A 144,179-nucleotide genomic window follows, 5' to 3' on the forward strand; every position below is an offset into this window, starting at 1 on the left:
CTGGAACTAAGGGGTTGAGCCCAAACATTCCAGCGTGACAATGCCCCTTTGCACCAAGAGAGATCCATGAAAACACAGCCTGCCAAGGTTGGAGTTGAAAAACTCAAGTTTCTGCACAGAACCCTGACCTCAACCCCAATGAACACCTTTGGGTTGAATTGGGATGTACCCCAGACCTTGTCAACTGACATCAGTGCCTGACCTAACTATTGCTCTTGTGGCTGAATGTCTGAATCCCCACAGCCATACTCCAAAATCTAGTGGAAAGCATTCCCAGAAGAGTAGAGGTTATTATAACAGTAAAAGAGGGTCAAATCTGGAATAGTATGTTCAACAAGCACATATGCATGTGATGGTCAGGTGTCCACAAACCTTTGGCCACATAGTGTACGTTATATCTGATATAAACTGTTATATGTCCTCACCAGCCTATTTTTATTCTTTGTTTCTAAGTTAAAAAGACAAACAAAAAAGCTTGTCATTTGTAAAGAAATTACAAAGCACAAAGGCCTCTGTCCTGAAGCCTTTTCCATATGGGACAACTTATTGTCTTTTACAAAGCACTGACCTGACACAGAAGACTCTTTTCAAAAATGTTATTTTAAAAAGTAATGTTATTTTAATTCTTTGTTACATAATATCTCATTTTTAATCCACTTACTATTAGTCTTAGATTATATAGCGTGTCTGCCAAACAACATATTAGAACAAGCACATTAATATAAACCTAAGATTAGCATGGCATCCAGAACTATTTTCAGAGCTTCTGTTATATAACATGAATCAACACTTTCTGACCAATCACATTTGAGAATTCAGCAACCCAGGCAATGAGAGATAGTTTACAAATAGTGGGCTAGCTAACTTGGCCAGTGTTAATGATGTTTAGGCTAGTTGGGATGGGTTGAATATACATGTATATTTATAGATCTGTGTTTCTAGGTCATTTTAGCAATTTAGTAAGAGTTTTTGTGTAACACTGCCATCGAGTGGATGTTGGTAGCAGCAAGAACCAGTTATTTTCCACAGTGTACCACAAAACAAAAGAACAGAAAGCAAAGATGCAGAGAAAAGCTGAGATAAGGACATAGGAACTAGGAACTGGAGCTACAGCAGGAACTTCAGTAATAATTATAATTCATCAACTACTCCTTCCTCGAAATCCTACAGCCTCAGAAGCATTGAGCTTCCCAAAACAGAAAGAGGTATAGAAGCGCTTTATCGCCACCATCTGGTTCTGCGTTTGCAATTGCAAATTATATATATTATAAATATATACACACAGACATATATAGAGTACAAGGGATGCTTTAGCGTACTGACATTTTTATCACTTAAGAATAATTATGCTCCTCAAATTGTATATACTGCATGTATATGCTTTAAAATCCATCCATCTTCTGTAGTGCTTATCTTACATAGGGTCATGGGGAGCCTGGAGCCTATCCCAGGGGACTCAGGGCACAAGGCGGGAGACACCCTAGACGGGATGCCAACCCATCGCAAGGCACACATGCGCACACACACACACACACACACACACTCAAATATAACGTTTTAATAAAATGTTAAGCAAACACTCAAAAACGTAGATAATGAATGACCATTTAATGATCTGTTGAAGTGTTTCCCAACAATGTTTTTTAATGTCCTCATAGAGGAACAGAAACATACACTCACAACAATGAAAAAAATTACAGACAAAATTTTAAGAGCTGCTTCTTTTTCATTTTGGTATTTTGACATGTTTTTTAAAATTTGCTTAGAAAAAAATTTAAGTGCCTTCATTGTTTTCATGAGCCAACAATTTGCAGCTGAAACTGCAATGTGAGACACATGCTTTAATTTCTGCATCGCTTTACTCTTAGTTCTGTTTCTTCAGACTGTTTTGTTCTGTTTTACAAAACAAAATAACAACTCTGAAAAAGATGAAAATAAAATTATGACATACACAGAATAAATGAATATTTACATCTTGGCTCAAGGAGACAGGCAGCAGAAGAAAAGGCATGTGAGAACATTTGTACATTTAAAAAACAAAACAAAACAAACAAACAAACATTTTTCTTAACAAATACATTTTGACCACCTCCAGGGCACAGGTCAGCATTCAGAGGACTTTCTAATAAAAGGTAAAAAAAAAAAAAAAAAAAAGAAAAGGAATTCACTTTAAGGAGTAATATATTTGACAAAAATTTTAAAGTAAAAAGAATATATAACAGAACATAGAGATAGGAGACCACAAATATATGAAATGAGTAAAAGTGAAAGCAAAATTTTAAAATATCCAGTGACAAGTACAAAGTATTAAAAATAAAGTTTTATTTTTTTTCCTTTAAAAAATTTGGCACTGAACTGATTAAAAAAAAACATGCAATTTGAGTGATACTGATGAAATTTAGTTTTATGGCAACGTCTGTTATATATTCACAGGGCCTGCTCTGAAAGTATTTAAATATTTATAATATATACACAGTCCCACGTCACCCAAATTACCTCAAGTTTTGAATAGAAAGAGAAAAATGTACATACAATACCCTATTGAGGCATCAAGTGTAAACTCTACAACTCACAATTACTCTGTCCCTTTGGGAAGTAAGAGTTTACACTGAGAGTTGTTTTTAAAAATGTCATGGAATTACTGACTGAAGACTGGACAGTAGATGCAGTACATACAACAAATTTATCATAGATTGCTTTCCAACAATTCGCAAAAAATGCACTCTCTCTCCAGCTTAATCTTTTTCATTTTCAAACACACATGGCTGGTGAAAGAAGTATGTCATAATATGCACCACATTAATATTCAAATCTGTACAAAATCTTACATATTCGATTAGCCATTTTTTAATTTCCTTAACATAGTGCAATGATTGATCTGTTCCATCTTCTTAAGAAGTTATTAAAAATAATAAATCACAATCATTATTTCAATGAAATAAAAATCAACTGTTTCTCAGTCCAATGTCTTTAAAAGAGTTTATCTAAAAAAAAAATAATAATAAAATAAAATAAAAAGATACACGTTCAAACTTTCAAAATAGCAATGAAAACAATAAAATGATCAGAAAATTGATCATTACAAAGCTTAAGATACTACTGTGTATGCTTGACCTTGAGTTAAATGGATAATGAAATCACATAATGAATAAAGGATTTGGTGAAAGAACCAAGAAGAATGAGTGCATGAGTAAAGATCACAGAGGAGTAAATCCATTGAGGCATTTTGCAGAATGGTGTTTAGCTGGTGTTGGCATAATTCCTATTTAAGGAAATGGACTCTTTCTGGAAAGTCTTACACAGACGCAATAACAATCATGAGATGTGGTGAGATGCTGGAAATGCTCTTGAGGAGGTCTGGAGCGAGGTGAGACAAGTGGCTCTCAGAAAATTCACAAGGAGGAAATATTTGGACAACATAGGCTGGCTAAAGGAGAGAAGGAAAACAAACTTCTCATTAGTAAAGACATATGAATTAGGATTAGGTCAATATTTATATCAATATTTGCTATTGAAAATTGGAATGTTCTTCATTGTAACAATTAGCACGGTTTATAAATGGGTAACAAAATCTTCTAGCTGGCTATTGGAAGAAGCATTTTTCTAAATAGAACAGGTTTAGATGTATGCAGACTGCTCTTCAGCTGTGTTTACCTGATTGGAGCCTGGGTTGGGAACATTGATAATCCCAGCAGCTTGTTTTGCTTGCAGGTATGTGATAAAACAGGTTTTGAGAGCATGGGTCTGTATGAGTACATCGTCTTGGTCCAAACCACAAGGTAACGCCAACAGGAGGCAGTAATCATCCTCAAGCTAGGAATGGAAGCAGAAAATTTTATTGTCAGACTCCAGTCCTGGAGACCACAGCATTGCAGTGTTTTTGCATTCTACCCCATTTAACTCATAACCTAACTACCAAGGCCTTATAGTGCTGGACTTTGGGTGCTGGAAGAGGGAAACCACAAATGTAAATATGCATGCGGCCCTGATTTTGATAACCTTGCTCTAAAATGTTTCCTCACCATATATATTTACAACTGCGACTGCATAATCCAAAAGTATACATATGCATATTTCAAATGTAATTACAGTTGTTAAAGGAAGCAACTATGCTTACAGTCATTCTCCTTGCAACTCCCTCAAGTTGGGAAGCTTCTAAACGCATTCGCTGTGCAATGCGAAGAGGAGGACCGCCTTCTGAAGGAGGCAGTGAACGGTGAGCCAGGACATTATTACCAGAAACAAAGTGTAACTGGACTGCAGCACTATCATTCTTGAGTGCCAAATGACCTTGCCATACAATAGGATACTTCTGCTCAAAGAGAAAAAGCCAGAAAGCACAACAGTTACACATAAGTATTTGTTCTTAAAACACAATCAATGTCCAATGAATTCTCTATGATCCAAATAGATATTGCTAATATAATGAACTTACCTTCAGCAGTTGAACCATGTCAACCGATGTGTGCCCAGCACTGTCAGATTTTATATCTGGTCTTATATTGGATGGTGCTGAAGGAAGTAGTGAAATGGGCCCTGATGAAAGACACTGAAGTCCCTTCTGTAAAGAGTGAGATAATTCCAATTTGGGTGTAATGGCAGTTGGAGAGTTGTAAGCAGGAGAAGTGGTCTCGTCCTGGATCCGATGTACATGAGACATATCCATTGAGCCTGGATGCCTAACATGTAGCATGGTAAGTGTGGTTTCCCTAAGTTGTCCACCAGATGCAATATGGGCAGGTTTAGATCTGTGTTCACCTTCCTGGGATCTCTGAAAAGGATACATAAAATTGTTTTTAAAATGTAGCGGTTTAATTTGCTTACTGAAATTTTAAGTGTATGATTTTAAACCTGAATTTTGTGAACATAACAGAACAACTAAAACACTTTTCCTACCATTTAGTTACACTATGATTACTCACCTGTGATGGTGCAATGCCATAATTAGCCATGTTAATCCCAATGACTGAGGAGCCAGGTAGTTGGGAATGGAAGCCATGTATTTCTCTATAACATTCAGGCATGGAGCCAGGACTGCCAGGATGTATCCGCTGTACTCCTTGAGCAGAAATGACTGAGCCAGGATTATGACCAATTACTCTATTCTCTGAATGAGGAGAATGAGACATTTTCACCTCCAATGCCTTTGGTGAGTCTCTCAGAGTCAATGGAGGATTCTTAACAGAGGGAGATTTTGAAGATGCTGAAGATATATGTGAAGGTGATGACAATGAAGGAGGCTCTGGTGTTTGAGCCTTGTGAGCTTCAAGAACACCTGGGTGCTCTGTTAACTGTTGGGGCATAAGTGCACGCAAGTCTCTGTTGTAGTGATCCAAATGCAACCCTCCATGATGTATCCCTTTGTATTCAGGCTGCATTACCACAACATCTGAGTGTAACTGGGCCAAAGATGTCCTGTGTGTTCCTTGATGGAAGTGTCGCACATCATTTTCATTTGCCCCACTAACCTGGCCAGCACTTGCATGTTGCTTCAACAGCCTCTCTCTCATTATTACTGGTTGGGGTGTAGTGGTGCGTTGTGGAGGAGTAGATGTTGGGGAGGAAAGGGCGTCTGTACGTATTCCATAGTTAATTCCAGCTAGAGGAGGAGTATTCATTCTGACATTTCCTTGGGACAACTGACCAATTGTGACTGATTGTGTGGCACTGTGAGGGTGCATAATGACGGACTGCTCAGGATGATGTACCTTTGTCACATGGTTAGGCCCGCTTACCCCCAAGCCTACTGAGGTACTAGGTGGGCATACTTTAGAGAATGGAGAGACCAATGTCCTTGGACAATGTAACTCATGTTTTTGATGACAGACCAATCTATCATTAGGAGTAGCTGGACTTGAAATGTGATTTCCTGGCAAAGGGGAGGGGTGTGGACTTAAAACTGGGCTGTGATTGAAGGACTGTGATTGTTTAATGTCGGCTTTCGCTGAAACAGATTCTACAACAGATACTTTTTTAACATGATGTTGCTGTAATATAGATGGATTGTATCTCAATACCTGGTGACTGGAACTAATGTGTTGGAATGTTTTCAAAGGAGCACCCTGTGAACCAATATGAGAAGATGATTCAGATTTATCAGAAACAGGACCTTCCTTTTTTATGGAGGAAATGACAGGCTGGGCATTGAACCCCTGGGTGCTTAATATAGCACCTGTGTGTCCTTGAGCTGTGGGTGTCTGGGATGCTTTAGGGGTAGATGGCTGAGGTTGAAGTTGCTCTTGTTTCACATGAGATTTTGAAACAGACTGCTGAAATTCAATGTCAACTACACTTGCTGGTGGGATTTGGCTAATTTTAGCAACAATACGCTGGGGACCCTCTGTCTTTTGCCCTGAATAACTTAGTACCATCACACCCTCTGAGGTGTTTACCCTCAAACCAGGACCTGAGCCTGGGTTACTAGGTGTGCTATCAGAAGATCGTCCCTCATCAGAATTTGAGAGTCCACGGTACCTATTGTTGTCATTCATGCCAAAACGATACTTGTGCTTGGGCTGAGACAGTCCAGAGCTGCGGTTGCTCAAAGAGATACGTGGGGTGTTGTCAAAATCAAAGGGCAAAGGAATTCGACTAATGACAGAGGTAGCAGTAGAAGAGATGACTGTGTTGCCCATTTTTTCCTGAAAGATATTCAGAGTTTCATTGGGTTGTGGAGGAGGTTGTTGTGGAGGCACCATTTGAGGTGTAATTGGTGTTACAGGACTGGGTCTATCCTTAAGTACTGAGGATTTTATAACAGGTAAACTCTCATTCTGGGACATTCTAGGGTCTGTTAATGATGTTGTGAGCAGTGTGCTTGGCACAGAACTGCTGTTTAAAGCAGATACATATTTTGGCTCCATTAGAATTTTCCTTAAGGTGCTAGAGCTGGGATCAATATCAGAGGCTTTTGTGTCAGGGGGAATTGCAGTATTTGCAGAGTGACTGCCTACTACCACAGTTGGTGCTGTTGCAACTACAGCAGCTTTGTGTATAGGAGGTATCACTTTCTCATCTGTCCTGGTCACCCAGTCTGGGGTTGTGTGAGGAACCTTAGCTGAATGAGCTGGTGTTACATTTAGGCAGGTTGATGGTGGGGTAAGAGCAGGTGCTACTGGTTCTGACAATGGTTCTGGTGACCTTAAATATGAAGGACTATTAGTTCCAGAATGAAAGGCTGATTCTTGAGGTTCAGGCTGGTCTACAGCAGGTTGTTCTGCCTCCTTTGGAGTGTTTAAGGTCACCACTGATGCAACATCATGCTTACATGCAGCAGCCACAGTGACTACAGTAGCTGCTGCAGCTGAAGTGGCTGTTTTAGGATTGGCAGTTTGCATGTCTTCAGGAATGGACTCAGGTAGTTTAACTGCTGCCAATTCAGCTTCCAATACTGCATGTGAGATCACATCTGATTTTCTGTTGGCAGAAAACTTTCGACCTTTGGATTTCTTTGGATTTGTTTTAAGTCGAGGTCTTCCTCCCTTCTTGGGTACCTCAGATGGTGGACATTCAGTAACAACTGTTAGTTGAGATGACTTTGAATGTGGAATCAAACTACTGCTTGGCTCAAAATCTTTTACACTCTTTATAACCAAGCCTGTGACTGGTTCTATGGCCTCATTTGAAGTGGGCAAGACGAGTGATGTTGGATGGAGTGATGTGTATGTAGGAGGAGTGTGAAATCCATCTGCATCAGCAGAAATATTCTCAGTAGTAATTGAATCTATTGCAGCAGCAAGCTCAGTTTCACTTGCAGGATTGGCAGGCTTTTCTACCTCAGTTTGATCTGACTCTGCTGCAACCGGTGTTAATACAACAGGAGGTTGACAAGATGGTTCCTTGTAGGGTGGTGGTTGCTCAACTGATAGATTAGAAATATTTTCCACTGCTCTCTCTAATTCCATCTGACGGGCAAGGAACACTTCCTCTGGCTCAGCAGGAGGCTCCACATCTGAGAGAACTTCTTCCCTCTCATCTGGGCTGAGATCATCTACAACTTTGAAGTCTTTTGCAGTTGTAGAGTCCTCTTTAACAGATAATTCTGTTTTAGTTTTCTTTGAAGGATCTTGACAGTGTTGACTGCTCTCATCCCCAGAATACAGTGCATCTTTAACTGCATCCCCACTAAGATCAATAACAAGGTTTTTAAGATTAACTGACTTATCAATAGGAATTGTTTTGGTATTGCGTGTCAATCTCGGCACCTTGACATTCACACTTATTTCAGACATCTGTGGTTTGCTCATCAGATCTGTTTCAGACTTTTTATCCACTTTTTCCAGTGAGGGAGTATCATCTTTTGCTTTAACTTGGGACTTCAAGCTTTCAGAGATATCTGCTTCTGATGGTTTGTCTGTTTTAGCTGGCTTTCTGCTCTGTCCAGCTCTAACTATTGCCTGAACCTTTTGAGAGCGAGGAGAACGCCATCCTTCTGCAATTTTAGTCATTTCGCCACATTTTCCAGACTCTTTGATATTAGTGTCATCAACTTCAGGTGTTTTTGTCTGCTCCCCATTCATTGAAGACACAACATCCATTCTTTTACGTGTTTTTGGTGGACGGCCTCTCCTTGTGCTGGCTGGTGGAGTCGATACATCCTGCTCTACAGATTCTTTATCAGCACGCTTTCGCATGGAACGCGAAGATTCAGCAAAATCTTTGCCTTGCTGTTGATGCGCCTCATCCTCATGTGGTGTCGCATAAACGGATCGAACATTCCGACGCTGCCGTGTTCTGCCATGGGGCATGTTTGGGTCATTGATCTGCTCCAAATCTGTTGCATAAACAGGTGATTTGGAAGAGCTTTTGGAGTCAGATATGATTTTTGTTGCCTCTCCTCTTGGTGATGATGTCCTTTTCAGCTTTTCTCTGTCAATCCGTTCACTCTTTCGTATTGCTGGTTTCTCAATGCTAGCTGGTTGAGATGGCAGCATGGGTAATAATGATGATGGGTTTGCTTTTGCTTTTTTATTCTTAGTTTGTTTCCGTGCTGGTTGTGTTGGTTCAACCTCAGGTTCAGAGACCACTAACTGCATCTCCAGAGATGACTCCACATTCTGATGAGAATTACAATCAAGATATTCTGGTTTCTCTTCAGCCAGTTCTACCTTAAGAGGCACATGTACATCTTTAAGCTTAGCTGGAATAGGAGACAGACACTCAGCAGAATCAGACTCTGCCTCCAAATTACCTAAGCATGCACCAGGCGTTGGTGGTTTTACATCAACATTCTGCTCCGCAGCTAAGATGTTCACCGCAATTCCTCTGTGTTCATAAATTTCCTCTTCAGGCTCTACTTCAGTGTTGTCCATCTTTGTGAAAGGTGGTGTGCTAACAGCAAGAGCTGCTTTAATGTCATTCGTTGGGCTGGACAGTTGATGGGAGACTATTTGAGTATCTTCAAATTTCTCATCTATAACTGGTAACAATGATGACTCAGTAACAGGACAGGTTGGCTTATTTTGGTGCACAAATGTCTCTGTGGGGTTCAGGAGAGATTCCGTTAAAGAAGGGCATACTGATTTTAAACCAATCACAACATCAGTTTCTTTAGGGGACTGAACTTGTTCTTGATCTGGCACAGTATTTTTTTCAACTGTCTCAGCATCAGTGTTTTTTTCAGCAGAGTGTGATTCTTGGTCTTTGTCTTTTTTTTGCTGTAGCTCCAAAAATCGGTTATGGAACAGCACTGTGGGCTCCTGCACTAGGTCTGCTCCTACAGTCTCAGTCTTTTCTACAGTGATTATAGCCTTCTCTTTACCGAGTCCAATCTCAGGATCACCGTCTTTGCATTCAAGATGTCGAAGACGTCTTGAATCCTGCTCAAAGATAGAGCTGTGCAGAAAACGAGAGGCAAATAGTTCTCCACTCTCTTGTTCTTCTAGCTTTGGGTCTTCTTTTTTGTCATCAAGCTTTCTTTCAGAGTTAGACCGGATTTTCTTTTTTTTCATATACCAGGATGGAATAGGTCTTGGTGTGGGCTCAACTTTCTCTTTGTCTGTGCAATTTCGAAAGCTTGTGAACCGTGAGTCATAGCCAAGGAAAGACCAATTATCTTCCCTTGATGAAGAGAGAGACTTAGCCCGTTCAAGCAAGGCTTTTGTGTCTGGTGTTATTGTCTTATCCAGTGCAAATTCATAGAACTTGTTTTTTTCCAAGGAACCCGAGAGCTTGAGGTCCAAAACTTTTCCCTCACATTCTCTTTTGTGGGAAGTGTCCAGCTTTAGTGACATGTGTGTGTAATTACCATATTCATCATCATCATCATCATCATCATCATCTTCATCATCATCAGAGTCTGACCGAACCTCTCCAGGTTCCAGTTCATGTACAAGGCGCTTTCTAATGCTTTCACGTTTCACAATGGTGCTGGGAAAGCTAATTTCTTTCAGCGTGTCCTGTTTCATTTTACTCTCCCAACCCAGACCCTCATTCCCAATTAGTGATTTCTTAGCCTTGAATAACTCCATGTCTGTGACAGTGTTGTGATTATTGCATTTAAATCCAACCCAGTGTGAGTTGTTTTCTGGTTTAAATTTGTCTTTTGCTTTATCGGCATGTGTCAAATGTAACGAGTCAGCAGGCAAATCCTCATCATCTAAGGCAGAGGTAATATTCCTTTCAGAATCATCATTTAGTTCCCTGGAACCCTGATAACTGCACTCTTTATTAGTGATAAAATGATAATCAAATGTTTCTGACCTCTTTCGTTTGAGTGGAAGTGAAACATCAGTAACATCCTGAGGGGGTCTACCTAACACATGTACAGGACTTTGCCGATCAAAGTCTTGCACATCAGTGCTAAGTGCACTTTCAGTTTTATCTGTATTGTCACAGTCTTGTAGATGCTGCTGGAGCTGACGGTTTTGCTCCATTTGTTTTCTACAGCTTTGTGAGTGGTCGAGGTCAAAGAGCAACCTTTCATCACTATTCAGTGCATCTATTTGATGCAATGCAGAGTGCCTTTTAAGGTCAATTAAGTGCTGTTCCATTTCTAAGTTTTTGGTATCAGACACATTAAGACTGAGGCACTGCTGATCCTTTGCTCCAAAATCATGCATCCTCTGATCAAGATCGTTTATAGGATCTGTTGCTTCCTCTGCCAGTTCCCTAAGTTGCAGGTCTATATTGTGACCAAGATTTTTGCTCATTTCTGAGTCTGGCCTTTCACTTGTGGTTCTTAAAGTAACCATACATTCTTTCTTATCAATTCTGCTCTCTCGCTTGGGCATCTCAAGTTGAGCAAATTTCTTGTCCTCTTCTAGCCCCTTTGAGAAATGAATACTGCCCAGCCACTTCAGTCCAAATCGCCCTTCATCTTCATTCTGGCTTACCCTTCTCAGTTGATTAGCTCTTGTTGTTTCTTCCTCAAAACGCCTCTTTCGAGCAGCTAAGCGATCAGCATCAGAATTGCTTTTTTCAAATACAGGCTCATCTTTAAGGTATTTTCTGCCTTTGATTTTGCCTTCTTTATCTACAATCTCTACTTGGCTAGCCAAACATTTATCTTTTGGCATTTTTCCATGTTTAAAGACCTCTCTACTTTGAATTTCTATTCGATGTAACACAGTCTTGTGATCAGCCAAGGGTGGTGGAGTTGGAGAATTGACATTATCACTGCCAGCCTTTATTCTTTGTTTCTCAACAACGGCATGGTCAACAAACTTTCCTTCCTTTTCTTTGACACGCGTTAAATGGACAACACATGGTGGGAGAGCTAGTTTTTCTTTTCCAGATTCTTTTTCTTTGGTTAGAGTTTTGCTAGAATTACGCTGGGCTGTATCAGGGCTAGCCTCCCTGTCAGGTTCAAGGTCTGTCTCAGATGATGGAACACTAGGAGATGAAAGTTTTAACTTCCTTAATTTGTGCTTCTCAGTTCTGTCCTTTTCCTTACGTCCAGCTCGCCTTTCTTTTTCTCCCCCATTTCCACGATCTGCTTCAAAGAGTGGCCTTTCCTTCTCAAGTTTATCACTTTTATTGTACCGCTCCAAACGAATTCTGTCCGGCTTTTCAAAGCGTGGTGGAGAAATCGAGCTGCAACTGCCACTTCTCTCAGAAGAGCGACTATAAATATGATGTTCAGAGTCACTAACTAGGCGTTCAGTTAGAACAGGGGAAGCAGTAGGGCTAGAAGGACGACGTGGATGAGATGGACTTTGGTTGTGTTCAGCTGTCCGTCGGCTATGATCACGTTCTCGGTCTGTTTCACAGCGTTCTCTGTCTCTATTACGTTCTCGCTGCATGTAGCTGTATTTTCTTATGTCTTGCTCATAAGGGTCTCGGTAGTCTCTGAATTCACAAGGCTCATCATAATATCTTGAGTCACAGTAGTCCGTTGTGTAGGGATCCCATTCTGTGTAAAATTCTCGACTTCTGGCAGAATATTTGCGACGCAGCTCTTCGACATAGGTTCCAGGAGTTCTCACATTTTCATAGCATGCCCGTTCGGTGGAGAATTCATGATAGAGTGGTCTCCGGTCATCTCTGAAAAAGGGAGGAAAAAGTGTGCCGTTACGTGTTTTTCTAATGATTATGACTCAACATAAAAGTGGAAAAAACAACAATGATTTTATGATTTAAGAAAAAAAACAAAAAAAACAACACAATTTCACTAACCGACGGTCAGAAAGGATATCATAAAAATCTCTGATGTCCTGTCCTGATGCTTGCATTGAACGGTAAAAAGCCATCTGACTCTCATGGTTGGCAAAGTCAACCTAAAAAAATAATATTGACAACTGATGTAAAAAACAACAAAACAAGAACATTGAGAAACCACAAATGAAAAACACTATAAAAATAAATGAAAGTATATTTTATATACACTTAATAGCCTAATGTGCTTGTGCACCTTAATTTTGTTACCCCCAATCTTCCATCCCTTGGTTTCCTTTACTGCAGCCTGTGCACATTCAATATTGTTATAAAGGACGAGGGCCATTCCCTTCAGTCTGTCAAACACAACCTAGTGAAGCCAGAAAAGTAATAATGAGAAATTGGAATCATGAGATTAAACTGAAATTATTTTTAGGAAGAGTGAGTACCTTAACAACATGTCCATAACGGCAAAAATGTCTTGTAAGATACTGTTCTGTGATGTTGGAAGCCAGGCCATCCAACCATACACATGTGGTAGGCATACTTTTTCCAAATCCTAACTGTAAAACAAAGAAATAAAGAAAACATTAATTACAAGTAAAAAATAAATAAAAATGGGTTGGGTTAGGAATGCTGCAGTAGTGTCCAATCAATAAAAGACTCCTGAAATAACCAGAAAAAAATTGTTTATGTCCAACCAAAACAGTACCACGCCCATATTAAACCAGTGAATTAAACTTGACGAGCACAACAACAGAGTTCATACAAATATTTCCAGGATCCCGGTCTTAAAAATTAACAATAAAGTACACATTTTAATCCTCACCTTTAACCTATTGCTGCCAAGGTACTCGCCATCCATTTTCTTTATTGCTTTGCAGACACTAGCAATGTCACAGTATTGTAGAAATGCATACTGTGGGGCACCATTTACCTTCTTTATATCAATATCCTGTAGAGGACAGATAAGGTAAACATGTCTCATATCATCAATAGCATTTCAATTTCAATTAATTGAAGAAATAGGTTGACTGTTAAACTAATGTGAGACCAAAATACAACACTGAAAAGCAATTTTTCCTAAAACTTAAATTCAACTTACAACAATGTCCCCAAAGCGCTGAAAGATGTTAAGCAGGTCATGGTAACTTGTTGTCTTCTCTAAATTTCCAATGAACAGTGTTCGCGTAGCTTTGGGATGAAATTCATCTATCCGTTCATCAAGTGGCCGGAACTCATTCTCGCTTTCGGTCTCTACATCCCAAAAACATGGACATATAATTAGCACAAATGTTGCGATCTATTACATATGATAAAGTTGTATACATTCCGTAAAAGGATATAAAGAACAATATGTCAATGCGTGTAAGATATGTCAGTTGAACACACTCCTATATTACCAGTCAATTTACAAAATTAAATTTACATAGCACTGGGTATGAAATAGTTTTTAAAGACACTGCAGTTTATTCATACAAATATTATTTTTACAATGAGTAAAATAGCTCTCTATTTAACAGATTAAACTAAGACAAAAGAATTTTAGTCTGTATCCATTTTTAACATTATCCATTAAAAAGTAAAAAAAATTATTCACTCACCAGGGCCAGTCCAAGCAGTAACATCAATTTGCATCCCAAAAAAGAGCTTCCCCTTTGATGCACTAAGAGCTTTTTCCTGGTCCTCTTGCTGACGAAAAAAGACAAGTCCATATCTTTCTTCGGAGGCACCGTGAATCTGAACTGATGTCACTTTTCCATGCTTCTTAAATTCATGGAAAAGACCATCTTTCAGACTTGTATCTGAAATTTGACAAAAAAAAGTGTCATAAATTGTGACAAACATGATCACCATCAGTATCATAGAATAATTCCAGATGTTTACCTGTTGAACGCACAGGGAGGTTCTGCACTTTGATACCAAAACTCTTGCGGGGCTCATCTTTATCCAGTGGAGGCAGAGGTTGAGAAGAAGGGGCTTGTACAGCAGCTGACTGAACAGATCGAGCTGGAGACTCGTCACTGGAGCTGCTACTGGATTCACTGTTTATAAAACACAAAACCCATGTAAATAATCACTATCAACATTCAATATTTTAGCTTTATTTTAGCTTACATTTTTGTCAATACAACAGAACTTGAGGGGACCTGAAGCAACACAATAGACATGAAACCAGAGCCTGTGGGTGCAATCTACAAATACACCCTGGAAGGAAAGGCAGTCTATTGCACGCACACACATTCACACCTAAGGGCACTTTAGAATACACAGTCCACCTACTGACATGTTTTGGGAAATGGAAGAAAACCCATGAGAATGGCAAGGACAACATGCAAAACTTCACACAAACAGTAACACAATCTCAGGATTAATCCGGGGACCCTGGAGATGTAAGGTGGCAATGCTATCATCTTCTTAACAAACAGCTGAAGGAGGAAGACAGCAACACAGCAAGTATTTTATATTAATTTTGCATTTACCCTCATCAGTGTTCATTACAATACCCTGCATGCCTTATAATACCTCAAATAATCATTGTAAATCCTCACAACAAGCAACCATTCATTATTACAATAACCCTTACCAGTAAGGACTACTAGCTACTCCTGGAATACTTGTGGGTAAAAATTTAACTTGGCATAGATAGGCCTATATTATAATATAAAACTGCATAGTTCACTGCTTCTGGGTATAGTACACTAATGAAGCCATTGGGAGACTGTTTTCAGTTGGTCCACTGTAACTTTCACTTTGAATTATTAGTGTGCTCAGTCAGAAGTTGTCAGACTGAATGTGGAAAAAAGGTTTCACAATAAGCTTTTGTACGCAAATTCACCACTCTTGAAAGTGTGAGCGACAGAAAACAAAAAGGGGGAGATGTGCGCTATTCTTTCTGGAATTAAGTACCAAAATGAGAGCATGTGATAACCTAAACTGTGGTCACACTGGCTGTGTTTTTTCTCTTTGTCCCATGATCATCATTTCTGACTGTCCACATGACAGAAAAAACACCCTGTGGGATCTCAGTCCTGATGCATGTAAAATAGAAGAAATCGCATGCTCGCTGACTGAAATTTCAATGATGACTGCAGGAGATTTATCACTCAAAAAAGTGCAAGCCTGATATCACTGTTTTAGGGAAGGAGAATATTTATATTATAAGGAAATATTTCTGAAATCATACTAGTAAAATATATGAAATACTAGCTTAATAGTTCAATAAGGCATGCGGAGTTAATCCAGTTTTTGCATTAATGGCAAAGCAACATGTATTTTTAGGATACTGATTTAGTACCATTTAGATATACATCTTTCTGGCAATATTTTGACAAATTCTATTAGTGGTTTACATTAGTTACTTTAACTGGAACATTGAAAGATTAGTTGATTATCAAAATGTATTACTTGATTATAAAAATAATTTGTTACTGAAGTTTAATTAACCTCATCAATGGTAATGGGGCAGTAGAAGAATGCTTGCAGACTACAGGTGTTAGTGGTGTGTGAAATACAAAAGGTAAAAGCTAAAGGTGTTGTTTTTCACTGTTTTTAACAGCAAAAGTAAGCCACAGTAGAAAAGAACAATTTTGTATATGTGTATAGGCCGCAGTTCAAACTGGAAGACTATTAAAATAAATAAATACATTTCCTGGGATATTCAATAAAAAAGATTCTGTAAATAACTGCAATTATATCTATTTTTCAAACACATTTTGGCTTTTCAAAATGTCAAGACATTTCAAAACATTTCGCTTTTGGCTGGCAATAACATTTTTTCCCTTAAATTATAGGTTAATTATATATATTTATTTAGTTTAATTATATAAACATATTGAAGTGGGTTTGTTTTTTTTTCTTTCAAAATGGAGTGTATTGTCATATGTGTCATTGGGTTTAGTAAATTTGCCAGTCACTAGTCTAAAGCTAGCTATGGTTGTCAAAGTGTGGTCTGGGAACCCCAAGATATCCGTGAAGCACCAACACTACTACCTCCTGCATCACCTTGCAGTGTCAATCCATCCATCTCTCTTCTATACCGCTTATCCTTCAGGGTCACGGGCAACCTGGAGCCTATCCCAGGAGGGGTACACGCTTGACAGGGTGACAATCCGTCGCAGGGCACAATCACATACACATTCACCCATTCATACACTACGGACACTTTGGACATGCGGGGGAGGAAACTGGAGTACCCCTGCAGCACGGGGAGAACATACAAACTCTACACACACAGGGCAGCGCCGGGAATCGAACCCCCAACCCTGGCAGTGTGAGGTGAACGTGCTAACCACTAAGCCACCGTGCACCCTGCAATGTCAATCGATCTTTAAAATAACAAGACATTAGCTGGAATAAACTATTTTCTGAAGCACATATTTGTCAGGGGGTTTTTTCACTATCATATAGTGCGTTGATGCACACCATAGTAATTCTAATATTTGACTTTACTATACTATTAATAGTATTGTTGAACAAGACATTTAACCTGTTTGAATTGGTGTGTAGCAACATGAACTCTGTATATGTGGAGTAAATAATCTTAGTTTTAACATGTCCATAAACTCATATGTTCTGTGACTTTCATAATGCTTTGGCAATATGTGAAGCCCACTTTAGAGACTACAGAAATTTGCTGAGTATTTAATTAATTTCTATGATGCTGCAAGACCACAGCATGGAGTGAAGAGAGCAACAGATACAGATCACTGTAAAGATCAGTACAGTCCCTGTACATACAGAGACAGACCCTAAAGTGCTATCTGTGGCTGCATTTCATTCTCTGAACTTAAGGCCTATTTAGCAGGAAGTGTTGGTAGCTTATTATCGGAGCATTCAAGATTGGTGTGTAAAGCAGGAGCACTCAATGGAGCTGAATGTGCTGCAAACTGGTGGTAAGGTTGCCTTGTCAAAATTAAAGCAGGATCCTCCACCAAACTCAGAGGGTCAATTGCACAATCCATTTTGTAGTAAGTGAGTGACTGAGCTATTTCACAATGCACTGATTTTAGTCATGTGTTCTTAAGCACATGTAAGAGCACATTGAAGCTCTGACCGTCACAACTGCAAGTGCCAAGTCAGACAGAGCTCCTGAACTCACATGTGGAAGCTCTAGCAGTGAAATTCAACTACAAGAAGAGTAATTTGACACCTGTGCAGCTCATAGACATGGGAGCTTCATTCACAGACTTTGCAAGACTTTTTAACAGAAGAAAATGCTGAAGCCCAGTAGTAAAACTGGGAAGGCTGCACCTCAGACCATTTAAGTTGGCTGAATGCAGAACTGCCTGCCATATTGCAAAGGCATGTGTCAGTGGTGACGAGAGCATGTGTGCGTGCCATGAGGCATTGGTCCAGTGCTGGCCCTGCAAAAGACAGTATGGGTTAACATCTGCATATCAGCATAGTTGAAAAGCATTTGTGAGGCTAGTGCGGCAAGATTTTCAGGAACACCTAAAAGTGTTGCATGTACTAGTGCAGACCAACACCACAGGGGTATTTACATCAACCACCAGAGGGGGATAAAATTGCAAGCATTGTTGAAGTGGTAATGAAGCTCTGGCAGTCGGCAGATTCACACCTGCTATTTTTGAAAACTTACAATCAGATATTGTAGATATTGTTCACAAGGGGTCAGACACACTCCTGTGATAGTGTTTGTGATTGTGTTATGTCTATACAGGTAAAATGCAGGCATGTGGAAAAAAATGAATTCTCGCACCATAAAATGTGTCTTGGCGTTTTTGCAGAGGCGACTGTAAGCATCTCTTTCAGAATCTTCCCTAAAAATGCAACCTACATTTGTCATAGTGTCAAAACTTTTCTTAAAGGTACAGAACAATATGAGTAATTGAGTAGATTTTCACCCTCAGTACTGTAAAGAACAGTATCAACACCTTCAGTGATTCTTATATTTAATAGGAAGCAGTGTTAACTTGGTATGGTTTTGGCACTATGTATATGATGTCTGTTGTTATCTGGCCAGGTGCACCATGAAGATACATTACAAACTCTTGTAAGTAGAACAGAAAGTTACTTATCTAACCATTATTCTCTGATCGAGAGGATGACCACCAGGTCACCTGGGACACTCAAGTTAACAAGAACTGCCAGAGGATGTAGCGGAACCCTTGTGGGTAGTGACTACACATATGGGGTCACAGTCACAAGGCGACAACTGTGTTATTCACACTAGGCTTGTGGAGAATGTGTGAAATATGCCACTCTCCTTTTTGTGCCCCCTACCAATTGAAGATTGACATTACTATCGCCTGTGGTTTGGAGGCATGTAAGCTGCAGCAATACTGAGGAAGGAAAAGAAAGGGTATACATACATATATTTTTTAATGTTATGGTTGATCGATATAATCTCCAAATAAATAAACAAACAAACAAACAAATAAATATACATACACACACACACACACACACACACACACACACAGATCAGCAATATACATACATTATCAAGTTAGTGCAAAACCATTATAGATTTCCAAACGTTAATTTTCCTGCACAACATTAAATGTTACAGAAAAATGTTTTGTATGTCAGTAAAGAAAGCAGCATATTAAGTGGTAAGAGACCACTTTTCAGAGAAAAAACATAATGATGGCTGCTGGATTTTGCTGCACGTGCGACAGTCAAAGTCTCCAGAAGAACCGTGGCTGGTTGTGCAAGATGCTCAGTTAAACTTACAGCTCATTTCCTTATACTACTGCACTAATTCTACCCGAGACTTTTTTTTAAGCAAAGGGTAATCTCACCAAATATTGACTTTGTTTCATTTATTACTGTTTACTGCTCTTTATCGTATTTTTTTAAAATGGAGAAAAATTAAATTTAATTATTTTTGAAGAATCTTTGCTCTACAGCATTTCTTTGCTGTATATACACAATACTGTATATACACAATGTGTATATATACACACACACACTGATCAGCCATAACATTAAAACAACAAATACTGTGTAAGTCCCCCTTGTGCCACCAAAACAGCAAAAAAAGACCTCTGAAGGAGAGCTGTGGTATCTGGCACCAAGACGTTAGCCGCAGATCCTTTAAGTCCTGTAAGGCCTCCATGGATCGGACTTGTTTGTCCAAGACATCCCTTGGATGCCCGATCAAACTGAGATCTGGGGAATTCAAAGGCCAAGTCAACACCCTGAACTCTGTCATGTTCCTGAAACCATTCCCGAACAATTGCTTGCAGTGTGCATTACACTGGTGAAAGAATCTACTGCCATTAAGGAATACCATTGCCATGAAGGGGTGTACTTTGTCTGCAACAACGTTTAGGTAGGTGGGTGGTACGTGTCAAAGAAACATCCACATGAATGCCAGGACAAAAGGTTTCTCAGGAGGACATCAAACTGCCTCTGCCAGCTTGCCATCTTCTCATAGTGCATCCTGGTGCCATCTCTTCTCCAGGCAATCGACACACATGCACCCCGCCATCCACATGATGTAAGAGAAAACGTGATTCATCAGACCAGGCCACCTTCTTCCATTTCCAGTTTGTTTTCATTCCTCAAACCAGTTTGTAGCCATGGTCAAAGTAAAAGTAACTAACTTATTATAGTTAGTTACAATCTAAACAAACAACCTATTGCTTTTAAAAAAATAAAAATAAATAAATAAATAGAAAATAATTAGATAAGAAATATTTCATTTTGGTGCAGTATATGTAAAGGCCATTCACATTTTTTTGAAGCCATTAGTATTTCCCCAAACATACTGAACCGAATGAAACAATGTGCTTCAATATTAATAATTAACAGAGAACAGCCTTTCCTGGATATTCTGCTGTCCACACAGCTTCCTTTTGTCATCTCTGCTACATCTCTGTACTGCCCACCAACACTTTCTCTCAGCAATGCTGACGGAGACTGGGTTGTGGGAGTGGGCAGTGATCCAGCAGTAGCAAGAAATTTCCAGTTCTAGCTGGATCTCACGGGGGTGGGGGGACTTCACACCCACACTGCACAAGCGGGCAGCAAAGAAAAATAAAAAAAAAATACTCCAGTCACTATCTTGCATCTTACAGTTCCTTGACACCTGACAGCATTTCTTCCTATACATAACAGCAGATGCATATATGGAAGCAGTACTGCTTGACTATTTATTTATAAGGATATAATGCTGGGAATAGTATTTTAGCATCCTTTAGTTAGGTGAATTATGGTATATAAATTCATTTTTGACAAATATTTGATCATGGCACATACATGAATTAACTAAGATTCACAGAATCACTCAATCTCAGTCACATATAATAATGACTAAACAACAATGTCTATGGTGACTAAAGCATTTATATGCAAATACTGACATCATATCTCATCAATATTTCCAGGAAAACTTTAATTATATGCATCTGAGCATCTTAACTCAAGAAGAGACTAAAGTTATTCAACCATCTCAGAAAAGAAAGGTTCACTGAATCAGAACCATTCGGAAAAAGTTCACAAAGAAGCTTTTTTCTAATCTAGAAAAAAAGGAAGCCATTTAAAAAAAAATACTGAACCAGTAATCATTTACAATGCAATTATCATAATGATTAATACATTTTTTTGAACACTCCAAATTTGTATTAATATCTGCAGACAGTGTATTTAGCAAATATTAAAAATTATAGATTTTTAAAATTAATTTTGGTGAACAGATTCATGAGCTATTCAGACCTGTGTATAGTGTAAAAATAAAAAACAAAAACGCAATTTTACACATGATTTTGTGGACATAAACAATTTTTTTTACATTGGAAAGGAATCCAACCACCTTCAAATTTAGAGGACCAAGTGGTGTGTGGCCGGTATCAACAAAAACTAAACTTATATTTAATTTTCAGTATTATATCATGACTGAGAATTATCAATATATTTTAGATATATAGTAACTGCAATGTGCCACTTTGAAATTGGTTAATCTATGTCTTTGCTTAATGAGCCTATATTTTTATTGCATGATAAATGAGACCTGTGGTAACTGCAATAAATACTGTCACCAAAAAGAGGGGAAAAAATTACCCATTTAAAATCTTGTAATGTAAGGCAAGAGTAAAGCAGTGACCTGGAAAAAAAATAAATATATATATATATATATATAAATATAAATTATATATATATATATATATTTATATTTATATATATATATATATATATATATATATGATAATAGAAAGACAATTTAGGACAGTTGCTGAGAGGTGCAAAGATAGATTTCCAAAAAAATTTAAAAGTATAACGACATTTGGAAATTATAGAAAAAAAAAAATGGGGAAGTAACAGGAACAGTAACAAGAGTATGAGTGGTTGAAGCACTGAAGGAAAAAAAAACATTTATTGATAAATTGAGTATATAGTCGGTAACAATATATTCATTTGATTTGACAGGAAAGCCATGAAATATGTGGAAGCGGGGGCATGGTCAAGGACTGTGAATGGAGGGTGGAGGCAGAGAAAATGAGTGGTAAGGATCACACACCTGTGCAGAATTTGGCTAACAAATGTTCTCTGTTTCAGAGAGCAGTGGCAAGGATAAAGAGTGCAGAGATGAGAGCCATGGGATTGAGAGCTGAGCAACAGATCAAAGGAGATGGAAAATAAACATCCCTTTTGAGTTGTCCCAGACCTGCCTTTTCTCTCCTCATTCTCAACCCAACCCAGGAAAGTGTTACACTGGTGTCGAAACCCGGGTCTTTGAGGAAGATTCACTGTTATGGAGTCCTCAGCACTCGCTACGATTGTCAAAACCCTCACCGGCATCCACCAGACACAACACCAGGCCCTCCACGAGCTGCAGACGGAGCAGGAGCAAGTGCACGCAGAGGACCAACAGGTGCTATGGAGCCTGCCCCAGCCAGTGGGTAATCCATCAATAGCCCCAACAGCCACCACTGCCATGCCCCACGTCACACACGTGAAGATGGGACTGCAGGACGACCCATAGGCATTCATGGCACTCTTTGAGCGTGCCCCAGAAGCGTGGAGCTGGTCACCATCACAGTGGGCAGTCCACCTGCTGCTGGTACTGTCAAGGCCCAACAGCTCCCGGTCGTGAACCTTTTGGAGTACCCGGACCTAAAGCGGGCCATTTTGCAACGGGTCGGCCGCACCACTGAACAGCACGGTCAGCACTTCCACTCGCTGATGGTTAGTGAGCACAGGCGCCCATTCACATTCACCCAACAGCTCCAATACACCTGTCGAAGGTGGCTACTGGCAGAGGAGCATGGCACTGAATACACAGTCGAACAAATAATGCTGGAGCAGTTTGTCTCCCAACTACCGCAGGGGATGGCATGAATGGGTCCAGTGTGACATCACTAGATGATGCAGTCCATTTGGCAGAGGACCACTTGGTGGCACATCCAGGTTAGGCGAGCCCCCCCTTTTCCCTCTCTCTCTCTCTGAAACACTCTCATTCTTCCCCATTTTTCCCCACCTTGCCCCCATCCCAGCACCATGGAAATGGGGGCCAATTTCCCTGAAACTATTTCCCTACCCCTCCCTCCACCCCTGTGTCTGTTTCTTGGCTGGCTTTTCAGAGGTTGTTGAGAGGAATGTGTGTGGATGGGTCCTGCAGCAGTGTAGCACAGTGTGGGAGGGGCCCAGTGTTGGCTGGTGAGGTGAATCCTGGGCTATCAACATCAGCTCCACGTCAGGAAGACACAGAGGGTGGGGAGAGCCCCGCTCCTGGATTTCCCTCTGGAGCAGATATGAGACGAAACTCTCAGTTCCACCTTTGTCCAAGTGAAAGTAATTAATGGTCAGCGGGTTCAGCCCAACGATGTGCTCTCCTACACCTATTTTGCAGTTATTAAAGATAGGTTATACCAAGAGACGCAGGACAGTCAAACCAAAGAGGAAATTACCAAATTGTTGGTCCTGAAGCGCTGTCAGGAAATGTTATTCCAGGCAGCTCTCCATAAACTGATGGCTGGGGCACTTGGGGCAGGATACAACACTGAACTGGCTGAAACGGGCCAGGCATTCGCATTGATGTTCACAGGTGGTGTGCACCATGTTGCGGATGTCAGCTGGTGAATCTGCCAGCCACCCCAAAATCGCCATTGCGCCCATTATCCATGATCAAGGTCCCCTTCAAAAGAATTGGTATGGACCTCATCAGGCCATTAGAACAGACTGCATGAGAACATCACTTTGTGTTAGTTTTAGTGGATTACGCAACGCAGTATCTGGAAGCAGGGCCTCTCAACAACATCTCGGCACAGGGTTGTTGAGACACTCTTCCGTGTTATCTCTCGAGTCAGGATCCTGTAAAAGATCCTGCCTGTCAAGGGCACGTCCTTTATGTCACACAATCTTTGCAAACTGTATGAGTTTTTGGGGATTAAACCGGTTTGCACCAGTGTTTACCATCCACAGATAGATGGGCTAGTCAAACATTTTAATCAAAGCTTAAGAATACGATTCATAAGTTTGTTCACGATGATACTTGGAATTGGTATAAGTGGCTCGAGCCTCCTGCAAGCCTCCACAGGGTTTTCCCCATTTGAATTATTGTACAGGCAAAACCCTCACGTCCTAGATGTCATTAGAGAAAATTGTGAGGTGGGACCATCTAACAGTAAAAATGCAATTCAATATATTCCGGACCTAAGGGCAAAACTCCACACCTTGAGCCACCTAACACATGAGAATTTGTGTGAGGCCCAAGAACAACCCGATTGTATGACGGGGTACTCAGCTACAGAAATTATCACAAGGAGATAGAGTGCTCATATTATTACCCACATCCAGCTCAAAATTGCTCACCAAGTAGCAAGCACACATGCCAAGATGTCATAATTTTCATACCGGTATGGTATCCCTAGTTCAAACCTGTAATAACAGTATTAGTGCTGATGGGATGCAAGATAATGCTATAACATGGTGCTATAAGAACAAATATAGCCTATGTTCAGTAGGGTACCTTTTTTAGGAATCAAGTATTCGGTCATTCCAATAATGGTTGAATCGTTTTGTCTTCTAAATGCGGCTATATAGATAGCTTTGCAGAGTTCTGTTTAATATGTTACAGACTTTTGTGCTGCTCCTCTGACCTCACACAGTTGTTCCTGTCAGTTAAACATGACGTCTAATTAAATAACTTCGGTAAATAACTTTCAACGCATTAATTTAACTTATCATGAGAGCAACTATACATAATTTAAGGCTGTTTTGTTAAGAGATCGATATAGGAACTGTTATTAAGTAAGTTTCATTCATAATGTTTCCCCCTTTAAATCGGTATAAAATATCATAGCGGTATCAGCCCTCATAACCGGTATGATCAGATACCGTGGCAAGCCTAGTGTCAAGGGCCCTTCAAAGTCACATGGCGAGTTGGGACGTCAACAATGAGGTAAGGCGAACGGATAGAGGAAGTTCGCTGCTGATTTACCACCTCAGTCTCCTTAAACCATGGAGAGAGGTAGTCCACATGGCTTTGGCAGTGGTTGTTCTGGAGATGGACGAGCTAGAACCAGAGATAAATCTAAAAATGGTGGCTCAATCACCCCCGGTCCGGTAGTGAAAACTACCTCTCACCGTCCCAAATCACAGAGGTTGCCAAGTTGCAGGTGGAATTTTCCAACCCTGTCACAATAATCTCATAGAACACCACATTAAGATGCCCCGATGGGTGGTGGTACACAGTCGGCCATATTGTTTGCCCAAGCACAAAAAACAGGTGGTTTGGGAAGAGCACATGGCCATGCTCGATATGGGGGTAATTGAGGAGTCCCACAGTGACAGGTCCAGTCCAGTTGTCTTGGTTCACAAGGCAGATGGTGTGGACTTTAGAAAAGTCAACAAGGTGTCTAAATTTGACATATACCCAATTCCCCGCATTGACGAACTGTTCAATCAGTTAGGTGCAGCTTGCTTTTATTCAAAACTGGATGTTGGCTGGTCCCTTTGACTACAATATCTCGCTCCAACCCCATTTGGGCTACACAAATTTTTTACCCTTTCCAGCAACATTCCAGTGACCAATGGACAGAATACTCCATGCATACGCTGCCTATGCCATTGCCTATTTAGTTGACATTATTATTTTTAGTAATGACTGGCAGTGTGCAGCATCTGAGGGCTGTCCTTAGATCGTTGAGACGGGCAGGACTCGGCAAAACAAAAGAAATGTGCGACTGGATGACTGGAAGTACAGTATCTGGGCTTCCACTTGGGCCATAAGCAGGTGCGTGCCCAAATTGATAACACTGCAGTGACTGCGGCCTGCCCAAGAGCCAAGACCAAAAAGGAGGTCTTGGCCCAGTTTCCTGGGCTGGCTGGCTGTAATAGTAGATTTGTGCCTAATTATTCAGAAGTCACCAGATTGATCTCACTGAAAAAGGAGCACCAGATCTGGTCCAGTGGACGGAGACATGCCAAAAGGCTTTTGTGCAGAGTGCAGAGTGTAAAACAGGTAAAAGCTGCACTCTGTCATTCAGCAGCCTTATATTCTCCTGATTTCTCTTTCCCCTTTGTTTTGCAGACAGACACATAGGACAGAGGGTTGGGGGCTGTGTTGTCCCAGATGGTGGAGGGGGAGGAGCGCCCTGATTTGTACATCAGTGGCAAGCTCTCGGTGTGAGAGAGTAAGTACAGCATGATCAAGACGGAGTGTCTAGCCATCAAATTGGTTGTCCTCACCCTCCAATACTATCTGCGGGGACGAGCCTTCACCCTCTGTTCGTACAATGTGCAGCTACACTGGATCCACAGTCCGAACAACTCCCTTTCGTTGTTGAGGTTTTAAATCCGCATCTGAAGTATCCCGATCTGTGCATAGTGTAGTTTCGCGTGTCAAAAACAAACATCATGTGGCATCAGTGCTATTTTTTATTTCGCCTCTAGAGGCCGCTCTCGTACTGTATAATGGCAGCGGATCTTTCTAAGCCGCCTAATTTTTCCCAGAGGCAACCGGGAAAAACTATCGGTGTGGATTTTTGCTGATAACCAACAGTTCCAGCAATCGGGTATCAGTGCCAATTAATCAGCAAAACCGATCAATCGGTCGACCTCTACCGGAAACAGTTAGTTGCAGTTACTGCTGCACAAGGGGGTCACATCAATTACTGAAAGTAGGCTTGCTGCAATAGTCGGTGTGACCGGTGTTCCATGGTGTTCGGCTGTTACCAGTGTTACATGGTGTTTGGCGATGCACTGATTACATCACTTGCACATGGCACCACCTCCACTGTCATTTTGCTTTTTCATAGTAATAAAAATCATTTAGTTCAGTTAGAGAGCGGACACTACAATTAAACTGAACACGTCTGCTCAAGACGAGCTAACTGACAAGACAGTGGTGGCAGATTTGGTTTCAAAGCGAAATGTAAAAGCACCTATTTGGCAATATTTTGGATTTGTTGTTGTGCTTTTAATTTTGTTGTGCTTTTAATTAAGAATAATAATGAATCCACCATTCAAGCAATTGCCCCCCTCCCAGTGATACTGGTATTACTGGTGTTGTCGCATGTCAATTAACCGGTGGGAAAATTTCCTCACCATCACATCCCTAACTGAAAGCAAAGGTTCACATTCTTACAGACATGTAATATTGGATAATTGGATAAAAGTTCATTATTTTGTTTATTGGGTTTAATAGAATAGGTTACCATGCTTAAATGTTCAAAAAACTTCTTTCCCCCCCCCCACATACTGTACATTATTGCAGTACCTCTAGTCCCAGTCTATCTGAAATGCTCTGATTGAGTTCTGGTTTCTCCAAAGCCCGTCCTTCCAAAATGCCCAGAGTGCTCTGAGTGGCCATCTGACCAATTACATAGTGATTGGCCAAAAACCTCTAAATGTGTGTTGGAAATGTAATGCCTCTTACCATAATCGAAAGCTACAGCTTCCCAGGCTTCTAAAGCAATTATAAACATTATAATTATAAAAATTATAAAGTTAATAATGTTGTCGGTTTTAGAGTCAGTTCAAGCCCAAGTCAGATTCTGAAAATATGGATGATCGAGCAGATCAATCGGAAACAACTTTGCAAGCAGGACAAAATAGATGCATTACACACTAAAGGAAAAGGAAAACATTAAAAAGCATATGATGATGTGGACAATATTAGATGTGTTACTCAGTCAGTCTCAATAAAAAGCCAGGAAGGCAGGGCAGGAACGCAATCAATGACTTCACTTTGGTAGCAGATAATGTCGTATTTTACTGAATTCACATACATGCTAGATTAGTGAATAATTGAAATATGGGCAGAGAAGTCAAAACAAATTTGAGAAACTCCAATTTTTTTTTGTGCAAATCAAACTGAACTGTTGTCTCTCTACTTACTGTCACTTACACTTGCAAAAAAAATAAATAAACTTGCCTGCTAAGAAACACTAGCTTTTCACAGAACCATAAATGGCTGGTGTGTGGTTTCCTTAAAAGAAACCCTTATGATCTATTGAGGTTATTACTAGCTTATCAACCGATTGTGCTTTGTTTGGCATTGATAGCCTAGATAATCAGACACTGTTGCTGTAAAATGGTTACGAAATGGTCAAAGGTTCACTACTTAAGATTTACAAATTTTATTTTAACCTTACTAAATCTTCTCAACTTCCTTCTCAAGATACCCGATACAAAATGCAACAAGCATGTAACATCCATGTTCTAATTTTGTTTCCTATAACCACCATGACTACACTTGCTATACAGGAAAGGTCAACCATACAGCTTTATTCACCTGCAACATTTTTAGCTCATGTTACTAGCAATGATGGAAGAAATACTGATAATATCTTACATTTGACAGCTAAATCCAATAAGAGAATCAAGAGAAGAAAGAACCACCCAAAAAATGACAGACGGCAAATTCATGTATCAAAAAGCAAATAAGCAGCTTCCATCATCAAATTTACAGTTGCAATGTTTTATCAAACACTAACCGTAGCCCAAGAAAAAAAATACACAAAGACACTGTTATTAGATTTTTCACTGACCTGCCACTGCCGCTGCTGCTGCTGCTGCTGGCCGAGTCAGAGCTAGAAGAACGGCTATGGGACCCAGATCCACTTGGGGAATGAGGGGGTCTTGCTGCCGGGCTTGTCAACCTCTGTGGTGAAACATTGTGTGATTGTGAGTTGTGCGGAGACCGGCTGCGGCTGTGGCGGTAAGTCCTATCTCCTCGTCTGCCTCTCTCCTCCCGATAGAGATCCCGGTGCACCACGCTGGCCAGTGTATATGACTCACGCGTACGCGCTTCATAGCGTGTTTCTGTAGTTTCAAAGCGACCAGGGCTCCGACATCGAGATCCATAAAAGCTAACAGCACACGATGTTGATCCCACGTTTCCTGTTATAGCAGAGCTAGCACTGCTTCCACCAGGAGCACTGCTGCTTAAACCTGTTCCTCCAGACCCTCCAGTGACCACTAAAGAGGCTCCTCCTGTACTTGCACTAGAGGAACTAGCACTCCCACTACCACCTCCACTAAGAGTTCGGTCCCGAGGGTCCCGATAATACTCCGTATCGTAGTGACGCTGGCGATCAAAACTACTGCTGCTACTGCCACGCTCATGGTGTCCATAGGCACTGTGATCATAAGTGCGTTCCCGGCTTTCTGAAGCCCTAGGGAGACATGGAGAAGGATGGAGGATGGATGGAGAGAATGACAAGAATGTTATTATGACGTGAACAACTAATTTATCTAATTTGAGTGTCGGGTAACATGCATTTTAGATGTTATTTAGATGAATCCTAATATAGGCTGTGCTATAATACTGTTTTCATTCTACCTTTGTCAGGATATCATTTTGTGAAGCTGTTTTAATAGTAAAATTCCTCATACTGGGACAAGAAAACACAACAAACCAATTATGTATGACTAAGTTCATATATTTAGGCCAACTTTAGTTATGGTCATATTTTATAGTCTAAAATAAATTCAGTTTTTATGTATGTAAACTATCTGTATCAGGCACTATCAATACAGCATTAGCATCAGATATGGAATTATTAGCAAATTTTACAAGAATATAACATCATTTTCATTTGATTATTTAGTTGTTGACTACCTAAAACTTGCCTATCCTAACAGATATCTAAATTGTTTGCATTTGAAATTTTTATTTGTGGATATATTGTGACATACATCATTTTACTTCCGGGGGGCTGGGGGGGGGACAAACTCTTGACTATATAACTAATCTAATTCTTGATTAAGGAATTTCTTATTTTAAAAAAATGTATTAAGTAATCTAAGCTATATCATACCGGTTGAATATAATGCACTATTCAGAGACATGAGAAAAGAGCCAAAGTCCATGCTCATGAAACCCTGTTAAACCTGTGTTACAGTTTGAGCCATAAAACATGCTGTCAAATACATGCAGGCATAATTACAATGTTGCACTGAAGTGACTAAGATGGTGTAGTACATTAGCATTTTAGCAAGAAAGATCTTAGTAGGTTTATAAGCCTTTTTAATAACTTTTTTATAGTAATAATATGTTGGTCAAAAAAAGATTAGACCCATTAAATATAAGATTTATAGAGGGTTGGGGAATTTAATAGAATGGGTTGAAAAAGGGTGAAAATGCTTTTTAAAAATATACTGGGTTAACAGGGTTAAATACAATAATCAATGTAACTTGGTTTCTACTGTTCTTTGGAATTGTAAGAAAAACATTTAAGTCAAAAATAACTAGAATAACTATTTAAACACTGAGCGAGACAACCTTTTGAATATCATTTCTAAATAAGGAATATTTTTCCTTTTAGGAATATTGTTATTTGCTGTACCTTCCAATTATTAAACTTTTTTTTCCTGTTAGTTTAAATAAATCTTTCAAATTCTAAATATGTAAATGCCTACTGCAAAGTCCATCTTAAAACCTGAAATTTTATTTGATTTCCACTTTAATATTTGTATTTGGTAATTGGACTGGACTTGGAGTGTAACCTGACTGTGAGCAGCCTTTGCAGCACAAAGTTCACTCTTGTAATTAAAATAATAATAATAATAATAATAATAATAATAATAATAATAATAATAATAATTTATGCACTCCACAGCACTTATGTCTTCTTATCCATTCAAATACATTTCAGACTTGTTATTTAACTAGCCATTTTAATTTTATTCTAGCTTCCCTTTTTTTCAATTTGGGGGGGGGGGGGGGGGGGGGGGGGGCGCTGCTTATATGACAAAGAGACAGGGAGAGTCACAGAAACAGGACAGCAAAATAAGATGCCAACAGCTATCAAAAACAGCCTGTTAGTGGGAAAAGGAAAGAAACACAGAGGAGGATTAAACTAGGAGTTAGAGAACGGCTAAAATACACAGGGCAGAACATACCAACCTTTTCAGACAGTGGTAACTCGATCTACAATTCCAAATACAATTTAGGGAGACAGAACTTTGTGAGCAAAAAAAAAAGTTAAAAATGTAGAATGTTTTAAAAATGGTAGGGGGAAAAAAACGAAGGAATAATCCTTATCTTGGGGCTGTGTTAATCCAGAGATAGTCCAAAAATTGAGTGTGTCAGGAAATGTCTACGGAGGCAAAAAAAAAAATTATGAGGCCTTAAGAAAGAATAATAAATCCACTTTGACTCTGTAAAAAATGACTGAATTTCTTTCTTTTTTTTTTTTTGATTGAGATTTTTCAAAATATAAATGTGATATTTTATATATATATATATATATATATATATATATATATATATATATATATATATATATATATATATATATATATATTCTCACTCCATAAGGCCAAGGTTTGAAGTCTTTCTTTATGCAGCAAAAAATAAATAAATGAAGGTCTTTGATTCTGACTCCAAAAAGTATATCCTCAAGTTGGAAACAATCATTTAAAAAATTATTGTAAAAAAATTATAATCCAAGTCTTTTTCTCAAAAATGTTTACTAATCCCGAGGTAAGATTTTCCGATTGTAACTTTCAGATGCCTAGCAATAATCCACTGCCAGAGTATTAGCTCAGTAGGTTGGCTAAAAAAAAAATCCTTGTTTTAGTTGACTTCTGGTGCAGTTAGTGCTGTATCCAAAGTCATTCATAGTTCTAGATCCATCATTGGAGTGGTAATCCAAATCTGAAATCCATGGTGAAAGTGATTAACTTCACCCAGTGCTTACCATACCTCCATCTTCAGTTTAATTTCATGATCCAAAAATGCATTATGTTCCATCTTCAGTTGTTTGGACCATATACTCCTTTATATCCAATATACAGTCCTTTATTCTTTGGAGATTATCAGCAAAAAATAACAAAGCAGAAATAAAATGAAAATGGTCTAAAAATAAATAATAAATAAAGATGTTTGCTCACTGTTTCTGTCAGTTTCTGACATGATGGCCAATGGTAGAACTCTCCCATGTAATTAATGGCAGAATTCTAATAACATGATTCCAAAGGAAAAAAGAGAAAACGATACCTCTGTAGCGATAAAATATCCTTGTGTTTGCCTGCATTAATCCAAAGTGAATCCGTTGAACACCATCCAGTGAGTCCAGTGAATCATTTAAGAACCACCCATTTTCTTTTTTCTTTAATCCAATTACCAATAATATGTCACAACTGAGTACCACAATAATCTACCTTGTGTCATAATAAAATACAAAAACAGTAAAATATAAATCCATGATGGACAGTACTGTACTCCAGGTCAGGGCATTTCCAGGTAAGAGCAATACAGTGGACTTTCTCTTTGCTTGCAGAAGTCCCAGGATATCATGATATCCAACACATGCCCTTGAATCTTTTCTCTATAATATCCAACTCAGAGCCTTGTGATTCAGAGTGAATACTTTCCATACTACATTCTAAACACTATATACTTAGCATGAATGAGTAATCATCTTCAATATGTTTTAATCTATAAGCAGCAGAGCTCCAGAATAATCATTTAATTCTCTTGCCCTGCCGTCAAAATGCTTGGAAGAGATATACAAGCTACAAGAAACGTGTGGTTCCCTAGGCTTCAGAGAAACTATGTCCACTTACCCGTCTAGTCTGCGTTCATATCGTCCCTCTCTGCTGTGGAGTGACGCAGGAGGCCCATAAACTGTGGCCCCCGCCCCCCTTGTGAACCCCGAAACATCGCGCCCGCGCGTTGCTATAGACAGGCTATCATCCAGACCTCGTGCAGCACTTGGGATAGTCCCTGGCTCATTGTAATCAGTCCGCAGGTCTCTGTCCCCCATCTTGTTGATAGTATTGTGAGCCTTCTGAGCGCTTTTAATGTCCACAAAGTCCACAAAGGCGGCCACTCCGCCCTCAGATCCACGCTTTGGAAGGACCTTGACGCTCTCCACTCGTCCATATCTATTAAAGAACAAGCAAAAATGCATTAGATTTTACATAAGTTATACATTACACTGAATATATAGTGTTCAACTGCTATGTTGCCCGTTTACTTTACCGTAGTACTTAATGAAAACTGATAGCAACTTAACCTGTATGTCAAAACATTTTAAGAAATAAAGCAGTAAATCATCCATCTTGCACATTCAAACTAATGCTAAACAGCCTTGGAAACAGTCAATTAATAGGCCTGGATGTAATCAACATGTGGCAGCATAATTTGTCACTTGTCCATTCATAACATGTCACTTGTCCATTCTTGGCTCATTCTCATTCGTAAAGATATATTACCTCATATTTCCTGCAAAGAACCGTTTAACTATAATTGAATATCAAAATATGTTTTATAGCTGAATTACCTAAAAAGATTTCAATCTCAACCAACACCATTAAATACTGGCCACCTTAAGAGAATGAAAATCAAACTTGAGGAGAGAGTCTGGAAGACCTTTGGAAAATCTGATTTTGAGTCAGAAACTTTTAAATTTTTTTATTAAATTTGGCATACACTTCTTTTTTACACTTCATGTTTCTTTTTTAACACTACACTAAACTCTCCTCAAAGTCTGTCATTACATCTCGGCTGTGATAACCAAAAGGACACAACCATTAAACAACCAGAGAAAGGATCACTGGCAATATGTAAATTTTGAAGGACATTACTGTCAAGGGTGTGACCTGCTCTCGATGTTTAGAGTCACAGACTGACTGGAACAGCTAAAATAAAAAGGAGAATGCCCCAGCTGAGGGCAAAGAGACTCTGAGACTCTCTGATTTCCTGGAGAACACGTAAGCTCTACCTATGTGTGAAAGAATTAATAAATTAGGTATGTATTCTTAGAAAAAAGTTTCTTCATTCACACTAAAGCAGTGTTTCCAACACAGGTGATACTTCTGTGGGCAGCCTGGGCATATTGACCACCACTCAAGTATCCTACTACTAAAAATCATAGGAGTAAAGAAGGTACATTGCTCTAGATAAGGGCATCTGCCAAATGCCACAAATGTAAATACAAATGCAGAGAGTGAGTGTGTGTGTGTGAGAGAGAGAGAGAGAGAGAGAGAGAGAGAGAGAGAGAGATATTAAGGGAGAGCAAATCAATCCACACTAACAAATTAACATAGTTTATGGGAGGAAACCCAAGAACCCCGAGGAAACCAAAATTTTCACAGACAACAGCCCATTCTCAGTATCATACCAGTGACCCTTAAGCTGTCTGGCATCAACGATACCTACTGCACCACTATGTGAAAAGTGTCACACACTAATAAACCCATCTAGGCCCAGATGTACTATGCTGTTAAAGCTGGTTTCAAGTGTAATTAGGCTGCATTCTGTGCGAAAAACCTTGCATATTATGGCTAAAACTGGCAAGCCCAATCATGCAATTTAAGCAGCATGCATGCAGCAACACACAAAATGTGTTTCTGCCCCGATACATTTACATTTTGAAGAGAATTGCAGTAACAGCAACAGTAGGCAAAACGCAAAAGCCTGGTGGGACCACTACTTAATAAGTAGCCCTTATTTTCAATGCCCAGAAAGACCTGCCCACAGTCCTGCCCACTTAGATTCTACTGGCTCACAAGATCAAGGTTTGTGAATTCACATGTCAAAGTTCACATAGATAAAAGCAGCACAAAGCCAAAGTAACTGCTAGCAGAAGCAAATGTGCATCTTTTACATGTGATGTCCTTGCCCCTTCAGTGAACTGTCTTTCCTGCTGGGTGGTGTTTTTTTTTTTTTTTTTTTGCATTTGATTTCACCACAGCTTTAGCTGAAAAGGTGAACTTGCCCAACATCAGTGCATGACCTCACTAAATTTCTTGTTGCTGAATGGCATAAATCCCCATAACAGCAAAGGCAGGATTCAATCTGGAACTGAATGTTCAAAAAGCAAATATGGGTGTGATTGGCCAGGTGTCCACATACTTTTGGACATGTAGTGTATGTAGCTTGATGTAATTCACGATATATTTTAAAAGACAGAAACTCTGAACTGCACATTGAACTTTGCAACTGTCACATAAGCACCATGAACATAATGCAAATATTTAATCAAATATTTATCAAATAATTGGGATGCTGTTCAGTGCAAAATTGGGTTCTTAGACTAGATTAGATATGCACGAGCTTTCTTTTCCTGCTTTCCCTTCCAAGACCTTTGTAGAGATGTAATGACTGTACCATGCCAGTATTTTATAAGGAAAATTGCTTATAGTGAATGTGGAACAGGTTGTGTTATGAAATAAGTTTATAAGACACCGTACATATCCATGTTGAAAGCATCTGTGTTACTGCAGCCCCTTGTGGCATAGTGGAGTCAAAATACACTAAAACACACTAAGACACTATTAAAGCTGTACTCCAACTACTACTTTTACGTGTATTTATTTGGCCAATATTATTTTCTAACGCACTCATTCTGCAAGTGAGGCAGAATTCAATCCAAAATAGACTCTCCAAAAACTCTCAACCTTAAACAGACTTTATTTTCCATCTTACATCGATACAAAGTTTCCACATATATTTTACTGCAAACTAACATCGATCCATCCGTATGTGCACTCTCGCAACAGCCATGGTCTGATCGCAGTAGTGAGAAACACACTGCTCTTAAGCACCTTAACCCATGCAAGCTGTTAGAAGTGTGAGGTATATCAGAGATTCTTGTAAATCTACCACCTGTCAAGACACAAAGCCTAGTATTTAACCTGGCAGCTGCACATCACAGACATGTTCTTTGAAATCACCTGTTTACAGCCATTAAGACACAGGTTTCCAACCCTGCTCCTAGAGTACGCTCTGTCCTGCTTTAACATATGCATGCTAGAGCAGAGAAAACATTAAAATGTACAGGACTGGAGCACTACAAGAGCAGGGCTGGAAACCTGTGTATTAAGACATGACCAACTTGGCTGCACCTTTGACGACAGTGCATGCTCGATTGGGTCCTGTAGTCAGGTAAATGAATGATAAAACGGTTGCTTATCTGAATAGACAAATAAATATAGCAGTTCATATACAGGCACAGCTCTGTGCACTGATGATGACTGCATTATAATCCAGCTCGCGCCCAGTTACAGACTCAAAACGGTTGCACACGGTTAACCCCAATCTTGAAGTCTAACTCTGTTATTACTAGTTGGTTAGACACTTAACCTGTCTGTCTGTCTGTCTCCATGCTGCCACAGCAGAAGCTGAACTAGCATAGCATGCTAAACATGCATTTTACTATTGCTGCACGCATTGCTGACTTTACCCGATTTGATTTGACACGTGAACTGGGAGGTAAACCACACCAAACGTTAGAAAGCTAACAAAAATATTATGCATACATGCTCTCTCACACTCTTTTGAGTAATTTAAAAAAAACCTTAGCTTGCTAGCTAACAGAGCGTGTTTGTAGCCAGTGTTATTGGTTTCTGTAATAGCTATTCATTTAGACATGGCGATTTGCTATTCCTGCTGACATTTTTGCTTGCTCAAGGCGCTAATTAGCTAGCTAACAGACGTTTGCGTCACTTAGGATTAAACTCGCCGGCTGTAAGTTTGTAATGCATTTAAGTTTCTTGGCTTGACCAAACAGAGCAGAAAAGGTAGGTATATAGAGTTGCAGAACACGTTTCAGCCTCTGAAGCGTTCTGCTGTGAATCTGCTGGGTTGTTGTTGGGTTTTTTTTCTCTCTCACACACATCACACCACAATGCCTTACAAACTGCACTGCATATGGTTTCGGATATGCACATATTAAATTCCCCCCCCCCCCAAAAAAAAATGATAATCAACTCACCGTTTGAAATGCTCGATAATTTTCTCCTCACGTACATTTTCAGGTAAATTCCCCACCCATAAGTGTCTGGTTTCCCGGACCATACTGCGCGTTTTTGTGTCCCCCGATCATGCAGATGACTTTTTTGGGATTAAATCCGACCCGAGTGTGCTGTGTGAATGAGTTTGCAGAAGATGATGTTCAGAGCTGCGTCGTGAGCGTTTCCACTCTCCGCCTCTACACTACTACTGGAGCGGCTCTGCTCTTGGAAACTGAAGCTCGTGCGTGTGTGTGCGCTCTGTACTGTGCTGTGCTGCGCTGCGCTGCTCGTGAGGCGCGCGTGCTGAGGTGCTTGCACGAGGACGCGCACTCTTTGCAAGTGCGATGTTGCAGATAATAGGCTTAATAATGAGCTAATAATATTCCTACCCGTGCAATAGATTGTGTACCATACATCAAATATATTTCAAGTGTAACAGTGTCTAATATAGCTTTACTTTAGGCTATAGGTTGTTGAATTTCGTAACAGGGCAGAGACAAAGAGCGATTTCTTTTAACCGTTGCGGATCTAGATGCAATACAGGAACTATTTATGATTTAAAAGTAGCTTAGTGCCACTGAATTTACTTTAGTGTAATATGATCAGTGAACATATTTAATATCTTTCTTAACCTGCCAGATTTTGTGTACAGAGCCCTTGTATATGAATTAATACCGGGAACATTGAGGTGCATGCTTTGAAGCACTCGCTGATTTGTTTACACAGTCATTGTGTCATCGATTATAATACAATACGAAACGCTTTATGATATATAAGGTACATGTTTACTCTGTGGTATCTGAAAGACGTTTTGCCTATAGTGTGTAGGTCAGCTCGTGCAAATAACACGGCTTTGAAAAGCACAACATACGAAATGAACGAATAGTGCCTTGACTATATCAATATTTTTTGGCTTACTATGTGCTACAACCTGTAAAGGAAAAAAGACTTCAGCGACATATTGCAAATAAGATAACAGTACATATTTTTTAACTCTCTGATGTGAAACAGTGTTCACATTCCATCAAACAAGGGATAATGCATTATTTTGCCCCATGCCTGCATAAATCTATTACTTTCACATAAACTCAACCTGCACAGTAAGGCTAGAAAATATAGGCTAGCTGACATTTTCAAACTGCGCACAAAAATCTCTGTACAAACATTTGTCTAAAACAAGTTATAATATCAAATAATCTGTCTGAAATCAAACATAAGGTAGTGATCACACACGGAGCCAATCTGTTCTTAGTAAATATAACATCTGATACAATGCAGCACTTTTTTATTATCAGTCTGCCCCTGTAGTGATGACAGATTACCCTAAAATATGTTCAGTTCTAAACACGAAGGCAATACATGTGTTTCTGTGTCTGTAATAAGACCCTATTTCCCGAAATCGACGTTACTACTGACGTAAAGAACGCGTTTTTTTATTCAGTATTACAATTTGCAGTATTTTTTTTATTTGGACTGCATATTTTACCCACCAGTTTCAGCTAATATAACACAAACTGTGACCGATTTATAACACATGCTGCTGTTGAAGAAAGCAAGATCACTGAATTTGACAGCCCAGAAAAGCAATGAGCCGAAACACGCATGCGTCAAAATGCGGCAAATCCAAAGACTGCAGTGGATACTTTGCGCATGCGCAAAGCACGCCCACATCGGGACTTGACAAAGAGCAATTACCATTCTGCAGTGCAGAGTGGCGGAAATTTCTGGAAAACATTTGCGGGATGTGAAATTGCGTCGTTCGTTAGAGAAGGCAAGCCATAAACACAAAATCTGCAGATTACAGGACTGTATTGAGGATTATGTGGATCTACAAAAGTCCTCGAAGGAAGAGAAATAAAGCAGTAGTCTACTTTATTGAACACGATGCTTTTGGGATTGGAAAACATCTTTTTGGGCTACTTTGGAAATACAAATTTGTTTACTGCTGTTCTGTGAAGTAGGGGACAAATAATCCAACAACAACAATAAAACTTGGTTTGGATTGCATTGCTGATAACACTCCCCTACAGTCGGAATAACTACGGATTGAAAAAAAAATGTTTTATTCATGGGTTAGATTTAGGAATGCCAAAAGTTGGAAGAGTGTCGGAATAGCATCAAAGTTTTAGGCCAATAACCAGTTTACATGTTATATCCTAACGTGGACTTGAACGTAAAACATTGGTTCTCCGTTGTTCCGTTTAGTCCCTGTCTCTTCTTCCTCTTTTTTTTAGTATTATTATTTTAAATATCTTAATCAGTGCAGATTATAGCGAAGGGCATATCTAGAGGCAGGTGCTGTTTCCACAATATTGCTATTTGTTTCATGGTAGTCTGCTCGCTATCAGAGTGACTTATTGTCCGAGAAAACTGAACAATCCCAGTTATCTGAAAGATGACGCCATTTTGAACAAGGTCTCACGCGCCGTTCATGACAACAGAACAATTAGCTTCAGACAGCAGCGGCCATTTTGTGTTTACAAAAAAAAATTGTCTTGTGTTATGTTTATTAGGATGAAAAGATAACGACGTTTTAATACTAATGTTACATCTTTAATTATATTATTTGCGCACAGATACGTCCGTTTCAGATAATAAATCCTGTTAGCTAACTCGGCGCAGTGAAGTCACATTGTTAGGGTTTCCCTCTATGGGATTTTGCCTTTTAAGGAAAAAGCGGTTAGGCCTGTGAAAATCAAATGGGTTGTGTCCCCCCCCGCGCTTATTAAACGAGTCTGTGTTTTCTTCCCATCATATTTGTCCAGTGTTATCAAACTTGATTAAAGGGAAGCTACATAAAAATAAACTTTTTGCTAATGTACTTTTATAAAGGGAACATATGCCTGTATTTAGTTGCTTTAGCTCAATATAGACATAATACAACGTGAAGTTTGTGTTCAGCTATTTAAATAAAGGTCTTGATAAATTGTTTGCCATGTTGTAATATGAAGAACATTTAATAAAATATTGTACATTATGAAACTCTTCTACAGTGGGCTTCCCCCCAATATTTCTTTAAAAGATAATTATGTGGTTTCACACTAATGGTTTCATCAGTCCTGCATATTTTATTGATTCTATTTTTGATTTCTGAAATAAATATCAAATTGTTTATCCTTTTTATATTCAAATCTGAAATATTGATGTGCCAAAAATCAGTTCATCTGTCATATACACACAGGACCATGTCGGCCATTTTACAAACCATAAATGATCTGTTGACCTGCTGCTATTACATTAGTATATCACATTAGAGTCTACACTGGAAAATCTTGTTTTCCTGAAAATCATTCTCTCCTGTTCTAATCGCTTCTGGCAGTCTCTTTTTTGTCTTCCCATTTAACATTTTATGCCTCAGTCATATTTGTCTGATTTCTTTGGTCTTCTCTGGTCTCCATTTTTCGTCACAAATCGTCTGGGAACATCTGCAGCATCCTGCATGAATAGATATGCAAGGTGTATAAATATTTACACAACTTCATACATGTGTAGGCTAGGTCGAGGTTAATTCCCATTTACCTTAGAGGTGCTATTCAGTAGTTCCTGAGCTGGTAGCAGACAGGCAGCTTCCCCAATGAAGCACAGTAGGATGTGGAGTACATCTTCCCACCTTCCCACAGTAAGCATCAATAATAATAGGCCTCCAAGGCGCACCATCACTGTATTCAGAAGAGCCTGTCCGATAGGCTGCCGATGCTGCTCCTCTGAAATAAAGTAAGTGTAGGTTTGTTGTGTATTCATGTTTTACACCTGAAACAATACACAGCCTAGTCAACCTATCTGCTGAAATCTTAACAAAGGTACCATAAATAGAGGAAGGTTGGGATAATTTAAATCCAATGTAAATATCCGCTATCTGTACAATGTACAGTTTGGCAGAGAAATCACTTTATCTACATTGTGCTTACTGCAGAGTGCACATGCATTTCTTGAAATTTGCGCCCCTTGTGTTGCAAGTGTCTATTTGTGTGATATACTTGATTATGCACATATAAGTTGTGAGGTGTGGTGAATTTGCTAAATTGCCTGACAAATACAATGGAAGGCCCCATGTCTCACCATGCATATAGACAACAAGTAAGGTGTAGCAGATTGTGAGTGGTGTCCAGAACCTCAAGGCCTCAGTAGTTGACAGAAAGTGCTGGTTGATGCTCGATATGGCAGCAAATCCAGCCACACAAAATGTTAGAATCAAGGCACTGCAAAGAAAAGGCAATATAGATGTGCCAGACGTCAGGAGGCCAATACAGACCCCACAGTACCGCTGGGTGCTGTGTATTGGGTACATTGTCTTTACGTGGTGCCATAATCTGGAACACTGGCTGGCCAAAAACCAGCTCAGTGCTGCAGCAAGGAGGAAATTTAGCCAAGCTTGTGTTGCCCCCTCATGGAGAAAATAAAGACTGCAGTTTAATGCACAGCCCAAAGAGAACTGGCACTGCACTAGCAGCTGTAACAAAGTATCACTCAGTGGGTCCTAGAACAAAAGGGAAAACATGCTGTTTTTGATCTAATATACAATAAAGCATTGATATTATCAGCAGCTGAGTAAATCATTTTTATCTTACTGATGAGGCTGTGAAGCGTGATGAAATTGCTCGAAGAGAGAACTCAAGAACCACTAATGCTGCAACTCTTGAACCCACAAAGGCTAGAGTCACTGTCAGGATCCAGAACTGGATTCTGTCTGTTAGACCACCAATATGAGTGCGCTTGTTCGTTATGTCATCTTTGCTGTCTGCTGTACTTTAGAAGCAAGAAAAAAATTATTAGAACAAGAATGAAACAAAGTGTTTTGTTTCATAATCAGCATGTCCATATAATGAAGTTTATATATAGACATCTATTTGTATACTAATTTGCATAGTTTGTTCTCCAGAAAAAAAATCCACTAGAAGATAAAAAAATTATTTTGAAATGGTCAAGTGAGCATCACATGAAACACTCTCTTCCAGTTAAAACAATCTTAAATATAGTATGCTTTTGGGAAATTGGGCCCAGATTTTGTTTGCTGCAGAAAATGCAGCGGTCATAGCAGAGTTAAGACTCTTACCTCTGTGCTTCAACGAATAAATGAACCCTTAAAAGGATGGAAAGCACTGAGATCCCACATGCTCCTACAAGCCCTGTCATTAATAGCATCAGAAACATAAGTGAGTAACAGCACCAAATGCAAACATAAAGGGCAAACGTGTACTTTTCATTAGTTTGATGCCCTAAAATAACTTAAATAAAGTCAAATCTGATTATATTGCAAAACATTTCTTTTAAGTACAGTATGTTCCAGAGCTATTGAAGTCTCAGGTAATAATAAGCAAATAAGCCCCAGTGTCACTGTTGATCCACCTACCCCCCCCCCCCCCCCCCCCCCCCGCCCCAAGCAGTCTGTGAGACACAAACTAAATATTGATGGTTAGAGGATACAGTTAAAAGAGACAAAAAAATTTTTTTTTTTTTTTTTACCATAATCAAACGGAATCAAATGTGGAAAAAAACAACAACAGCTAAACAGCTGAAAAAAATTATATTAAGGTAATATGTAATATATTTAAAATATGAAAAAAGCAGCATGAATATGCCTGAAAATCAGGAGTGTGGTATTGGAAGAATTGTTTATGTTTAGTGTAGAATCACAGGTCAGCTTGTCAAAACCAAATGTGCAATTTAGAAAACACCATGTGACCACAGCACAAAGTAAGCTGATAGATATATGAGGATAGTCGGCTGTTTTGCCCTCAAAGGACCAAAAGTGATTGCATCATTGTCATCATGGACCCAACGGAGCCTAAAATTCAGTAATATATGAAATGTTCACAAGTACAATGATCCAAATCATTACTCCACACAATATAAGTCTCAAATGACAAAATCTGACTTTTGAAGTTGCACCAGCTAATCCCTTCACCAAAACCCTAATGGAATCCTCTGGGGAAAACTAAGTGAGAGGTGAAGTAATAGATTAGTTTTTTGAGGAATATGGATAGATCTAGGTAAAATGGAAATAAAATACAAAATTCAAGGGTGCTGCTATTTTTTGGCAAGTGATATTACAGATGACTTCTTCTAAGTAAGTATGAATGTTGAGAGTATAAGACGTCTGTTCAAAAATGACATGTACATGTTATTCAGCATCTTTTGTTCATTTTAAAGTACAATAATTCTGGAAAACACTGTAATGCCAGCTTTAGCTACTGTGGAAAAACGATAACATCATTTGGATAATTTCTGTAGTTTACTGTTATTATGAATGCAAAGTGCCCATAAAATATTTTTATCTAATTTCTATTAATGTTCTTTTAATGTTTTGCATAGTATTGTGTTTATATATATATATATATATATATATATATATATATATATATATATATATATATATGTATATATATATATATACACACACACACACACACACAGTACTGTGCAAAAGTACAGTATACATTATATGGGCACCCTATTTTTTTTTTGTACAAACTTTGTTATAGATTTTTATTTTACGACTTCTCCATTATCGAGTCAGTACAAAAACATTTTAGGCTTCTAAGACTAGTTTTCCAGCACAAAATTAAACGTTAGAAGAAGAATGTTTGTATGTCAATAAAGAAAGTAGCATATTATATTAGAGACCACTTTTCAGATAAAGACATAATGATGACTGCTGGATTTTGCTGCAAAAATAAGAAACAAGTGCGACAGTCCAAGTCTCCAGAAGAACCGTGGCTGGTTCTGCAAGATGCTCATTTCCTTATAAAACTGCACCAATGGTACCTGAGACTACTAATTCGTTTATTTTCAGCAAAGGGTTGTCACACCAAATATTGACTTAGTTTCATTTATTACCGTTTACTGCTCTTTATAGTATTTTTTTTTTATGTAGAAACATTTAATTTCATTATTTTTGAAGGCATCTTTGCGCTACAGCATTTCTGTACATGTGCTTAAGACTTTTGCACAGTACTGTCTTATTAAAAGAATAAATTCAAATGGTAAGTTCCTATCAATATTTTTAAACCTTTATCAGTTTAAAATTTATTAAAATAATTAACTCCTCCACATATTATTCAGTATTTTAAAGTGTTTAAAAAAGAATATGCACCTTAACAAATCAAAGATTCAACAAAATTAAATTCAGCACCCTCACCTTGTAAAATACAGTCTAGAGGATTTGCATCAGGTATTAGCCAAGTGGGTAAACTTGGTACAAACCAGGAAATGAAGGACAACATTTCACTTTACCCTGTCTGTGCAAAAATCAGTTTATGAATTCAGTATGAGTCAGAGTGCCTTTACAGTAATTTATCTGCAGTTAAATTCAAACTTCAAAGAAATAACATAAATGTTTTACTTACCTTATAGATATATTGTTGTGTTGTTGAAATTCTTTCCTGTTTAAAACCATTATCTGTAGCTGGTGTGCTAGCAGTCAGTCAGATAAGCACTGTCTCAAAGGTCATTTGTGAGTTCGCCATCGCTTATGCAATCATCAAGCCCTCCCAAAGAAAGGAATAAGCTATTTATCTGTGTTAGTCATCATTGCTAGCTGAAATGACACATGTTGGTAAAATGTTTGTCTAATGATTGTGGGAATGAGTTTCACTGAGTAAGACTATCACTATTTCTAATGCTTATCTTTCTATTAGCCCTGACAGAAAGAGCTGACACAATGATCAGTTTAATTGCAAGGGCATTAAAATGCTGAATTAAAGTTTTAAGTTCAGAAAGCATGTATTACTAGTACATAGTATATAAATGGAATCATGTCTAACCTGTTTTCTATAACATATCTCAATCATTTTCCATTCAAAAAATCTAATATCTTAGCAGGTATGGTGGGATATATCTATATTTGTCACACCAAGTTTGAAGAACTCATGATGAATGACAAATCATACTGTTCATTTGCAAAAAAAAAAAAAAAAAAAATGTTTTGGTCTGCTAACTGATATTTTATCCCAGTTACATAAAAAAAAAAAACAAAAAAAAAAAACGCTAACGCTAAGATCTATATCTCAAAGGCCTAGCCAATATACCCAAGAATGTTTCCTTATGTATAAGTGTGTGTGTGTGTGTGTGTGTGTGTGTGTGTGTGTGTGTGTGTGTGTGTGTGTGTGTGTGTGTAATTTGGTCTTAAACGTTATAAGAATGTAATGGTCACTGAATATAATATCCCTTTCCTTTGTTTTAACTTTGTCAGGGTGCTGGGTTACATGAAATCTTTTAGCCGTACCTCTGACAGAATCTTGCTAGATCGAATAACAAAAACAGGTCACTACTGCAAATAATTGGGTGAATATGCTGTCTAACTGCATTACTAAGAAAGTGGCAAAGACAAAGGCATATGATCTTTTGTTACGCACCGAAACACCGTTTCCTAAAACTCCACAATGGGCATTAAAAAAGTTTTAATAGAGTACATGAGAAGTCTTAATGAACCATGGCAACAACCATATCATTCATAGCTCTTTTTTTAGGGAATAAACTTGCCCTAGTTAAAATACATATAGTGCAGAGAAAGACAAAACACACACCCTAAGGACAAGCCCAAGACAAGTTTTAAATACTGGGGGGGAAAACATCTCTGTTCAAAAATATCTGAGCCATTTGCTGGCCTATGTTGGTGCACTAGTTAAAACACCATAGAAGATAAATAAGCACAGATCTGCCAAAGCTACACACAAAGAGTGAGCAGAAGTACTGCTTTGAAAGGATTACAAAGGAATCATATGTCACATGCATATACTAATGACAATACCATCTACACTGCTCAATGATATTAGAGTCGGTTGACTCTATGTGAGCACTGTTGAATGCTCAAATCTGATTGGTCAGGTGTGCATAATTTCATATAACAGCACAGTTCAGACAGTAGTTGCAGACAGTAGTAGCTGTAACATGAACAGTAGTTTAATGTTAATACACTTCTTCCAGGTTGTAAACAGATCTGTAGGGCAGATGATCAGTGTAATCTCAGACTAACGATAAATTGGTTTTAAAAACATGTTCTTTAACAAAGTAAAACCTATACTCGATGTGTTTTTTTTGTTAGGAGTCTTTTTTATTTAACATTGATGGAAGGAGTCATGATTGTATGCACTTTATATAAATCACAGTGCTTTGAGAAGATTATCAATGCATAAAAGTCTTGGTGGAGTTCTGGAGTTTAGCGGCACTACGCTTGTACGTTTTGTCGTATCACACCATGTCGTGTTAGTCCTTACATAATGTAATGTTTTCTCATTACAACAAGATGTTATTACAAGAAAAACATCTTATTTTAATGACATCATGAAAACAAAACATTGTAGCACAGTTTAGAATCATAAACAATGTTTATCCAGCTGCTGAAATTTTATGGAAAAGGTTCTATTTTTAAGTAAATCTTTGTGGATTCTGTTTTACTGATTTTGCTACAAGCTTATGAGTAAGCATATGTACACTAACTATAGATATATGTGATATAATTGTGTGGTCATTGGGTATTATGTAATGTGAATATGACAAAAAAAATCTTGAATCTTGAGATATATTTATGTGCATATCTCATAGTGTATATGTTTTCATATTCAAGTTACTGTTCCCTACTTGAGTTTGTCAATTGAAATTGTTCAATAATAATAATAATAATAATAATAATAATAATAATAATAATAATAATAATAATAATAATTGTACGGTATAAGTAACTGTTCAAACGCTGCCAATATGGCGGAACAATCCCATAATGCAGCGCAACGTGACGTCAATTGAATGTAGTAAACGGAGCTCCTTCCGGCAGGTGGCGATAGTGCGCAGCACTTCGATCCCCGCAAGCACCAAACGGCTACTCCGGCTGTAGAAAAAGAAAATGTGCTGTCGTAGGTAGATGAGTAAAGGGAACTCCCTGAAGCTAGTAACTAGCTAGCAAAGTGTGGGAACATGGAAGATGAGGAGATAGCTGAAAGCTGGGAAGAAGCTGCCGACAGTGGGGTGAGTATGAGGCGATTACAGGGCGGTCACGGCTGTTTGAGTGGAAGCGCCTCGCTGCGACGCGGTCAGTTAGCCGTGTGATCTGTAGGGCGTGATGTCGGAAGGGAAAGAAAGTTAGCCAGCTAGGCCGCGGGGGAAATGCCTCTGTCTTGGGGGATATTGTTTACGGTTCTGAGTCTGTACTTAAGAGTAAGAGAGTTTGTTTTTAAATTATATTTAGGTGGTATAGTTTGATAGTATATCTCGAAACACAATACAGCGTTGGCTTGATGAATAGTTTTAACTGCGTGCTGTACTGTTAGCGAGTTAGCTCGTAGTTGTGTGTGTAATTTGAATAAGAAAACTCAACTTCTTCACGTGCTAGAATGAAATAATTCACTGGAATGTAGCTGGGGAGTCGTTAAATTGTTATTTGTTTTATTTAACGAATCTTGTACGCTAATTTGACCTGAACTACCTCCGCTCAGTTGGTTAGCTGCCCCAAAAAAGGGCAAGTGCGAGTGTGGTCATGACTGACTGCTGCTAGCAGCTTAGCCACTTCTACATGAGCGGGTCTGTATTTTAAATGCACCAGAACGGAGGCAGTAATTTGTTTTAGGCTCTTATCAGGCTTTCCTCTTTAGGGAGATATAAACGTATTATCAGTTCAAATAGTAGTCACATTAGGTACATGTTAACGCTCTATTGAGTTTTAGATAGGGAAAAGGAACAATTTAATATGAGAAACAGTGTCTGGAATAATTCTGAACCGTTTATTTCACTTAACAAGTCCGTTAGGCCTATAATTACGATGACTAACAATTCTAATAGTAGTTTAAAGAAAAGTATTGTAAGGCTGTTTTAGACATTCGTCAATCAGTGATGAGATCTATTAAGCATGCAATTAATATTAGATTGTAGTCCCTTGCTGTATTTAATAGATGAGTTTCAAACACAAACCCAGATCTAATTTAGATGTGTAGCTAGATGTGTACTTGTCCTTCAGAAAAGTAGGGTAACAACCAAAAAAGAAAAAAACTCCTTATTGATTTAAAAATACAAGTTTTCATTTCGTTTACTTGAAGGGAGTCGATGCACCTCAGTGCTGTAACTATAAAGCAAGCCACTGTCCAAGTCCCACCGGCTGCTGCACCACACACATCGGACAAGGTGCTGTAGGTACAGCTATTTTTATTAGGTGGATTAATTAGAGTGAACAAATGATAGAAGATCTTTTCAGAATCAGGAACATGTGGAAACACTGACAAAATCAAGCAAAAAAGCCCAGCATGGTCATAGGAACTTTACTTCTGGCACATGTAACTTGTGGTTAAACGTGTTTAGATTAAAGAAAGGTGCTAGTCAGGCTCAAATAATATTCTTATTAGGCAAATCAGCTCAACGACATGGCCAGAAAACAGTTCGGATCTCAATCCTATTACAAATTGATGGTGGAAATGTAAAAAAATTGGTCATCCTTCAAAGCTAATCTGTGAACTGCTATCTAACTGTCTTCCGTCTTGTGCTTCACGGAAAACGTGGCTGTGTGGATGGATAACCGGACTCAGCTGGCAGGCTTCCGACTCTTCAGAGCGGATCGCAACACAAAACTTTCAGGCAAGACGAAGGGTGGAGTAATTTGGTTTTTACACAAAAAACACAAAATTTACAGTACTGTTCTCCTGATCTCGAATCATTTTTCATAAACTGCAAACCCGTCTACTCCCCATGTGAGTTCGCTTCATTCATACTGGTCGGTATTTACATTCCACCACAAGCCAGTGTGCAGGAGGCGCAGCGTTTGCTCACCGAATAGATACTGTGCGTGGATACCCGGACTCATTTGTTATTGTCCTTGGCGACTTTAATGAAGGTAATCTCACACATGAACTTCCCAAATACAGACAATCTATTAAATGCCCAACCAGAGAGGAGAACATTCTGGATCACTGTTGTACTACAGTAAACTATGCCTATCACGCTGTCTCACAAGCTGGTCCATATGATTCCTGCATACAGGGAGAAATTAAAACTCTCCAAACCTGTTGTGAGGACATCAAAGTAGTGGACCAGGGAGGCTGTGGAGGATCTTCAGGCATGCTTGGACTATACTGACTGGGATGTATTCAGGACTGTTATTAACAGGCCGGATGAGTACACAGACTGTGACCTTGTACATACGCTACCATCATGCACCAGGGTGAGTTACAACAATGTCAAATCCTGGTTCACATCTCGACTCACAATTAAGGCTGGAGAAGGAAGCTGCGTTTAAGAGTGGGGACATAATCAGGTTTAAAGAGTCAAAGTGCAAGTTCAGGAAGGTGGTGAAAGAAGCCAAACAGCTGTACTCTAAGAAACTACAACTGCAGTTCTCACCCAATGACTGTGCTTCTCTCTGGAAGGGCTCACACCGAACACAAATTGACTGCAAACTTAAAGCCCCTCACTCTGCTAACGACTTGCGTCTGGCCAACAGCCTGAACGAGTTTTACCTGTCACCTTGAAAGACAATGGGACCGTCCATCCACCATCACCCAACACCTAAGGAGAGATACTTTAAGAGTCTTCAAAAGACCTCTCGCAAAGCAGCTGTACCAGACTCTGTCTCTCCATCCAGAGCCAACAGGTCTGTAGTTGACGCAGTTATCATGGCCCCCCACTTCATCCTCCAGCACCAGTACTCCTTAGGAACCTATGCCAGGAGCCTGTTTGTGGATTTCAGCTCTGCTTTCAACACGATCCACCTGCAGGCGGATTATAGACTTTCTGTCTGACAGGAGGCATCACATGAGACTGGGAAAACATGTCTCTGATTCCCAGACCATCAGTACTGGTTCCCCCCAAGGCTGTGTTCTTTCTCCACTACTCTTCTCCCTCTATACCTACAACCTCCAGTCACCAGTACGTCAAATTGCTGAAGTTTGCGGACGACTCCACCCTCATTGGGCACGTCTCTGAGGGGGATGAGTCTGTCTACAGGTGGGAGATTGGCCATCTGGTGACCTGGTGCAATCAGAACAACCTGGAGCTCCACACTGTGAAAACAGTGAAGATGGTGGAAGACTTCAGGAAGAACCCAGTCCCACCTGCCCCCATCATCCTGTGTGACTCCCCAGTCGAAATTGTAGACTCCTTCTGTTTCCTGGGAACCATCATCACCCAGGACCTCAAGTGGGAAATGAACATGATCTCTCTGATTTTAAAAATCTCTGCTGGGAATGTAATTGGCTACAATCTGCCTCCCCTTCCTGTACACTTCCAGGACCCTGAAACAGGCAGTTAAGATTGTGGCTGACCCATCTTACCCTGGACACAAACTTTTCGAGGCACTCTCCTCCGGCAGGAGGCTGAGGTCCATCAATACCAAAACCTCCTGCCCAAAAACAGTTTCTTTCCATCCACAACTGGCCTCATTAACAATACTCAGGACCCACCATGGTCTCTTATCTGCCTCCGTTGACATTACACATTACATTAACGAACAACCCCACATTCTTGTTTCATATGTCTTACGTTAACACACACAACTAGGACTGCTATACTTCACCTTTTTATTTCAACTGCGAGCATTTGCACTGGCCCACTTTTGCACATCCTGCAATAATGTACAGTTAATGTCTTTATTTTTATTTCCCTAAATCTTTATATATTTATTCTCATAGTTTACATAGCTTTAGATTTATGGTTCCCATTTTCATAACTTTTCTCTTGTTTATCCTATTATTTTATTTCTTGTATTTTACTGTTATTGTTACACACCAGTACACCACGACAAATTCCTTGTACATGTAAACCCACGGTACTTGGTAATAAAGGTGATTTTGATTCATATTCAAGAAAGTTGAACCAGCTTGATGGATAATATTGGTTTTCATTAGTGAAGTCCATGCCTCAAAGATTTCAGGCTGTCATAAAAGCCTGAGGAGGAGCAAGGAAGTACTAATTGGGATTTTATTTTATTTTTTATATTTTTTTTTATGATTCCTCTACTTGATCTGGGGAAAAAAAATATGCCATTAATAAAACAAATTTCATTTGAGGTATGTTTCACACAGCCACAATGTTCAGCTATTAAACACAATTTTTTTTTTTGTCAACTGTGATTTTATTTGCTACGAAGTAAAAAAAAAAAAGCCGGGTGAACATCCTCTGTGTGTGGTGACTACATTTTTAACAGGGAGTGTAGCTGAAATTTAGGCCATTGATTTTTTTTTTGTCTTAACTACAGTACCTCGTCATACATTGTTACATCAACATGCATTGCCGTTAACTACCACTTTGTCAATTATGTTTAGAGACAATCAAAGCATAGAACGGGGCAACAGTTTAGTTTATATACAGTGTTTATAAAATTGAAAGTGAATGAAGAGTAGTTTGTGAAAGAAATTAGTGACTGTTGTTCTATTCTAATATTTTACATATTTAAATCAGTGTGTGAACTGGCCTTGCTTGTTGAGCAGCTAAATCTCTGAACTGAAATTCATCCCTGCTGTTAATTTAGCTGCTGTACTAAGCATGTATAAATAACTTGGTGAAACTGCGATACTTGACACTGTGGCACAGAGGCTCCTTGTGCAAGCAAATACTACCCTTAATGTTTTGAAAGTGTACTCTCTTGCCTGTACTTAGGGAGAGCATTTATGCAACTTCAAAATTATAATTTCAGGAAATGGAGAGACGGTTGGAGGAGAAACTACACATCAGTCAAAAAGAGAGGTAGGTCACATTTTAAGATGTTAAGTACAGCACCAATTCCACAAAAGTTGGGACATTGTGAAAAATGTCCATAAAACAAAGTGCAATGATTTGCAAATCTCATAAACCTGTTATTCACAATAGAACATAGACATATCAAATGTTTCAACTGCAGAAATGTACTATTTTAAGGAAAAAATAAGGTAGTTTTGAATTTGAACTAATTAAGTTAATTGGCAACAGGTCAGTAACATGGTTTAGTATAAAGAGTATCTTAGAGAGGCAGAGTCTCTCAAAAGTAAAGATGGGATGAAATCTGGATGTTGCTTTAAAACTTGTGTATATACCTTTCAGCATTGATGGTGCCTTTCCAGATGTGGAAGCCACCTATTCCATAGGCACTAATGCACCCCCATACCATCAGAGATGCAGGTTTTTGAACTGAGTGCTGATAAAATTTTTTTTAAAAAAACAACAGATGGTCAGTCTCCTCTTTAGTCCTCTTTAGTTTAGAGGATGTGGCATTCATGATTTCCAAAAATAACTTAAAATTTTGATTCATATGACCACAGAATAGTTTTCCACATTGTCTCGGTCCATTTTAAATGAGCTTTGGCCCAGAGAAGACTGCAGTGTTTCTGGATCATGTTCACATATTGCTACTACTTTGCTTGATCAAGCTTTAAACAGCATTTGTGGATGGCATGGTGAACCGTGTTCAGACAATGAGTTCTGGAGGTGTTTCTGAGCCCATGCAGTGATTTCCATTATAGAATCATACCTGTTTTTAATGCAGTGCCGCCTGAGAGCCCGAAGTTCACAGGTTTGCAATATTTATTTTCACTCTTTGTCCCTTGTACACAGAGATTTCTCCAGATTCTCAGAATCTTTTGATATTATGTACTGTAGATGATGACTTATTCATAGTCTTTGCAATTTTACATTGAGGAACATTATTCTGAAATTGTTCCACAGATTGTAGACGCAGTTTTTCACAGATTGGTGAACCTCTGCCCATCTTTACTTTTGAAAGACTCTTCCTCTCTATGATACTCTTTTTATACCCAATCATGTTACTGACCTGTTGCCAATTAACCTCCAGCTGTTCCTTTTTAGTAACACTTACTTTTCCAGCCTTTTGTCCCCCCGTCCCAACTTTTGCGAACTTTCTGCATTGCGACCATCAAATTCAAAATTACCATTTTCTTAAAATGGTACATTTCCTCAGTTTAAACATTAGCAAATCTCAAACCCATATGTTATTCACAATAGAACATAGAAAACTCAGCAAATTATTGTAATGTTTTTTTTTTTAAAAAAATTTTTTTGTACATTTTACACAGCCTCCCAGTTTTTTTGGAATTGGGGTTTTAACTCTTGCTTTCCCTTCAGACTATCAAGTGGGAGTTCAGGTCGCTCACCAATAAAGACTATCATGCTCCAAGACGACTCCCTTCCAGCTGCACCACCTCCACAAATCCGCATTTTAAAACGACCCACCAGCAACGGATCCTTGGGGCCATCTGTAACACAGAACCGACCCTCACCACAAGTGAAGTCTTTAGCTCAGAGAGAGGCGGAATATGCCGAAGCCAGGAAACGAATCCTTGGCAGTGCCGATGACACACCTCAGGAGAGACCTGCATCAGAGAGGTAATTCAGATTTTGGAACTTTTTTCTATGAATAATGTACTTTTGCCCATATTCTTCTCTACTATTTCATACATCATACAACCAGATGTGGGTAAACGTGTGGTGGTCTGGGCAATCTGGTGTTAATGTGGCAGGGGGGAGATCTTATTTTGGCCAAAACAGTGTTTATCTGCTTATAACACAATTTGAAGACTCATTTATGGTTTCTTAAATATAATTCAATGTGGAAATATTTTTGTTTACTTTTTAATCTTGCTTAGGCTGTCTTCTTGAAAAGAACATGTTGGGTAACAAGCCAGTTTAACAAATGCAGGAGTGAAAACAGTCTGTCTGTCTAAAGATGTCTAAAATCTTCCTGACAGTGAATTTCAGGCTTTGATCACGTTGTCGGATAGCTATGCGTCATAGAAAAATATAAGTCTGATCAACAAGGTTTGTATTTAGACACTCACTGTTAAAATATCCATGATGCTCCTGCACCAAAGTAGGAATGGAATCTTTAAATGTAAATTTCGAGTTAACATTTAAAATGCTATAACTTGTGGTTGAGATGCATAAAGTTCAGAACAGGAAAGTCTGTAGTTTTCCCAGGCCACAGAATCAAGAGCTTTGGTGAAAGGATCTTATGCTGTGTTCAACTTAACTCTGAAGTGGGAACTTGGAATGATGTAATTTTTGACCTTCATAAGTTTGAGCTGTGAAGTGTGGGGAATAACATGAACGCCTCCATGTTCGTCTTTTGTTAGCAAAAATATAGCAGGGAAGTGTGATGTATATTTTCCTATTCAAAACGGCGATCTATATAGTCCGTGTAATAGATTTAACAATCGAATGTGTCTGTATGTTGATTGATCTAAAGCAAATACCTGTGTGTGTGTGTGTGTGTGTGTGTGTGTGTGTGTGTGTATACAGAGAAAATTAAATTAGAAGTAGACTACTTTGATTACTGTTGATGCTGTTTGCTGTTGCTGCTGGTCGTTTTATTTGTTTTTCCTTGTCGGAGGACAGAAATTCAGAGTTACAAGCCGACCGTGGCATTAGTAGTGTGTGAGCTGATTTGCATTTAATTTGCTAAATCGAATACATTACAAGCTAATACACGTCATGGTGTGTAGTGTACTTAAACACATCTCTATGTTTAGGTCACCACGTGCAGGAAACCATACACCTTCAGAGGACACGAGATCAAACAACCACGTAGTTCGGCAGCCAGCAGGTCCAGATGGTACACAAGGCTTTCGCCAGCGCAGATAGGAACAATAAAGGCCTGGGAGAACAGGAGAGCTCTTGGTCCATCTCCTAACAAAAGGTTCAAATTCTGATCATTTAAAAAAAACAACAAAAAAAAACATATTTAGGATGTGGGATTTTTATGAAATGAGAAGACCTCATCCTCACCCGTCAGGGCTCCTGAGCCAGTGTGGAATGTAAAAGGGGAGGAGATATAACATGGAAGAGCAAATTTACACTGTGATGAGGACGACTTCCAGACACTGCTCACTGTGATCCCCCTCCTCTCCCAAAAAGAAACACTTAATCAGTTTCCCTCAACACCTTAACTTACTGTGACTGGTGACCCGTCTGCCAACGGACAGCTTTTGACCTTGAAGTGGTCTGGCGATAAGTCATGACCCCGTCTTTGAGGAAGACGTTTGGAGCAGAGTGCGATGCCACATTATGGTGAGGCTGTGCTGGAAGTGTTGTAAGATGTAGCACAGGTCACCAGCTCTCAGCAATAATATTAAGGATATTTCACTGATCATTTTTCATTTTGTTTCTTTTCCAGACTGCTCTTCCCAAGCTTTTGTATTAGTTATTTTTGGTTTTTGTTTTAACATAGCCAGCTAAATGCCATACATTTTTAATGGGGAAGGGAATGGTGAGGGTTAAGTGGAAACAAGTCTCTTAAGTTTTGTTTACAATTATTATTATTATTATTATTATTATTATTATTATTATTATTTTAATCCTGGGTCTTCCTATGACTGTCCTGGTTTCTACATAAAAGAAATTAAGAATAATATTTTTTAAAAAACCCACAAATTACTTAAGGGGGGGATACTTTTCTGCCTTTTTATATTATTTGGGAAGGTAGGAATATTTAATGATATCAGTTCCAAATTAAGTAATAAATGCTTGTGGTCTTGGACAGAATCAAAGGGGGAGGGAAATTGCTGGTTCCTTTTGTATCTGCTGATAAATTTCATTGTATTTGCTGAAGTAGGAACTCAGGTCGCTGACTGAATCAAATATCTATTGATTAGTTTTTAGTAGCTGTGCATGTGGATCATCTGCCACAAGGACACTTCAAACTGGAGTACTGGATAGCATATAAGAAATAATTTAACGGTTGTGTTTTGTTTTTGTTTTGTTTTTTTAAAGAAAATTAGACAATGTGCCCCATTAGCCGTTCAAGTGTTTGTGCTGTATTTCAACAAACAGTAAGCACCATACTACCACATTGCATCTCGCTGCCTTTCTCTCTTTAGTTTCTTATACTAGTCACAAACTCCATCCCTCCTTGCTGTGTTGTCATTTAAAATCTTTGTTGGAATAATATAGATTTGTACGAGAATGTACCCTTTAATCTTTGCAAATGTTCATCTGTTATACTGTATCAAATCAACCAGAACGATTTATGAGCTGTTCATGAACATGGACACCTACTTGTAAATACTTTACAAAATGCCCATTTAATAAAGACTTTTTAAGGTAATGAATTTCAAAGCTTTAAATTTCTATATTTTAGAAATGCTACTATTCACATTTGCAAGTATAAAAGATTAGGATTTAAGAACTATTGTAAAAAGTCAGAGTCCTGAATATTATACACATTGCTTTATTATGATAACTGTGCCATATATAATAGGCGGTACACATTTGTATCAAGATAAACTTTCATAATGAGCATTTCCCATTAACAGGACTGAGAGCCGGTGCAGTGCAAATGACATTCCGTCACTTTAGTCAGTCCTTCACTGAATCATAAAAATCCTTCATGTATAAATATTTGCAGCACTGAAAAATGTAGTCAGTGACTTTGGCCATCTGATTTATGTGCAAGATGCAGTGTGTACTGTACTGGCATGCTACTGGAGAATGCCACCTTATCCTGATTGGTTGGATGTTGTGGTCCATGTCGTTTGGGTTTTCCTTGGAGCAGACGTTTTATTGACGACTGCCAAAAACGTGAGGAGAATTTCATCAAATATTATGTGTTAACTTCACTGACTCCAAATCTATGCAATAGGAGGTAGTAGTCAATTAGTGGCACTTTTAGTTATGGAACATAATGATTAGTTATTTTATTACAAGTGTTCCCGGAGGTTTATGCTAGCTGACTCCGATGACGGAACACTGTGACGGGTAAAGTAGCTGATCCAGCGGTGGCCATGATTGAGTTTCTGCTAGTTGTGCATCCAAACGCTTGTACTCCTTTTTCGACTCTCGTTTTCCACGAAGGGTACGGAGGCAGTTCGGAACAAACGTGTCAATAAGAACCTAAAGATGGAAAAACATCATGACTGAGAGCAATCCACTATCATCTATACAAACCTTAGCACAAAGTAACAATAAACGGTTGATGATAAAAGCTGGTTTAGGGTTGAGTAGGTTCATTATACTATTTCTTTTTTTGATTATTATTATTATTACCTCCAGGAAGTAGCATATGAAGAAGTTGAGAGCAGCGAGTGCCACCAGCAGCAGCTTGTAGTTCATGTCAGTGATGTTATACAGCTGCAGTACATGGTGAAAAACGGTACTGGGGCCCAGAACCAACCAAAACATTACTGCAAACAGGACGAGCAGCACGAATAGAAAAACAACTACAAGGGATAACAGAAAATAATAATGAGAAAAGTTCAAGCGCAGTAGCTCATACAATATGTAGAAAATACAGTTTCAGGAATTAGTTATAAGCTTTATACATTGTAAACTCTGATTACAGTGGTCTTTTACTTGTCAGACTGTATGAGATAATCCCAATAAAATCGTGGCCAAATTCTATAACATACTGTGATAATGTGTTCTCGGTGTCAGATTAAACACTGAAGATCCTCTTAAAAATAGACCTACGATTAAAGAAAGTTACTACGTCATGAATCAGCATGACCTAGGTTCGTGCAGAAAATGGGCTTACATAAACAAACATTCTTCCAAGCGAGCCTGAAGTGATAAGGATTTTTTTCTGCCCATCAACATGATTTATTCACGGTTCGTCATTACTGTATTTGTAACTGTCCTGTGAGCTTTGTGAAATCCTATGCTGTCTTCCTACTGGTGGCTTTTAGACAAGTCTCATAGCAATATTCACATGCTGACATTTTAACTAAACATTTCTGACACAATTTGTTATTGGCTTTGGCTATTATCTTTGTTCACAATAGCATTAAATCAGCCTTTGTTGAACATGTCACATAATGAGCACCAAGAGCACCCATCTCATCTCACTCAGACTAAAAAGTTTACAGTATAATGCTGGCTTTAGAGGACATCTCAAACGGCCCAGATGCCAAAATGTTCCTTATGTTATATATTACCATTTTTGTAAAGCGGTTTCTTGTAAGGGTATCCTTTCGTCACAACTATACACATGATGATGTACTGGAATCCTGAGAGTGCAAACACACTTGAGTCCTCCATGTTTGGCAAATTTTCTGCTCCAGACAGAGTGGAATTGAGAGGAATGTACCTACAGAAAAGCAACAAAGGAGCATAAAAAAAATGAGATAAAAACACAAACAAAACTATAAATTTATTTCTCAGACTTACCATTCCTGTGATTCGGTGATGAGCAGAGCAGCCACCTGGCCCAGGATGAGCAGCACTGTGTGGAGAAGTAAAGCAGAAAGAACAGGCAGAGCTAGAAGGCTGGCGGCGGGCCGCTGGGGGTGAAGCTTATCACTGGGGCCACCTCGACCCATCACTATAGCAAGCACAGTCACCAAGGGCAAGTCAAAGAAGAGGAACTGCAGATCGCCCAAGTTTGTTTTCACCTAAGCGAGGAAAGTAACTTTATTTTAAAAAAATAATCAGACAAGATACATCATATACATCCAAAAAAAAAAAAAGGCACGTAAAATGTCCCTTCCCACCAAACAGACCTCATATTTCAACCCCCTCTCTGGCAAAATATATACATTCTTGATGACTAAAACAAGCCACTTTAGATACAGTTTTTACCATCAGAGAACTCAACTCATAACTTCTCTTCAGAGGGTACTATACACCCCTCGTTCTTTCATTTCAAACTGCACACACTGTTCTTTATCACTTGGTTAAATCTGATGGTATTAATATATAGTCATTATTGTTACACATCTGCTTCAGTCATTACTGCTGCTGCAGGTTTCAATCTGTACTACTGCAACAATTGCACATACTCCTGCTAAATTTGTGCACTCTGATTCAGTGTTAATGCACATTTCTTACACACGCTGCCTTGTCTTTTATCATCATCACTTAATTGTTTAGTCTATTGCTTATTGTTGAGTGCTGAGCTGTACCGAACTCCATCACTATTAACACCTGTGTGTGGCAACAAAAGAATGTTGAATTTTAATCATGTGGAACAACTAATGAGTCTAGGGCACTGCTGTAGCCTTTATGCTCCGTTTGACCTACATTATATGGTCAAAAGTTTGTGGACACCTTTATCATCTCACTCATATGTGCTTTTTGAATGTGCCATTCCAGATTTAGTCCCGCTTTGTTGTTATTATAACCTCCACTTTTCTAGGAAGGATTTTCACTAGATTTTTGGGGTGCGAGTGTGTGGATTTGTGCTCATTCAGCCACGAGAACATTCATGTAGTCAGGCACTGTTGTTGGGCGAGGAGGCCTGGGGTACATTCTACATTCATTCCAGTGCATCCCAAAAGTATTCAGTAGAGTTGAGGTCAGGTCTCTGTGCAGGCCACTCGAGTTCTGCCACCCCAAGCTTGGCAAATCATGTCGTTATGGACCTCACTTTGTACACTGGGGAATTGTCATGCTGGAACAGGTTTGGACTTGACCCCTTAATACCAGTGAAGGGAAATTATGCTACAGTATACAAAGCCATTCTATACAATTGTGTGCCAGCAGTTTGGGGGAAAAACACATATGTAGTCAGGTGTTCACAAACCTTTGGCTACATAGTATATATTAAATGATTACTGAAACCATACCAATGATAAAATGAGCTGTATTTAACACAAAGCCTAGTTCAACTTGGCTAATAAACATTAAAAAGCATAATATTACAGAGATTATGTTCAAAAGCCAGTTTCAAGACCCATTTGAAATCACCTTCACTTATAGTGTTCAGTGTGATACTTGCACTACCATTTAACAATGATATTTGTGCTGGGATGTCTTCACAAAACAAAATGGTCATTTTGCCTTAAAAATAAAGTGGATTTTAAAAAAATAAAAATAAAATTACAATCCCTCCATCTCTTATTTACACTCTGGACTCCCATCAGAATGTGCTGTGTTAATAACTGAGGTGATAATATACATAAGTAGGGAATATAAAATAAAATAATAAATTTCACAATTAAAAAAAAAAGACAGTAGTGAACACATGAGTATAATAGGCAAATGGGACTGGTGTAACATGTTAATATGGTTGCTTTAATAATGAGTTGTTAAGTCAGAATATAGACAGATTAAGCTAAATGTAAGAGAATGAACACTTTAAACACTCACAGTGTAGAGGATGAGTACAGAGGAAAACTGGATCAGACTGTACAATGCCATATATTTGAAAAGACTGAAGGATGTCACCAGTGAGCATCTTCCCTCCCTGTTTAAATAAAAGACATGTTCGTCATTAAAAAGGACAGATATTCCAGAACTGTAAAATGAATAATTCAGTCATATGAATTAAATACATGCTCACTATCTATATTGAACGAGAGGTTTATTCTGCAAAGAAAACTCTTCTATTTAACCTGATCAGCAAAGGCACACAGCTGATGTTGTCAGATTTGGAGGTAAAGGGAGAGGCAACAGAAGCCTCAGCCTCAGACAGAGAGACTCCGACATCAGCAGCCCTCAGCGCTCCGCAATCATTAGCTCCGTCCCCACACATGCCCACTCTATAACTGGAGATGGAAGGCACCAGAGAGGAGAATAAGCTAAGCAATAAACATGTTCACAGCCACAATATGGTTTGCTAACATTATAATGAGTCAATTGTTATAGTTCTGACTAAAACTGAAAGAAGAAATGCTTCTGTATCGCCTGTGAGAAAAACTGAACAAAACATAAGTTAATTCTTGGTGTGGTTGCTTTAGAAACCCAAATTGACTCATCCACAATGTGGTGGTGTGATGCGATCAAATGTGAAGTAGAATTTCCTGTCATCACTTAGGTAATAACAGCTGTATATAGTTATTTATTCAACAGACTCTCTAGTTAGTAAAACCCCCCAAAAAAACACAATTTCTCCCGTTACCGAAAAATCCAAACGCATAAAGTCCTACAGACTCTCCCATGATGAAGACGCCTTCTTTAAATGTTAAATAAACGTCTCAACACCTTCTGATCAATCAGACTTGAGAATTCAAAAGCTTTTTGGTATAATGGGGTTTAAATCTAAAAAAGTATATATAAAGTTTTATATATACACATACAGACACACAGTGCCCTCCACTAATTTTGGCAGTCTTGGTAAATATGAACAAAGAAGGCTGTGAAAAACGGTCTTTATTGTTTAACCTTTTGATCTTTTGTTCAAAACATTCACAAAAATACTCTGCTCTCATAGATATTAAACAATTGCAAACAAAACACAGGTTTATCAAAATAAAAATGTGTGTGTGTTAAATGTAGGTGTGCAACAATTATTGGCACCCTTATGAATTCAAAGGAAAAAAATATATTTGAAGTATATTTCCACGGATGTTTTACATTTTGTTTAGTACACCTGGGTGACTAAGAACAGGAAAAATTTCAACCATGACTTCCTGTTTCACAGGGGTAAGACCAAGGAATATAGCTGTGATGTGTGGCAAAAGGTTGTTGAGCTTCACAAAATTGAAGTGGCTATAAGAAAATAGCACAAGCATTGAAAATGCCCATTTCCACAATCAGGGTAATAATTAAGAAATTCCAGTCAACTGGAAATGTTATGAATCAACCTGTAATTGGACATGTGTCTATATTGTCTCTATGCACTTTGAAGAGGATGGATCGAGTGGCCTTCTTTGCTCAAAATTATCAAGGGTGCGAATATTATTATTAATATTTTTTTAATAATAAAAGTGATTAGTTTTTCATAAATTTCTTAATTATTTTGCATTTATTTTGTTGCCACTCTTGTTAACACACCTAAGTATGTATTGTGATATGATATTATTGTCAGGTCACCCTCCTTAAATGTACATGAATTCAAAACTGAACTCAGAACACCCAGTTGGTAGCATTATACACGAGACATGGAAAAAGAAATTTAACTGCTTCAAAACCACATAATTAACATGATACAGAATAAAAACAGCAAAACAGACCCGTGTCTACTCACGGACCCTACTTTGAGAGCCACTACTGTAAATAATACAGCTGTAAAAACTGATCTACAGGCTTAAAACCTCTACAACAGAATATTATAGAATGGTTTATATAGTTTAAAACTCGTCTATTATTTAAACAATTATTTCAACTAGCTTCTTTGCTCTTACTTCAGTTTCTGTAAAGCTTTAACCAGTTGAGTCTTCTGGTCTGGAGACATCCGTGCATACACTGTTCCTTTCATCAGAACCTGCAGCATGCACACATCAGTCTGTTCACATCCAATTTGGAAAGCAATCAGTATGTGATGAATACACAAGCAGTTTAGTAATGTACCTTGGGTAGTTGCTCTGGAAAATAATCGCACAGAGCTGCAAAGGACTTTCCATTTATAGCCAAATGATACTTAATACTGTTCTGGTAAAGGCCCTATGGAACAGAAAGCAAGCTTTTAGAATATACAGTACAATGCTTTTGCTACCCAATTTTAAAAATAAATGCAAGGTATATCACAAATTATATAAATAAAGCAATACATGCTAATGTTGTTCACTGCTTTAAAGCAATAAAGTAAATCAAGTCCTGTATAAACCTGTTCCAGAATATCCTTGGTCTCTTGAGTGCTGACGACTGCAGACGCACCATCACCTTGATGAAATCGTAACAATGCCATTGAGTTGGCAGTAGGGGGCGATGCATGAACAAAAATAATCTGCTCGTGTGGGGACATCATTCCACATGCTCTTGCTACATTCAGGGCTGTAAGAATGTTATCCCCTGATGGAAAGAGAAGTGGAAGTGAAAAAAAGAGTCCGGCACTGTACTAAGAAACAAAATACACTAGTTACAAAGCATAGCAAAGTAATCTCATGCTTAGACTACAAGAATTTGTAGATAATGAAAGGCTGGTACTGGAAGCCATATAAATCATGGCAAAAGTTTGATCTGATTATGGGTTTTCAGTGGAAGATTTGGCATAAAAAAGACTTGACAGCAGAAGAAGAAAAAGAAGAAGAAGAAGGAGTAGGAAGAGGGCGGAAAAAGAAGAAGAGGAGGAAGACCTTTATTTGTCACAGATACATTACAGCACAGTGAAATTCTTTACTTTGCATATCACAGCTTGTTAGGACCCTAACCTGAGTTATAACAGATAGGATGTGTCAAGAAGAATGTTTGTAAGTGGGCTACAGGAAGGTAAATTGTATTTGTTCAGAGGATACAAAAAGTAGTTGAAGGCACTTTTGAAAGGCAAAAGTTTTGTTATTATTATTATTATTATTATTATTATTATTATTATTATTATTATACAAATTAGAATATCCATTAAGGAATATGTAAGGGTTTCTTTTGTGAAGGAACATCTTGTTGCCATGTAATTTATAAAGGTATGCAAATTTTTGCACTCATCTACAGAAATGTGCAGTGTATGATTATACTGTTTTCATACCAGTGACCATGACGGGGCGGATTAGTGCTTGTCTCAAAATGCTGATGACTCCTGCACTTTCAGGCTTCACCTGGTTCTTCATCACCAACAGCCCCAGGAACTGCAAATCTGCCTCCACATCTACCCTGCCAACAAATACACTGAACATTATGTACAGTCCAAAAAATTTTTTTAAATGATAATAGGCTTATTTCATCAATCTTCTGAAAGTAGTAAATAAACTGCCTACTTAATAACCTCACAGAACTGACCTTTCAATACTGCTCAGGTCTGTCTGGGCATCAAGCTCCTTGTAGGCAAGCGCTAGGACCCTGAAACCCTCACTCGCAAACTCCCGGAGTGCGTTGGTAAACTGAGAAGGTACTGCCAGGCACAAAGTGAAGGGCAAATAAATCAGATGACCGTTGAAAAGACAAACCGCAAGAAAACAATTGAGAATTTCTAGATTCACAGTTCTTACTACTTTCTTTCACACAGTGGCTGGCCACCATCTCAGGCGCCCCTTTGAGGAAGCAGCAAGCTGAGCCTCCCCCCGAGCCCACTGTCACCACACTCATCCTCTGTAGAGAGGAGGAAAAAGGGAAACGGCGTACTATAGCCACAGGCTGACTAATGGACTGGAAACAAAAACAAAAGAGGAACAAATAATTAGTGGAAATACTACAATTAAATTGTGTGTGATGTGAAAGATACAGTTACTTATTTTGGTTTGCTTTCATTTCCTCAGTGTGTACTCACTATGCCCTCAAGCTGGAACTCTGAAGCAGGTGGCCTCATCACTCCAAGGATCAGGTGACTTCCGAACTCAACTCTTGTGTCCGGTGCATTAGTCGGCTCCTCCAGTTTCTACCATTTCACAACAAAGATCTTCACAGACATCTTCTCATATCTTCAACTCTACATCAGTCATCTTCTCCAACATCTTATAAATTATATGAAGAAACTGTACTATGATATAATCCAGGTTCTTCAAAGTGAAACCAGAGGTAACAACTCAATAATGGCACCCTGAGTTTGTCTCTTGTACAATCTTAGACATATCAACATATTCATTGTTACTGCGCTCCCGAGTTACGCAACAGAAAAGCGCTTGCTCTAGAATTCAAATACAGATGTTGCTACAGCCATCCATGGCCGGGAGTCTAAGAAAGCAAAGTTGGACATGCTCTCTAGGCGGGAGAAATCATACTCTCACTCCTCTATCAATCAATCACGGTGACACTATCCAATAAAGAGTCTGTGGGCTCATGCATGCGGAAAGGGATGGATTGCGCATCTCTCAGAGTGTGATGCGACGCACTGTGATGCAGCATGAGCAGCAGTTCAAATAGATTTGGTCAGGTGTCTTCACACTTCTTGGAGGAAGCACACGATACATGATATACTTCACCCTCCCGGACTGGTAGCTGTCATACAATAGAGGAGACTTAACTGGTGGGTGGGAATTGGAGGAGAATGAAAGAAATGAAAGAAAAATCAAGGGGGGAAAAAACCCATATTATTTCTTACTAAAAAGTACATTTTAATACTGTTTAATTTCCATTACTTTAAACAGAACTTATATTTGACTCTCTCAATAGAGGAAACAAGGCTGAAAAAGTAGTTTCTCTTCCATTTTTCTTTAACCCAAGCCAACTGTTGATCAATGGTGCATAAGTAACAAATAAAAATGTCATGGTTGGTCTGAGAAATTTTTGCAAGAATCATTTTGCATTAAATTAAGAAAGACTAAATTCAATTTGTCTCTTCTTGCAGGTATCAGAATTAAAGCTTCGGACTCCTGATTGCTGCAACAGAAAAAAATATTCAACCTGTCGTCATGAATCCCAACAATGCCACAACCATTCATGCCCAGGAGCCCAAGAGTGCAAAATTAGTAGTAGGAGTCTGTCAGCTCATGTACTCAGAAGACTGCAGTGCTCTCCTCCTAGTGTGTGCAGTTGCATGAGCAGCAGTTTGAAAAGATGCAGATGCTTGCTTCATGCGTCTTCCTGGAAGCACATGCTAGCCGATACTTGGGTAGATGTCATGCGATAAGGAAGAGAACTAGCAAATTTTCAAACTGATAAGAAGGAAATGACAAATAACCAAATTGGGAGTAAATATCAAAGCTTGAAGTTGATTTCGCTTTGCCACATGCAGCTTTTGTGAAGTCCTAATGTGAAACTCAAACATTAAAATACAAATTTCAAATAGCATCCTATTACACAGGGTGAGACATATGCAGCAAACAAACTAGTCAAATATTGTCTGATAAATATTTGCATAATCCTAAGAGCAAACAGGCAAGTGGTATGTCTACAAAGTGTCCTCACCCAGCCTGTAGAGTCAATCATTTTGAGTTCCAGTGGGTCTCCAATGGGCTGACCTCCAAGTAAAACTACTGAGTGGCAGGAGGCCAATGCCCACAGCATGGGTCCGGGGGAGAGAAGACGGGGATCAGACACCAGCTCATCAAACCCTGCACCATTTCTATTAGCCTCCTTTACCCCCCACACATCCAGACCCTCCTCGGTCAGAGTACCGGTCTGAGGAAAAAGGAACAAGAGAACTTAAACCTTAATTAAACCAATGGCATATCAGTATTATCTATTAATTTTGGGCTGATTAATTAGTTTGAGATCTGTTGACGGTGAAGCTCAGCATATGATATAAATCATTTTCATACTCCATTCAGTGACCCTTATGCCCTGTGGATGGGGGCGGGGTTGTCTTGAAAGATACCACTCCCATGAGGATAGAAATATTTCATCAGAATACAATGACAATTAGCCAGAAGAACTTTTGTATTGATTTGCAGTGACCTTTCCTCTAATGGGACAAGTGAAGCCAAACAAAGTCACTGTTTTTTTCCCTTTAATTTGTCTATAGATAGACAGATACAATTGTATGCCAATGTTTGGGCACCCTTGGCCAAATTACATACAGTATTGAATTTTTGGGGGGGTTTTTTGGGGGGGGGAATGGGGGTTTGGGGGGTGTCAATAAAATATATAATGTAATTAAGACTCGTTCTGCTGGTCAAGAATTGTCATTTAGAATAACAATTCCAGAACATAATAAACTCTGACTTTGCAAACTTTGTGCTAACAACCATGAGCTCCTCTAAGCAGATGACTGAGTATCTGAAAATGAATCCATTTGATGCCTGCAAAGCAAAGGAAGGCTATAAAAAGATATCAAAGTGCTTCCAGCTCACAATTTCCTCTGTCCAAAATGGCATTAAGAAAGGGCAGTTAAGGGGAACTGCAGAGGTCAATGCAAGATCTGGAATATCAAAAACACTTTCAGATAGAACTGCCAGTATGTTGGCCAGACAGACAAAGCAAAAATCCCCATATGACAAGAAGGACCTGCAGGAAGGTGTAGCTGACACAGAAGTGGTGGTGCACCGTTCTACAATATCTAGATAAGCCAGAGGCATTTTGGAACAAATTACTCAGTACTGATGATTTTGATTAAAATGTTAAAAGAACATCTTGCCAACTGTTGATCTATGCTTCTGGGTTGTGTGTCAGCCAGTAGCACAAAAATATTTCACAGCTAATTGGAAGAATGATTTCGTTTCAACATGAGCCATCTCTGGAAGCAAATATGACACAGTCAAGAAAGTGAAGCTGAAAAGAAATTGGCTTCTACAACAGGAAAATTATCCAAAACTTAGCTCAAAAAATCCACCATTAACTACTTCAAGAAACACAAGTTGAAGCTTGAACATCATTGAAAATATGATGGTAGATATTAAACATGCTGTGCACATGTCACAATTAATTATTTTTCTATTTTTAAGTCTATTATTTATAAAGTTATTTTTTTAAATAGCTAATAAACAAAGAAACAAACAAACAAACAAACTTTTGCATACAACTGTAGATATAAAAATGTTGAGTGACGAGCTGAAATTCGGCATCCCATGCGATAGTTAAAACAACACTGTCTACAGCAGGAGATTTGAATGTAAACTATTTCATACATACCACAATGGCACAAAATGAAAAACTAAGCAATGGAAAAAGACAAATGAAGAACATGGCATTCTGTTCTTATCCACAGTTGGCTGTGTGATAAACATGCATACATAATCTGACAATGTGCAAATATTTATGCATTCATCTTCCACACCTGCTTTGCTCCACTAATCTTACCAAAGTTTTCTTGTCTATTTCTGCATCCAAAACATATGTGGCTATAAGGAGCCAGCTAACAGACTTTTGTTTGAAATGAACAGCACTGTACTTTTATATTTGACTTTTTTTTTCCCTCTGGTCACCAGACAGCAAACCAGCATAGCTAATACATGTTGATAAGGAAATGATTAATACATTCACCTAATGTCTAAGCTAATTATCTACTTTGGCATATTTGTCTAGCTGAACTTTATTTTCATGATGTATGTTTACACATTTACCATGCACCCATCAGAAACTGTGCTCACTCTCCACCTGACCCCAATCTTCTCTTACCTTGTCAAAGCAGAAGAGAGAAATCTTTCCACAGACATTGATGCGAGGCGGACTTATGCAGAACACGCCGTTTTTCTTGAGGCGCCGCTGGGCGTAGATTGTGCCTGTTGTTAGAGCAGCAGGAAGAGCTGGAGGCACCACAATGGTTACAATGTCCAGAGAACGGATCACGAGCTGTGCCCATGTTGTCTGAGGAGAAAAAGTTGTTGGATGTCTATAATGATCTACTGTAATATCAACACACAAATACATTATACAAAAAAAAAACTTCTTTCTTTTTTTTAACCACATTATTTATTCTTACTTACATTGCTCCTCCAAAGCATCACTACACTGTAAACTGTGCCAATCAGTGCTGCAATAGAAGAACATTTATCATGTGAAGCTCCTATAACGACATTGTACTCACTTGCATACAGTACACAATAGGTAACAATCTAAACAATTTGTTAATGACTTTACCCAGGACTCCTAAGAAAAGTAGAAACTTCATGGCATCTGCATAAAAACGGAAGTTAACTGGCTGTGGGTAGAGAATAGAGCTGATGAGATCACCTTTAGCAGTGAAAAAGCCTGAGGGGAAACAAAAAACAGATAAGGGTTTGTGGCTGGAACTTTGTCATCACAATTAATTCCTGAAGATCAGTCATTCATATGAACTCATTGCAGTAACATCCTGTGTTCAGAATTACCTGTGCGTGTAACTACAGCTATGGTCCCCTTCCCACTGGGACAACCCCCTTTGGCTTGGATGAGCTGTGTACCACAGAACAGAGTGTGTCTGCGTTGAGACTCAGGGCTGTATTTCACTTCAGAGACAGGCAATGGGGTCTTCATCACAGGAATGCTCTCACCTGACAGTCAAAGGTAAAATTGAAGCAGAGGTGTTGAAGGGACTAAGAGAAAAAGCATCACAGGGTAAAGCAGGTATGCAAACATTTTACACACCCAGTCAGTGTTTTCAAAGTTTTAAGCTTTTTGGTATGTTACTTCCCAAAGATGTCTGGAAATTGCTTTTGTGCTTTCTCTCCTTCTCTCTACCTCTCACTCATTCTCTTTTCCAGCTCTGCCCATCCTTAGCCTGCTCTCTCTCCCTCTAGATCTCCCTTGTGATGGTGACATCATTGTAACATACTAGTATTCCTCTCCTGCAAGGAGTTTGATATTCCCACTTGGCTGATCCATACTGAAAAACAGTATGTCTGCTGTGTTGGTGAGCACTGAAGAAAGAGATGCCCGGAAACGTCTGCTCGTGCTGGCCTGGCTTTTAACTCACATGCACTCTACACTTTTTACACCATGCAGTTTATAAAATAAAATTGAATTAAATTTGTTAGACTTTTTTAGTCTGGACTGAATTCAGTGTGCGGTCAGCAATTTTGTTTGCTTGTTTGCTGCGTTGGTGACCAAGATCTCCCAAGGATTCATCTTTCACATCAGGGCTTAGGGAAAAGTAGCACAGTCGAGTGCTGTTTGTCCATACTTGAGAATTTTCACTGATGTTAGTTCTTTCTTTCTTTGTTGAGCTGTACAGAGGCATAATCTGTACAGTTATAATAGACAGTGTACAAGCCATAATAGAGTAAACTATATGTTATTATATAGCAATGTTATTATAGGTAAGGCACCTTTTTAAATACTCCCATAAGCCAGGACAATCATAGGTGTGGGTACAATTTTTCCTTTTGGGCTGCTTTTCTCTTGGTCTTGTTAGGTTTAGGGAGTCAGAATTATTTTAGCACTTTCCCCACTCTGAACCTTTCTCTTGTGTTTGTGAACCACAAACTGTAGACTTGTCGATGTTCTGTCAATGTTTTAGGCTATATTTGGATTTTGCATTCAGTGAAACTGGCCTGCGTTGTGACGCACTTATCAATGGTTGAGAATGTAACCTTAGCACTGATTAATTGCTAGACAAATGGACAGAAGTAAAATATATCCATGGATATTCTTTAGGGACTCTGGTCTTTACCGCCATCTCCTCTCAAGTAAAAGAAAGAGGAAATACAATTGTCAGTTTTAGTTGTAGAAGCCTTTGGTGGTTAGATAGACAGATATACTTTATTGTTCCCCTGAGGGAAATTGTTAAATGGATAGCAGCTACACCACAAACTCTATGCCATGCACTTGCTGCAACAAAAATATTTTAGCATATTCAGAGACATCTGCACTGTTGGCGTGTATGCTGTGTTGGTGGAGAGGGTGATCATGGTGAAGACTCATTCATTTACAGTGGGGTCTAAAAGTCTGAGACCACATTGAAAATCTGGGATATTGTTTGTTGTTGTTTTTTTTTCATTTAAAATTGGATATAAATTGGTTTTTAGAATTTTTATATATTCAAAACAAAAAAAGGAAATGTTCAATATCTTGCACACTGTGCTGCAAAAGTGCAAGAGTGATTCTTGATGACGACTTGACCTTTACAGACCATATCTCAGCAACTGCAAGGTCCTGTAGGTTCATCCTTTACAACATCAAGAAAATCTGACCCTACATCACCGAACAGGCTACACAGATACTAATCCAGGCTCTTGTTATCTCTAAACTGGACTACTGCAACTCACTGCCTTCAGGCCTCCCAGCCAGCTCCATCAAACCCCTTGAGATGATTCAGAATGCTGCAGCGCGCCTCGTCTTCAACCAGCCCAAGAGAACCCATGTCACACCCCTCTTCATCTCCCTCCACTGGCTTCCTGTAGCTGCCCGCATGAAGTTCAAGGCCTTGATGCTCACCTATAAGACCTCGTCAGGAGCAGCACCCTCCTACCTCAACTCTCTCCTGAAGGCCTACGTTTCCTCTCACAATCTGCGATCGATTAGTGACCGACGTTTAGCAGTTCCAACTCAGCGTGGCGCAAGGTCCCTTTCCAGAACCTTCACGCTAACTGTTCCTCAGTGGTGGAATGCACTTCCAATCTCAATCCGGACCGCAGAATCTCTCACCATCTTCAAAAAACAGCTAAAGACCCACCTCTTCCATGAACACCTAACCAACTCATAATAAATAAAAATAAATTAATTAATTAAAAAATTGCACTTACACCTCTACTCTGTGCACTTTGCTTCTTCTGGAATTCAATTAATGGATCTTGTATGGTAGCACTACTTGTATTGTTCTCTGCTTGATATATCACTTTGCTTGTATTTTTCTCATTTGTAAGTCGCTTTGGATAAAAGCGTCTGCTAAGTGAATAAATGTAATGTAAATGTAAGTGCACTACAATATAGAATTAGTATATAGACTATGTGTTTGTGTAAGAGAAAAAGAGAGTATAACTGAGCACATATACAGAGATATAGAGCTGTGTTTGTGTTAGATGGTTATGTTGTTCAGAAGAGGCTTCCTTCACTGATTTATTTGTTAATAAATCAGAAGCCTGTCCTAATACCCTCCCATCAGATTTTTCCTGATGCAAACTCACCCTATAGGTCATAACATAAGAGTAATTGAGTGTAGTCACCGGTCAACATGCTCTCGTTGACCATGCACTCCCCGGCCAGCAGGGCAGCATCGCATGGTAGGTGCAGACCTTCAGCTGGAATCACCAGACAGTCTCCTGGCACCAGCTCCACTGAACTCACACACTCCTCCTCTAGATTGCATGGAATGCACACACATAAGGAGAAAAGTCACACACTGGCAGGTACTTAAAACAGGCAAATCCAAAAGTCAGTAATGTACGTGTTATCTGAATAAGCTGAAATGTTACTGTCTGATTTAATTATAAACATGTAAATATTCCAAATTGTCTAATGTTATGGTGAAGTAAGATCTTCAAGATCACCTCCAGTGGCTCTGCGTACAGTGACATTCACTATGAGTTGGGCCATGCTGCGCAGAGTGCGGCTTTGCTGGAAAGTCACACAAAAAAGCTTGATAAATTAATATGTCATGACAAACATGGGAGGAGAGTTTATTTATCTTAAATAAGCATGCGCGTGTGTGTATATAAGGGGTGCAAATATGACATCGTATACTTGCCTTCCGGATCTCATACAAGGATACACCGATGGATATGAAAGATATTACAAAGATGCAAGCAGCATAAAAGTAGTAATTATCCGACATCCACAGGACGATGCTAAATACTTGAAATATATAGAAGGGATTGAGGACCTGCATGAGGATCAAGATGAAACTGGATTAAAAGGAGGATCAGTATCAGGGTGGAATGCATTAAAAGCATTAAAGCATTAAATTTGGTGAAGTTGCCTCAGCATATTTTAGCAGGATTACACCAGGCAGTACAATACTGCACAGTGTGGTTACAAATCCAAATCAGAAATTGTCCATATCTCACTGAAGTACCATTATCTGTTTTCAATTTGTATGATACTCACAAAATAGGAGGTTGGGGGGGCTTTTGATTAATGATGGCCATTCCCTTTTAACTAAAATCTCTAAGACTGTATATCATCATCATCTTCATCAGAGAAATATTTGAAATGCTATCCCTGGTTAATGTTTAAAAAAAAAAATGTATACCATGCCAGCATCAAAGACTATATTCATGTGAGTGAGCAAGCAAGCAAATACATACATACATATACAAACAAACACAATTTTAAATAATAAAAATATTTACAAGTATAAGATATGCCACAACAATGAGTTAGAAATCTATTTGAGAGGTTTCAAATTTATTTGAGATAAAAATGTTAAACTTCTTTCTGGTGATACCTTATCAGAAATCTCCTCTAATGACTGATGACATTATAAGCAGAAATATGCTAACCCTCCATGACACTGAGAAACTAGTGCTTGCTTTCATAACTTCTACATTGGACTATTGTAATGTGTTACTGGCTGCCCTGCTTTCTTAGGATACTTCAGAATGCAGCAGTCCACCAGAGATCTAGCCAGAGACATTATACAGCTGGTTCTGTGATGTTTGTGTTTGAGCAATCAATTGTCCACACTATTTCTAGCTCCAACTCATGTGAGGTTCACCTTACATAATGCCTAAGCAAGAAGGGTAACACAATTCTGCACTAGTTCTTGGTTATGAAAACAAATTAGGGATCACATTTGTTATTGTACTGCACAGTGAAAAAGTACTACATAGTATATGAACAATGCCCCTACTACTGTATGTTAGATGATCTTAATGTTTTCCTTATATTAACTGAGCCCTGATCTTTAAAAAAAAAAAAACAAGCAAAGTTCTTTTAGCCTTATATCATGACAGCTACTTTTTTCTGTAAATTTCCTTAAGAATATGATAAAACAAGGTACCTCTTCAAACAGTAATTGCAAATAAGATTTCACAGGCACATCAATGATATTTTCCCCGAAAATCTGTCTCCTGGGGGAGGAAATGAGAGTGAGATCAGAATGGACACAATGTGGCAGTGTGATAAATAAGCATCATGTGATTCAAAGATGTGAGACCTTGAAATGTGGTCCATTTGACTCAGTCCTTGCTGACAGTGGTGCAAATCAGCACAAGTCCAACCGTCACTAAGAATACTGCAAAATAAAATGTTTAAAATGATAATTATAAAATGTAGAATAATTGTAATTATGTTCTCTATTGCAACAATCCTAACATAATATACAGAGAAAATAAATAATTACACAACAACTATATCTGTTACCTAACTTTGCAGAAAGCCCCTTTTTTGGGCAACCATACATATCGCATGCCCTCAAACACGTAGTATCGCATTAGGGTTTTCTAGGGGAGAGAAGCAATCATTAATAAGACAGGAAAACATCATTAGAACAATTAGAACCATTATTGTTTTGGAAAGTTACCTCATCTTTGTGCAGCTGGATATTGTCTCTGCACTCATTCTCATCCAGCTCTCCTACTGCAAGCCCTAAACTGAAAATAAATAAGTAGATAAATAAATAATCACATTTGTGGTTATCTGAGATGATCCCAATACTAACTTAATTCCAGAAAGGAAAGTATAATTAGCAACAAATAGCATTTACCAAGATTCAAATGACAATAAATGGCCTTCACATACTGTGTATTAAATGACATACTGTCTATTTAATCTGTCTGCTATCTGTGGGGGGATTTTGTTTGTGCACAGGTCTGGGTTTGGACATTCTGCTATCCAAAAAGGAAAGATGGAGATTTTAACGTAAACTATAAATCCATAATCTGTAGTGGATTGAGACGTGAATTGGTGTTTGTATCTATGGTAAATGATTATGAAACAAAAATCTACTTTTTAATTTTACTGCATGAACGTGCTTGTGCATCAGTTTACTGTTCCTTATAGATGTTATTTGAGACCATTTTATGACTTTGATGAAATGACTGTTTTGGAAAACTAGATGAATTTAATACTGCTTCTTTAAAAATGTATGGACGTGACCACTTCCATCACACAGTCCAGGCAACCTTGGTCAAGGCACACAAGGACATTTTATGTTTTTGGTCATTTGCACAGTCATGCAAAAAAATGTGAATGTTCTGTAAAGATTCTCAAACTGGAAAAAGCTTTCCTACTTACAAGTATAGAACATTCTCTGAGTGTTTTTGAGGTGTGGACTGCCTTAGTGTTCCACATGGCCAAAACCATTAGCCAAAATTCTCTACCTTGATTACATATGACCCAAAAACCTTACTGTATAGAGTACATCATCGAGACGATTAATAAGTCTTAGGTCTCTTATACTCAAATTGATTTTCAGCCTCTTTAGAGGTTTCCTTCAGCACTCCATGATTTTTTGAGGCTCAATCTACAGTCATATTTCTTCTTAATGAAGTAACATGTGTAGTTATTGCTTTAGGCTTCACTTTTTGGTTTGTGCATGTACATCTATTCTTTGGCACCTGCTTTTATACAAAGTGTACTCAGTAGACTAAATCCATGGTTATAAATCTCAACCTCTAATATAAACCTGCAGTTTATATTAGATCACAATAATCATCATTATTATTATATATTATAACAAAAATAATAAGTGAATTCTTTGAATGAATGATCACATCTGTAACAGCTGCATTTGGAGAAAAACATATTTACGGATCATCAATATAACAGGTATCCAAGATGGCACATGCTCTATCTCTCAAATTCAAGGTACTGTAAATCTGGTTAAAGCCTTAAAACAACATATAAGGCAGAAGATATGAGAGTTTTTAAATGATAAAGGCGGATCCAAAAGAAATGGGTTATTTACAGTCAAAATGAAAATAAGCAAAAAATAAATTACACACAAAACGAGACAACAATCGTCTGTCACTTCTATGTTGAAATTTTTTTAGAGTGTGTCCTAATGATAATTGATGACAAAGCGATTTTACATGTCCAACGTCAGATACACACCCCAGCAAAACAGGAAATTCTTAAAAAAAGCGCAATACTGGATTTTCTGATGATTGAAAGCAGTTGAGAAATAATAGAACTTTTTCAGTGATGTGTCTTTAGGGGTGTCAATAATTTTGTCACATACATTTTGAGCGGATTTTTTTCTTCAGGAAAATTTTAATTAAAAAAAAAAAGATGTTTATATGAAAATGTGATTTAGATGAAAAGTAAGAAATCTCTCGTTTTAAAATATATTTTAGAATAATTTTGTTTATTATTTATTAAGGTTGCCAATAATTCTGAAAATGACTATAACAATAAAAAAAGAAGAAGAAAATATGTATAATAAAAGCAATGCTTAAATAAACATTATTCAGAAAATAAGAACATTAAATCTTACCTCCCCTCTTCAATCTCTTCTGTTTGTACCGCTTTGACGCACTGCTGTCCATAACTATCCTATATGATGGAAATAAAACATAAAAATGAAGCCCAATAGGTAATATAAGACCCACTATTTAATGTAATGAATCTGAAGTATTAAATCATCTTCAGGATTTATTATATAGAAAAATGTGATATTAATTAATTATTCATCCTACCCTCACTAGTAACGTATCTGCCATTGGAATGGGGCAGGAGGAGCAACGAGCCAAAACGCCGAGGCGAGGTCGCCACCTGAACAATAACAGTAGCATACCCAAGGAACATACTGCTCCAAAGTGGCAGAGCCACACCTTCCACTGCACTCGTCTATAACCCTGCACATCCTGGCATAGAGTAAACAATGAAATAAAACAAGATATTACAGCACAGAAGTTACTTCCTGCTTTAGGTTATGGAACATAATCTGGAAAGAGACGGTGAACTACTGGGACAAGTCAAGATTAATTGTAAGATATAAAGTGCCATGCAAGAGTATCCAACTCCCTTAAAAGCCCTCAGATGTATCTGGATTACAAATGACTGATTGTTCCAGCTGGTATTTTTATTGCAAATGCTCTTAAAGTAGGTCAAAATTGAAGATTTGTCAGCAAATCTTTAAAAAACATAATAATAATAAATGAAAAATGCCACTTGCATAAGAATTCAACCCCTTCGCACAACTCCTTGGTGGAGTCACCTTTTGCTCCAATTACAGCTTTACTTCCTTTGGGATTTTCCCCAGGCTTCCAGGAAAATTTGCGCCAAGTTCTGCAGGTTGGTTTGTTGTTATTTCTTGACTGCAAATTTGAAACAGTGCCACCGAATCTCAATGGAATTCGCTCTTCGAAATGGTTGTCTGGTGCACCTTCACTCCACCCTCAGCCACTGTGTACTGTAAACATCATTGTCTGACTCATGCGTTCTCTTTGTGCCCTTTTGGAACTAGGCCGCTTTGTTTAGGTAGTGATTGGGTGGTGTGATGCAGCTTCCTCACTACTGATCCACAAGTACTTACTGGGATGTCCAACCTTTTAGATATCATTTAAAGTCCTTTTTCTAAATTATGAAATTCTGCTACCTTTTGTTTCACTTAGAATGCACCTTAGTCTTCATTTTCACTCCTTTCCTTCAGATTGATAGTTTCTTCAATGACAGTTCAACTAAGGTGGTTTTGGTTCAGAAAATGGGGGCTGCTTTAATATTTCATAGATAAAGGCCAATTATAAGTCAGTTGTGTCCTCATGGGGGGTTGAATACTTATGCAAGCAGCATTTTTCAGTTTTTGATTTTCTTTTAAATATTCCCTCACCATTAATGAACTTTTAATTTGAATATTTACTGTAAGAGAACATGAGTTTGCAATAACAATACTGACAGGACAGACATGTGTATTTATGTTATTCAGACAAATCTTTTGAATGATTTTGCATGCAACTGCATATCTACAAAAATAAATAAATAAATATTTAAAACTGAAATGAAGAAAAAAAATCTGTAAAAAAAAAAAAAAGATTTTACAATGCTAAAGATTTTAAACACCATATAATTTACTTCCAATCAGTTTGTAATTAAATTTATTTATTTTTTATAAAAAGATCACAATATCACAGAAAACCATCTTGTGATTCAATTTATCACAATACCAATATTATATCTCCATATCACCTGGCCTTAGGGCATTTTACTAGCATGGTGTGGGCCCACTTTGTCCCCTACTACACATTTTTTCCCAGGAAACATTCTTCACACTATATCCATTTTACACTGCCTTCTTCTGATCGGGTTTGGAGACTGACTTCTTTTGGCACCTTTCTAACTATTTTTGTTCATTTTTTTTTCTTGTCTTGCATTGTTGTCTTGACTGGATTGTAAACTTATTAAAGGATGCACCTACATTTCTTTTATTTGTACTTCATGGAAGTCTATTTCTAAATAAACTGTAAAACATAGGTTCCTATAATAATAATAATAATAATAATAATAATAATAATAATAATAATAACAACAATAATAATAATGGTTCAGTGAAGAGGTATTGTTATGTTGAGTACCATATGACAGACAGAGTGGATGTCCGCAGCTCCAGAATCCAGAAATTTGGACGCCGGATCTGCGTTGGTCGACCCACTCAGCCGCTGATAGCAGCTCCCTGTGGAGAGATATTTAACGCTTCAGTCTGGTCTAATACCAGTAGCGAAAAAAGCAAGCTCAACTCAGCATGGAACAAATGTGGCCTACACACCCTTCCTATATATAAAGTCTGAGCAAACTGACCAAATACTAAATTTGGATGAGCAAAGAAAAGAATGAAGTGAATTACCTTGACCACGCTTTAAAGAAATATAAATAAAAATGTATGAAAAAGCCCATTTTTACTGTGCCTTGTTTTGTTTTCTCTTTTTCAGGTCACTGAAATTTTCTTTCACATTTCAACTTTCATTAACAGCACGAAAAGGCTAAATTTTTAATTGTAAAAAATAAAAACATAATAGATCTCAAGTATAAAAAACATGAAAGCATATCGTCCTTTATTCATCAAAGATGCATATGGTCAAGTCTAATCAGAAAACGAGTATATGCAAATTTAATGAAGTTTTGCTATATCAGCCCATATATTTTAGATATCATCACAGCTCTCATTCTTCATTTCACTTAGAGAAAGACTGCTATATTGTTTAATAAAGACTTAATAAATAAAAGGATAATGCTCAGCCAGAAAAAAAGTTTATCAAAACAATTGTAGAGGTACAGTTTTCTCTGATTGTCCTGTCAGCTTCTTTACACTTCCCTTCATTTAATCTCAAAAATCTGTCTTTAAATAAAAAATGTCTTTAAATGAATGAGTTATCACACTTAGACGTGTGATATGAATAGTGTTAACATACTGCAAGTTATTCATTCTTCAACAGCATAATTTCTACCGTTTTACACCAATATATTGTTTAAAAGTACAAGCTGTAAAGCTATTTGCTCTTCGTCTTAATTACTAAAGAACTATCTGGTATATATCACTATTTAATCAGACTATTTAATTCCCCACTGTAGGCTAGTTGGATGGGTATTTTGTTGAATATTGTTTCATCTTGAAACAATAAATAACTACTTAAACGTTTTGATTTCGAACCACAAAGTTTTTAGGTTTTTACACTTTACTATAGTAACTATTCTAATTTTAAATGGAATATACAGATGGGTGAAAAATTAAAGGGAAAAATGTCTCTATTATGCTTCTCCCTTTAGTTGCCATGGTTTGGGTCCACTTGTGCCTTTAGATGCAAGGTCACTGCAAATCAATCCAAACGCTGCAATTCAATCGGAACCTGGCAAATCCCAACCTCCTCCATGGAAAAGTCACTTCCAAATACAAACACGCCCCATAGTATACTCCCACCCCCAACACTGATTGGCAGGTTTCTGTGCAAGGCAAGAGAAATGCAAATGCAAAGGGATTTTGAAATAACAAACTGAGGAAATGAAATAGCAAACAGGGTAACTGCTATTGCTATTTCACTATGACATGATCGTAACTCGTAACACATAGAAAATGCAGTTGCACATAAACTTTGCGTTTCCATTTGAAATTTGTCGGACACTGTACGTTGTGTAAATGAAAATGCAAACGGTAATACACGATTTGCATTTTCATTTGAATTATGACAATTTATGCATCCACAAATAAGAAATGCAATTGCAAATACAGTTTACAATTGCTTTTGAATATTGAATATTTGAAATACTTCCATAGCCCAGAGTAGGTGTGTTTTACATGCATCTTTCTGAAGTAACTGGAGAAACATAGTTTAGTGTTTACTATTAAAGGCGTTAAATAATTATAGAAATCTAATTTCAAGAACCAACAAAAGTGTTTAAACCTTCTCAAAGAACATAAGGAAAATGTCCTATTTAATATCCAATCATTTGTGACTTGATATTAACTGTGGGAAACAAATTTTAGGTTATATTGCATTTTATCCCTAAAACCTTTAAAAAAATTTATTTTTGTTTCGTTTCAGAGGGTATTTTGGAATATGTTGCCAAATGGCAGCACAATACAATAAAGAATGTAGGTTTATTAACTACTTTATTATTTTTCAGTAATCGTCTGATCCAAGTCATCTTCACGGTGGATCCGGAGCTTATCCCGGAAACACAGGGTCCGAGGTGAAGACATCCGGAAAGGGACACCAGTCCATCTCAGGTCATTATGCATACACAAAATCACACACCTAGCTCTAGGCGCATTTGAAAGGTGGGAGAAAACCAGAGAACCAGGGGAAACCCACATGGATGCAACAAAACTATGAGAAATTCCACATAGACAGTAACCTCAGGATCAAATCTGCAAGACGTAAGCTGCAAGATGTCATTTGCATTGGACTTTAAGTTCTTTGTAAGAGTTTAAAATCTAATTTTAAGAGGGTTTGGCCCAGTAATTTGCTGTTAACTGTTGGTTAGAAGATCAGTCTGTGACGAGGAAGAGGGAGAGGTTGTGAGGATGTACACCTGGCACTGATCTGGCAAATCATTGAGAGAGAGAGAGAGAGAGAGAGAGAGAGACACCAGTTGTTTTGCTTAAAAGAGAACACTGAAAAGGGGGAAAATAAAGAGCGTTTTAAGTTGGTTCAATCCTTCCCCCTTTCTGCCCAAACAGGAGTTTGTTACACCGGTGCCGCAACATGCGCAGGGGGAGGGACGCGCTGTCGGGTAGCTCTCACCGCTGTGCCGAGGAGGCGGTGGTACTGGAGCGGTTGCCAGGGAGGACGGAGGGACAGCTACCGTCCGCCTGAAAGGGGCTGACCGGTGGCCGTCCGCCGGGGGATAAAGGACTCACTGCCGTCTGCCGGGGAGGCTGAGATGTGGCTAAGGGGTCGGCGGGACGAAGGAGGCGTAGCCGGAAGGGCAGCACCTTTCCTCCCGAAAGCGGAGGAGGTGGTATACCTCAGGCCAAACAAATCTAACCCGGGTTAATAAAAGGTTAACAGGTTTCATGACGATGGTTATAAACTTTCCCTGTTAACCCAGGTTTTAACCCTGAATCAAGGTTTACTCAGCGTGCGCGTGCACATAAAAACAGGTGTGCCAACTAGTGATGTGTCGTTTATGAATGATTCGTTCATTTTGAACGAATCTGTATTATGACTCGGGAACAACAAGTAGAGAGAGAGAGAGAGAGAGAGAGAGAGAGAGAGAGAGAGAGAGAGAGATTTTGCTTATATTCTGCTGAAATGACTCAAAAAAAAATTCGCTAATTTTGCTGAACGAGATCCGAGTCAGTAAAATGATCCGAACTTCCCATCAGTAGTGCACACTTCCGGTTGACGAGCAAGAAATGATTATGAGGAATTTAAACCTACATTTAACCGCAAAAAACAGGTTCGGCTGCCAAAGCTCGGGAAAATTGCTGATTGTGTAAATTCCTAAGTATAGGCTCGCAATGAGAATAAACTGTTTGAAAACTTATAACTCCAACATATTTTGTCATTTCATTTAATATAAATGTAATTTTTACAATTAAATATTGATAAAATCAAATCAATTTGTGAATACTAGGACAGGATTAATGCCACCGCATGGAACTGCAAAGCAACAGGCATGCCTACAGTTTGCGGTACAGTAGCTATGTGTTTAAAAGGCCCAGTTTCTTTCTACATGGACTTTTCCAAACCCCCCTCGCTATCAGAGTATATTTGAGAAGTTTTTTTCAGTAAGAGCTGCTTCAGCGTGTCACATTTTTAATGTGCGGCTCAATAAGCAGGAATGATAAACTATACCATCTGCCGAAAATATCTTTTGTATATCTTTTCGGATATCTTTTGTACAGATGGTCTTCGGGGAAAAGCTAAGGGATTGTGTCTGTCCCTAAAAGTTCTTTCCCTTCAAAGTGCCTTTATTATGTATGCTCCGAGCTCAACAAACGGTGAAGCCACCTCTACAACCACTAAAGGGTTAACTTTGATGAGTCAGATTTATATCACTTTGCTTGCAGCTGAGGGATGCAAGTTGGGTTAGAGTTTTCTTACCCAGAAAAAAACCCAGCACTAGAGCAGGTTAGCCATGGGGTGTAAATTACTATCGTGATGAACACAGAACACTTTCATGATACCTAAAACCCAGAGTTGGCTCAAACTTACCTGGCTAGTGGGTAGCCACTTAAACCAGCTTTGTGGTACAGGCCCCTGTTCTGTCTGTTTGTTTATTATTAAACCTTATCTTTATGTTCAGCTGGTTCCCGCATCCTCCTTGCCCGTTGTAAAGTCTTTTTCTAGTCTCAGTGTTATTGTAATTCTTTACATATTTATTTCTTGTTGAAAGAGGTCATTTCAACACTTTTTTTTAAACAAAAAAAAAGCCTTGTATGATTTCTAGTATTTGGTATCCATGTAATAGTCAAACTATTAGTTATATAACACAAGGAGACTAATTCATTATTACCTGTCACCACTAAAACACAAAACCTGCTGGTAAAGTTAAGCCACTCTGTGCTGTGTGCAAAGGTCTCATGTGAAAAAGCCTAACTGAGAAGGACACAATACAAACACTGTAGGGCTTACAAATGTAAAAAAAAACCCAAAACCTGTTGTTCCAGTAGTGCGGCATTCAGATTAGCTTGTACTTATGTGTTCTTAAGTATGAATCAGTATCAGTGTGGTTAGTAAAGACTAATTCAAGGTGTAAGACATGAAATAATGGTTGCTACCATTAGTATTGTGCATTATGGATTCAGCCTACACATGTAGACATGATCCTTTAACAACAATCTACAAAGTCTTTCAGCTTTGCCCTGGATAAAACCTATTTTTGATGTAAACACAACATGACAAACAGGTATACTTACAATGATATGAAATAAAATGTGAATTTTTATCTTACCCTGATGCTTTCTTTCCTTCCCTGGAATGAAAATCAGCACCTTTCACTAAACCTGTGACATGCTGACTGCCAGCACATACTATATCCAAGACGCAATGAGCTTTTGAGCCAAATATCTATGTGTGTGTGAGTGAGCGTGTGTGTGAGTGAGAGAGAGTGAGACACACACAAAAGCCATCAGAAAGATTAACCAGATTTACATCCGTGTGCAAATACAGGAAGTAATTCCTCCTTCTCTTCTCCACACCTACATCCTTCAGCAATGATTACAAGCACCTCAGAGGATGTACAGTCCCTACGGTACACTAACCCTAACTACTGTACATACATATAATATTATATATATATATATATATATATATATATATATATATATATATATATATATATATATATATATATATATATATTTATTATATTATATTAGCACATATATACATTTATATACACATTTATAAATACATATATACATACATATATAAATATATATTATATATGCACATATATATACGTATATATACACATTTATAAATACATATATACACATATACACATATAGACACACACACACACATATATATATATACATATATTTACATATATATACATATATATATATATACACATATATATATATATATACACACACACATATATATATATATACATATATTTACATATATATACATATATATATATACACATATATATATATACACACACACACATATATATATATATATATATATATATATATATATATATATATATATATATATATAAAATAAAGGTGTGCCTTAATACCTCTAATATTTATTATCCATATAAAGAGATCCACTTCCTCTTCATGTGTATTTAAGCTTACTAACCACTGTTTAGAGGTTGGACACTCAATGATGTCTGTCAGAGCAATGCAAAGAACAGAGTAAACTGCATTCACAACACAAATACTATCATTCAGTGAATGAACTAAAATGTTTGCACAATATAATTATATATCTAACACGAGACAGCAGTCGGCTTAGAAGTGCATTCAAATGACCTGTAGTGTTACAATAGTTTAATAGTGTAAGACTACAAATATTTAAACCTCCATAAGACTCACCCGATGTGTCCATTTCTTCAGAAAACTGATTACCATAAATCCATTGTGTTTTACTCCCCAGCTGATTGTTTTACGCCTCCACTTCCTCTGAGCACATGCACCGGTCTATAGTCTCTGCTTTACTGTGTTAGTCCTATAACTGAAGTAAGAAACCGCAACTACAACATAGGTTCCTCAGCATATGACGAGTTTGTTCATCTTCTTCTTCCTCTGTATGCGTGGAGGACAATGAACCGGTGTAACACTGCCACCTGGTGGACATATGGTGTAAATGCTCACACCCAATTCGTCTGAATGCACCACTGACACATATAATGGTGGACGCCGTGACTGGGATTCAAAAGTGAATACAGAATCATATGTTTTCTTCACAAATTTTGGGGTAGGATCCCGTTACTGTCAATTTTTATGGGATACTATAATTCCTATGTTTTATCTTTGATGGACATAAAAAGCAAAAAAAAAAACTGAAAAATCAAAGATTGCTTTCAATGTTTCATCTTGTATAATTTTTTTCTTTCCCTCTGCCTCTTGGTTATTTTATTTGTATTATTTCCGTGATATATGTCTTGTTTTATTATTTTTATTTTATTGTTTCTGTTGTTATGATTAAATAAAAAATAAGAAAAGAAAGAAAGAAAGAAAGAAAGAAAGAAAGAAAGAAAGAAAGAAAGAAAGGAAAAGTGAATCCAGAATGTCTCTGAGACCCTCTAGTGGCTGGCTGCAGTAGATTTGTTAACCCCGCCCATTCCAATGTTAATGAATGGGACACTTTTTCTTTTTCTATTTTTTTTCTTCTTTTTTTTCTTTTTTTAACATTACAACGGCACAAATTATTTTCAGGAATAGTGTTTTGTCGTTTTTACAACTTCACTTATCCCTGATATCTCCTCCAATATTTTATTCTTATGATAAATGCATAAATAATTAAAAGGGCATGGTTGATGAGGTGATTGACAGATTTGTAGCCTACATGCAAGCCGAGTCTCATGAATGTACATGCACTCCAGCAAAGATCTGAAGTTCTGGACAGTTCTGTAGCAAATCCATGTTGTGTTCTGCTGTAAACTGTTCTAACAGACCCTCAGCATGGACTGCTTTACAGTTTCTCCCCTATGTTGCTCATTTTTATGTCTAAGCTAGCTCATTGTACTGATGTTATAAATAGCAAATGAAGGTGGGTGAGTGAAATGATGGCATAAACCAAGGCAACTAGCTACATTTAATTGATTATGTGACCTTATCAAACACTTGAAATATCTTGCCAAGATTAGAAAGTCACTCCTTTTTAAAAGAGCTGCATTAACAGAACAAGTGAGGCATATAAGAGCACTTCATTCAGATGGGTAACTTACTGCAGGTGTTACAGCTAAATGAACAACAAAAAAAAAGGTTTTCTTGAGTGGAAAACTTTACTGCTGTATATCAGTACATTTCCAGTTTTTACCTTAAATTATCTGCTTATACTTACATTACTTTGATTAATATGATGGATAATGTCAGCTTGCAAGCTTGGTAGGTCAGTCAGTCATGACTCAAAGCTCTAAAGTCTTTTCCTGACAGTAGTAAAAATCAGTATACCTGTAGAGATTATATAACTACAATTTAACATTTTACATATGAATTAATCATGAAGTGTTGAGTTGGTTCAGTGGTTAAGGCATTGGGCTAATGATGTGCAGGTCATAAATTCAAATCCTAGCATCACCAACTGTCATGGAATCTCCTTCAGCAAAAATAAAAACGTCTGAGTCTCGAGGTTTTTGATGGCAAAAAGAGGTTAGACTTTTTATTGCCATAGTAACAAGAGCCAAGTTGGTCTGCAAAGCAACTGCCTTGGCACAATCATAGCTCATGTATATATACCATCTTAAAACAATGACCTTGTTGAGTGGGGTTTTTCCATGTTTTCTTCTAATCATATTTCTGTCATCACGGCACAATTATGTTTCTTTCTTTGTATCTTATCTATAACTGAGGCGCAAGCTCAGCCAACTTAATTTTTTAAAAATTGACATTTTACTGATTTGCGTACAGACTCAATATCTCTAAGCAGGTGTAGAGAGTGAGCTCTGAGAAATGATAGAGCAAGTCTAGAAGAAAAAGATACACTTTCTAATCTAGGAATGTGCACTCCGTGATTTTACACGTTAGTCACACGAGCTTGACCTACTTTGATTGTAGTTTCTCTCAATAATATACTGATTCTTTTCTAATATCTCATACACTGGTCACACATGATTAGATCTCAATTTGATTTCTTAACATATACCAACTGATTTCTTGCATGTACCATTTGCTTTTGAAAATATACCATACTAACACACACACATATCCTTGAACATTGGTGCATCTTCTCTAACACAAGTGGTGCCTTATCAGTAGTTGCACATTTTCGCACACAGGCCTTTACTTACAACATTCTGTATTTATCTAATTTCTGCAGTTTGAACAATAGCCCACTCATAAAGCTTTGCAATAATAGTGGATACACACTAACAAATGACAGATAACAAATTAGCGAGCTTGGAAGAAAAAGATACAAACTGCGAGTGAGAACTGTATGCTCAGTGATTTACCACAAGCTGGAGTTACATCAATTTGTCCAAGTTTCACCTACATGAATATTCACTTATTATTTTATGATTAATAAAATATTCCATGTACTATTACAACATAATCATGTTTAAATGCTGATTTAACATTAAGTCACTCTCTCTTCATGATTGAAATACATTTCAAAGTCATTATTAGACCTTATTTCAACTCTTCTATACCACTGTTGGGTCCTTGAGCAAGATTCTGCTCAGTTGTATATTCTGTCTCAAATGTAAGTCCTAAGAAGCATGTGAGGTCAATGTAAATGATGCCATGTTGTCCACCCATAAATACAGTCATACCAAATACTAGGGTATTACACAGATTCAAATAGGCTAAGAACTGAGCACAGGGCTAAAACATTACAATGGAAAATAGAAGTGAAGCAAAAATGTAAAGCAGTAAATTGAATGATGAACATTTTGACATTGCCTTCTCATCATTTTCTTTGTTTAAAAAGTGACAGTTTGTTAACCTTTCATGTTTTATGTAATACGAGCAAACCGTGCGCTAACATTAACATAAAAAACAAACAAACAAGAATTTATGGAACATAGCACCTGGCAGCTGTACCAATTCAACCAGCTCTGAGCAGTTAATCCAGGCTGGTACACCAGCTCTCCTATGCCTATTAAGCTATTCTGGTCTGAAAGAGAGAGAAGACATGGTGTTTCAAACACTGAACCTGTCCGCTGTCCCTTGGCTGTTTCCTGTCCTGGTTTTTGTAGCACTAAAACATAAATTACAGCAAGGTTAATTAATGCTCAGTGTTTACACTTATGACATTTGAAAGACAAATTATTGAAACCGTTATTGTGCAATTATTGCTGAAAGCTCTTGACTTTATTTTCCCTATCCATGACTGATCGTTGAAAGTAGGAGCAGCTATTATCAAAAACTCACCAGCAAATAACCTTGTAAATCAAAGATAGGCTGCAGGAGTTATAATCGAGACAGATGATGTTGTAACAGATGTGCCTGGGCAAGGTCAGCTTTTAGTAGCAGAGCTTGCACAAGAGAGCCATGGCCTCTAGATACTGAAATTATAACAAAAACACATGCAATAGCTGAGTAATATTGCTCAGAATATTGAATTTAAACTCTTAAATTTGAGCAAGAAGAAGTCAACATGTCAACAAGAAATCATCTGATACTGTTGTGAGAGACCCAAAAGGACCGATGGTTGACATGGCAGTAGAGACAGAAACCTTTGAAAAAGGTTTATAATGAAAGCAGTGACCCTTGAAACTGGTGAGGCAGTGCAGATTGACAGTCGCAGATTGGACAGGATACAGAGAAAGCCAAGTAGTGGCATTCACTAGCATCTCAAAATGGACTGCCTTCCACTAATATTGGCACCCTTGGTAAATATCAACAAAGAAAGCTGTGAAAAATTGCTTTTATTGTTTAACCTTTTGATATTTTGTTTAAAAAAAAAAACCACAAAAATACTCTGCTCTCATGGATATCAAACAAATGCAAACACAACACAGGTTTATCAAAAAAAAAAACTTTGTTAAATATAGCTGTGCAACAATTATTGGCACCCTTTTAGTCAATACTTTGTGCTTCCTCCCTTTGCCAAGATAACAGCTCTGAGTCTTCTCCTGTAATACCTGATGAGGTTGGAGAATACATAGCAGAGGATCTGAGACCAGAGCTGTTATCTCTCTCTGTGTGTGTGTGTGTGTGTGTGTGTGTGTGTGTGTGTGTGTGTGTGTGTGTGTGTGTGTGTGTGTGTGTGTGTGTGTGTGTGTGTGCGGTGTGGTGTGGTGTGGTGTATGTATACTGCATTATACTTACATGTACAACAAAGCTCAAATTATATATTTAACCTCTGTTCATTTTCACTGTTTTTGTTCTGCTTAAAAAAAACATGTAATGGAAACGTATGTAATGGTGAGTTTAAGTAAGAAATTTAAGGAGGAAACAGTATCGCCAGCAAACAGAACAAGATGGTGACATGTTAAAAAAAGTCATTGGCTTATTTGTCCTACAGACATGTTTGAAGGAAATTCCAGTGCATTTCTGAACACCCAGAGCACTGCAATGACACATTTCATCAAGCCAAAACATACACCTATTCTCCAACTTTCATACATAAGATAATTATACTTCCAGGGTTTCAATATTCAATAGCTGAAAGCACTCGGCTTCTAACCTGGTAATGCAATACTCCTTAATACTTAACACCAGTAACAGCAGGTCATGCAGGAGTTGACTGTTTCTGATTGCTCTCCAAAGACCTGATGAGAATTCAGTGGGAGGACAGCTTTCACAAAGATGACAGTAGATCATGTTGAATCGAATCTCAATATTTTTTTAAACAATACTCAGAGGGAGTTGTGGGAGAAAGATGAGTGACTTTTCCACATTCATTAGGTTAACTCAGAAGAGGTACTTCAACAAATGAGTCCTAAACACATCAGACTATGACCACCACCATTGGAAAGCCTATCCCAGAAGCCTGACACCACTCATGAAAACAATTTTCATTACAAATTATATTATTGACAACAACCTGAGTGAAAAGAAGAATCTTGGAAATATTTACATGAATTTCAGAGCTTCTTACTATTTGGTATGTCCCCTTTTTGCATTAATGACAGTGTGCAGGCGAGCTGGCATCGACACAAGTTTGTGCATAACCTTATGATCCATTTTAGATCAAATCCATCGGAGTGTCCTCTGAACACATGTCTCAAAAGAAGAGATTAGGGATGAGCAAAATCTCACCTTTTGCACAAAGCAGTTAACATGGTCATTATCATTTACTTATATTTCAGTAGGAACCTATAAATAGTGCTAAATATTAAATAATTAAATATGAAATATTCAAGAAATTTAACATTTACTTTCTTTGTTTTAAATATTTCAGATTTCTATATTATATATACACAGTGCTGTGAAAAAGTATTTGCCACATCCTGATTTCTTCTGATTTTGTGTATATCTCATACTAAATAGTTTTAGCTCTTCAAATGAAATACAACATAAAACAAAGGCAACCTGAGTAAACACACAATACAGTTATTTATTTATTTACTTATTGGAGAGAGGGGGAAAAAAGGAAAAAAAAGTTAACCAACATCTATCACCCATGCGAAAAACTAATTGCCCCCTTAAATGCAAAATGTGGTTGCGCCACCTTTAGCAGCAATAACTGCAACCAAAAGCTTCCGATACCTGGAGATCAGTCTTTCACTTACTTCTGGGACTAGGACTTAGTCCTACGCTTTGGATCTTTGTCTTGCTGCATAATCCAGCTGCGCTTGAGTTTCAATTTATAAACTGAAGACTTGACAATCTCCTTTAGGATTTTGTGGTAGAGAGCAGAATTCATGTTTCCCTCAATTATTGCAAGATGCCCAGGCCCCGAAGCAGCAAAGCATCCCCACACCATCACACTTCCACCACCATGCTTGACTGCAGGTATGATGTTCTTTTTGTGGAATTCGGTGTTTGGTTTATGCCAGATGCAACAGGACCCCTGTCTTCCAAACAGTTCCACTTTCAACTCCTCAGTCCATAGAACATTCTCCCAAAAGGTTAGAGGATCATCAAGGTGTATTTTGGCAAAATTCAGATGAGCCTAATGTCTTTCTGATAGTGGAGTCATGAACCTTTATTGATGCAGGAGAGGCCTGTAGGTATTTTGTTGTTTTCCTTGAGTCTTTTGTAACTTCCTGGATGAGTCTTCACTGTGGTCTTGGAGGCATAATGGAATTTTTTCCATTTGGAGATAATGTCTCTCACTGTGGTCATTTGTAGTCCCAGAGACTTTGAAATAGCTTTGTAACCCTTCCCAGACTAATGTATTACAATCACCTTCTTTCTCATCATTTCTGGAATTTCTTTGAACTTTGGCATAGTGTGTTACTGCGTAAGATATTTTAACCAACTTCATACTGTTGAAAAAGTTCTATTTAAATGTTGATGTGATTGAACAGGGTTTGCAGTAATCAGGCCTGGTTACATCTAGTCCAGCTGAACCCCATTATGAATGCAGTTTCATTGATTTGGGGAATTAGTAACTATGGGGGCAAGTACATTTTCACACAGGCCCAGTTGGTATTGGATAACTTTTTTGCCTCAATAAATAACATTATCATTTAAAAACTGTATTTTGTGTTTACTCAGGTTGCCTTTGTTTTATCTTAGCTTTTGTTTGAAGATCTAAAACAATTTAGTATGAGATATACACAAAAACAGAAGAAATCCGGATGGGGCAAATCCTTTTTCACAGCACTGTATGCTGTAGTTTGTCTCATACCATCACACCCTTTGGTTGTCAGTGCCCAAAATTCACCCAGAAGAAATGGCTAATTTATTCAACTCACTTGTGAATGACACACCATTAGTGTATAGTTATGATATGGCAATAAAAATCCAGTTGTCTTGAGTGGTCTTGATTGGAAGCCTAAAGAAGAAGAGCAAACCATTGTTATGTCAATGTGATTTATTGTTCGGACATTCTCCAAAGTATTAAACTAAGAGGTTAAGGTAAGTTGGTCTTCTACTGTACAATTTAAAATAGTTCTGAATACAAGCACTGTCCCAATCCATAAAGTTTAAATAGCTCTAAAGAGTTTTAGTATACAGTATGCATTTTTGGATCACAAATGGGAACAGTTCAGGGATGAGTTGATGGATGCATTTTTATATTGAATAATTTTTTTTTAAATGTAATGTTTCCCACAGATCATCAGTTGTCTTACTTCTCTTGAGCATTTGCACCCTGACTGATGTATTGGGAAATCTCTTGACATGGCAAATTAAAAAATATTAGCATGCATGCACCAAAACAGTGGCCATATTTAATAGTGTTTGTGTGTGATTGAAATAAAAATAAAAATATGTTGAGGATTATTTTGTCCTGTTTTCATCTATATTGGTCAGTATCACACTCTTGGTATAAGAATGACTTTCTATCCCAACTACCATGTAAGGAAGATAAACATGATATTTTTCACAGTCCACATTTATCAGGAAACTGCTGTGTATTTGTAGTTTAGAAATGTCCCAGAGACTGTAAACTGGACAGCCACATTTCAGTTTCTGGAGGGACCTCAGACCTAGACATGAGAAATGGTAATAGGAAATTTTGTTGCTAAAGGTGTTGAGAAATATCACTTCTCCACAACAGGGCCCAGTTGTGCTTCAACTGCACTTTTAATAAAACAGACATTTCATTTTCACAACAGCAATGTCTGGAGATGGAGAGGAAGTGGAAAGTGGGTCAGGGCTCTTTCTGCTGCCAGGCTAGATGGACTCATTTAACTATAGAGTCATTTAGAAGGAGACCTGTAAAGGTTATTGGACAGAGTCAAGGAAAGACAAGGCAAGTGCTGAAGACTCTGTAATTCAACCAGTCATACTCAGTACAGCACAAAGAGTCCTGGCCGCTCATATGTTTCCCTCCCTCTCCTTTATTTACAGATAAAATTAAATACATTCATTTATTTCACTAAGTAACAAATCTGTCAATCGTTATTTTACAGAGATGTCTTTCCATCCAGTCAAACAATTCATATCATACTTCTGTTTTCAGACTTTTTATTTTCCACACTCCATTACTCTATTTTCCTGGCACATAATGTATTATTCATTTCTAACATTCCCTAACCCTGTGTTGACTTAAGTCCCATAAAACAATATGTAGAACTATTTACATGAGCAATCATCTTGAACTATGCTGTCACAAAACCACAATCATCATCCCTTCTCCCTCCCATATGGGTTCCTAAATCCATTCCACAAAACAAATGACCAAAAAAAGAAAATGAAGTGACGCAGTTCAGTCTCGCTGCCCCATTTAACGCTGCATGTATTTGTTTCCCCCCACCCCCCACCAATTTTAAAAGTGCATGCCTAGATTGAATTAAAAAAATACCTGTACAGAAAAAAGACTCTCAAAATGTTACCAACCCCACCACTACCAACCTACCCCTCCCTGACCACCCCAACGAACATGGTGTGTGGAAAAAGTTATGATTTCTTTGTTCTTGAGTCTCAGTTTTTGGAATCCCAAATAGTGAATTGCAACGAATGGCTGTAGAAAGTCAAAAAAGTGGTTTGGACTGTAGTGGGACTGTTGAAGAGGGTCTCTGAGGCAGCATTTAATAATGGGGCAGTAAAGGGGTTTGTGGGGTTCAGAGTCAAAGGTGACGGGGGCTGGGATGACCGTTATGATAAAGCTTTTGCTTGATATGCACCATGTTTCCACTGGAGTCTTCCAGCTGTCGTAACTGTGTACGTCTACGGAGATCCCGCAAGTTGCAGAACTGAGGGAGCCAGGACCAGGACGGTGTGTCTGTAAAAAGCAAATGGGGGAAAAAAATATATTATTAATGTGCACCTCCATAGTCTTGCATTGCATATACAGTCCCCTCTGAAACTATTTGGACGGCAAGGCCAATTCATTTGTTTGTGCTATGTTACACACCAAAGATATTTGGGTTTGACATCAAAAGATCGATATGAGACAAGAGTTTAGGATTTCAGCTTTTATTTCCTGGTATTCACATCTATATGTGTTAAACAAAAAAAAAAACAATATAGAACCTTTCGTATCAGACTACCAGTTTGTAGGCAGGCTAAAGTATAGGAACAGATACGTCTTGAAGTAAAGTCAAGTAAATAACACAATATTTGGTTCCATATCCCTTGCCTGCAATACCTGCATCAAGATTGCAACTCAGTGACATCACCAAATTGTTGGTTTCTTGTTTTGTAATGCTTTTCCCAGGGCCTCTTTCAGTTGTTGTTTGTTTCGGGGGGTTCTCCCTTCAGTCTCCTCTTCAGGAGGTAAAATGCTGCTCAGTTGGGTTAAGGTCTAAAACCTTCCATTTTTTTCTCCCAGATAAAATCCTTTGTTGATTTGGCAGTGTGTTTTGGATCATTGTCTTGCTGTGTGATAAACTTCCTCATAATTAATTTGGATGCATTTCTCTGTAAATTGGCAGACAAACTGTTCCTGAAGACCTCCAGAAGCAGTCACACAAGCCCAAGCCATGACACTACCCCCACCATGTTTCACAGATGAGCTTGTATGTTTTGGATGATGAGCAGATCATTTCATTGTCCACACTTTGGCCTTTCCATCACTTTGGTAGAGGTTACTATTGGTTCTAGATATTTTGTGGATGATCTCTGTATTTTTTTGCTATTTCCAATCTGGCTTCACCCCTGCCCTGTGGAGGTTGTTGGTGATGTCACTGACTATTGTTTTCGGGGTTTTCTTCACAACTTTCCCAAGGTTTCTGTCATCAGCTGTTGTTTTCCTTGGCCGGCCCATTCTGTGTCTGTTGCTCAGTAGACCAGTGTTTTTTTCCTTTTTCAGGACATTCTAAATTGTTGTATTGGCCACGCACAATGCTTGTGCAATGCTCCTGATGAATTTTTCCTCTTTTCCCAGCTTCAAAATGGCTTGCTTTTCTCCTATAAACAGCGCTTTGATCTTCATGTTGGCTTAAGAAATGCAGTCTTCACAGATGAAACTGAAGGCTAAAACCAAGAGTAAATGTTCAGAGCTATTTTTGTTTAAATAGTCAATCTAACAAGACACACCTGGGTAACATGAAACACCTGTCAGTCACATGTTCCAATGTTTTGTTCACCTACAAATTAGGTGATCCGATACAAAATATGCTATGTTCTATGTTGTTTAGCACATCGAAATATAAATACCAGGAAATAAAAGCTGAAATTCTAAATTCTCTTCTCGTGTTCATATTTTGATAACAAACCCAAAATGTTGTCAGTCTACAGCAAAAACAAATGAATTGGCCTTGCCATTTTGGAGGGGGCTGTATGAACATGATTGCTACAGATTGCAACATGATTTCTACAGCAGACTGACATCATCCATTCATTCATATTCAGTAATTACTTTATGCTGGTCAGGTTCACCCCGAATCAAGAGCCTATCCCAGGAACACAGGGAGAGAGCCTGGAATACACCTTGAATGGAACTCCAGTCCATCACAGGGGACCCACATATACATTCATACACCCATTCACACCTATAGGCATTTTAGCATATCCAGGTCACCTATTGGTTTGTTGCCTTTTATGAAGGTTATTGATTGAATAGATATTTCATAGACAATTGATATTACATACTGACATATATAATTTTGTTCTAACTGGAGAACAGCATCTGACTTGATCATAAAATACTCATATGTGATACACAAGTAACACACACATAGAGAGAGAGAGAGAGAGAGAGAGAGAGAGAGAGAGAGAGAGAGAGAGAGAGAGATCAGTTTGCCCTGCTGGAAGGAGGGAGTAGTTATTTATAGCAATCTAAGGGTATGCCATCCACAAGGATTGTTGTGAAGGGTATCAAGAAGAAGCGAATAAATAAAGGGCCATTTAAAATCGGTATTTTCAATAAAACCCCAAGCTCCAATCAACACACATATAATTTGAATGTCATTGATAAGCAGATGATGATATGGAGGCAAAACAATAGAGGCTCTGGATAAACTGGAATAGGAGACATCAGTGCCAAGTCACTGACCCATGCTCTTTCATATTTACATTTTTAATGATCAAATGCTCACAATATAAAACTCTAGATGCAGCTGTACTGTTCACAGGGGGAGGGGGGATCACAAAATAGTGAATGGTTTAAGGTGAAAGGTGGCAAGTGGAGGAATGGATGGGGGGGTAGGGGGGAATGGAATTAGAGAATGGGAGAAATGGAAGAAGCAAAAAAATCAATGTGTACCTCTCTATGCTGTGTGTGTGTGTGTGTGTGTGTTTGTGTGTGTGTGAGTGGGATGGGGGTTTGTGGAGGGTGCTCACTCACACATGTCTCCCTGTTGCTTGCCTTCTCTTTCCAGCTGCTCTCTTTCTATTTATAGCTCTCACGAAGCAGGAGCGTGCAGAGGGACCGGAGGGACAGAAAATGTGTGTGTGTGTGTCTGTGTGTGTGTGTTGGTGTGTGTGTTTGTGCTCATAAATGGGAGTGGGGATATGACCGTGTCATTCCCCTCTCCCTTCAAGCGTCACCTTCACTCCCCATCTCGGAGAGGCTAAATGAGGTTGGCCTGCCATAAGTATCACTGAAAGCCTTGGAGAGCTCCACTACAGGGGCATCCCCACTACTTTTCATTAGCTTCAACCATTTATAGAAATATTTTCTTCTTCTATGCAGACAGAAATGTCATCCCATTATAATCATTGCTATTTTAAGCTATGTCACTACTGAAGAAGAAAAAAATAGGATTTTTTTTTTATGTGCATTGTGCCCATTATTAACTATACAGACTATACATATCACAGGCAATTGCTTTAGGACTGCATGGGAAGTCCGGCTTCTCCTAGAATTTCATTAAAATGTTGCAATATAATGTTTACCAATGTGTCTATATTATTTACCATTCTGGGTGAAATTCATTATTTTAAAATATCAGATATCTCACTGCAGTATTGTGCTGTTCGCTCATTTAACACAACCTGTCTTTGGTGAACAGCGCAGCCTGTGTGAAAATGTCTGTAGAAGCCAATAGATGCACCTCCACACGGCTTGAATGGAATCTCATGGCAGATTGTTTTAATGGAGCAAATAAATAACATTCTCTGGACAACAGTATTCTAATGTATCATTTTGGGTCCAGCCTACCGCTACACTGGGTGTCAATGAGTGTGTGGGTGGCTGGGAGGGCTTTGCATAGAAAAATATATCTCAATAATTATTGGACAGTACGCTCTTCATAAATGCATTTTTGTCCCGTCCAGATGCATGGCTTTTCCATATGATGATTGGGAGGGATCTCAAAGACCTCCCAAATCATTTAAACAGTAATGAACATGACTTCCATCTCAAACTTAAACATATCAACCCCAGTCAGACTCACAGAGTGCTCGGAACTGCAGTAGTCGGTCAGTTGAGTAACATAATCCATAACAATTTTACACAACTAGTATAGCTTATTATCTTTGCAATTTGTAAACAAATTGTAAGTGTACATTTATGTTTGATTATTCCTTTTGGAATTTTTTTGTTTATTTATAGGACCAGCTACCTTCTTCATTTAAATTTAGCTAGCTAGTTAGCAGCTTAGTTGCTTTTTAGCATGATGAGACAGACACGGCTAATCTTGTCGACCTGATTTTGGAAAAGTCTTTTTTTATGCTCGTACTTATGGATCCACAGACAGCTGTGCTTATGGAATTTTAAATACCACCAGCCACCACTGACATGTATATCAGTGTTATTTAAGTTATGCTGCTTACTACATTATGGTTTGTTTAACCTGATTTCATAAATAAAGTCATATGAGTTTAGTAAGGTTGATGTGGTTGGACTTAAGTTTTACTTAAATTGAAAAGGTACAAACACCAACCTATTCCTAGGGCAGTGGATTAGACATTGGATTATTGATCAGAAGGTCATGCGTTCAACTCCCAGGATGGCTGAGCTGTCATTGCTGGGCCCTTGAGCAAGGTCCTTAACCCTCAACTGCTCAGTTGTATAAATGAGATAAATGTAAGTTGCTCTGGATAAGGGTGTCTGCCAAATGCCATAAATGTAATCTTAATCTTCAGAAGGCTACATATGAACTAAGTTTGCAATTCATTATATATTGCTCACCTCTGACCCTTATGCCTTCTCTTTCTTTGGGAAAGAGTAAATATAAGGGGAAGTAATATGGAATTAAAATTGTGCCAAATGTACTGAACATAACTTTTCAAGAAACAAACAAAAAATATGCATTGAGGAAGAAGATAAAACAATCTGAAATTGAAAACAGTGAACTTAGTGGTAAAAATTTAACAGGGTCTTCAAATAAACAGCATTCTTTGTTGATAATTTTCTAAGCTTCATTTTTGTTAATCATGGTTTATGAATGCTATGCCAGAGTGTTTGTTTATGCTTTTAAACTTTTCATTTATGCTCTGCAAGTTTATGTTTGCCATTCTGGAACAAAACTTTCATATGGGTTAGCTTAACAGTGATTTACTCTCATTGGATAATGAGATTTGTATGGACAGCTCTCTGACCTGGAAGTAGAGACTTCAGCATCGCGAATATTGGAGCGTGTTCTGGATGCGGTTCTCTGTATAGTTATAGTGTTTGTACTTTGAAGTGGAAATTAATTACTTAGTCAGTATATTAGTTTGTAATTAATATTTGAGGTTTGGGTAGTCTCATACCACTACTCATACATATTGTTTTTGGAGATGAGCTCTCAAGAGCAGCACAGAGCGGCACCGTCATTGCCTTCATCATCGTCATCATCATCCTCCTCCCCAGCTAGACACTTGAGATTCACCCACCAAATCTCACTAGCCACTGAGAGTAAATCACTGTTAAGCTCCACCCACACATGAGATTTGTGTTAGAATGGCAAATGTAAAGTTGCGGAGCGTAAACAAAAAATTTGAAAGCTTAAACCAAAACTCTGGCAGCACATTCATAAACCATGATTAGCGAGAAAGTAGCTTACAAAACTGTTAACAAAGAATGCTGTTTATTTGAAGACCATGTTACATTTTTGGCACTGAGTTAACTGTTTTCAGTTTCACAGTGTTTTTCTTCTTTCTCATTGTATATTTTTGTTTTGTTTTGTGAAAAGTTATGTTCAATACTTTTTGCACAAATTTAATTCCATAAAGTAACAGGTAATATGTAGCACATATGTATATGATTGTTACAGATAGCAACAGCATGCTTCCTTTTTGTTTTCCTTTTGTTCTACCATTTTAACTCCCATCTACAGATGATAGGTTATTAATGATGAAAGTTAAAAAGCTTTTTCTTTTGAAAGAACACTTCTATTTCCACTCACTACATACAGTATAAATCTCTGTTCCTCAGCAGCTCAGGTCACTATAACAAACAACTGTTAGTCTGCTTAGTGCTTTAGATACATGGACTGAAAGTGTACTGTTCACTTTCATAACCTTGACATCATAACCTTGACACCATTACTATGACAGCAACATAGGGAAGGTACTCTCTTCCACAGTATATAACCTATGTGCATGTGTCATAACAGGAATATAAATCATGGATTTATCCATCCATCCATCCATCCATCCTCTATACCGCTTAATCCTTTTCAGGGTCACGGGGAAACCTGGAGCCTATCCCAGGGAGCATCGGGCACGAGGCGGGGTACACCCTGGACAGGGTGCCATTCCATCGCAGGGCACAATCACATACACACTCACACACCCATTCACACACTCGTTCATTTTAAGAATTCCTAGCCATTTTCAGAAGAAAATCTAGGCTATAGTCATGAAATTTTAAGTTTACTGGTTAAAAGTTGCATAATCATATCTTTAGTCATGGTATGGAAGACCAACTGTAAAAGTCACGGTTCCTAGCTAACAATTAGGACAAAAGTTTTGCCATACTGTACCAAAACAAATGCCATACTTTACTGATCAGGAATTGTCTGGGTAATGTCTGGGTAACAGAGTATTCATCAATCTCTTTTCCTACAAGATTCCATCTTATGTGAAGTGTCTTAAGTCACATTTTTACCATTAAGCCCAAATTGTAAGTTAACACATGATCATGACAAGGGCTGAAAAACTGTAAAAGTAACAGAAAATGCATATACAGTACATCTTTAAGCCAAATGTAGACCTAAGGATAATTTCAAACATATTATAATCCCCAAATAATGTGTAAAATTGTCTTAAAGTTCAGTCAGAGATTAAGATCCCCATGAGAGAATCTTTCAGATCACTTTTTAATGTGTATTTATGTAAAGCCAATGTAGTGAAATCACCTGAACGTGGTGCTATTTTTCTTCTTTTTCAAAAGTGTCACATAGATGTAAGTAGGAAGAATTAATGTCATGACTCCTCTCTCTCTCTAAAGGTAAAAATAACACTGCTGTTGAGAAACAGGTCATTGATTAAAACTGCCTGTTTCTCATACAGTACTGCACAAATCGTCTTAAGCATTAGTTCATCTCCCAACACTGTAGCAAAAATTCTCATTGTAAAATTATTGAATGCCTAACGATATCATTTGCTCACCACTCTCCTACACACTGTCCAAGACCTCTCATTATACTACAGTAACGATGAGTAATAGAAATCTTTCGCATTCTGATGCTCTTAGGACTTCATTAATCACGACACTGGACATAAGGGTTGTCAGTTTCAAGCTTTCAAATTATTCTCTAATCAGAAGAGGTGTTAGAGTGAATTACTTCTTACATATATTTATTACTCATCAAGCATCCTACACCATATACATTGATGGACATGCATCCTTTAGTCATTATACTGATAAATGTATCCAGCACATGGCTCCATTACACTCACCATAGTAGCGGCTGGCTCTCCAGGCCCGCACAGCACAGTGTAATGCTCCATCTAGCCACAGCAATAGCCAGCTGATGCAGAAGCCCAACAACAGCCCCAGCATGAGGTCCATCTCCTGCTTGGTCACACTGTCACTCACAAAGTAGTTCTCCGATGAGTCCACCAACGAATGGTCCCCATCATATGGAATTACATAATGCACATGGTGTCTGAGAGAGAAAGAAAATATAAAGTGTTGGAGTTTGAAGAGTCCACTGGTGTAAGAGTCACCCCAGTCACTAAATAACTAGTGAATAATTCATCATTGTTAATGAATAATATGATTTATAATGAATAACTGAATAATAAGTCAGAATTGTAAGGGTTTAAATAGATCCCTTTGATTAAGAAAAAACATTAATACTCTGTGGGCCCTATTTTAGAAGACATGCGTACTGTAATATAACTAGCTATGTCATATAGGTATTGTGTAATCATGATTTATATATAGCAGGGTGATTTATATAGCACAGCCTCTGGTTTGATCCTAAGCACAGGTTATTGTTTGAGTGGAATTTCTTTGCATGTTATCCCTGTATCAATGTGGGTTTACTTCGGTTTTCTCCAACCTCCCAAAAACATGCCAGTAGATGGATTAGCGACTCTAAATTGCCCCTAGTTGTTAATGAGCGTGTAAGTGTGTGTGCATGTTGCCCTATATTTATATATATATATATATATATATATATATATATATATATATATATATATATATATATATATATATATATATATATATATACACACACACACCCTCTCTTCATTACCAGTATTCCTGGGACAGATTCTGAATCCACTGCAACCTTAACCACGATACTGTTAATGAGGAGAGGATACACACATATTCACACACTCATTTAGCTTCAGGTATTAATATTTAGCCATTATATAACTTTTTATTGTTCAGTTCTTCATTTCAAAGTATATTATTCATTAGTTATGATTAATTATTCAGTTACTACATTGAAAAAGATTGGGCCTGTTGATACTGGGTACTGGGAGTTCAAAGAAGGGCATAAAATGTTTCTCTTCTGGTGTCTATGTGGCATTAAAGTAAAAAAATATATAAAATTGTTGAATATTTTACTGAAAAGCTGGCAATCCTGGTTTCCTTTTCCAATGCATAAAATCTATCTGGTTATTAAGACATTAATTTAAAGTTATTCCAGATTATCCTTCAAAAGAAATAGGTTAATTATTTGTCTTACAGCTGCTTGATACCACTTTACTGAAACTTAGTACACACTGTGTGTTGCTTTACATTTCACAAATGAGGGTAAAAGCAGTGGCCAGATTAAATTGTATTAGTAAGAGTATGTGTATTGGTGGGTGGCATGCTGGTGCAGTGGGTAGTGTGGCCACCTCACAGCTCCCTTATTATCCCTTCGATCCTGAATAAGTATGCATAGTTTTGCATGTTCTCCCAGTGTCCGTATACTGTAGGTTTCTACCAAGTTCTCCGGTTTCCTCCCACCTCCCAAACACATGCCATTAGGTGGACTATCTGCACTTAATTGCATCTAAGTATAAAGTAGTGTGTAAATATGTGTATGCATGGGGCCCAATAATGGACTTGTGTCCAATTCATGGTGTATTCCTGCCTTATGTCCAGTGTTCTCAGGATAGGCTCTGGAACCTGACCAAGATAAAGGGCTTATTCAGGAAGACAATAAAAGTTATGATATGGTTGGAAATTAGAAATTCTATGCTTTAGAATGTACCTCGTGTGGCTGAATGTGACCTGTAGTTCTTCAGATATTCTGTTATGAATATGATGAATGAATGAATGAATGAATGAATGAATGAATGAATACTGGCATACTGGTACTACTAGGTCCACCGACACTGACCAAAAAACTACTTAGCTACACCGAGTTTCTAAAAACACAGAGATCACCACTAAATGGTAGCATGAGAATCCCATTACACACTCTCATTATACCAGTTAAGATGGTCTTAACTTTTCAGTGCACTAAGAAAATGACCCACAATCTCATAAGTCCCAGTATTTTTACTGACTAATATCCCTTGAACTATTTGCATTAACTGTTTCTTTATTACTGAAACATCACTGTTATACTGGTATACATACATTTGAGTATAGAATATCATACCAGAATGTCATCACCGTTAAAAAGCATAATAAAGAACCTTCACAGGAATCATCACTGAAATTTCATAATGGATTACACAGTGTCTGTGGTATGATTTCAGTCAACAGATCAGCTGTGTTGTTGTGCAGCAAGTACAATTAGCAGGTCAAAGTTGAGAATAATTTTAGGCTGACCTGATTCAGTACCCTTGGGTACAGAATACAGGGCACTTAACAGAGAATTCAGTTGATTAGTCTACAGAGATAAAAATGTTGAGTAAATGGTAATACTGAATAGAGCATGCACACTAAATACAAACAGCCAGATATACATTTTATGGCCAAATGTTTGTGGCCACCTGACCATCACACCGATATGCACTTTTTGAATAGTCCATTCCAGAGTTATTCCTCAATAACCTCCACTCTTCTGGGAAGGCTTTCCACTAGATTTTGGAACACGGCTGTGGGGATTAGTCCATTTTTCCAGTTTTTCCACTCAATCCTTGGCAAAACATGTCTTTGTGGACCTTGCTTTATGCACAAGGAACAGGTTTGGGCCACTTAGTTCCAGTTAAGGGAAATTGTATTGTTACTGAATACAAAGACATCCTGTACATCCTATATATGGGTGGCTGTGGCTAAGGTGGTAGAGCGGGTTGTCCAGTAATTGTAGGGTTGGCGATTCGATTCCCGGCCCACATGACTCCACATGCTTCCACATGCCGAAGTGTCCTTGGGCAAGACACTGAACCCCAAGTTGTTCCCGATGGCAAGTTAGCGCCTTGCATGGCAGCTCTGCTACCATTGGTGTGTGAGTGTGTGTGTGTGAATGGGTGAATGATACACAATGTAAAGTGCTTTGGATAAATGCGCTATATAAGTGCAGACCATTTACCATTATATACAATTGTGTGCTTCTAACTTTGTGGCAACAGTTTAGGGAAGAACCACATATGGATATGATGGTCATGTGTCTACAAACATTTGGCCACACAGTGTAGCACCCTGTATGTACTAATATACTCTCTCAGAAAAAAAGGTACAAAACTGTACTTTTCCTTGTTGCTGGGGTGGAATCATCAAGCATATACCTTTGGGGTTTTTTTTTCTTTTCTTTTTTTAACCTTTAGTACAGTTGTCCAATCTTATCCCCAAATGGCCAGTGTGGGTGCAGGTTTTCATTTCAGTCAAGCATGAGCCACACCAGATTCCACCTGTTTATTCAGTTGAGCTTGGCTTTCAATAGACTCAGGTGTGGCTTCTGCTTTGTTGGAATGAAAACCTGCACCCACACTGTAACTTTATAAGATTGGACAGCCCTGCTTCAGTATATATCTCTTACCTTTAAAACAAAATCTATGGTACACAACTGGACCTTAAGGACCACTGATGTACCTTTAAAGCTTTACTATAAATCTAATAAAAGGTACACTACATGTACCTTTACAGGTGTAGAGCAAAATCTTGCTTAAGGTACAAAAGATTTACCCATGGTGGTACCATCCCAGTGACAAGGGAAAGTCCAGTTTGGTAGTCCTACCTTTTTTTTCTGAGTGTATAGTCTGATTATAACTATTACCACACCTCTGTGTAGGAATCCATGTCATGTCATTTGAATGTTGCATCTTTCTGCACTTTCTCCGTTCATCTATGGACATTAGATTCAATTCAGTATTCTAATGATGAAGCCTATAAATAAATATATATATATATATATATATATATATATATATATATATATATATATATATATAAAAGAAAATTCAACTGACAAAGGAAATTTTCTTCTCACTCCTCGTAACCTTTTCGTCATCAGCATTTACTTCGCAAAGCTCAAGAAAGATCAAGTCTGCACATTGCGCATTGTGGCGAACGCGAACGCACCAGGCCAATAAAAGAACTACGTAGCCTACTATGTATCATATGGTTGTGCTTTGGAGAAACACACACCTTGATACGCAAAAGCCAAGAACCCCCTCAAAACACCGACACTGACAGATAGCAGCTCAGTCCTGTTAATATGCCAACGAATCGTTCAATCATCGCGTAACCATGAGATCAGATGAATATGAGGCCTATAAGCTATCATGCATCCATGTATGGATATAGATTGATTTAGATTGATGGGGGTAAAAACAGTCTTTCGGAGGTATGAAAAATGAAATGGTAGGCAGTATAAGGAATCCTCACAGGCCCCTGTTCTGTTTTAATAGATGAGAAACGCTTAGAGGCGATTGATGACAATGCTTCTGTAATCAAGTAAATCCTTAATGATAGTGTTTGTTTTTTTGTCGTTGTTGTTTTTTTTTTTACCTTCCACAGTTGCAGTGGCAGACGCGGTCCTCCCCTCGTAAATGCGGTAGGATGTAGTTGTGAAAGCGGTCCAGCAGCGCGTTCATGTCCATTAGACACGCTATCGCCTGCAGAGAAGCAGTCGAGTCAAGCTGGACATCATGACAACACTAGCACCAATCTGCTATTATGAGCAAAATATCGATGGATATAACTGAATAAACATATTTTCCCCAGGCAAGAACCGGCTCGAGCTGCTTATTATTCCTTTAATATGGCTGTGCATTTATCAAGGTTTTGAATGGACTTTACGCGGTTTCTTATGCGCCTCTACTTTCTGGTGCTCCCAAATTATTATTTTTTTCTCTCACCCTTAACTTAACAATTGACATTGTTTATGGTGATGCTGGTGCGTATTTCTTACCATTACAACAGAAGCACCAAGGATCATAAAAATCATGGTGGTTGTGATCATATGCATCCAAACTTCCAAATGCGCCGCTCTCTCTCTCCCTCTCGCTCTCTCTCTCTGTCTTTCAACCCAGAGGAGCCTGTCTTTTCAACAGAGCTGTATGTTTAAAACACTAAACATACAGTGCTAAAACAGTCTGTCCCAGGAGAAGACGCTCATGGATGCGCCTTTACTGCACCTGCCTCTCAGTCCTGAGCGCGGATCGGCGCATAAGGTTTCGAGTGGCCCGGTCTCACCAAACCCCCCTATATTACCCACGGTTTTATTGTTGTCTCCATTTAGCACTGTGCTGAATCGAGCTTTAAATTTACTTGAGCTTCAGGACTGATGTTGAGCAAAGTGTCCTGCTCTACAGCTTGCTGATGCTCTTTCCCCGCTGCGTTCCAGCACCTTTGAAAATTTCCCAGCGACGATTAGCAAGATCAGGGAGAGCTCTAGAGGTTTTCACCCCACACACACAGATCTGGCTTGGAGTGCCGCTTCTTAAGAAATCGTCTGGTTGATTCCCCGTCTAGTAATCCTAGTAATCCATGTCCGTCTTTCATTCCTTATGACATGCAAGTTGATCAAGTTGTGGCGAAAAAGCTTAACGATGCACCAGTGGTTCCGGCCCAGCATTGATCTTGTTTTATAAGACAGGCGACACTAAGACAAGACGGATCTGGTTTCAGCCTCCTTCACTTCCACCGCATCTGCATCAACCACACACCCGGAGCCACACACATGATTATACAGTCCTGTTTCAGCCGTTGTGGTAACCAGGGGCATTTTAGAGATATGACTCTGTGTGTGTGTGTGTGTGTGTGTGTGTGTGTGAGAGAGAGAGAGAGAGAGAGAGAGAGAGAAGGCGGGGGACGTGTGAGTAGCCTACAGAGGTGACTAAGAGGTGGCAAATATATCTTATACATTCATTTCGCTCGAGCTCGCAAATCACTTTGAAATAATGAAACGGTTTGTGTGGGTTTTAGCTATAAGACATGTTCTACAGCAAGACCACACAGCTTTAACCTGCTCCATCCGCCCACTGGCTCGCTCTGCAGTTCATATTGCGCCATTTCAGTCGGTCTGTAGTGGAGCGTGTGTAGCCTCGCCTCCTTTGCTCTGGTATTCAGCAAGACCGCTGCATAGGCTGCTCACTGTTTCAGTGACTGACCAAAGACATCGTAGAGAGATTTCAGAGATACATTGTTTCAATCCTGCAGATTATTATTATTATTTTTTTTATATATATATTTTTTTATTTTTATTTTTATTTTTTCTTCAAGTTTGGCACCTCAAGGTTTGTGCTGGGTCAGTTGAAAAATTGCGAATTTGCATTTTATGCATACTATTGTCAGTACTGTTCTTTATCACTATTCAATTGCGTTTAATTTTTTAAAATGTCCAAACATCCACATATATGTTACATTTCTTGAACACTTGCATTTCAGCACCCTGGATAGCAGCTACGATAAAGATTTACTGCATGATGCAGTAACCTCTCTCCCTCTCTCTCTCTCTCTCTCTCTCTCTCTCTCTCTCTCTCTCTCTCTCTCTCTTCAAATAGTATTACACTTTGTGTCTCTGTAAATTATTTGATAGACTACAGTAGTATTATGTTCACACCAACCAACTCTGACCTACAAATGTTTAAGGCTGGGCCTGGGAGAGAGCTTTTATGTGTGTGTGTGTGTGTGTGTGTGTGTGTGTGTGTGTGTGTGTGTGTGTCTATATATATATATATATATATATATATATATATATATATAAACATATTTAAAATAATAAAGAAGTATTTCTTTTTCAATCTGTGCAACAAGTGGAAATTGTTAAAGTATCTACTCTCAGTGGCAGCTCGTTCATATGGGAATCAGCCATTCTGTGAATGTTAATCTTCATAAAGTCCTCATACACAACTCCAAACATTTTAAACTCCATTGAAATACTAAATAACTCTTTTGCGTGACCAACGATTTTTAAAGCATTGCTATCTGACAAATATAAGAAGATGTTATATTGATTTGCTCACCTTTCTAGATGTTGTGCAATCATGGGGCAGCACTCTCACTGCCCCACTTAGCTTCCATAGAGTTATTATTACAACTAGTAGTCAAAATGGAACTGCAAGAAGCACTAATAGAGGCCTATTGAGGCAGGAATCAAAGGGGTTAACCAGATTGGGCTATTTTAAAACTACTCCATGGCCACCGAGATCTTGTTTTATAGCGAATAATCAAAATTAAATTGCAGACATTGTTTCTATGATGTACATAGAAACATTTATTATACATACATTTATGGTTGATAATGTCTGTACATCAGAAGTGTTTATCATAGAGCCCTTGTTTCCCATGCAAAGACTAGGGGGGGAAAGAAGAAAAAATGTGTCCGCCTTTTCAAATTCCCAGATTATTTTGACGATTTTCAAGTCTTTTCTGTGGATTTTTAGATGTAGTTGGGTTAGAAAGTTTGTGGAAACTGGCAACCATGGTTAATGATATTAGCATTATTATGCATAAACTGTTTTGTAGAAATGCAGTCTTTATAATATCAATGTGGGACCATCCACTGCATCAGAGAATGAATCACAAGTGCAGAAAGCTAGAAGTAGACATAAAGTATGAGGATGAATCAGTTTGGATGGTAGGAGGAGTCACAGCAGTAGATGTGTGTCAGGATCTAGTGCCTGCATCACATCAGGCAGCAGAAGTGCACAAACAACTCAACACACACACACACACACACACACACACACACACACACACACACACACACACACACACACACACACACACCAATAACAACAACTCAATGTATGTCTGTCTGTTGAAAGCTTTCTAAATGACTGAGTGTGAACTCTGTTATTTAAATAAATATATAAATAATGTTTAAAAAGTTTTTTTCTTTTTCTTATTTCTTGAAATATCGGGTGCTTCTCAATACACAACTTGATGCTTCCTCGTTTCCTCGCTCCTCCATCCTCCAGCCCGTGACCCGGAAATCGATCGACGTCAACCATCTTGAAGGACATATCAATTCTCTAATTGCACCATGAGGAGGCGAGGAACGTGGAGTGAGGAAGCTTCCAGAGGAGCTAGGAGCGAGGATACACAGGTGTATTGTATAAGTGTTTATTGTCGAAAAGCCTGACGCAGCTATAAATTCCCCTCCTCCTTTACATCTGCAACAATCTCAAACAAAAATTCCTTTGATGATGTGATGGAATGTTGTGTGAAATCTTATTAAATAATAATATGTTGTCAAGGAGTAGACTATTGTAATTAATTGATCCTTGCATGTTTGGATATGCAAAGTTGCACAAACGATGCAACCATTTATGTATTGTTTATTAATTAATTGTTGAATAGACCAGACATTTCACATAGGCTACTATCAGTGCATTTTGCTTTATTAAGAATGTTGTTGTTAACCAAGCTCCAACAACATAACGGCACATCAAACAAAGAAACAATCAAACAACAACAAAAAAAAACATAACGCAGATCCCTGAAGCGCAGTCAGGTCATCCAGCTGAGCACAGTCATCATTAATTGACGTCGCTTTGAAGTGAGGCTTGAGAAAGTGAGGATATTCCTTTGGACTTGCTTCTATTCCTCTCTCCTCGCATCTCATCCTTGCATCCTTCCCTCACATCCTAAGGGGGTGGAGCTAAGTTTCAAGGAAAGGAAGCGAGGAAAGGAAATGAGGATGCACAAATAAGAAATGAGAAGCACCACAAGGGACGTGCACAATGGGGGGCTCTGGGAGCTCGAGCCCCTGCCCTTTTTCTAAATTATTTAAAAGTACCCCTCAACATTAATTAATAACCAATTATATTATGTAAAAAGCATTTGAATTCAAATTAGCATGAGAGCATGCACAAAACAGTAGGTAATGAAATCACAAGAAAGTCGGAGAATGTTTCTATTTATTTGTCCGGTGGAGTCTGCAGTCAGATAGTCTCGTTGTCATGACGCAATCGCGATGCGTCCTGCTATAACAGGCAGACAGGTATGTTGAAACCACTAGCAGTATTGTATATGCTTATCACCGGTAGTTTTCAAATTGTTTATTGTTAATTGATAGTAACCCGCCGCAAAAATACTGCGCCTCTTGCTCTTCTTAATAAGTACTCTCTTTATTTATTTATTTATTGCTCGAACCGGACTCTTTCCATTAGCAAATATTTTTACTGTTACTCTCTCTCTAAATTCTTGATGCTTCCTACCAGTCAGTGGGTGCCCAGCCAGGAGATGCCAAATTGTCATGGAAATTCGACAACACTCGCAGACTTGTCCTCTTCAGGCAAAAAAAAAAGGTTTATTACAGAACGATGGTTAATACAGGATAGAAAAAAGCAGGATAGAATAATGAGAGCGCTCTAAAGCGCTTGTGCTGAACCACTACTATATATATGAAACGCACAGCATGACACACTTCTGTGTACCCATAAGAAGCAGTTTGAGGCAGTTCAAACAGGCTATATTTTAGGATCTTAGAAGATGTGCAGATGAACCTTGAACAGAAGAACATGTTTGTGTCTCTGTAAGCAGATAAACATTCTGTACTGATCTCAGTGACATGACATGGCCTTCTTAGGCGTTATCCCCCGATGAACATGAACACGCACGAACATGAACAAAATTACTAAAAAGTAAAAATGAGTAATTTCCCTCACACTCTCCACTAAAAGTTGCCGTTTTGTTGTAATTATTTCTGTAAATGTAAAAAAAAATAAAGCACCATTAGGTTATATTAGTAGTGTTATTCTCATATCCATTATTGTGATCACACAGTCTGTTGACAATGTCTATCAGGGTGATAATAATATGTAGTTAAGTTAAAGTTAATAGTAAAGTAGTAAAATTGGCTCAGTGGTGATATGCCCCCCCCCCCCCCCCCCCCCCCCCCCCCCCCATTTATTTATTTATTTATTTTTAACATTTGAGCCCCTGTCCATGAGGAACTCTCTGCACGTCCCTGAGCACCTATCGTATTTGTTCCACGACGTTTCGTTGCGCAACTCAATTCTAAATTCTAAAATGGCCCATTAAGGCCACCGTATATCAGGAAGCAGGAGTCTGTACGTAGGTAAATAAAACCAGCCGATCGCTTTTATCGGTCAAAAAGATTCTGTAAGGAACGTGACATCTTCTCACTCAGCAGTGTGAGTATGAACGTTTATAAATTTGTTGCTAAAGTAATTGCGAGTATTACTTAGTTGTTAATAATTTTAGTCTTTAGCTAGCTTTGCTAGCTACATAGTTGCCATGCTTTACCTAAGCAGCTATCTGTAGAAGCAGCATGTACATTGTTGAGTTTAGTCTGTCTTACATTAGCGTGCTTTGTGTTGTTAGATAAGGACCTGTATAATAATATAAATTTAGCTCTGGGATGCTGAGTAGCATTTCTTCTTGCTAGGATTTCAGGTTAAGCTAGCATACAACTCTTAATATTCATGGTAGCCTAAACTGTTGGCTAGCTCTTACTCACTTAGTTAATAATTGCGAAATTATTTGTCAGTACGTCAGTCAGTTATTTTACACATAATGCTATTTTGAAACATCTTTGTAATTGTATTGGCTAATTAATAATACACGTTTTCTGTTCCATTACTGGAGCTAGCTAAGCTAGCCCTATTTAGCCTACATATGACACACAATACTGCTATAATTGTCTTCTTCGTTTGTGTCCGCATTTCTGTTTTGATTCCTAGACGATATAATGTCCTATGGGGTTGATTCTGGGCATGATGACACTGACGTTATTTGTTTTATTTTTGGTGCACTAATAAGTTGTTTTGTTGTCATAAAGCTTCATGTTTAGGTTGCAGTTGTACGTGGCTGTCATATAGATTTGATGAACTCCCATCAGCCGTTTCACTGAAGTCAGTGAAGTCGGGGTTGTATACAGCACATCGCCATGTCGAGAAAGCAGTCAGGAAAGCCTGTACGTGGGAACAGGAAATGTGAGCTGGAGAGAAAGAGGGATGAACGCGCAGCCCGTAGGGCTCTGGCCAAAGACCGAAAAAATCGGCCTCCAGGAGAGGAGGAAGGAGAGGAATTTGTTAGTTTTTCCAACCAACTCAAAGCACTTGGTCTCAAACTAAGAGAGGTCCCAGGAGATGGGTATGTTGAGATTTTTTAGTCAGAGTTAATCTTCTTTCACACTCAGAACCCGAAACATTATCAGCTGACTTTTACCCAACTGTGCATGCATCCCTTCACACAAGCCGAGAAAAACAGTACTAATTTGTACTGTTCCTTGTTGCTGGGGTGGAACTCTCAAGCATGCACATTTTGTGCCTTTAGTATGTAGTTTTTATGCAGAACGGTGCATATAAATGTACCTTTACTCTAAAAAGTCATTATGGTCCAATTGTGTCAAACCTTTTTTTAAATTGTACACTATACAGATCAGTCATAATATTCAAACCACCTGCCTAATATGGTGTAGGTCCCCCCTGTGCCTCCAGCGTTAACTTTCAGCAATTTTTGCTGCAGTAGCTCTTCTCTTTTATCGGACCAGATGGCTAGCCTTCGCTCCCCACTCGTAACACTGAGCCTTTGGTGTCCATGACCCTGTCGCCGGTGTCCTTCCTTGGACCACTTTTCATAGGTACTAACCACTGCATACCGGGAACACCCCCAAAAGACCTGCTGTGTTGGAGATTCTCTGACTCGGTCGTCTAGCCATCACAATTTGGCCCTTATCAAAGTCACTCAGATTCTTACACTTGCCCATTTCTCCTGCTTCCAACACATCAACTTCAAACTGACTGTTCACTTGCTGCCTAATATATCCCACCTTTTGACAGGTGCCATTATAACGAGATAATCAATGTTATTCACCTCACCTGTCAGTGGTTTTAATGTTATGCCTAATCAGTGTATGTCCACATTTCCTGGTGAAAGATGCATATTAAAAGTTCAAAAAATAAGGGTTACATCCCAACAACAAGCAAAGGTACAGTTTAGTACCCTTTGTTTCTGAGAGTGCAGGGCATTTTTACTAGGATGCATGCATTTATGTTAACATTGTCTTTATGCCGATAATGTCTTTAATTATAAAAGATGAATGATATTTTAAAGCTGCCTTAAAAGATGTCTATGCTGAGAATAGACATGCACTTTACATCGTATACAACATAGAAACTGCTTGTTCCGAGCTTTGGCGGATCAGCTGGAGGGACACTCACGAGGTCACTTGCGTCTGCGCCAGGAGACTGTTCAGTACATGACGTCTCACAGGAAGGACTTTGAACCTTTCGTTGAGGATGATGTGCCATTCACTAAGCACGGTGAGAAATGGGGTTGTGAGTTTGGACATGAAAAATAATTCTACTAGGAAATACTCAAAAAGAAGTGTTTGAAACACTTTAAACAGTCTTGTGAATTGAAAGTCATCCACTGTTCTGTGTAAGCCTGATATTCTGTACTTTTGCCTCAGATTATTTGAGATCATGTTACTGGACATAATGAATTTTGTTGATTAAAAAAATGACACTAAATTGCCTGACAATTGATAGATAATTAGCCTTCTCATTTAAATACCCATGTAATGGACCTCCAGTGAGTTTCATTATAGAGAACATTTAACTCCTGCATGAGTTATTACCCTTCTGAGATCTTTTTTCTAATTAACAAATTACATGTACTGTCACTTTCAGCTACAGTGTATTCTGTATATTTATCCCACCCTACAGAGAAATGTCAGTAATGTCATACCAGTTGTAAACCGCGTTAAACGTGCTTAAAATATTTTCTTTAAAGACAAGAACTCGACTTTATTTTTAACAGTAATGTTTTCTGCTAAATGCTGTAAATTTAAATATATTCTCTTCTCATCCTCCAGTGTCAGACCTTGCAGAGCCAGGGACCTTTGCAGGCAACGATGCAATAGTGGCCTTTGCTCGCAGCCAGCAGGTGAAAGTGGTCATCCATCAGCTGAATGCTCCATTGTGGGAGGTGATGTACAGCTGTTTGACTCTTATATTACCTGACTCTTGTTTATAGACTTACCATCAGTAGAATTTAAATTATTTTGATGCAAACTCTAGGTTGTGGGGGAAAAAAACAAGCAAAGGTAACGTGATGTCATCTTTTAGATAAATGGATCAGAGAAGCCATTATGTCAGGAGCTCCATATAGCGTACCGTTATGGTGACCATTATGACAGTGTCCGGCAGATTGCAGACAACTCTGAGAGCCCTGCCTGTCTGCGTATAGCGGTTTGTAAATATATATATATATATATATATATTTTTTTTTTTCCTCCCCCACAGGTTCCCAACCTTGGTCTTGGAATACCCTTTGTCCTGTACAACTTCAAATCAAAAAGGGCTGTTGATTAGCTGATTAATCACATGCAAGGAATACAATGTGCAGGACAGGGGAGTGGGTAATCCAGGACCGGGGTTGGGAACCTGTGTTTTAATGATTCACTAAACAGATCAAGCAGTACAAGAACAATTATGTTACCCATTACAGATAGTACAGGTTATAGACTGATCTTACATACAATGTTGTTCTGCCCTTATGATAGAATCTAAATAATTCAAGACGGTTTGGTGATGGGGAGAAGGACAAACAGAGAGTCCCCTCCCCTAGCCATTCTCCCTCTGACGATGAAGATGTTATCCTGAATTCCCTGAAGACCACCAGCCCAAACAGTAAGAGAGACACTCTCTTTTTCCATACTCTTATCTTGGCTTTGGTGGAGTTCTTGTCTCCCCACACTGTTTCTGCATTTGGTTTGCATCTTTCAGGTCAAGCGGTAAATCCGTGCCAATCAATTGCAACCTCACAGACGTGCCATGCAGAATGGCTTGAATCCGAGCTGAAGAACCAATCAACACCCTGTGGCTTTGGAACAGGGAAAATGCCCACAAATCAAAGTGAACGTAGTGACCGCGTGTGTCTGCCTGAGAGTGGTACCAAATACAAACCCAAGGTTAATGCTGGTTATATTATTTATGTTTAAAAGCAATATGTGGATTTATTGCTTGGGATAAGGATATGTGTTATCTGGCATTCCCTCTTTTTGGGTTTCTAGATGTCTAATAAACAAAGGAAAGAGCAACAGCGTCTAGAGAAGAAGAAGAAGCAGGAGGAAAGGCACAGACAGAAAGTTCTTCAAGGCAAAGGTTCACATGACCATGACCAGAATCAGAATCTGCCTGAACCGGTTACACTTGTGCCAGCTCTCAACACTCTAAGCATCTAAAATAGTCTTGGACAAATAATTCTAAAAGGTGACTCTGCTGCTTTTTATTCAGTTATCCAAGTATAGCAAGAAATGGGTAATCTCTACATTGTGTATATGTGGAGAACGTGATTAAGTGCATGGAAATGTGCTGCCATCTTAATGACAATAAGAGGAAATTCTCTCTTTCGGGTAAAACCATCATGGTATGTGCTATGGTTGCCTTAGCTAAACTATCATATCTTCACTTATTTTTTAAATTTACTATTATTTAGAACCAAAGAACAGTCCAAACTGTAACTGGGCAGTATGGAGAATAGCATTACGTTATGGTTGATGTTGGTGAATTGAAAGAAATTGTTTTTTCCTTTGACTTATAAGGAATTAGTTTCTGCTCCTGATAAAGGCTGCCAACCTTTATTGAAATTAGTGGGGTTCTTGTTTGGTTTACATTTTTGCATTCCCTTACAGAGGATTTGCCATCTTTATATTTTGAAACATAATTACATATTGAGAATATCAGCATGCATTCAGTATTTCATGTGAGGAATCATTCATTGCATATTCATAACCCGAAGAATTGTTCTGTAATTCTAGTCATTGTTCATCTGTTCATGTTACACAAATGAGTAAGCATCACAATTTTATACGGAAGTGGAAATCTATTTATTTAAAATCAACAATAAAGTTTGGGGAGTCTTGTACAGTATAAGACATTGTGTAATGTGTATATAATTAAATATTTTACAAGCATGTTTTTGTAATGCAATACATTTGATATACCTTGATTAAGACAGTGTGCAAGCATGATGAGTAGTTTGGCAAACAGTAGGAAATGAAAGTGCTAAATTCCGAGTCATCTTATTTACACGCATGTTAAACTTTAAAGCAGCTCTTCATAATGTGGACATTATGCCAATAGTTTGAAATAATAGAATGTACTGTATGTATAAACCATAAAAAGCATCAATATCTCTGATAATCCACAAGGAGGCAGTAGAGGATTTCTGTGCTGCAACCCCATACTGGAAATGTGCAAAGCAAAAAAAAGCACAACCATTCATGAACACATCCTGAAATGACAAGATGCAGGAGTAAAGTATAAAAAGCAAATCTTTATGTGCATCCCTCAGTAGACGTGTGTAGGTAGTGGATTGTGCCTCTGAAGTTTTCTGGAAACTGATTAAGGCCCTTCTTGACCACAAAACACATGTTACACCCTCTCATTAGTAGCTACAAGGAACTCAAAATCTGTTCCTTATTTTCATCAACCTTACAATCTCATGGAGAGATAATTATAGTGGCCTAAATGAGTGGTTTCTAACCCTGATCCTGCAGGACCCATACCTTGCACTTTTTGTTTTGTTTTGATGTTTTCCCTCCTCAAGTACCCCCATGTCAACACAGGAAGGGTGTTAATTAGTAGATTATTTGAATCAGGAAAAACAACACATGTAAGGCAGGGGAACTCCAGGAACATGTATAAAAACCACTGGGATAAATGGCCCTAATCGTGTGCCTTAACAATACATAATTTACTTTCAGGCAGTGGTTTAGATGTGCAACATTAGCTAGGTGTGTGTCCTAAGTTAACTTAACTATTAAAAGTATTTCATTGTTCCCTTTTCAAACATAAAATGTATAGGGCTGTAAGCCAACATATTCAATTCCATTACTAAAATATATACAGATAAACACATGCTTTTGACTGATGTTCTCATTGGACATTTAATGGTTTCATTACCATCTTAACTTAAATACTAATTTTTCATTCTTTTTTGTGTTTAGGTGTATGCATAGTGTGTTTGCTGGTTTAAATAACTTCAGTTTGTCTATTCAGTGCAGTTGGTGTAATTGCTTTAGAGCACCTCTCTGTGGACAACAAGTGCTATAACTGTATGAGTTATAACCTTTTCTCTTCCTCTTTTTCCATCTGTGGTAAGGTTTTCAGCTCTTCGTCCATCTGTCTGGCAGAACTACAAGTTGTGACTCCAAGTAAATGCAGCTGTAGGAAAAGTTTATTAGAAAAACAGAATGCTCAACAGGCAACATATTGTAACTGCATGCTACCAAAATTTACGCACAATTAAATTCAATATTTTTTAAATGTCGTAAATACTGTGAAATACAGAAACGGTATTAAAATGTCACACTACCAACCTGAGCCAAAGTGAGCCGTACAGCACAGGCCTTCTCCCCGAGCTGACTTGTAAACAGGGGAGACACAGACACGGGAATCGCTGGGTACGTGGGTAAGGGTTGTAGAGAGGAGGTGGGGTGGCAGGTATAAAGTGGAACGCTGCCTAGAGGATCGTATAGACTCGCCTTCCCATGTCAGCCAGTAACCACGTAAACCTTCAGCACCTCCTTTCCACTTGACCAGCACGGAGTCATTTCCCACTGTAGTGAGATGCAGATCTGCTAGAGCTGGCAACACTGACAAAAAAGACGGAAACTTAAGCTTTACTCATTCTGCACCGAAAGAAAAAAATGAAGGAAACAGTTTTTGGTTGGATTCAAATAATATAGATTTAGATGGAGTTACTATACAACATGTTTAAATGTTAACACACCAATACCTTCTTGAGTGCATGCTTTGACAGACATGGCTTTCTCTTTGCCAGAGAGGTACCTGGCACTCACGGTGACCAGGTACTGTGTCCCAGGCTGCAGGTTAGTCAGTACCGTTGAGTTCTGCCTGTTATTAACAGTGAGCACATGGAGTTTCCCTGTTGGAAGGGTGGAGTACTCCACCTGATAAGTCTGTACAGATTTAGGCTGCAGCGGTCCCCAGCTCACTCTCACACTGGTCATGGTTGACTCAGAAACCGTCACTTGCACCGGGCTCAGGATCTCTATGTCAGAGGATATTAGGGAAGAGAGGAGGTGTTTAGAAAAAGGGAACATGTAATGTAAACAGTTTTCGCACGGACACTATTTATCACTGTATTTAAACAACTTTAACCCATCACTTCACTTTTTGTATCAAAACACTCTGTCTTCATTTCTACTGAACTGTAGTGTAACCACCAGTCAAAAGTTAGGACACACCTTCTCATAGAAGGGTCTTCATTTTTTCTATTTTCTACTGTTTCTTCTTCTTCGTAATAATAATAATAATAATAATAATAGCACAATGGATGTTCTCAAGGTGCTTCCTGAGGAAGTTTCACCCAGAAGGCTTTTCTTAAATAGGAAGCACACTCTTTGTTCTAAATAAAATGTAATTTTAAGTTAAAACTACTTATTAAAAATACATTTGGATTTGGTAATAAATTTATAGATGGGCCTTAACTTAACAAATTCCAAGCCTTTATCAAAATGTCTCTCGTGTTCCTCCTGTCCCTTATTTCCTTATATTGTAAATTGAACAATGGACATATGAATCAAATTTCAATGTTTCAGACAGCATCCACTTCACAAATGAACCCATTGCTGTTCTCACCTGGCTGCGTGGTGAAGGTGGTATGTAGGGTGTTAAAGACCTCTAAGTTGGATCGCGGTATTAGCGAGACATTGTATGTGGTGTCCGGACGTAGGTTGCTCAGCCTGGTAGAGCTGGAGTTGCCTGGGCGGGTGATTCTCTGATAGGGGCTTACAGCTATGCTTTGATCAGTACCATTCTCTCCCGTACTTTTTGTAGGTTCCGAGTGAACAGGTCCAAACCGGATGTCATAGTACCCGGTACCTGCAAGCACAGGCCTCCAGTGCAACTCTGCACTAGTAGAGGTGATGTCTTGAACCTGCAGCCTTTTAGCACGAATGATTTCTGGGTAAGCAGAGGGAGAGGCATAAATAAGCAGAACAGTAACGAGAGAACAGAGTTTAACAAGGAGTAAGCCAAGAGGAATGTCTCTCAAAATAGAAAGCTCAGTCAAATGTGACAAATAGCAGCGTCATAAGCTGCTATGGGTATGGGTGAGCGAGTGTATCAGACAAACTCTATTAGGGCGCCATGCCATGCCATATTTGATATTCCTAACCTGATCTGTATAATGTGCTTATGGTCTATGTATGATGTATGTGTAAGAGTCTAAAACTGGGCACTTACGTGACACTCAATCAGTAAAGAGGATTACTTATTATTAATACCTGGAGGCCCTAGGAAGGCTCCAGTAATTTTTTTTATTATTAGCCCCTCTCTCATTACAGTGTATATTGCTCTGTCCCTTTGCCTTGAAGACTAGTGTTGCTGTCTCAAGCTATTTGTGTCCCTGAGTTGTCTGGCCAAGGCGCCCAAATTTCTACAGCACGCACCGGTGGAGGCTGGAAGACCACACGTCTACACCCATATACAGTGGATATAAAAAGTCTACACACCCCTGTTAAAATGGCAGTTTTTGTGATGAAAAAAATTAAACCAAGATATATCATGTCAGAACTTTTTCCTACGCTCAGTGTGAAATTATGATCAGAAACATTTTAGGAAAATAGGAGAACTAAAATTGTTACAATAACCAGGTTTCACACCCTTTTATAATTGGCGATGTGGCTGTGTTCAGAATGAACCAATCATATTCAATCTCATGTTCAAAAGTAATTATCTTACAGCTGTCATCAAATAAATTATTCCGATTAACCCCAACTAAATGCCCTTTTAAAAAAAAAAATCTTGTTTCATCTGATTGCTGAAGTCATGGTCTGCAAAGAGCTGACAAAGCCTTACAGGGTCTCACTGTTGAAAGGAATTGATCAGGGGAGGGGTACAAAATAATTTCCAAAACTTGAAATGCACCATGGACACTAAAGGCTCCCAAATTTACAAAAGGACACAACAAAAACTTACCAGGGAGGCTGCCAAGAGACCTACGGCAACATTAAGAAGCTGCAGGAATATCTGACAAGTACTGATTACGTTCTGCATGTGACAACAGTCTCTCATATTCTTCACATGTCTGGGCTGTGGGGTAGGGTGGTTAGAAGTAAGCCCTTTCTCACAAAAATCATCCAAGCCAAACTAAGTCACCTCAAACCATGTGATAAAATGTATTATGGTTTGGCTCAAAAAAAAAAAAGCACATCAGCAAAAGATCACCATCCCCATGGTGAAGCATGGTGTGGTAGCATCATGCTTTAGGGCTGCATTTCTTCAGCCAGAACTGCAGATTTTATCAAGGTGGAGGGAATCGTTAATCGCTACAAATATGAGCTGATTCTACTGCAAAATATTCAGGTGTCTGCTTATAAGCCTAAAGCATTCATCCAAATCAACAAAAGAATGGCTTAACCAAAAGAAGATCAATGTTTTTGAATGGCCTAGCCAGAGCCCAGACTTGAATCCAACTAAAAAATCTGTGGGGTGACCTGAAGTGGGCTGTACGCAGGAGATGGCCTCACAATTTGATGAATCTAGAATGTCTATGCAAAAAAGAGTGGGGAAAATATTGCCAAGTCAAGATATGCCACGCTGATAGACTCTGACCCAAAAAAGACAGTGGTGTAATAAAATCAAAAGGTGTTTCAACAAAGTATTAGTTTAATGGTGTGCACACAGGTTGTTGTAAGTCCCCCCCCCCCCCCCCCCCCGCCATATAGAAGTTTCAGATTATTTTTCACTTTATTTGTATACTTTGCAATTGCACATTAAATGTGAGAAAAGATCAGACATGATTTGTCTTAGTGTCATTCTTTTACTTCATAAAAGCCTGCCATTTTAACAGGGGTGTGTAGACTTTTTATATCCACTGTAGTCTGTCTGCTCTTATTATTTTTTTCCTCACATCTATATTCAGAGGTTGAGCAAGATTAAGCATCTTTAAAGTGACTTGTTCTCATTTTCTCTTTTACAAAATAATATGCTGATTGTTTAGGTCATTGTCAAGTCTCTACCTATTCCTCTTTATACATGTTTGAACTACACTAAATCCGTTTTTCTTAAACTAATTTCCCTGTTTTTCCCAATAAGCTCTTACCAATGATGGCATTCCTCAAGTCCTCAGTGATGATACTCATGTCTTCGATATCCACAAAGTGCAGGTGATCCTCAGCAGGTGGACTCACAACATCCCTTAGTACCTGGTAGTTCCCTCGACCAGTGGACACAGCCAGCACATAGACACCCTCGTTCCGCAGCTCAGTCATGAACTGCTGCACGTCTCCAGGCTCCACACCATCAGTAAGCCACACCAGCACTCTTGGCAGTCCTTCTCTGGCTCCTCCTGGGATGCCCTGCTTCAACACCTCCTCCTTGGCGATCAGAAGAGCTTCCTCTGTATTGGTGTCTCCCCCAAGTTTTTGAGTCCTCTGCAGTGCTTCCTGAAGGTCCTGCTGCCTGCTATAAGCCTCAAAGCCAAACTCCAGGTGTGGCATTGTGCCAACCTGCAGCAGCGCCATCCTCACCTGGCCATGACCCAGAGAAAAAGGCTGCACAAGCTCTGACAGGAAGTTTAGCATGTGCGAAAACTCAAACATAGAGACACTCCCCGAAGAATCCAACAGGAACAAGACATCGCCTTCACAGCAGTTCAAAACTGTTGGTGTAAAGGAAAGATCAGAGGTTTATCATAATGTTTAGGAAAGAGGTTTTAAAGATGTTAATACCAATTAGGAATTGATTTAGAAGGTCAGGCTCAGTCACATTTAATGTCCAAATAGCATCACACGGAGCAAAACAACAATTTACAAAATAAAGAGGTTCATCAAAGTAATATCTATCAATTTCACTGAACAGAACAGTTGCATAGTTTTGGAGTTTAATATTTTAGTATTGAACAAGATGTCAATTTCTCAAGAACAATACCAAGTGCTGTAAATTAGGAAAACGTGAGATGCAATTTCAACCATTACTTGTATCTCAAGGGGAACTGCAGTTAATCAAGCCATCCAAAGCACAAAATAAAATGTTTCCACAAAAGGAAGAAGTAACAAGTGGTCTATTCTCACTGGCATCGTTTCTCCGATCTTGCTGTACTTTCCAGGGTTTTCCTCCCTGCTCCCACGCACTCCCTGACTCACACACACGCAACTATATGCTACTGCACAAAATCTTCACTCCTTTGCTTTGCTGCTTTTTTTGGAACACCACAGTCACACAGTTATTAAAGTTCCACCAAAAGCAATAAAAATGGATAAAACTCAAAAGCTTAAGCGGAATGCCAACTAGAAAAGGGAAAAATAAGAAAAATCCACCTTGAAGGGGCATAGAAAGTGTCAGATTTATAGGGGAAAAAAGGCTGCATGGTTTGATCAAAATATTTAGACTGAGCCAGAAAAGCAATAATGATCTGCCAGCAGTTATGGATTTCCTGGCAAAGAAAAGCTCCTTAAATTAGAGTTGAAAAATAAACATAAACAGATGGTAAGTGGTAGCAGCAGGACTACTGGATACCATGAGGGTTAGCGGGGGGGTTAGAAGGGGCAGCGTGAGGGAGAAACAGACAGTAAAGGGGGAGGTGAGGACTGTGAGTCTCATAAGAATGAAAGGAAGGAATGCATTTTCTATTCCAGAGACCACAGTAGTGAGAAAGAATGAAAGCTGTGTGTGTGAGGGAGATCATAATAGGAGAGTGAACCCATGCCCAATAAGACAAGTCACTAACTAATCAAAAGGTCTAGTAATGCCTGCAGGCAGGGCAGCCGTGGGTATTCAGACTTGCAAGTAAACAGGCATTTTCTAATGCCCACTTTGTGTCCTTCGATATTTTGAACAAAGCCTCATTTTAGTGTCACAATACAATCCTTCAATAGTTTGCGAAACACTTGACTGCACATCGGCACAGTCAGTCTAACCAGTGACTCTTGAAGAATTCCCAAAAGCATTCAACCATCTCGAGATGAACCAGACAATGGGAAATGTCCTCATAATCCAAATACAAGTGACCACTACGAGGGCCGTCTAAAGATGAGAAGTAGGATAATCGAAGTATACTCCAAGTCACATTGGCTAGGATTTAATGTCCAACGAGACATTCTGACAATGATGAAATATAGCCTGACAAGTACATCACTGACTTACTATAATGATGTGGGAAAAGAAAAGAACGAATTTATTCTTTTCTTTTCCCACATCATTATAGTAAGTCAGTAAGTCAGCAAAATACACGATCACACACCCACACACTGTCTCTGCCTACACACATGCACACACAATACATAGCGTACATATGGTTGAGTATGAATTTAGTTAGCCACATAAGCATCTAAAATGAATTTAATGAAATAATCTCTGTGCACTAAGTGACCTTCAATATTAAGACATGAACTGGGAGGATAGCACCTGTGATTGAGAGAGCAGTGTAAAAAGCTGTTGTGTGAGCAATGGTTAAAATTCAATAAAATTTTACTTTTATAGCAATTTTAACAATGGACACTGTCACAAAGCATTTTTACAGAAATATATAAATTCATGATATAAATTTTTAATTGATCCCTAATGAGCAAACCAGAGGTGACGTTGGCAAGGAAAAACTCCCTGAGACAATATGAGGAAGAAACCTTGACAGGAAACACACAACTAATATACACCGGAGATCAAAAGAATGGAAGAACGTTGAGGTTTCAATTTCCAAACTAGTTTACTTTTTCATTTTCCAGACAACAGCACAAGTCAATTGATAGCTTGCCAATGTGTACTATAGAAATTCAGCTGGCCTTTCAGTGGTTAAGTTAAATACTCAATGTTATCAAAAGTACCAAAAGCATCTAGACCAGCATCTTACCAGCTGACATTCCACAGGCTATCATTAAAACAACATGATGGATTTTTGATGGCTGAAGAATTATTCCCATTTAACTTATACAATTAAAAAGTGTCTTTTTTAAAAGTATATCCTTTTAGTTGAATTTGAGTAGACTGGTTGAGCAGACTGGTCACCATTCCAATTTTCACCGGAAGTCAGGACCTGTGGCGAGGTAGTTTTATTTAATCATATTCCAGTGTGCAAACACAGATAAGCGGAAGGGATGTGTTTCTATTTTTTTTTTTTTCAAATTCATACAATGAACTTTGACTGATGATTGATGTTACTAGTCAGGGTCATGGTGAGTCTGTTTCAGGAATGCTGGGCACCACCCGTGAATGCACCCTGAATGGTACTGCAAGGCGCGCACACTCCTCGATATGGAGATTTATAAAATCACCATATCAAACTTTAAAAACGATTTAAAACGTTGGTGTTGGGTGACTTAATATAAAAACAATTAAAGAACCAGCCAGTAGTTTTTTTATTTCTTTCTTTTTTTAAAAAAAAATTTTAATTTAGTCATTCATTTTCATATGATACATTTTCATGTGATTAATTTACGTGTGATTCAGTAGTTTGTTATTTCTGCACATATTTTGTTCTATATTATTATTAGGCTATTGTCTGTTATCCAGTGTGATATGGGGTGTGTAGTTACAGAGACCTTGGGTGGCCAAGGAGGGGCAACAGGGGTACCTTCTAATTATGTATACAAGTTCACCCTGTGTTTAGCTTTGTGAAAACGTTTCGTGTTTATTTGCACAAAGTTAAATATTGTCTGTACTGTACGTCTAAAATTTGTTTCTCAAACTAAGAGAAATAATTAAGTTCAGATTTGATTGGTGTAATGTATGTGAACTGTGGAACTCACCTGAACCGGAGCTCGAGCTCTGCGACTTTCCCGCGCGCAGGTGAAAGCTGAACAGCAGGCACGTGAGCACGAGCCGAAACTCCATCGCGCGCTTCCCTGTGTTGTTTCCTGAGGCGCGGAATAGTATATTAGACTACTGAAAACGGTCACAGCCACGGCAGGTAATAACCATGTTTCGCCCAGAGGTTTTGCCCTAGTAGTCAACCTTGAAAATGTTGGCAGGTCTTGCTTTGTTACACGCCTCCTTTTTCCCGAAAGAACACAATAAGTGCACACCTGTAGCTACAATTTCCGTCGACTGACTCACCCGGACTGCTGTGTCTTGCGGCAGACTAAACCAAAAACAGATTGAGACTGTGAGAGCTAGAGCTACTGAATTTGCAACACTCCCTCCCTCCTTCCTGTAGTTTCTCCCCTTCCCTCCCCTCTTTTCTTTCGTTCCCTCCCTACTTTCAGTCGTGCTGTAGCCGACTGACCAACCTTCACCGGCTTGGAGTCAGTCCCAGCTTTTCCTCACTGTCATCTTTCCCTCGTGTTGGCTTTGAATGTGGCTGCTACTCCTGCAGCTATAACCGGGCAGTGTCATCTGAAAACAGAGTTCTATCTTATTTAGATTAGTTGTTTTAACACTGAAGCGGGAATACTTTTCATACAATAACACATAAATCAATTCAAAAAACACATTTCAACAAATATGGAAGAAGAGTGTGAAACATATGAAAGGCCCCTAGATAGATAACATACCACACAATTAAATGTATTTACCAGCAATTTGCTTTATTTGTATTGTCCCCAGAAGCACTGGGGCCATTTCCGGACTGCACATGTCCAGATTTGTGTGTAGCGGAAATTAGTTTTAGAAAGTCTTGATGCTAAAACCCCCAGTGAACTTCAACAAGGGGTGACGTGGACCAACACACCCAGTAAGCAAACACAGACTAGTTGTAAAAGCCCAGTCTGGTGAGCATATATTGTCCTCAATTTTCAGCTGTACTAACATACAACAATTAATTTCTAATTCTACCTTTTCTACCTAAGCAGGATTTCGCTATTAACTTAATCCATAGCTTACAGTGACTTGCATATTGTGTGCCATGAGTCCAGCAGAAGCAGTAAATCAAGATCTGTGCACCTGCTAAAACTTTGTCCTGGCATGTGTATGGCTGTCAGATATGCATGCACGTTAGAATACACATTTTAGACACCAGATTCCTTGGGGCTGTTTGCAGTCTGAACTTATACATTATCGACATCGATAGCCATGATAATTTTTGATGTAATTTAGGATCTAGAATACAAGTTACCTCAAGAGCACCATACCTCATATTCAGCTAGATCAAATGTGAAATATCTACAGGCTTTAATACCCGCTCATACCCTGGAAAGAGGTCTTTCCCAAAGTCGTAGGGGTTTGTGAACCACTTGGAGGCAAGTATGGACCTGCTGCAGAGATGAGATAAAAATCTCCAGCAACGCAGACCACGAGTGTATACAAGCAGCTCTGCATATTTCGCCATGGAGTTTTGTTTTGTTTTACACAGAAAATATGATGTAATGGCATCGTATAGATATGATGCAATCGCATTGCCCAGATCACTATGAATGGAAATGAAAATTTCCATTGCATGAGAAGGCATCTATGGCAAAGAAATACTGATATGCATTTCAAGTGTTGTTTAACATAATTATCAAATGAAGTGGATCTGTTTGTATACTAAGGAAAAAGGTTCAATCTAGAACCCTTAAGGCTTCTTGTCTTTGTCTCTTTGTGTCAGGCGGCAGATACAGATGCAAATGCAGGTAAACAGTCGCTTTATTTAACAAGCTGGCAAGAGACAAAAAACATGGTTAATAAACAGACAATGGTCAGGTGATGAACAAGCAACCTGAACTACACAAGGCAAAGGCAAAAACATGAAAATCAGAACAAGATCAATGACCAGAAAGATGATACCAAGATAAAGGCTTGGTATCAATTGATATGCAACAAAGGGCTTATACTTCGCACTGAATGGGTGATGTAGAGTCCTTATATAATGTGTGGCTGTGATTGAGTTCAGATGTATGTATAAGCCAGTGAACGTTTCTGTGGTTGTTGGGTGTTGTTGTCTGTGCCAGCCATGACTGTACGCCATGTTGTGTTCTGTTGAAGTTAGACGCTGTTTCCAGAGTTGACATGACACTAGAACCCTACACCAGTGTTTCCTTATCAGAGAGGGTTATCAAAGGGTTGCCCCTTTAGGAAGCTAAGAATCCTTAACTATCTAAATATCCCCTGAAGAATCCTTTAAATAAAAATAAATAAATAAATAAATAAATAAATAAATTTTAAAAAACAGTACCAGATGGTACATTTGTTTGAAAGGCAAATCATTTCATTTTTTTTGGGTGAGAAACAGCACTTATAGGAATGAAACATGTTCTTCTAATAAAACAACAATAATATTCATTTAATCATTTATTCACTTATTCAATACAACCTGGATGATCCCTGGACATATTCATTCACTACTAGGTCCAATTTAGCATTGCAAATCCATCTACATGCATGTTTTTGGGTGAAAACCCTGGGAGAAAATGCAAAATTCCACACAGACAGTAGCCAGCTTAGGATCAACCCTTTATCTTCCCACTGCACTGTGACATTCACTTGCTTACTTGCTTATAAACTCCCATTTGTAATAAACCTTTCAATGAAGACCAATATAATATCAAATTTACTACCCTAAAGAAAAGTGTTATGAAATACCAATAAGTAGAACTGCGGTGAGTTACACTTTGAGGTAGGTTTGCATCATTAAAGAGATTGTAGCAGCATTCAAACTGAATATAAAAATAATCTCACCTGTCAGATTTATTGGACTGTGTCATTGAAACATGAGAGAAGTATTGGCATAGATGGCAGTGAGCACAGTAGCAGAAAGCCCAGTTCAGCTTTCCTGGCACAGGAGAATGGAAATATATCATAAATGACAGGACACAAAACTAAAGATTCAAATAAATATTTTTTAATCTCTTTTTTTTTTTTTTTTTTTTTTGGACAGGTTTAATGCTTCAGCTAAATGTTTTAAGAAATATTTTAGAAGTTGCTCTAATCAAAGCATTACTTCCCTCCAACATCTGGTATAATCATGAACATTTATTGGTCCAAAAGTACTGCATATCTGTATATGCCTTGTCCAGTGTCAGTGAAGGCCACTGTTCTATGCAGGAATAATTAAACCAAACACCTTATTTTACTTCATTTCACCTCACATGGCAAAAGTTATACAGATATACTGCTTTACAAAATTATTTAGATTTCAAATACAGTACACTTGTGCGATCAGTGAATAGACGATAAATGGTGTAATAGATGTATAATTGGTTTCACTATTATACATGGTGTCCCAAAAGTCTCCAAATTAACTTTTTTTTTTTTTTTTTTTTACCAAAATGTAATTCTATTTACAAAACATCATCTACATAATTGCTATGTCTTTGTAAACACACATGTAAATGCATGTCCATCGCAATCTTGCAACAGCTTCCCAATCCAGCCATGAGAAGGATTTCAGTCCGTTCTTCTTTTCTCTTAAAGGCTATCGAGGAAGAAAAAAACATAAACTAAGTATAAAAATTTTTGGAAGACATGTATGAAGACTTTTGGGACACCCTGTATAATGCTTAAATGAGTACACTGAAATAATGAAAGGAGGAAATCAGCTAAATTTGTAGGACAGGGGAACTCCAAGAGATGGAAATAGGAAATAACACACTAGGGCATTAAGGCCTTTTGTGACCTCTGTGTTAATGAGCATTGGGCAGATTAAATAAATAATTAACATCCTCCTAATACCGAAAATACTCTGGAAACTCAAGCGGATTGTCCAGCCTTCCATCCTGTGTTTGTTATGAATTGTCTGAATGCTCCTGGTCTTCCTGGATTTAAGTACAATTTATCGATACCTGCGTCACCATAGTTTCCCCTCACGCCAGTCTTTCTATCAACCCTGACTTCCACGTCTCCCTTCTCAAGGTCTGCACTCCTTCTGCCAGGAATGTTTCATGGATTCCTTTCTGGCCTCCATCTGCAGGTATTCAAGCTTTGATTTATCAGTTAATGTTGTTTCCCTTGGCTATGTGCAATATGTTTCACTGCATTAAGTTGCCACTGATTTCTTTTTAATTATATCTTTATTTAACCATGTTACTTCTATCGAGAGATATTGAAATATATGACAGTAATGTACAGATGTTAGAGTTAAAGCCATCACATCAAGCTAAGCTAAAGCTGAAGTAAGTAACTAAGTAAGTAGGTAAGTAATTTATTTCAAAAGCACATTTAAAACAACCAAAGTTGACCAAAGTTCTGTACATAGTTAAGATCACATAGAAGCACATAGAAGTATAAGATGTCAATATCAATTAAACCATTTATAAGCAATCAGTTAATATCTTTACAATTAATGTAATTCCATTTGAGTAACAACCTTCTGAAGTCCATGAAGCAGTAAAAAAAAAAAAAAGGCTCAGCTATATCCAAAACTCTGGAGTAGTTATTAGCACACAGCCTTCAGATAATAACCTATGAATGAAAACTGTTGTACATAAGCATGATATCCTAATATTTCTTGTGTAAAGAATCAGATTCAACTGGAAGGAATTTAATTCTACATAATGCACTTCAAAAGAGCGAGCCTTTGTTTATTTCCATGTGTCTAATAATTAGGTAATATAGAGTATTTTACAGTCACATGCATGTCTGCCTTCTTCCAAAGGTAGCAGAAAATGTTTCAGTGATTTTGCTTTTTAGGGTTCATTCTTTCCCAGTTCTCAGGGACCAACACCCATTTTATAAGTTTTCCATAGAGATGTTCCATGATGTCCCTGGCAAGTGAAATCTGTGTAGCCCTTAACATGTTTTTTCCTTCAAAAGCGAATGTGACAATGTCCTGTATTATTATTTAAATTTTTTTTTTTTTTTTTTTTTTTTAGCAGAGCTAGGGTTTCTCCTTATGAATGACCAGCTGAGCTTTTTATGACATTCCAAAGGCAAGGGAAGTGTTTTACGTGCCTCAGAAGAATTCCTAAAACATATTTTAGGCAAGAGAAAATGTGATAAAGAAGAAATACTATGAGTTTGGGTGGATGATTTATTGTAATGGTTAAATTGTTGTGAATTCTAATCACTCTATCTGCATAATGACATGTAAGTTAAAGGGTGAAATGATTCATTTCCTCCTCCTTTTCTATATTTGATTATAATTACTGCTCTCCATCACCAATAGGGAGTGGTATAATCATGAACTGTTTAGATAATGAGTAAGCTTACTTAAAGGTCACTGACATAATTGTGTAACAGGTATTTATTTATCCTATGTGGAGAATCTAGCAAATGCTGCTGAATCAAATCAAGCTCAATGAGGCAGAAAATTCCCCGTTTAATTGTTCTGTCAAGTGGTGGTTATATTCGCCTTCAGATCTGCAAGCATCTTTAATTCCCAGTTTCTTATTCTTCTCCTCTTTTGGCATTTATCCTTCCAGATAATCTGCTTTCTTGTGTTCCTCTACAAGAATAAAAGAAAAACATCCATCCATCCATCCATCTTCTACCGCTTACTCCTTCTTCGGGGTCACAGGGAACCTGGAGCCAATCTCATGGAGCATCGGGCATGAGGCAGGGTACACCCTGGGCAGGGTGCCAGTCCATCGCAGGGCACAATCACATACACACTCACACACACCCATTCATACACTACAGACACTTTAGACACGCTAATCAGCCTACCATGCATGTCTTTGGACTGGGGGAGGAAACCGGAGTACCCGGAGGAAACCCCCGCAGCACGGGGAGAACATGAAAACTCCGCACACACATGGCCCCGGTGGGAATTAAAAGAAAAACAGTATTATTCATTATGGAATGCTACATTTTGCGTTGCAAATCCTTATAAGGTTGTCACTTTTTTTCTCTGCTTACCTCCTCATACCTCTCTCTCAGTGAGTGGTAATCCAAAACAAAAATAAAAGAGGTAATACGTTCAATCACTCTTTTCAAGCACTTTCCTTATTGCAAATCCATCTGTGAATGTCTGTCTTGTTCTTTTTATTTTCCTTGGTTTAACTTGGCAAGAATGTAATACAGCTGCACTCGCCTTTAGTTTCTTCCCCAGTTTATTCATGACCTATTCTGACTTCCTCCCACCCCCAGGATTTCCTCAAGTGTCCAGCTGACTCCTACTCATGGTAACATACATACAAATTCTGTGTCCACTCTTCTCTACAGTATGTATGCATGAGTACATGTGGAAGGGAGAAACTGCCCCCACTGTTGAGAATAGTTTTGTGGAGTTTGGTCCAACCCCAAACCCGCCCCCATCTTTGGAGCCATAATCAACAGGGTGTCCCAAAAGTCTACATACGTAGTGGAAATGAATACTTTTAGCAAAATGTCTTCCAAAAATGTTCATACTTAGTTTATATGATATATTTTATTTCAGATAGCCTTTAAGAATGCCTTTCACAAAAGAAGAACCTATTGAAATAATTCTCATGGCTGTATCGGGAAGCTGTCCCAAAAAATGTTGCCAAACTTATTAACAACTTCAAAAAGACTGAAAGTGTTGCAGACCAACCTAAAAGTGAACATGCATGAACATCCACTGATGAACGCACAACTGACGTGGTGCTGGCAAACATAGTCCCATACGTAAAGTCTTTTTTGTGTGTGTGTGTGTGTGTGTGTGTGTGTGTGTGTGTGTGTGTGTGTGTGTGTGTGTGTGTGTGTGTGTGTTCCATCTCTTTTAGGTTTACTTTAACTGAATTGGTGGATGTCAGAGGGGTGTGTTTATTATATTTTGCCTTTGATCAAATGCCAAACTGTCTGAGAATAGCCCCTTGTAGGGAGGATCTGTCTTAACAGATCCTTGTGCGGATGTACTTGGAAAAACACAGACCATAGTCTCGCCTGGCATAAATATCACAATAGCAATGACTAGTGGTTATTAGTGAATGTGAGTGCCTTATTAAAGCAAAAATGTATGCAAAAGGATATGAAATGAAATTCTGGTGAAAATGTCTATTTATGGTAGCAGAATAATTTATTGACTGTCCCTTTTGTGTCATCTAATATCTCATCATTGTTAAGACTCCCTTTTCTGATAATTGTTGTGTTCCTTGTTTCCTACTTAAACTTTTTAGTTGTGCCTCAAATTGAATACCACAGAGCTGTTACCTAAACACATTTATTAAACACTAAGATTAAGACCCAAAACATAATTTTATGTTTTTTACATGAGAGATCAATAAAACATAAATACTAACTGTTTTGTACTTGATGGTGTTGATTGCATTCAGTGCTACCTGACGTTAGCTAGCTAACTTAACCAACAGTTTTTGCTGTACTATGCACAATTGTAGACAATAGTGGTACTACAGATTTTGATAGCTACTGTATATCTGCCACAAGCCTTGGCCTTCCTTAATGTTAGGATGATAGGAATGCTTAGAGCAAAAAAGTGTCCACATTTGTTTTGTTCTGTGAATACAGTATATCATTTGGGCCCTTATACTACATTACATTTGTTCTATGTGAGTACACCGAATAGTACATTATTTGAGACACAGACTCTTCTCATTGTTTTTGCATATGATTTAAAGCTGTCAATCTCTCTATGTGCTTCCTTTTCTTAGTTTCGTCTGTTTCTTAATAAGTTCCCTATTTATAGTGTTATCTGGTCTTAACACTAATCTTTTCACAGGCTTACTGTCTTTCCGTGTGTCTAGTCTGTACCTGCCTGGCTGACACTGCCCTTATTACACATCACACTGAGTCAACACACTTCTGCTGATGAGTCAAAGAAGACCGTTATTGTTAGACTACATCATAGTTGATCTGCTTCATATAATTATTGATGTGCCAAAAAAGCCAACTGACTGTCACATCAGTATTTCATTAAATCACATTCAGAGAGATTAATTACAATGACTGACTTTCGCACCATGATACACATTCCTTTTTTTTTGTGAACGAAATAGAGCAATATGTGAATAATAATTCCCGAATGCGGTGAAAACCTGGTTCATGTGAGAATTCAGTATGGAAAAAAGAATGGGAATACGTTTCAGGAATGTGGCCTAAATTCCACAGGCATCTGTTATAAACTTTGTTGCAATTTGTCCAGCTTATTGCAGCTGCTTAGCATGCAGATTGTTTATCAGTGTGATGGCATAATAGCAAAAATATTTCCACATTACCTTTTGTTGAAATTATTTTACCACTGACAAATACTGAGAAGGCTGCATTTTCTATTGTTAAAAAAATGAAAAGTAATTATAAAACAAATATTAAAACATGAACATTTCTTGATATTTTGCCTTGTACATTCAGTCTGAAGTCACTTGCAATGACTGTCATTTGAAGTCACCTGAAAATAAGGACTGTTATACCATGAATCCTTTATCATGCTCCAGATTATGTGGGCACAGGCATAACCAGTCCTCCCAACTAAATATTTTTAGTACAATGAAAGATTTAATAAGCAATTTACAGGTTCGGGCAGTTCACAGCCTATCAGTGGAGATTATGACAAGCGTTTATGGTGAACTACCTTTACATTCCTGTAGCATGTACAAACAGGAGAGCTACATAGCAAAAGAATAGATATTCTAAACAATCATCAGCAAGCCATAATAATAATCATAATCATAATAAAGGAAATACATTTCATTATGATTCCCTTATCTGATACTATATATTAGTTTACATGAACAAACTATGTACTTCGCATGAATACACTATAACTCTATATATATATATTTTTTTTAATAATTAAACCAACAGCCTGAATAAAACAAAGTTCATGCCATCACCAGTATGAGCTCCTTTTTGATTATATGTAAATTTGTTAACTGCAAAATTCTAAATTGAATAGCAATATATACAGTCCAATATTCACACCAGATTTCAGTAAGTTATCAGCATTTGGGATATGCTGTAGTGTAATTTTGAATAATTTACAAGGACTTAATTTACGTGAATTATTTTTAGTTATTTACTAAATAAACATTAATCAGTGGGGTATATTTCACTGACATTTCAACAAAGGTCAATCAGTACATGTGGTAACTTATTTTGTTACTTGGTTAACATCACATACAGTTTATTAATGCAGTATATAATGTTAGTTAAGGGAACCTTAATGTAACCATAATTTTAAATGATTTTAGGAATATAAAAAGCTACCGTTTCTGGTGGTTTGACCTTAAAATGTCAATAAGACAGCACATGGGTTTAAAACCATATTTGGAACACAATCTGTGAGTCACTGTAAGGCAGTGCTAAGATATCGCAAAAAAAAAAAACAGTAAAAGACTTTTGAAATTCTGAATGAAACAGTGTAACAATAATGACACTCACATAGGCACACTTATTTTTGAACTTGTGTGATGAAACATCACGGGAAAACGTTTTCTGAGTAGCAGTAGTTATAAAACTGTCTTGGAATGGCTTGTTTTTAAAGCTTAGTTAAAATTCTCCTACATAACTGTACATTCCTTCACAAAGATGCAGATGTATCATTATGGATGTATGGTACCAGGCAGGAACAGGACAAATGAAGGTGGGATGTAGGAGGGAGAGAGAGAGAGAGAGATTGGCAGTGTTATCGTCCCACTTGATGTAAAGTGCTTACATGGTTACACATCCATCCAAATACTGTATGTGATGAATCACATACAGATGAATCACATGAATCTGCTTGAACAGCCTTTTTTGTTTTTTCCACTTTGTGGTTACATTCATGTTCACATTTGTAAAAGTAATTCCCCTGATCTACAAGACCAAATGTGGCTCTAAGCGGATAAACATGCTTTGTCAAATCCAGTTATTGTGCATAGTGCCAAAGGCAATGACAAGTGTATTGTGTGCCAAAAGGGGCCCAAGTATAAGCTGGCGCATTTAATGTTGCCACAACATTTGGATTCTGGGCCAAAATGTCCTAAAAGCAGCCAACCATATTTAATGCCTGTACAGTATTTCAGTATGTTCCTTCCTCAGAAATGGATTTTGAATGGTGGATGTGTTCTGGCAGCCAGATTCAGATAAAGTTTTCAACATCAATTCCTTGAGGGTACGTGGGCCAGATGAAACAGTTGCTTGATGCTCTCTGAGTTAAACTTCATGAAAGATATTAAAGAATCTGTTGAATCAATGCATTGTAATCCTGAATCTGAATTGTGTTTGTTTTTCTGGCTTTAAGGTAACATTCACTTTGACTTGTCTTAAATTTTCACAGAAGATGATGAGCCCTGCGGGCACGGCTTAGTGGTTTGCCTTGCACCACTGGGGTTGGGGGTTTGAATCCATGCAGAGCTTGTATGTTCTCCCTGTGTTTCAGGGGTTTCCTCCGGGTTCTCCGGTTTCCTCCCTCAGTCCAATGACACGCATGCATTTCCAAACTGTCCATAGTGTGTGAATGTGTGTGTGATTGGCACCCCATCCAGGGTGTCCCCTGCCTTGTGCCCCGAGTTCCCTGGGATAGGTTCCAGGCTCCCCCATGACCCTGTGTAGGATACGTGGTATGGAAAATGTATGGATGATGAGCCCTCCCCTTAGTTGTGACATGCTACAATCAACACAAATCAGTCTTAAGTCAAATTACAATGCAACTTTTAAATTAAATTCAATTAAAATGTTCAAAATGTTGCAGCACAGTAGCCTCTGCCAGCTCCAGTGTCTGCACTATGATACGTAGCTCATGTTCTCCTAATGTCCACGTGGGTTTTTCCCAGGTTCTCTGGTTTCCACCAACCTCCCAAAGTCATGCCAGGACGTGTGAGTGTGTGAATGTGTGTTTATGGTGCCCTGCAATAGACTGGCATCCCATCTTGGGTCTATTCCTACCTCACATCCAGATCCACTGTGACCAGGATAAAGTGGTTACTGAACATATATGAATGAAAAAATTCTGCTTGTTAATATGATCTTGACGATAAGACACGTTGTCCTCTCTGCAGGACTACAAAGAATTTTGTCTTTTGAAAGTGTTTTGTCCTGACTAGCCTTAAATAGTCATTCCTTTCAGTTACATCTGAACCTACATGCTTTACACTGTTTGACTTTTTTTTCTGTTAAACTGTACATGACTCATTCATAATCGCCTTGAACCCGATTTGAGTAGACAAAAACGCTTTTCACTGCAAATTAAAGACAAGACCTTAAATAAATTATTTGAGTCAGTGCCGCCCCCTTCTGCCCAACCCGGGTATCACACTTTTATTCTTGCTTGTTTTTGTTCAGTACATTTCCTCATTGTCAGTTATTTATGTGTCAGCCATTATGTGCGACATGCACCATTGCAATCTCATTTTCGTTGTTTAAAGTTTTCGAATTGAAAGTTTAAGGTTCTGTAAACCTTAAAGTGGGTTAAATGAGTTTGTAGGCTTACGACTGAGAGGGTTTGGATTGGACACGTACATGAGGGAGGAAACGTTACGTGTTGAAAAACTGAACTTTGATTTGACTCATAAGTAAGTACGTGGATAGAAATGGATGTTACGGAGTGAAACACGGGGCTTAAGGGCCAGCCTTGGGGAGCATGGACTCACCAGATGAAGGAAGCTCGGGTTTAGCTTTAGGTAAGTGGACGGGGCTCATGCTAGCTTTGTTAGCAGCGTGAAAACTTCCTCCAGGCAACTTGTTTAACTAACCAGCGTTAGCTTTCTGAAGGAATGTGGGATTTAGTGATGTAGCAGAAAGTACCCATTACTGTGGTTGCACTAAAAACTGTGTTTACACTTTATCTTTGTTAACTGTCATTACTAAGAACTGCTTTTTAGTCTGCAGAGTTTTATGTTGTTAAGTAGAATAGTATGAACACTAAGGCTAAATTCACACTAGGTCTCACATTAGGTGTCAAACGAGGTTCAAGCTGATGTTTACTGAAAGTAGGTCTGACAATAACAGGGAACTCAGAGTGCTCACACTTTTCAGTCTGGTTGTCGTATCCCTTAAATATAATAACTAATAATAATTAGTAATTATATATATATATATATATATATATATATATATATATATATATATATATATATATATATACACACACATACACACATTATCAGATTTTTTTATTTATTTGATGACTTCTACATTATCGAGTCAGTACAAAAACATTTTAGATTTCCAAACATTAGATTTCCAGCACAAAATTAAATGTTACCAAAAAAATGTTTGTATGTCAATAAAGAAAGTAGCATATTATGTAAGAGACCACTTTTCAGACAAAAGACACAATGAAGGCTGCTGGATTTTGCTGCAAAAATAAGAAACAAGTGTGTATATATATATATATATATATATATATATATATGTATGTGTGTGTGTATATTACTGAATAATAAGTTTGCTTTCCTAAGTACAAATTTGTAATTATATGTAATTCCTAGTATAATAATTATAAAGTTTACTGTTACTAGAGTTTTTACTCTGTCACTTTATAGCTATTTTTTTCGATACTTCGTTGTGTATGCCAGCATGTGCTACTTAAATTAATTATGCGCTGTTTTTTTTTCTTTTCTTAATAGATCCAGGAGGAAAAGAATCCAAAATAAATGGCAAAGCTGAGTTAACAGCAGACGCGCTATTTGGAAGGCAGCTCAGTGAACCAGGTCGATTTGCCTACGCCGCATTGTGTGGTGTGTCTCTCAGTCACCTTTTCCCAGGAGCAGAACAAAGGTACCAGAGCAAACATGAGTTAAATCTGATCTTTTTAGTTGTACTTTTGTTTGTTAGATGTTTAAAGAACATCTTTGTACAACATGAATGGCATGATTTCTTTCCGGTAGGTCGTTTCGGGAGCAGTATCTGGAAGGCTTAGTGCAATGGCTGGGTCTTGATGAATCGGTCATGCCAGTGATGCAGGCCTTCCTGGCTGGACTTGGGTGTGAAGGCAGTGACACCTTCCTGTCTATTCTTCAGGCAGAGCCGCTACTCAGCACTGGATCTTTGCCTATTACACAGGTGTGTAAATGCACACGGGTTTATCAGCCCATAGTTGCGCTTGTGTAATCACAACCATGTTGGTATTGTAACCACCTGCTCTGCTCTGTTTTTATTCTATCTCAGGATCTTGTTTCCTTCTCGGTCAAAGATGGTGAGGGTCCCTTTTCATCTTTTTGACTACCACTTATGATTCCTGTTGTGAAAAACCCTCCTACTCTTCTGCTCTAGGTGAGTATGATGCCAGGGCTCGCGTCCTGATCCGACATGTCAGCTGCCTACTGCGTGTGTGTCCTCAGCAGCTTGAAGATTTTGAGGAGACGCTCGGAGAGCGGTTGAGACAGGGAGAGGAGGAGAGCGAGTAAGAGATAAACATGCATACTTTTGTCATTTATATTGGTATATTGGTTCAGATATTGAACAGCATTAATTTATTGCTGAGTAGAGTTTTTGCATCATGTGTTTGAAGGATATTGTCTTATGGAAGTAGTTCAGCCATACACAGTTTTTCACTAATGTAAATGATCACCAAAGATATTTGCCTAACAGATTTTGGACGAGAGACTTTCCTTACTTGTTATCTATATGAGTCTTGTAACTCCAGTGCAAAATCATATAAGGGGATAATTGGTTACATTTTATTTAATTTACGATGCACTAGATCCATATGAAAATATTTATGGTCTCGTGGCAAACTCATGCCTGTCTGTAATCAATGTCAGAATGATTTAGTGGATTGTCATACACCATGTAGTAACCCTGTCTGTCTAATGAATCGCTCAGATCAACAAGTAGTTAGTCTTTGAGCAGTCTTAATGAATAACAAGTAAATGACTGTTTTGTTTTATTTTTGTGCCATGTTGCTTTCAATCTGGATTTAGTCTGAGAGTAAGTACAAGGTTTGGTTTTCATCTGCTTTGCTCATGACCATATATTATTATTATTATTATTATTATTATTATTGTACACTTTTTCTTAATCTCTTCAGTTTGGGCAGTACTAAGGGGTTTAGTATTCACTAACACGGTAACAACGGTGTTCATTGTTTCTTTTTAAATAATTATGATTGTAGCAATCTGACCATTTTATAAAATAGTGTCTCTGTTCTGTTCTATTTCCGAAAATCTCTGTAGGTGTTTTGATGAATCACGGCATTCACACAGTCTAGCAAGCACACATAATTTGAAATAAATGCAGTCTTTAAGCATGTTATATCACACCTGTTTTATTTCCAAGCGAATCACAATATGTAGCTGTTTGTTGAAGTTCACTGTATTTGTGCGCAGAGAAGAGTCATCAAGAAGAAGGAAGAAAGAAAGAGGGCGTGCACTGCGGCGTTACTTGCTGATAGGTCTTGCCACTGTTGGTGGGGGTACAGTACTGGGTGTGTTTAAACAATTGCTTATTCGTTTGAATGAAAGCAATACTGCACAATGTACACTTTTGTGAATAAACAAGCATGTCATTTTCAGATCAGAATATAGTAGAAAATGTCAAAATTTCACCATATGAAGCGTGGCAACATATGAATGTTTATCAGTGCTACTATGCTGCTTGGGTGATAAAATATTTTAATTACTTATAGTTTAACTATCACCTTGCTACTGAAAACTATAAACAAACTATTGGCTACTTATAGTGACGCTCGTCTAATTAATCCGATTCAACAAATTTATATAAAATTATATTAAATGACTCATGCAGAACTGGAGTTTTACATAAGTGCAAGTAAACACACTGATCTTATTATAGCCAATATATGATCAAATTATTATGTACACTTGTACAATTATTTTGGCACTAGGATCGTATAGTCGTTGTGTATCATTATTTATTCGATGCTATTCCCTAACAAAACAACGGTACAGTTCTAAAGGTAACGATTCATCTTAAATTTGAGTTAAATATAGATATTCAATGCAAAGGGTGTCCATAAACTTTTGACCACGTAGCGTATCCCAGTAATGGCTGGTCAGCAACATTGCATGCCCCATCTGTTTCAGTAGCGCATTTTAGCTGAGCGATACTTAACGGGAAAAAATATATGCTTTGCTGTGTGTTAGGTGTGACGGGGGGTCTGGCTGCACCTTTAGTGGCTGCGGGAGCAGGTGCAGTGTTGGGTGCAGGAGGAGCCGCTGTTCTGGGCTCAGCCGCTGGTATTGCCATCATGGCCTCCTTGTTTGGTGCTGCAGGAGCTGGATTAACTGGTGAGCTGAATTCTATTGCCTTATTGTTTTTCATTTCATTACTTTTAATTATCTGGCAGGTGCTTTAGCTAAAACAGTTTGCAGTTGAAATAGGAAAGAATGCAAACATATAGTGGAGCAGTTGAAGGTTAAAGGCTTTGTTCAAGGGGCTGTCTCACTGGCAAGTCTGTTGTTTGAGCTCACCATCCATCTAATCACAAGCTTAGAATGGTTTTTGATCTCCTTGAGTTATTCTTTGCTTTTGCACTTTTGATGTTTGACTTTGTCACTACTGATATTGTGTTTTGTCATTGCTAGGTTATAAGATGAACAAACGAGTGGGTGCAATTGAGGAATTTGAGTTCCTTCCTTTGAACTCAGGGAAGCACCTTCACGTGACTGTGACTGTAACAGGATGGCTGTGCAGTGGCAAATACAGTCAGTACTCATTCCAGCTTTATTAACCAATTACAACACCGTAACAGACTTCCTATGAGTTACCTACAGACATTCTTTTCAAATATATTTCAATGAGAAATTTGTAGGCCACTCTTTCATTTTTGTTTTTTAATCTTCTGTGAACTGTGTAAGACACATTGGAAATGGGCAGAAATGACTTTAAAAGACATTTTGTCATGTATTGACCCATCTTTTTGTCTATTGTAGGTTCCTTTCAGGCTCCATGGCGCAGTCTGGGTGCCTGTGGAGAGCAGTACTGTTTGAAGTGGGAGTCCCGCTACCTACTGGATCTGGGCTCTGTCCTGGACACACTGTGGGATGGGCTGGTCAGCGTTGTGGCCCAGGAGGCCCTTAAATACACAGTGTTATCAGGTGAGTTGTTGAATTACATCATTGATCTGGATGCTATTTTGACATTATTTGAATGTACTGAAATTAGTAACTTTACATAACTTTACAGACTGACTATGGGTAATTCTAGTACATTTTATTTACATATGACAGACTCAGTGTGTTTACATGCACACAGATCATTACCCTTTTTTGGCAGTTAAATATTTCCTGATTTTTATTCATTACAGAAATAAAATGTTAGTAAACCTAACTTTACTAATGTGCCGCATGCTACTTTTGATGGGGGTGCGGTGGCTTACTGGTTAGCATGTTTGCCTCGCACCTCTGGGGTTGGGGGTTTGAATCTCACCTCCGCCCTGTGTGCATGGGGCTTGCATGTTCTCCCTGTGCTTTAGAGGCTTCCTCCAGGTATTTCGGTTTCCTCCCACAGTCGAAAGACACGTGTTGTGGCTGATTGGCATTTCCAAATTATGCAATTGATTGGATTGGCCGTTCCAAATCGCCCCTGAAAGGGTGTGTGTGATTGTGCCATTCTGCAATGAGTTGGCGTCCACTGCCTTGTGCCCGAGTTCCTTGGGATAGGATTCAGGTTCCCCTGTGTAGGATAAGTGGTACAGAAAATGGATGGACGGATGGACGGAAATGATGTTATTCGTCAACAAAACAACTGTAATTTTGTAGAACACAAAAATGTAAAGTTTAGTCTTAAATTCGAGAAGTATATACTTAATGCTTTATTGCCTGAGCACCTCTGAACATTTCTGGTCTTCCTCCTGCACAGGCATCGTTACTGCGCTCACCTGGCCTGCGTCTCTGCTGGCAGTGGCGAGCGTGATTGATAACCCATGGGGAGTATGTCTAAGTCGCTCAGCAGAGGTGGGAAAGCATCTGGCGCAGGTGCTCCGGAGCAGGCAACAGGTTTGTGAGGTGTTTTTTCACTTTACTTTTAATGACTTACAAGTGTGCAGCTCTTCACATTTGTACAGATTGTACATAAGTTCTAATTAGGATGGTATCCTTAGTGCACTCTTTTCTGCTATCTCTGTTTGAACAAAGGGCAAACGGCCTGTCAGTCTGATTGGTTTTAGCCTTGGAGCTAGAGTGATCTATTTCTGTCTGGAAGAACTTGCCAATGATCAAGGTACTTTTCTTTTGGTCTCTCATGTATGATGGAAAGGTGAAATATCAATTTGCAGTGTGTGGCTACACTTGCAAGCCTTATCTCCTCCTGCACATTGAAAGACATGTCATATCTCATTCCTGGCCAGGTAGTGAAGGTGTCATAGAGGATGTCGTTCTGCTCGGAGCGCCTGTGGACGGATCAGAGAAAACGTGGGACAGGCTCTCGAAGGTTGTTGCTGGGAAGATTGTCAACGGTTATTGCAGGTTAGGAGAAGACATGTTGCATTTATATCTATATTTCAAGAATACATTGGAATTGATGGGGGTGGGGGGTTTCTCTTTTTTTTTTTTTTTATTTTTTTTTTTTAGGGGAGATTGGCTTCTTGGATTTGTGTATAGAAGTTCATCTGTTCAGCTGTCTGTGGCAGGGCTACAGCCAATCAGCTCAAATAATCGCCACATATTTAATGTGGATCTGTCTTCTGTGGTGAGTAAAAGGCCAACATACAATCACCAACTTCATAGGAGCACATTCCTCTTAATGAATATTCTAATGAATATTCTAATGAATATGGGTTGGAGCTATATAACCACCTTCAGCATCTATCTTTAGAATGTTATGGGATTACTGTATCCCCAGTTTAATCATGGGATCAAAATATGCACAGCTCTACTAAATTATTTACAGGTGTTTTGGGATCTGTAAATTTACATAAGTACACTAAACCTGGATTTGAAAGTCATGGCACAAAGTATAGCCAGCCACAAATGATTACATTCATATAACATAGCAGTCATGCTGTCGAGAATGACGGTTAATGATGCAATGAATACATTTATGGGAAAATGCATTTAAAGAAACAGACTATTCAAATATAGTTTATTTTATGTTACACAAAATAACACCGTACGATTCACCTAGGGCTGGGCGATATTACTGAGCAAAAAAAATTATAACTTTACATAATGCAATTTTAAATAAATCGCATAATTTTTCAAAGTTTTTTATTCATTCGAATGAAAATGTAGATGTGCAAAAACAGTAACAGCACCATCTATAGCAAATAGTGCCAACAACGGTTCTTTTCACTAAAGAATATTTACAGAAAGGAGAATCTTCATATTCTTCTTTAAAAAAACAACAACATTGTTTGCATAACTTGGTGAACACTTGTTTCTCAGAGTAATTGGGGACCACGTCTTTCATGACATGAAATGCCACCGCAACTGAGAAGCCAACTTGGGGTATTCTTCTCAAATCCGAGTTCGTTCCCCGTTTACAGAGTGCCGTCAAATCAGCATGGTTGCGCACAGCATCAGAAATACACAAAGTAAAACATCTTACCTTTAAATAATTTATACTGTATATACAAGTATTAGCTTTAGATTAATCAACATAAAGACTCGTATTCATTTGTTCAATCTAAAACATGCACTATACAGTTTGCTGTTCGAGAGAGATAATTTACATCACTCATCTGAGTTAGCTGCCTAGCTTGTTGCTAACAAAATACAAACGTTGCTAACAAAATGCAAACATGGGGGCATCAACCGTTGAATGTGCTGAAGTCGAAAATGACATAATTCCAACTGGGGAATTACCGCTTAGGATGTAATGCGGCATTACATTTTATATAAACTTATTCATCCGACTTGTCAAACTTATCAAATTCCATATCTCCTGAAGTGATATTTGAACCTTTCTTTGCTGTGAGCTCAGACCTCAGTGAAGTGCTGCCTGTTTATCTTGGCTATTTTTTATTATTTATATATATATATATATATATATATATATATATATATATATATATATATATAACACGCGTACATAAATATATAATAACGTACAATCTCGATTAGAACATTTTGAAAATCGCGCTAAAACCAAAAAAAAAAATAATAATTTAATAAAATTTAATCGAATTAACCAAATTAATCGTGAAAATCACCCAGCACTAGTTTCAACCCTCTTTCTGCTGCAGTTTTGTGAGAGGTCACTCTGCCTTGTTTATTGAAGAGCACATAAAACAAGAGTCCATGTGACTGAAAGTAAATAAAGAATTATGTGATAAGGAAACTAGGGATGCACCGAATGTTTGGCAGCCGAAATTATTCAGCCGAAATAAGTGAAAAGGTCGAATAAATTTGACCGAACAATCATGTGTTTGATGACGTGACCAAATAGCCTAGCAACCAGAGTGAGACGCGCGAATGTCACGACCTCCACTTCCGGCAGTGCGCTCTGAGAGATGAGGGGGCCCGTGCGCGCGTGCACGAGCTACGTGCACAAGTGGTCAGCGAGCTCATGTTCTTCGGATGTTGACAACCGTGACATTGTTTACTGTGGACACGTGCGATTGTTTTGTTTCTGTTCTGGAGTATTCTGTCACGTCGCGAGACGTAAGGGAGTAGAGTATGGAAGCAGGTAAAGACTATCAACAAATCCAAATCGTAATCCAAAAAATGTAGTCAAGTCAGGCAAAGGGTCGGGCGATCGGCAAACAATCATAAATGGGGCAAAGCAGGAATCAAAGTCGCGGTCACTGAAAACAGGGTCAAACCACAAAACAAGAAACATGAACTAGTACTATGGACTGGGAGTGGAAAAACCAGCGGGGAATAAATGAACGAATCTATAGTTTAAACTAACTAAATCTGTCAAGGTCATAACATTAACAACGTATCTATACTATATCTACTATACTATATATAATACTCTGCGAGGTGTACAGGGACGCGAGCGGTATATATCCCCAATATAATCAGCCGTATATAACTGAATATAACCATTTTTTGCACTCTTGTCAATGCACTTTTTAATGCACTTTTTTGTTGTAGGCTACAGAGTGTTACATTCTCTCAGCAGTCACTTATAGGCCTAACATCGGCGGCTCAAAGATGACTACATAAAAATATTTTTATTTTACTAATTTATTTATTTAAAGTTATATTGTGCCTTGTTTGTAGCCTATGCCTGCTGGAATGAAAAAAAATGTTCAGTGTTAAATAAATATTTTGAATTTGTAGTTTTTGTAATTGATTTTTTTTCTTTGAAAAGCAAGACAAAATAGTAAGAAGCACATTTTGACTATTTAATTTATGCAATGGTGAAAAAAATGGCAAAATAAATGGAAAAAATGCGAAAAAATGTGTTCGGTATTCGGCCTTCGGCCTAGTTTTTCATTATATTCGGCCAAGAATTTTCATTTCGGTGCATCCATAAAGGAAACCCATTCATTGATTAAAAGCTGCAACAGAACCATGGTCAATCAACAACAGAGTAGTAATCAGAAGAAAGATGCAGCATAAAAGGCACACAGTATCAGGAACACAGCAGAGAACTTTGTCTGAAACCAGTATCAGTATTATTGGGGTTTTTTGTTCTGTGTTTTTGTTTTTTTTGTGCATAGGCACTCCTGCTGGTATGGTATGTCATTACTTGTTATTGCAATATCGGATATTACGGCAATTCTCCTATTGCAAAAGGCTGCGAATTGCAATTGAGCCCTCTGATAAATCACAGCATTTCTTTAATTCTGTACTGCGAGTGCAGTTCAAATAGTTGGAGGTTCAAAATATTGCAGGTCAATATTAAAATACCACAGATACAGTTTATAGCAGTAAAATTGCAGTATGGTGTGGTGGTCTGGGAAGACACTTCACATGGTAAAATCTTTTAATATTTACTTATGAACTAAATTATGTTTCTCTTTTGTGCATATCTCAGTCACAAGTAAAGTTATGTAGTTAATAAAACATAACAGGACATGCTGTTATGGGCAAATAATTAACAACGCGATGGTATGATGACCCAGAATTTATTCTTTTCCAAGAACCCTACATCCCGAAATGTTTTATTCCTCTTATACCACAGCAATTTATCAACGATTACTTTATGAAATAATAACAGATCACACTCTTAACCCTTTTATAGTTCTATTTAAAGTTGTGGAACGCCTGCAACACAAGTTACTGTTATCACTTATGTTATAGCAGCCATAAACAGACGTCCCCTCACCAGCCTCTCTCTCTCTGTTCATCTACTGAAGTTAATAAGGCGAAAAAATGCAGCTTGTCGTGTTACCAAGAAACTAGAAAGCGCAAAACCTTACTGACTGTTACAATCCACTGACACCCGAGACACTATACGAGTCCCTGTGAATGAGTTGTTACTATTCAATGATAATGTATTGAAATGACTGCATTAATATAAACCTGTGATTTGAATTACAGCCAGCACTATTGTCAGAGCTGCTGTTATAGAAAATTAATCAACATCTTCTGATCAATCTGATTCAAGAATTCAGCAATGCTGTGGTATAAAGCATTTTAAAGTCATGTTACCCAAAAGTGAAAAGATAGTAAATTGCAATTAAATAGTCTAAACCAGCTCCACTGAAAGACATCAACAC

The 144,179-nt window shown here is 38.3% G+C and overlaps 8 protein-coding genes across 10 annotated transcripts in view; 3 read left to right on the plus strand and 5 right to left on the minus strand.

The window, feature by feature from the left end:
* Positions 1-1,593: 1,593 nt before the first annotated feature.
* On the minus strand, positions 1,594-38,998 carry spen (spen family transcriptional repressor). Its single transcript, XM_017486991.3, has 15 exons — positions 36,735-38,998; positions 32,581-32,901; positions 28,557-29,183; positions 14,482-14,639; positions 14,199-14,399; positions 13,700-13,851; positions 13,424-13,549; positions 13,044-13,157; positions 12,851-12,964; positions 12,616-12,716; positions 4,923-12,483; positions 4,436-4,771; positions 4,118-4,312; positions 3,655-3,813; positions 1,594-3,427 (listed from the first exon to the last, which is right to left on the minus strand). Exons 1-15 carry the CDS (start codon positions 36,815-36,817, stop codon positions 3,296-3,298), a joined length of 10,380 nt encoding a protein of 3,459 aa, XP_017342480.2. The 5' UTR covers positions 36,818-38,998; the 3' UTR covers positions 1,594-3,295.
* Positions 38,999-39,801: 803 nt separating this feature from the next.
* Positions 39,802-44,184, minus strand: tmem82 (transmembrane protein 82). Its single transcript, NM_001201127.1, is given in 7 exon segments — positions 39,802-40,188; positions 40,273-40,457; positions 40,813-41,230; positions 41,322-41,499; positions 41,807-41,879; positions 43,892-43,991; positions 44,100-44,184. Coding segments are annotated over 6 exon segments (1,020 nt in total). The 5' UTR covers positions 43,977-43,991; positions 44,100-44,184; the 3' UTR covers positions 39,802-40,107.
* A 2,398-nt stretch (positions 44,185-46,582) lies between these two features.
* Positions 46,583-55,766, plus strand: szrd1 (SUZ RNA binding domain containing 1). 2 transcript variants are annotated; one of them, XM_017486293.3, is made up of 5 exons: positions 46,583-46,716; positions 48,264-48,312; positions 51,365-51,414; positions 52,786-53,046; positions 54,189-55,766. In XM_017486293.3, exons 3-5 carry the CDS (start codon positions 51,368-51,370, stop codon positions 54,298-54,300), a joined length of 420 nt encoding a protein of 139 aa, XP_017341782.1. In that variant the 5' UTR covers positions 46,583-46,716; positions 48,264-48,312; positions 51,365-51,367; the 3' UTR covers positions 54,301-55,766.
* On the minus strand, positions 54,972-83,330 carry atp13a2 (ATPase cation transporting 13A2). 2 transcript variants are annotated; one of them, XM_017486992.3, is made up of 29 exons: positions 83,132-83,330; positions 77,208-77,305; positions 75,333-75,500; positions 75,131-75,189; positions 73,217-73,286; positions 73,057-73,136; positions 72,851-72,928; positions 72,695-72,764; positions 71,441-71,575; positions 71,244-71,310; positions 70,920-71,051; positions 68,148-68,309; positions 67,918-68,028; positions 67,764-67,810; positions 67,456-67,644; positions 65,308-65,520; positions 63,731-63,838; positions 63,453-63,609; positions 63,244-63,355; positions 62,993-63,117; positions 62,138-62,322; positions 61,882-61,974; positions 61,716-61,795; positions 59,985-60,137; positions 59,740-59,836; positions 57,820-58,043; positions 57,588-57,739; positions 56,701-56,873; positions 54,972-56,547 (listed from the first exon to the last, which is right to left on the minus strand). In XM_017486992.3, the coding sequence occupies exons 1-29, from the start codon at positions 83,142-83,144 to the stop codon at positions 56,380-56,382; spliced, it is 3,519 nt and encodes a 1,172-aa protein (XP_017342481.1). In that variant the 5' UTR covers positions 83,145-83,330; the 3' UTR covers positions 54,972-56,379. The 2 variants fall into 2 exon arrangements, with proteins under 2 accessions (XP_017342481.1, XP_017342482.1); XM_017486993.3 differs by lacking the exon at positions 83,132-83,330 and adding an exon at positions 82,027-82,191.
* Positions 83,331-90,877: 7,547 nt separating this feature from the next.
* On the minus strand, positions 90,878-104,953 carry tmem240a (transmembrane protein 240a). Its single transcript, XM_017486488.3, has 4 exons — positions 103,882-104,953; positions 103,479-103,585; positions 99,032-99,240; positions 90,878-92,042 (listed from the first exon to the last, which is right to left on the minus strand). Exons 1-4 carry the CDS (start codon positions 103,936-103,938, stop codon positions 91,888-91,890), a joined length of 528 nt encoding a protein of 175 aa, XP_017341977.1. The 5' UTR covers positions 103,939-104,953; the 3' UTR covers positions 90,878-91,887.
* Positions 104,954-108,902: 3,949 nt separating this feature from the next.
* Positions 108,903-113,826, plus strand: otud3 (OTU deubiquitinase 3). The gene is made up of 8 exons (XM_017487660.3): positions 108,903-109,075; positions 109,723-110,036; positions 111,060-111,208; positions 111,763-111,875; positions 112,016-112,138; positions 112,453-112,579; positions 112,676-112,860; positions 112,963-113,826. Exons 2-8 carry the CDS (start codon positions 109,831-109,833, stop codon positions 113,131-113,133), a joined length of 1,074 nt encoding a protein of 357 aa, XP_017343149.1. The 5' UTR covers positions 108,903-109,075; positions 109,723-109,830; the 3' UTR covers positions 113,134-113,826.
* Positions 113,107-123,037, minus strand: vwa1 (von Willebrand factor A domain containing 1). The gene is made up of 6 exons (XM_017487659.3): positions 122,665-123,037; positions 119,025-119,582; positions 116,558-116,881; positions 115,692-115,967; positions 115,273-115,548; positions 113,107-115,117 (listed from the first exon to the last, which is right to left on the minus strand). The coding sequence occupies exons 1-6, from the start codon at positions 122,747-122,749 to the stop codon at positions 115,089-115,091; spliced, it is 1,548 nt and encodes a 515-aa protein (XP_017343148.1). The 5' UTR covers positions 122,750-123,037; the 3' UTR covers positions 113,107-115,088.
* A 10,902-nt stretch (positions 123,038-133,939) lies between these two features.
* Positions 133,940-144,179, plus strand: part of tmco4 (transmembrane and coiled-coil domains 4) — a 14,145-nt gene continuing 3,905 nt past the window's right edge. Inside the window, exons 1-13 of the mRNA XM_017487879.3 lie at positions 133,940-134,283; positions 135,232-135,382; positions 135,493-135,667; positions 135,773-135,800; positions 135,878-136,007; positions 136,933-137,030; positions 137,710-137,853; positions 138,151-138,270; positions 138,499-138,663; positions 139,427-139,563; positions 139,702-139,786; positions 139,914-140,031; positions 140,137-140,254. Of these exons, the coding sequence (XP_017343368.1) occupies positions 134,244-134,283; positions 135,232-135,382; positions 135,493-135,667; positions 135,773-135,800; positions 135,878-136,007; positions 136,933-137,030; positions 137,710-137,853; positions 138,151-138,270; positions 138,499-138,663; positions 139,427-139,563; positions 139,702-139,786; positions 139,914-140,031; positions 140,137-140,254 (1,509 nt within the window). The 5' untranslated portion in view covers positions 133,940-134,243. The remainder of the gene's footprint in view (positions 134,284-135,231; positions 135,383-135,492; positions 135,668-135,772; positions 135,801-135,877; positions 136,008-136,932; positions 137,031-137,709; positions 137,854-138,150; positions 138,271-138,498; positions 138,664-139,426; positions 139,564-139,701; positions 139,787-139,913; positions 140,032-140,136; positions 140,255-144,179) is intronic.

The sequence above is a fragment of the Ictalurus punctatus genome, chromosome 15, assembly GCF_001660625.3.
Source record: "Ictalurus punctatus breed USDA103 chromosome 15, Coco_2.0, whole genome shotgun sequence".
Classification (NCBI taxonomy): domain Eukaryota; kingdom Metazoa; phylum Chordata; class Actinopteri; order Siluriformes; family Ictaluridae; genus Ictalurus; species Ictalurus punctatus.

Bases quoted from the DNA above. Each gene is read 5' to 3' on its own strand.
- spen (XM_017486991.3), bottom strand. From the start codon at position 36,817: ATGGTCCGGGAAACCAGACACTTATGGGTGGGGAATTTACCTGAAAAT. The intron at 29,184-32,580 runs GTAAGTGGACAT...ATGTCTCCCTAG, and splicing joins TATGAACGCAGACTAGACGG to GGCTTCAGAAAGCCGGGAAC. The intron at 4,772-4,922 runs GTGAGTAATCAT...TATCCTTTTCAG, and splicing joins ATGGCATTGCACCATCACAG to AGATCCCAGGAAGGTGAACA.
- szrd1 (XM_017486293.3), top strand. From the start codon at position 51,368: ATGGAGAGACGGTTGGAGGAGAAACTACACATCAGTCAAAAAGAGAG. The intron at 51,415-52,785 runs GTAGGTCACATT...CTTTCCCTTCAG, and splicing joins CACATCAGTCAAAAAGAGAG to ACTATCAAGTGGGAGTTCAG. The intron at 53,047-54,188 runs GTAATTCAGATT...CTCTATGTTTAG, and splicing joins GAGAGACCTGCATCAGAGAG to GTCACCACGTGCAGGAAACC.
- atp13a2 (XM_017486992.3), bottom strand. The intron at 73,287-75,130 runs GTAAGATTTAAT...ATTTATTTTCAG, and splicing joins GAAGAGATTGAAGAGGGGAG to TTTAGGGCTTGCAGTAGGAG. The intron at 71,052-71,243 runs GTGATCTTGAAG...CATGCAATCTAG, and splicing joins TGTACGCAGAGCCACTGGAG to AGGAGGAGTGTGTGAGTTCA.
- tmem240a (XM_017486488.3), bottom strand. From the start codon at position 103,938: ATGCATATGATCACAACCACCATGATTTTTATGATCCTTGGTGCTTCT. The intron at 99,241-103,478 runs GTAAAAAAAAAA...TTTCTCTCTCAG, and splicing joins TGCCACTGCAACTGTGGAAG to ACACCATGTGCATTATGTAA. The intron at 92,043-99,031 runs GTGAGTGTAATG...TGCTTTTTACAG, and splicing joins GAGAGCCAGCCGCTACTATG to ACACACCGTCCTGGTCCTGG.
- otud3 (XM_017487660.3), top strand. From the start codon at position 109,831: ATGTCGAGAAAGCAGTCAGGAAAGCCTGTACGTGGGAACAGGAAATGT. The intron at 110,037-111,059 runs GTATGTTGAGAT...TATACAACATAG, and splicing joins AGAGAGGTCCCAGGAGATGG to AAACTGCTTGTTCCGAGCTT. The intron at 111,209-111,762 runs GTGAGAAATGGG...CTCATCCTCCAG, and splicing joins TGTGCCATTCACTAAGCACG to TGTCAGACCTTGCAGAGCCA.
- vwa1 (XM_017487659.3), bottom strand. From the start codon at position 122,749: ATGGAGTTTCGGCTCGTGCTCACGTGCCTGCTGTTCAGCTTTCACCTG. The intron at 115,968-116,557 runs GTGAGAACAGCA...CCTCTGACATAG, and splicing joins CACCTTCACCACGCAGCCAG to AGATCCTGAGCCCGGTGCAA. The intron at 115,549-115,691 runs GTATTGGTGTGT...CTTTTTTGTCAG, and splicing joins CAAAGCATGCACTCAAGAAG to TGTTGCCAGCTCTAGCAGAT.